The sequence below is a fragment of the Diplotaxodon limnothrissa genome, linkage group LG16 (genome assembly GCF_057381915.1).
Source record: "Diplotaxodon limnothrissa isolate DT_005_m linkage group LG16, D_limnothrissa_male_GT1.1, whole genome shotgun sequence".
In the NCBI taxonomy this organism is placed as follows: Eukaryota; Metazoa; Chordata; class Actinopteri; order Cichliformes; family Cichlidae; genus Diplotaxodon; species Diplotaxodon limnothrissa.
In genome coordinates, this window is record NC_140611.1 from 21,758,842 (window position 1) to 21,868,478 (window position 109,637).

At 40.2% G+C, this 109,637-nt stretch overlaps 4 protein-coding genes and 1 pseudogene across 5 annotated transcripts; 1 reads left to right on the forward strand and 4 right to left on the reverse strand.

The window, feature by feature from the left end:
• Positions 1 to 12,628: 12,628 nt before the first annotated feature.
• On the reverse strand, positions 12,629 to 14,425 carry LOC146616146 (toll-like receptor 8). The gene has a single exon (XM_085374819.1). The coding sequence runs from the start codon at positions 14,423 to 14,425 to the stop codon at positions 12,629 to 12,631; it is 1,797 nt and encodes a 598-aa protein (XP_085230945.1).
• Positions 14,426 to 17,993: 3,568 nt separating this feature from the next.
• LOC146616147 (toll-like receptor 8 pseudogene) lies at positions 17,994 to 21,095 on the reverse strand (annotated as a pseudogene).
• A 2,437-nt stretch (positions 21,096 to 23,532) lies between these two features.
• LOC146616148 (toll-like receptor 7) lies at positions 23,533 to 26,965 on the reverse strand. Its single transcript, XM_085373803.1, has 2 exons — positions 26,951 to 26,965; positions 23,533 to 26,679 (listed from the first exon to the last, which is right to left on the reverse strand). The coding sequence occupies exons 1-2, from the start codon at positions 26,963 to 26,965 to the stop codon at positions 23,533 to 23,535; spliced, it is 3,162 nt and encodes a 1,053-aa protein (XP_085229929.1).
• A 1,972-nt stretch (positions 26,966 to 28,937) lies between these two features.
• On the reverse strand, positions 28,938 to 65,183 carry LOC146616149 (FERM and PDZ domain-containing protein 4-like). 2 transcript variants are annotated; one of them, XM_085374344.1, is made up of 17 exons: positions 65,110 to 65,183; positions 46,266 to 46,382; positions 41,669 to 41,829; positions 41,289 to 41,391; positions 40,578 to 40,623; positions 39,572 to 39,676; positions 38,546 to 38,653; positions 38,046 to 38,177; positions 37,478 to 37,597; positions 37,195 to 37,331; positions 36,757 to 36,883; positions 36,427 to 36,516; positions 36,136 to 36,318; positions 35,831 to 35,963; positions 34,782 to 35,744; positions 31,735 to 32,940; positions 28,938 to 30,193 (listed from the first exon to the last, which is right to left on the reverse strand). In XM_085374344.1, the coding sequence occupies exons 1-17, from the start codon at positions 65,181 to 65,183 to the stop codon at positions 28,938 to 28,940; spliced, it is 5,061 nt and encodes a 1,686-aa protein (XP_085230470.1). The 2 variants fall into 2 exon arrangements, with proteins under 2 accessions (XP_085230470.1, XP_085230471.1); XM_085374345.1 differs by lacking the exon at positions 65,110 to 65,183 and adding an exon at positions 53,294 to 53,334 and having other exon boundaries at positions 35,843 to 35,963.
• Positions 65,184 to 68,366: 3,183 nt separating this feature from the next.
• Positions 68,367 to 93,865, forward strand: LOC146616150 (rho GTPase-activating protein 6). The gene is made up of 13 exons (XM_085373994.1): positions 68,367 to 68,560; positions 79,294 to 79,453; positions 80,026 to 80,097; positions 80,863 to 81,125; positions 81,324 to 81,519; positions 82,001 to 82,056; positions 82,146 to 82,296; positions 82,409 to 82,557; positions 84,698 to 84,877; positions 92,118 to 92,215; positions 92,385 to 92,635; positions 93,144 to 93,212; positions 93,297 to 93,865. The coding sequence occupies exons 1-13, from the start codon at positions 68,414 to 68,416 to the stop codon at positions 93,863 to 93,865; spliced, it is 2,361 nt and encodes a 786-aa protein (XP_085230120.1). The 5' UTR covers positions 68,367 to 68,413.
• The last annotated feature ends 15,772 nt before the right edge of the window (positions 93,866 to 109,637 follow it).

Here is a 109,637-nt window from a genome sequence, read left to right on the forward strand (position 1 = left end):
TTTGAAAACCAAAGTGAAACTTCTTCATCAATAAAGTACTTATTTTTACAGTTGTATTCATTTTTCTTTAAGCAGTTTCAGTTTTTTTTTTGCTAAAAGTATTCATCAATTTGTCGCAGATCTTCATTGCAGCTGAATTATCTTTAGCATTCCATATGGAATGCTAAATGCCATATGCTATATGCTTTCAATAGGGTCTTTACATCTTGCTAAAGATGTAAAGACCCTATTGAAAAGTTTGAGCTTACCTTTGAAAATTTACAATAAATATGTGACTTTGTTTTTAAAAATGAAGGAGGCTACTGATCGAGTAATCATGATGGAGTCAAAGGAGCTTGCAAAGAAAAGCGTCTGGACTTCTTTAAGTTACTTGAAGACGTTTCACCTCTCATCCGAGAAGCTTCTTCAGTTCTAAGGTCAAATGGTGGAGAGTCCCAGATATAAACCTAGTGGGAGTATCAGAGGGACAAAAGGACCCCCTGATGATCCTCTAATCGCCTGAGCCAAGGTGTGAAATTGGGTGTGGGTCCCAATCAGCCAGAGTTTCGGGTGAGCTCATTGTGAAACCTGGCACCACCTTATCATGCGAATTCCTGAGGTCAGATGGCCCAGGATGTGAGTGGGCGTTAAGGCGTCTGGGAAGGGATCTCAAAACTGGATTATAGATGGCAGAGAGTTGGTGTCGTAAACCACCGCCTCTGTTCAAAGATGGTCGCTCACAGTGGACATAGATGGCTTCTTTCACTCCTCTTTCAAACCATCTGTCCTCTCTGTCCAAAATGTGAACATTGGCATCCTCGAAAGAGTGTCCTTTATCCTTAAGATGCAGATGGACTGCTGAGTCTTGTCCTGTGGAGGTGGCTCTTCTGTGTTGTGCCATGCGCTTGTGAAGTGGCTGTTTGGTCTCTCCAATGTAGAGGTCTGGGCATTCCTCGCTGCACTGTACCACATACACCACATTGTTAAGTCTGTGTTGGATCCAGATGAAACCATGGTGTCCTTTGATGTAGCCTCTCTCTTCACTTGCATACCCAGGCAGTGGAGACTGTCAGAAAACGACTACAAGAAGACAGCTCCTTGGAGGACAGGACCAACTTCACACCCGATCAGATTTGCACACTGTTAGACCTCTGCCTCACCACTACATATTTCAAATACAACGAAGGCTTTTACAGACAAAAACATGGCTGTGCCATGGGCTCCCCCGTGTCACCTATTGTAGCCAACCTTTACATGGAGGAAGTGGAAAGGAAGGCTCTTGGCTCTTTCAAAGGAAGAGTACCCAGCCACTGGTACAGATATGTAGACGACACCTGGGTCAAAATCAAGACACAAGAAGTGGAATCCTTCACTGCGCACATTAACGCTGTGGATAAAAATATCAAGTTCACCAGGGAAGACACAAAGGACAACTGTTTGCCGTTCCTGGACTGCGCTGTGCACATTGAAGAGAACGGCAACCTCAACATCGAAGTTTACCGGAAGCCCACACACACGGACCAGTACCTCCTGTTTGACTCCCATCACCCTCTTGAACACAAACTTGGAGTAATTAGGACCCTACACCACCAGGCAGAACATGTTCCCTCTAAGCCTGAAGGAAAAAAGAAGGAACACACACATGTAAAGGAAGCACTCAAAACGTGCGGCTATCCTAAACGGGCGTTCTTAAAGTCAGCAAAGAGGCACAGAAAAGAAGACCAGACACCAGCGAGGGAAGATAAGAAGGACAGACGAAACAACATTGTCATCCCCTATGTAGCCGGTGTATCAGAAAAACTCAGGAGGGTTTTCTCCAAGCATGACATCCCGGTGCATTTCAGACCCAGCAACACGCTCAGACAGAAACTGGTTCACCCGAAAGACAAAACGCCAAAACACAGACTTAACAATGTGGTGTATGCTGTACAGTGCAGCGAGGAATGCTCAGACCTCTACATTGGAGAGACCAAACAGCCACTTCACAAGCGCATGGCACAACACAGAAGAGCCACCTCCACAGGACAAGACTCAGCAGTCCATCTGTATCTTAAGGATAAAGGACACTCTTTCGAGGATGCCAATGTTCACATTTTGGACAGAGAGGACAGATGGTTTGAAAGAGGAGTGAAAGAAGCCATCTATGTCCACTGTGAGCGACCATCTTTGAACAGAGGCGGGGGTTTACGACACCAACTCTCTGCCATCTATAATCCAGTTTTGAGATCCCTTCCCAGACGCCTTAACGCCCACTCACACCCTGGGCCATCTGATCTCAGGAATTCGCATGATAAGGTGGTGCCAGGTTTCACAATGAGCTCACCCGAAACTCTGGCTGATTGGGACCCACACCCAATTTCACACCTTGGCTCAGGCGATTAGAGGATCATCAGGGGGTCCTTTTGTCCCTCTGTGGGGGGATACTCCCACTAGGTTTATATCTGGGACTCTCCACCATTTGACCTTAGAACTGAAGAAGCTTCTCGGATGAGAGGTGAAACGTCTTCAAGTAACTTAAAGAAGTCCAGACGCTTTTCTTTGCAAGCTCCTTTGACTACGATGACCTGGATGACTGAGAACCTTCACAGACATAATCATGATGGAGCATTTTTCTAAACAGTTCTGGGTCACTTTTAATGTACAATTTAATGCAATGGTCTAACACATTTTCAAAAAAGCAAGGGCCACTTCCAAAATTGAATTAACCAAACTATCCAGGTTTTTGGAGTCAAGTAAATCTATGAAACACAACAACTAGAAAAGAATCAAAGATAAGACAGATCTCTTTACTTGTAGTAAAAATCTAAGTTACTAAACAGAGAAAATAAAAAGACTTACCATTGTGTTCCTATTGTATTGTTCCCTGAAAGACAATCTGGAAAACCTTTGTCATGCTCCAGTACTTCAAAATCTTTCAGTCATTCGTTGAAAAAAAAAAATTAGTTTATTTTCTTTAGATTTAGTAAAGTTAAATACTGCTTGTCTTTTAAAGCATGAATTTATAACAATTTAGTCTGTTTGAAGTTTTTGCTCTTTGTCTCTAGACAGTTAAAGAAAACTCTTTAACTAAAGTCAAATAAGGAAGTAACAAACTGTTAACAACATGATAGCGTTTGTGAAGGAAGTAGCATGTTGTTATGTCCCCAAGAAGGAAGCTGATGAATTGAAGAACTACATCTATTTCATTTCTCTCTTTCAAAACATTGTCACAGTTTCATTGCCAACTGAGCTGTACGTTAAAATCTCCAGTGAGCATACCAATGAGTGCCAGTCAAATCTCTAAAACGGTGTGAATAAAAATGGAATTTAAAATTAACACTGTATTAGTCATTAATATTAAATTAATAATCCATCTGCTCACAAACTGATGTATTTTTCAGTCGGACAATGACTTTATGGCTAAAATTGCAAACTCCATGACTGCCAGTGTGATCCACACAGAAATGTGGTCACAATTGTGAGTTAAGTGTCGTGATATATGGAGATTATTTTGCATGTTTTATTTTGCTGGTTTATTGGTGTAATTTAAAGCCACAATGTCATGTAAGTTCCCTGTTGCCAGGAGAGTGTATAACACTTTGGACAGTAGGGGGCAGCAGCGTGCTTTGGGAACTGAGTCGGGTGCATAGCTGCCGTAAGTTTTCCATTCTGGCAAGACTGACCAGGCGAACGGCAGCGTGTCTCCTGTGCTCACTTTCTCTCCTGTTTTACAGGTCAGTAACGTGGTCAAAAACATAAAGAAATACACAGCTGGACACTGTGATACTTAAACTTTCATGACATAAGACGGGTCTGTGATATGTGATGTATTATACTGTCGCTATGTGAGCTACTTTAGCTCTGTAAGATGTTATAGCTAGGCTATATGCCTGGGTAACGCTAGCAAGCTGTTGCAACTGCGTATAATACTCCATATAATAATAAGAAGCACCAACCCAGTTAGGTTTACAGTTCCTGATAAACTTGTAGCTTTGTGTTCATGACAAATGTTTTGTATAACGCGTGTGTAAAGTGTTCTGAGCCCGCCTGAAGTCATGTGTAAACTTGCTGTTTCAGTGTTAGAATCTAACTGGTCTGAAAAGGACATATGAAGCGAGAGCGCTAATAAGAGTACGGCCAACAAAAATGCTGGCAAGGAAAGTAGTGCAGTAATGTTGAAAGTAGAGTTTCCTTTCTATGATGAGACACTACCATGATGATGTGAATTATTTTGTTTATCTCATTTATGGGAAAAGAGGTGTAGTTGTCATTTGTTTCATTCATTTAAACCCTTTGTTGTTTTATGCCAGTAGTGTGGACTAATATTGAAATGTACTGGTGGAAAACAAGCCATGTGAGGGAATGAGCAGTTATTGTGAAATTGAGTTAACGAAAGAGTGGAGCAGATATGCTTGTGTTGTATGAATAAATTCTGGCAAGACTGATCAGGCGAACGGCAGCGTGTCTCCTGTGCTCACTTTCTCTCCTGTTTTACAGGATCGTAATCTGGCTACGCGCCCATCATAGTGGGGCCTGTAACAGATTTCTGGGGGCTCGTCCAGGATCGGCGGCGTCTGAGGAGCACGTCCGGCTGATCCAGTGATCATTGGACCCAAAGTGACAGTGTTGCTAAAGAGGGTGGGACCGGTAACGCCACCAGGCTGCAACAAAAGTCATGTCAGGCGACGAGAGGAGAAGACTCAGCTGGTCCATCAAAAAGAAACTCTACCAGCTAACGGCTGATGAAGCATACGACATTGCAACTCACCTTGACCCGGTGGCTGAACTGGACTCAGAAAGGCTAAACAAGGACGATGAGGAAGGTTGTATTGAGTACATCACTGCTTATATGAACAGCTCCACACTCCTACAGCTAGAGGATGAGGGCTTGGTCATGTTGTTATGTTTACAAGACACTATTGACTTGGTTATTACTAACCGGGATAAGGGTAGACCACCCCCCAAAGATCTGGCTAGTGGTGAAGGGACGCCTGTGATGCCACCAGCCAGTGATAACATTAATGGCAAACATATATCTCCCATGGGTGGCTACGCTCCCGAAGTGGCAACCCCCAACTTTGACATACACCAACTGCTCACAGATTCAGGGGAGGGGCAGAACAAATCTCACAGACACAGCATCAACGCACCTGACCCAGAGGGACCACAGTGTAGGACGGGTAGCTGCGGTCACATCAGCGGGCCTCGTGCCACTAACTCACCACCAACTGACATCAGACATCCACTGATTCCCCAGCAACACCACATGGCTGCAGGAGCACTGCCTGCCCCAGCCCACGAGAGTGTGATTGCCCTTCGCGACCTGCCCCTGTTACAGAGGAAGGAATTCAAAATACATGGTGGGCAAATAACTGATACTGCATCGGACATTAGTTTTAACAGTATCTGCAAACAGATTGATGACGGTCGCAGGGAACAACACACAGATGACGACATAATTAGAGGAGTCCTACGCATAATCAAGGGTGGAAACTTTAAAGACATGCTTGTGAACAAGGAAGACCTGACAGTTACAGAACTGAAAAGTTTCCTACAGTCCCATTTGAGAGAGAAAACCAGCACCGAGCTCTTTCAGGAACTGATGTGTGCTAAACAACACGAGAACGAATCTCCACAGCAATTCCTGTATCGCATGATCGGACTGAAACAGAGAATAACGTTCACATCCAAGCAGGCAAGTTCAATCATAAAGTATGATGCCTCCACACTCCAGGGCGTGTTCCTGAACGCAGTTTATCAAGGCATGGGAGAAAGGCACGAGGACCTCAGGCGGGACCTGAAGCCGCTCCTGGCTAACCCCACTGTTTCTGATGAAGCTCTCTTAAGACAGGTTATCCAGACCACGATGGAGGACAACGAGAGAAAACGCCAACTGGGGCGTAGCGCCAGCCGGAAGTTCACACAAGCCCACAGCACAGTTGCAGAGCCAGAGGGAATGACCGGCGTTGTGGGCGAGACTAGAGTCAAAGGTAAAGACAATGTAATTCAGAGACTGAGTGCTCAGGTCGAGGCTCTAACGGAGGCCATGGAGACACTGAGAAAGCTCACTGCTCCAGCCCTGGTGCCCGGGGCTGCCCATCAAATTGTCCAACAGAGTGCCTCTGACAAGACCAAATCGGACAGAAAGACACAAAGATCATATGGGTGTCCACAGTGTGTAGCCCAAGGCAGGCCAAGCTGTAACCACTGCTTTTCGTGTGGAGAAGTAGGCCATCGTGCTATTGGCTGCTTGAAAAGGAATATGCAGTCGGGAAACGAGTGCCGGTCAGGGCTGAGGGGCAACCCCTGACCAATCCAAGGGACAAATCCCAGCCCCATGATGCCACAGTACTAGAGTTAGGAAAGAGGGACCAGTCTATGAGCTTACAGATGGGTAACCACCTACCCCCACCTGAGAAAGTTGCCCCACTGATTGGCCGAAAATCCCTATTGAAATGCAGCATGAACGGCTATGCAGTGACTGCCATGTTAGACACAGGGGCAAATGTGAGCATCATAGACCACGCCTGGAAGAACAAGTACCTACCTGAAAAAGAGATCCGCCCACTGAGTGAACTAATGGATGAGGAACTCAGTGTAACTGCTGTCACGGGGGAGGCAGTGCCATATGATGGGTGGATGGAAGTGGTGGTAAACCTGCAAGGCAACAACGATCCAGATCTATCCATTAGAGTACCTTTTCTAGTTAGTCGACTAGATTTAGAAAGACCATTGGTTGGTTTTAATGTCATCCAAGAACTCATCAAGAGTAACGAGAGCAGACCCAAAATCATGTCCATCCTCGTCAACCTGCTGACTGGTGCCCTAGAGATCAACAGTGCAAAGGCAGAGGCTATTGTAAGCTTCATACAGACCAAACCAAAAGTAGAACAGAATGCGACTGTAAAGGTGGGCAGGAAAGGTGCCACTATTAATCCTGGTCAAGTAGCGTATATTAGGTGTGGAGTATCTTTAGACATTAGTGACTCTAGCCCACTCGTGCTGTTTGAACCTAACCTAGATGACACACCACTGTTGCCACTGAGTATAGGTGAAGGGCTATTGGCAATCCAGCAGGATGAGAGACCCTTCGTGAAGGTACCAGTTTCCAACCACTCTACCGAGACGGTGGTCCTGCCCAGCTCCACGGTCCTAGGCACCATTGAAGCTATTGATGGAGTAATAGGAACAGGCAGCCCAAGCGGCGAGCACAGTCAAGCCCGGGGCAACACTGACCCGCCACCAAGCTCCATGAGTGACCTGTCCCCTACTACACTGTGGCACCCGCCAGTGGATGTTAGTCACCTAAGTGATGAGCAACAGAGAAAGGTGAAACAAATGCTATACGAGGAGTCAGGAGCTTTTGCTTGTGATGACGAAGACATAGGGTGTATTCCAAGCCTGCAAATGTCCATAAATTTAAAGGACAACATCCCAGTACAGCGAACCTATGCTGCAGTGCCCAAACCCCTCTACAAAGAGGTTAAAGAATACATCCAAGATCTGCTTGCCAAAGGGTGGATAGTTAAGTCAAAGTCACCGTACGCAGCACCTGTCGTGTGTGTCAGAAAAAAAGATGGAACATTGAGATTATGTATCGATTACAGGCTTTTAAATCAAAAGACTGTACCAGACCGCCACCCACTGCCTCGCATCCAGGACCTCATAGACACACTAGGAGGCCACAGCTGGTTCACCATCCTGGATCAAGGCAAAGCCTATCACCAGGGCTACATGGCAGAGGGATCCAGACACATGACAGCATTCATCACTCCTTGGGGTCTCTATGAATGGGTGAGGATCCCATTTGGGCTCTCCAATGCCCCAGCCGCTTTTCAACGCAGCATGGAGGAGATGTTAGATTCCCTGCGTGATAGCTGCTGCATCCCTTATCTCGACGACATCCTCTGCTACGCAAAATCTTTTGACGAGCATGTCGAGGGAGTACGTCAGGTCCTGAGGTCTCTAAAAGCCCATGGTGTCAAGCTTCGGCCCACAAAATGTGAGCTGTTCCGGCAGGAGGTCAGGTATGTGGGGAGGCTGGTCTCAGCTGATGGTGTCAGGATTGACCCAAAAGACACTGATGCGATCAGGCTGCTGCAAGAGAAAACACCCAATACAGTGGGTGAGGTGAGGAAGCTGCTTGGGTTCCTGAGCTATTACAGAATGTACATCCAAAACTTCTCTAGCATCGCTAAGCCAATCTACGAGCTGCTGAATGTGAAAACCGCCCCAGCAGTAACAAGTGGAAAGCTCACGAAGGGAAAGGGGGCCCAGCTGCCATCAAAGACACCTATCGTGTGGACAGATGAGCACCAGAGGATATTAGAGCAGCTGATAGACACTCTGTCGCACCCACCCGTGTTGGCGTATCCAGACTTTGAACTCCCGTTTGTACTCCACACAGATGCCTCTAAGGAGGGACTAGGCGCTGTGTTGTATCAGCGCCAGGGTGGAAGAATGAGGGTCATCGCTTATGGCTCGAGAACTCTGTCCCCTGCTGAGAAAAATTATAACCTGCACTCAGGGAAACTGGAGTTCCTCGCCCTTAAGTGGGCGGTATGTGAGAAATTCAGGGATTACCTGTTTTATGCACCCCATTTCACAGTCTATACGGACAATAATCCCCTCACCTATGTGCTGAGCACTGCAAAGCTTAATGCGGTGGGCCACCGCTGGGTGGGTGAGCTGGCAGATTTCCGGTTCGATGTCAAGTACAGGCCGGGGAAGGTGAACATAGATGCGGACACATTCTCCCGGTTCCCACTTGACATCGACACCTATCTCACAAAGTGTACGGAAGAGCTCACGGGAGACGCTGTCCATGCTGCCTGGGAGGGTTGTGAGTCAGCAAAGACAGAGGACGTTGCATATGTTGCTGCCCTGAGCTTAACATGCCCGGAGCCACCGGTGAACGGATCACCATTTACAGTCTGTCACAGTGATCTGGTGACATCACAAAGGGGGGATCCTGTTATCAGCGAACTGATCAAACTGAAAGAAACAAAAACAGTAATAACGAATGACGACAGAAGGAGAGCCAGTGGCCCTGTGAGGAAGTTGATGCACGAGTGGGGAAAGCTCAATATCGAAAACCAACTACTGTATCGCACGGCCGGACAGCGGAGACAGCTTGTGCTTCCAACACAATACCACCCCCTAGTGCTGAAACATCTTCATGATGACCTGGGTCATATTGGGGCAGAGAGGGTCATTCACTTGGCAAGGGACCGTTTTTACTGGCCTTTTATGAAGAGGGACGTTGAAGCGTATGTGACCAGGAAATGCCCCTGCATTAAGAAAAAGAAGCCGGTCAAACAGATCAGAGCCCCGATGGGATCAATCTCCACTTCTGCGCCGCTTGAACTGGTGTCTGTGGACTATATGCACCTAGAAGCCAGTAGGGGGGGCTACGAGTACATCTTAGTAGTCATCGACCACTTCACCAGGTTTGCTCAGGCCTACCCCACGAAAAACAAGTCGGGCTGGGGTTGCTCACTCGAGGACGACACCATATCATCCACAGGGCAACCCAGCCGAGCGATTTAACAGGACGTTGCTCCAAATGCTAAGGACGCTGGAGGAGAGGGCGAAGAGCAACTGGAAGGAGCACCTACCCCAGATAGTGCATGCCTACAACTGTACCAGGCATGAGGCCACAGGCTTTTCACCCCACTACCTCATGTTTGGTCGGCACCCCCACCTCCCAGTAGACCTAATTTTTGGCCTGTTAACCAGAGATCAATCTGAAACACCTCAGAGTTATGCCAAAAAGTGGGCATCACGGATGAAGGAGGCTTACCGTATTGCAGCTGAGAACAGCCAGCACTCCAGTGCAAGGGGTAAGAAGTATTATGATCGTCACATACAGAACACAGTCACTCTCCAGTCTGGTGACAGGGTCCTAGTCCGTAATATGAGTGAGAGGGGAGGACCTGGAAAATTGAGACCCTACTGGGAGCAAACTGTGTATGTCGTCAAGGAACAAGTGGGTGACAGTCCCATTTACAAAGTATGCTCTGAGGCAGGTGGTGCTAAAACCCGCATACTTCACAGAAACCTTCTACACCTTGTAAATAATCTACCTGTGGACTTACCTGACCTGCAGAGGGGGCCATTGCCATCCAGAGGGGCTCGAAGGAAAAGGAGTGACCCTGCTGTGGGACATGATGGGATGGAGACGCCCGAAAGCAGCAACTCTGAAAACTCAGACAGTGAAGCACCCAGAGTGCAGTACTGGCTCAGAGTATCACCACAGGCTCAACGCCAAACAAAGAATCTGAGACCAATGCATCAGTCCCAGAGAAATATTGAAGGAGCCCAGAATGTCCCTGGAAAACAAATATACATGCCACGGTCAGGAGGTCATATGGCAGAGCAACCCAGAGGCACTTCTCCTGAAAGAGAAGTTGAACAAGAACAAGGTGAAAACCAAATTGCAGACTGCTCTGTTGCTGATCCAGAACACCTTGATGCGGAGGAGTGTCCAGAGACAATGACTGAGGGTGATGAGGCTCGACCGCTGACTCCGCAGGAAGCCACAGTGAGGAGATCCGCCAGGGGCAGGAAACCCCCTCGGGTTCTCACATACGAGTCCCTGGGCCAGCCATCTTACCGAGCACACGGGTCACTTAACCCCGCTGGACTTTGTACAGTACAGGCCCTGCCAGTCTGGGGAATGCCACCCCTCACTGTGCCACACTACATCCCATACCAACCATTCCCCTGCACTGTTGTACCATACACAAACCCATATTGATACACACACTGACGAAATACCTTCGCTCTGAAATATGAAGATCAAGAACTGTTTCTAGGTGAGCGAGTTAAAGTGTTAAGAAGTGTGAACTTTTTGTGTATTTTCTTGAAATGTCTGGAGCCATCTTTTTTTTTGTTTGGGAGCATGTGATCCACACAGAAATGTGGTCACAATTGTGAGTTAAGTGTCGTGATATATGGAGATTATTTTGCATGTTTTATTTTGCTGGTTTATTGGTGTAATTTAAAGCCACAATGTCATGTAAGTTCCCTGTTGCCAGGAGAGTGTATAACACTTTGGACAGTAGGGGGCAGCAGCGTGCTTTGGGAACTGAGTCGGGTGCATAGCTGCCGTAAGTTTTCCATTCTGGCAAGACTGACCAGGCGAACGGCAGCGTGTCTCCTGTGCTCACTTTCTCTCCTGTTTTACAGGTCAGTAACGTGGTCAAAAACATAAAGAAATACACAGCTGGACACTGTGATACTTAAACTTTCATGACATAAGACGGGTCTGTGATATGTGATGTATTATACTGTCGCTATGTGAGCTACTTTAGCTCTGTAAGATGTTATAGCTAGGCTATATGCCTGGGTAACGCTAGCAAGCTGTTGCAACTGCGTGTAATACTCCATATAATAATAAGAAGCACCAACCCAGTTAGGTTTACAGTTCCTGATAAACTTGTAGCTTTGTGTTCATGACAAATGTTTTGTATAACGCGTGTGTAAAGTGTTCTGAGCTCGCCTGAAGTCATGTGTAAACTTGCTGTTTCAGTGTTAGAATCTAACTGGTCTGAAAAGGACATATGAAGCGAGAGCGCTAATAAGAGTACGGCCAACAAAAATGCTGGCAAGGAAAGTAGTGCAGTAATGTTGAAAGTAGAGTTTCCTTTCTATGATGAGACACTACCATGATGATGTGAATTATTTTGTTTATCTCATTTATGGGAAAAGAGGTGTAGTTTTCATTTGTTTCATTCATTTAAACCCTTTGTTGTTTTATGCCAGTAGTGTGGACTAATATTGAAATGTACTGGTGGAAAACAAGCCATGTGAGGGAATGAGCAGTTATTGTGAAATTGAGTTAACGAAAGAGTGGAGCAGATATGCTTGTGTTGTATGAATAAATTCTGGCAAGACTGACCAGGCGAACGGCAGCGTGTCTCCTGTGCTCACTTTCTCTCCTGTTTTACAGGATCGTAATCTGGCTACGCGCCCATCATAGTGGGGCCTGTAACACCAGCACCATTCAGGCATCGTTACGATGGAGTAAATGTGACTAAAAGTCTCAGCTTGATAAATTACAATTTTTTAAATTTGCAATAAATATGCAACTTCATAACTCATTTTCATGTAATGGATTACGAGACTTCCAAAAAAACAAAGTGTATTAATATTGCATTGTTAATATATCTACTGACAAACTGATTTGTTTCTGTGTGGGATATTGACTTTAGGGTTAATTTGCAAGCTGCAACTGCATCACTGCTGCCACCACGTGGATAATTTAATAGCAGGCAAACACAGAACATGCTAGTTCTAACCAGTCATACTGTGTGGATTCTGGGAAACTCTGTGATGGAGTAAAGTTTAGGATGTGTCAATTTTGCTCGAAATTGATCTTTTGTGGAACTGTTGAACCTGGTAATGGTGTCCCTCAGCACAGATCTTTTCTAAGTTTGAAACGAGAGTGTAGACTGTAAAATTTACATTCAGAAATTGCCTCACATTTTTATATGGTTTCATTTATTAATGTACTTCACACACATTACAAAAATTCATTATGCTGTCTTGGCAACTATAAGGAAACCAGTTCTTAAAAACAGTTCAGTCAAAGAAGAAACACTTTAAAACCAAACTCGAAATTATATATAACACACGTGTTTTAAAACAAACACGTTATTATCCTTCTTCACTTGGTGGTGAAGTATTTTGAATAGGTCTTGTTGTACATCACTTGATTGTCGACTCTTATGACAGTTCTCAGGTTTTGCCAAAACCAGGGCTCTGCGGCTGCTGTACGTGGCCACTCTACAACACTGCTCTCGCACAGTCGCTTCCTCAAGCGCAGAAAGTGAGAATGCTGCAGGACAGGCTCCAGCATTAGCAGTACTATCACATCCACATTTTCATCCAGCAGTCTTTGGTGGGCCAGATACATTGCTAGCTTGAAAGCACCGGTCTTAACGTAGCCCTTTGTTAAGACAAACAGAGTCTTGCGACTGTACTGGATGCTCTGGGTGAGGTTGTCCACCAGTGGGACTCCTGGGGGCCAGTCCCTCTCTTCCAGACACAGTGGATGTATCTTGTCTCCCTCTTCCTCCAGTTGCTCCCGCAGATTGCTCATCACCCACTCAGAGACGTGTGGGTCTTTTGTATCATATGTCACAAAGACATCATAAATAGTATCTGGCGAGTTCAAGGATCTGTACCCTTTCAGCTTAGCTTTCATATAGTGTAGGACATAGGAAGCATCCCAGTAAAATAAGTGAGCAACTGTTGAAACAACCATGAAAAGAATAATGATAGAAGTTGTTAGAGTGTAGATCTGCTTTGCCTGACTGGGATTTATACACTGATGAATGCTAAAATGTATCAATCCTTGTCCCTTTAAGTTCACTGGTGTGTTACATGTCACCTGAGTGGTCAGTCTTGGGATCTTTACATCATTCTGTTCAATCCATAAAACGAAGTCTAACAAATCACAAGTACACTCGAATGGATTTCCTTGTAGGAACAGAGTCAGGTTTGCAGGTCCTGATTTGAAGGTAGTTTCATTGACAATAGTCAATTTGTTGTTACTCAGGCTTAGAGTCGTGAGGCTTTTTAGACTCTTTAAAAAACAATTGTCTGCATGGAAAATGTGATTATGACTCAGGTCAAGGAAAGTCAAAGTTTGTGTGATGTTTGAGTTAATAGTTGTTAAAGTAGACAGAGAATTGTAACTTAGGTCCAAAATTTGAAGTTGATGGAAAGGCAGTTTGTCCCAATTAACATCACTGAGTGAGTTATGACTTATGCGCAGTGTGGTGAGGTTATGTGGCAAATATTCATAAACATCATCTGGAATCTTTGCAATGCCATTAAAGGATATATCTAAAATTGTCAAATTAGAGAGATTAGTGAAAAGTTTCTTGTATGAGCTATCCCTGTCTTTCCAAAGTTTCCCTAGATGATTTTGTGCAAATATAAGTTCTGCTAATGATTTGCTATACATCTCTTTTGTTGTCAGTGTGGAAATCTCGTTATGACTCATATTAAGGACTCTTAGCACAGGTAGATTTTGTGTAAAATTTAAATTAAGCGTTACCCCAAATGCTTCAAAGTAGTGTGAATTGTAACTGAGGTCTAGTACTTGTAATTTCTTTAGTTCTTTGAAGGCGTTGTTATAGGCCAGATCAACCCTATTGAAGGATAAGTCCAGATATGTCAGATTAGGCAACATCTTGAACTCTGTGCCATTAAGTGCCTGTGAAAATCCATTTCCTGAGAGGTTGAGACATGAAATATTTCCATAGCCCACAAACTGCTTTGGAGAAATGAAGAACAGATTATTTGAGCTGAGGATGAGCACTCGTCCAGAATTGGCGCATTCTTGCTTTGTATTCCTGTGTAGTACTTCATAAATTGAGTCTTTTGGAGTGAGTTTTACGAATGGTGACATAGAAACTTCTGAATTCTCATTAGATTTCAAGCTAGATTTCTGCATTCTGTCACACACACACACACAGCTACATTAATGGCTCTAAGTGCATTCATGTGTTGAATAAACAAAGATTACATGTTAATGTTTTGTTAGTACCCTTATTTCTTTGTGTTACATTTTACCCCAGGATATGTTACAACTAACCCAGACTATGGGGTTAATTGTAACATTTCACTCTTTGTGTTTGAGGCCATACCATGCAATGGGTAATTGTGCTGCAGAGAAAATAGCTGCACTATTTAATAGCAGAGACATGTAAATACTTTGCATTACATTTTGAATCCACTACCTTAAAAGAGCTCCAATTTACAGACAGAAATGTCAAAAATGTTACAACTATCCCCGGTCTCCCCTAGTTATACCTTTTGGTACTTCCTCTAGATGGCGGCCTTTACAGTCAAATTTGACCGTATTTGAAGCATTGTTGGATATGACATCACAAGGAAACTGCCGTGTCATCCAGAAGGGTTTATGTGCAGCCAGCTGGACCTCATCATGGCAACACAGACAGAACAACAGCATCCAGCATTTGGTAATCTGTGAAAAATGATGAAATCAGTTAACTGAAATAATTTAAAGCTTTTGTTTTTGGTCATATTATTTGGACTGACCCTGAATCAGTTAAGCTACTCCAGGACCCCTCGTGCCATACTAGCGCTTCTCCTTGATTACATTGTTTTCACTTCCCATTTATTTATTAGCCTTGCATTTCTGCATGCATAAAGTTTGTCTCTACTCTTTCTCAGTATTTTCTCTTGTCCTGTTTGTTGTTTTGTGGCCTCTCCATATTTCTCCCTTCCACTCAGTCCTCAAGCAGTACAGTAGCAGCAAATGGCTGCTGCTTCTTTAGCCTAGTTTACCCTCCCTCCTTTACCTAGTCCTTGGTCATAGAGTCTTGTCTGCTTGTTTGGGTTCTTGCTCTAATTTTGTTGAGTTTGTGCCTTTCTAAATTACTTCAAGGTTCAGACTAATATTTTGATCTGTGAGCCCCAGATTATACACTCACTGCAGCAAAAGATGTTCTTGGCCCAATTAGACTGTAAGTCATGACATCCAAGAACTACAGAGATGTTTTGAGAGAAAACATATTGATAAGATAAAATAAGATGCCTATTATATATTATAGTATTTGTTTGAAATAAAATATGAAGCCGACTCGCATTCCACATTCATTATATGCAGTTTATTTTTAATTGTTATTTATTTAACTGTGATAAAAGGCATTTCTTTTTTGGCTCATGATGATTTGGAGATCTGGATGGCCAAAAGAAAACAACAACTCATTTGTTTGAACGCTTGCTGTTGGGCAGTTTTAAAGCTGTTCAAGTGCAAACAGGTTTAATCACAAAAAATACAGTGGAATAAAAGATTTGTGGATATATAGTGTAAGTGAATGAGGCCCATTGATGTTACAAAGTAAGCTTGAAGAAAATTGTATGTAAGTATGGCATCACTTCTACCCAGCAGGTGCCAATAAATCGTAAATCAAATTGTAGCTGGAAAGACTGTTCCTGTTTTTTGTCACACTTGGGAAAAATTTTAAATATCAAAATTACTGAACAGTTTGTGTAATTTTTGACTAATTTTTAATGTACATTTTAATGTAATTGGCCAACAAATACCAAATACCAAAAAAACCCAAATACCAAAGGCCATTTCCAAAGTAAATTAAGTCAACTGTACAGGTTTTTAGAATCAAATAAATCTATGAAACATTTTGTCACCAAAATCCTGAAACTAGAAAAATAATCAAAAATAATACAGATAAATGAAATTATAGCATATAAAGGTAATCAGAAATTTAATAAAATGTAAAAATGTAAGTAAATATAAAGAACAGAAACAAAATAAAACTCACCATTTTTTCTCCACTATATTGATCCCTGAATGACAATTTGGAAAATTATGCTAGTGTGCTTCAATTTTTTTTTCAATTGTAAGACTTGAAAGTTTCTTGTCTTTTATTAATGATTTCGTTACAGATGACCCTGTTTGTTCCCTTCAAGACAAATAAAAAAGAAACACGCTGTTAAAACTACATGATAAGCTGTGTGAGGGAAGTAGCCCGTTAATTGAAGAACTGCATCTTTTTCATTTCCCTCCTTCAAAAATGCCAGTTTATTTGTCAGCCAAGATGAACACTGGAATGCCAGTAAACACAGCAACAGTGCATAGTGCCAGTCAGTTCTTCAGATTATGTGAAGTAATATGGAGTTTAAAAATGACATATTTCTTAGACATTAATATGACATTAGTAATATATGGCCTCACACACTGATTTATTTTTGAGTGGGACACTGAATTTAGGGCTAATTTGCAAAATGCACTGTATTAAAACTGTGTCACTTGCACCACCTTACGGACAATCTCAAAAATTTCCAAATGTGAAATAACAGATGAAAGCATGCAAGTTATATTACACATACTGTGTCGATATGGATTTTTAATAATGGACTGCAATTTAGGATCTGTCACTTTTGTACTAAATTTCTCTTTTGTTAACTGTTAAACCTGGTACTGGTGTCACTCAGCACAGATGTTTTCTAACACAGAAACCAGAGACTAGAGTATAAAATGCTGCTACTACTGCACATTCACCCAGTGTATATACTATATATATATATATATATATATATATATATATATATACATATACAATGTTCTTCCTCTACACCCCCCCCCCCCCCCCCCCCCCCCCCAATTTTTGCACATGTCGAGGAGCGTGTCAGGCTACATTTCACTGTGTGTTATACTTGTATAACTATGCATGTGACAAATAAAGAACCTTGAACCTTGAAAATCTACATCTGCAAAATGCCACACATTTTATTTTATTTTTTTATTAATGCACTGCAGACAGATTACACAAGATTTATTATGCTTTCTCAGCAAATATAAGAAAATTTGGTTTTTATTGTTTTCTTATTAGATTCAGACAAAGAAGAAATCGTTTAAAAGAACCAAATAAGCATTGCTCTAAAGAACAGTGATTTTAAAGCAGGGCCATGTTATTGTCTGCAGACTAGAATTACAAATCAGTCCCAGGCAGATAAGTGATGATTATCCTTCTTCACTTAGTAAATGGTAAATGGTAAATGGCCTGTATTTATATAGCGCTTTTCTAGTCCCTAAGGACCCCAAAGCGCTTTACATATCCAGTCATCCACCCATTCACACACACATTCACACACTGGTGATGACAAGCTACATTGTAGCCACAGCCACCCTGGGGCGCACTGACAGAGGCGAGGCTGCCGGACACTGGCGCCACCGGGCCCTCTGACCACCACCAGTAGGCAACGGGTGAAGTGTCTTGCCCAAGGACACAACGACCGAGACTGTCCAAGCCGGGGCTTGAACCGGCAACCTTCCGATTACAAGGCGAACTCCCAACTCTTGAGCCACGATCGCTTAGTGGTGAAGCATTTTGAATAAGTCAATAACTCAACAACTATAAGAAAATTAGTTCTTAAAAACAGTTCAGTCAAAGAAGAAACACTTTAAAAAGACCAAACAAGAAATGATATATAAAAGCACTGGTTATATAACAAGCTCATGTTATTATCCTTCTTCATTTGGTGGTGAAGTATTTTGAATAGGTCTTGTTGTACATCACTTGATTATCTACTCTTATGACAGTTCTCAGGTTTTGCCAAAACCAGGGCTCTGCGGCTGCTGTTCGCGGCCACTCTACAACACTGCTCTCGCACAGTCGCTTCCTCAAGCGCAGAAAGTGAGAATGCTGCAGGACAGGCTCCAGCATTAGCAGTACTATCACATCCACATTTTCATCCAGCAGTCTTTGGTGGGCCAGATACATTGCTAGCTTGAAAGCACCGGTCTTAACGTAGCCCTTTGTTAAGACAAACAGAGTCTTGCGACTGTACTGGATGCTCTGGGTGAGGTTGTCCACCAGTGGGACTCCTGGGGGCCAGTCCCTCTCTTCCAGACACAGTGGATGTATCTTGTCTCCCTCTTCCTCCAGTTGCACCCGCAGATTGCTCATCACCCACTCAGAGACGTGTGGGTCTTTTGTATCATATGTCACAAAGACATCATAAATAGTATCTGGCGAGTTCAAGGATCTGTACCCTTTCAGCTTAGCTTTCATATAGTGTAGGACATAGGAAGCATCCCAGTAAAATAAGTGAGCAACTGTTGAAACAATCATGAAAAGAATAATGATAGAAGTTGTTAGAGCGTAGATCTTCTTTGCCTTTTTCGCATTTACACACTGACTAATGTTAAAACTTATCAGTATTTTGTTCCTCTGGTTCACTGGTGTGTTACATGTCACCTGAGTGGTGAGTCTTGGGATCTTTACATCATTGTGTTCAATCCATAAAATAAAGTCTATGGAATCACAAGTACACTCAAATGGATTTCCTTGTAGGAACAGAGTCAGGTTTGCAGGTCCTGATTTGAAGGTAGTTTCATTGACAATAGTCAATTTGTTGTTACTCAGGCTTAGAGTCGTGAGGCTTTTTAGACTCTTTAAAAAACAATTGTCTGCATGGAAAATGTGATTATGACTCAGGTCAAGGAAAGTCAAAGTTTGTGTGATGTTTGAGTTAATAGTTGTTAAAGTAGACAGAGAATTGTAACTTAGGTCCAAAATTTGAAGTTGATGGAAAGGCAGTTTGTCCCAATTAACATCACTGAGTGAGTTATGACTTATGCGCAGTGTGGTGAGGTTATGTGGCAAATATTCATAAACATCATCTGGAATCTTTGCAATGCCATTAAAGGATATATCTAAAATTGTCAAATTAGAGAGATTAGTGAAAAGTTTCTTGTATGAGCTATCCCTGTCTTTCCAAAGTTTCCCTAGATGATTTTGTGCAAATATAAGTTCTGCTAATGATTTGCTATACATCTCTTTTGTTGTCAGTGTGGAAATCTCGTTATGACTCATATTAAGGACTCTTAGCACAGGTAGATTTTGTGTAAAATTTAAATTGAGCGTTACCCCAAATGCTTTAAAGTAGTGTGGATTGTAACTGAGGTCTAGTACTTGTAATTTCTTTAGTTCTTTGAAGGCGTTGTTATAGGCCATATCGACCTTATTGAAAGATAAGTCCAGATATGTCAGATTAGGCAACATCTTGAACTCTGTGCCATTAAGTGCCTGTGAAAATCCATTTCTGGAGAGGTTGAGACATGAAATATGTCCATATCCCTCAAATAGCTTTGGAGAAATGAAGAACAGATTATTTGAGCTGAGGATGAGCACTCGTCCAGAGTCAAAGCACTCTTGCTTTATTAGCCTGTCCGATATCTCGTAGCTAAAGTCTTTTGGAGTAGCTGTTATGGAAAATGAAATAGAAAGGTCTGAATTCTGGTTGTATCTGTCTGTTAGAGTTGGTGGACTTTCTATTGTTGTGGGATATAACCTGTTTTCTGAGAGATATATCATTTTTACGTGGGAGAAATGGCTGAATAAAGTAGAGTTGCTGTAAATAATGAAGTTAGTACCTAAATTCAAAGCAGATAGATTTTTTAGATTGTACAGAGGTGTGAGTGTGTCTGGTCCAATACTCTGGAATACCAAAGCCTCCAAATGCAAAGTTTTCAGTGACCTGAGGTTTGAAAAGTTTTGTGAAAGAGTTATTTTTTCTGGGTACAATCCGAGAGCATAATTGAACGACAGGTCAAGTTTTTCTAGCCTGTGAAGATAACTAAATGCCTCAAAAGATGGTTCCTCACCAGTTATAGATTTTAGTAAAAAATTAAATGCCAGATATAATACTTTAAGATTCTTTAGACTTTGAAACCAAGAGGGCTTAAGGTAATTTAGTGAGTTTCCTCCCAGGTCCAGTATCTCCAGCTGTGTCAGTCTTTGAAATGCATCAGGATGTATGTGAATAGAACCATTAGGGCAAGGAACACAAGGGTACCGAGCATTGTGACATCTTGGACAGTTGCCTTTTATATCAAGGACCTTTAAATTTAGCAACCCCTGGAAATCATCTTTAGATATGTTCTCTATTTTGTTGGAATCCAGACCTAAAATTGTAATTGACTGGGGTAGTCCTTTAGGAACGTGTGTTAAGTTGTTGTAAGACAAGTTCAGAGCATTCAGTTTGTCCAGTATTTGAAAGGGTTTTTCCATAATAGCAACAGACTTCCCACAGGGATTCCAGAAGTAGCAGTTTTTAGATAGAAACAGGTTTGTTATGTTTTTTAAACCAATAAAACTGTTGTCATGTAATTTATCCAAGCTAATCTTGTTAATTTCTAGCTCAAGTGTTTCCACACTGTGGGGGAGATTGCGTGGAATTTCAGTCAGACAGTTGCCGCTCAGTTCCAGTTGCTTGATTTTTGTGAGATTTTTGAAAGCATTTGCAGGAATGTTCAACAGTCTGCATCCATAACCGTCCTTGGATTTGTTTGCCCAGTTGAGATTGAGCTGAGTCAGATTTGTCAGTTTAGAAAATGATTCATCTTTAATACTCTTAATAAAATTTTCTGATAAGTCGAGATGTGTGGCATTACTGGTTATCCCTTCTGGTACTTCCTCTAGATGGCGGCCTTTACAGTCAAATTTGACTGTATTTGATGTTTTGTTGGATATAACATCACAAGGGAACTGCCGTGTCATCCAGGTAGGTGTAAATGCAGCCGGCAGGATCTCATGATGGTAACACAGATAGAACAACAGCATCCAGCATTTGGTAATCTGTGGAAAAATGATGGAATCAGTTGAATGAAATAACCTTAAGCTTATAAAAGGGCTTCTACAAAATTATAACACTTTTTCATGATTATTGTGGTAAAAAAAAATAGATAAAAGAACACTATTTGTACTATATATAATGTTATATATTATATTACTATAACACTTTTATCATGTCAATTAGGGGTTCACAAAATACAGTGATATTGGTCTGCAGATTAGGTTTGCTTTTAGAATCGGCTTAAAGCTTATATTTTAGATGTGACTAAAAGTCTCAGATTGATAAATTAAAATTTTTTAAATTTGCAATAAATATGCAACTTCATAACTCATTTTCATGTAATGGATTACGAGACTTCCCAAAAAGCAAAGTGTATTAATATTACATTGTTAATATATCTACTGACAGTTGTTAAAGGTTGACCCAAATTCATTCCCTCATCCCTACCAGGCTCGGACATCTGTGGGCCTTCCTGTGATGCAGTGAGCACTTCTCCTCGACTTCACTCTATTCACTCCTTATGTGACATATTAATGGATAAAAATCGATGTAATTTTTTCTGTGCATTACTGGTTTCCAAACTTTTTGTGAAACTTTTTTGTCTACTGACTTAAACTGTATATACCTAAACCGAATAGAGCCCTTATTAATGTTATCACAGTTATTTATTACACCACTGCTTTTCCTGTTTTGACATGTTAAAATATCAGCTAGGGAAAAGACAATGAGATTGTAAGGCAATCTTGAAAAAATTGTAAACCTGTCCTATTTGCAGCATGTGGCAGTAGGTTGGAAGTCTAGTGAGAAAAAAAAAATCTTGTTCTTTCTTTTACTTATCAAAACAGCAAGTAAGGGGTATGAAATGTAAAACGATACATGTAAAATGTACAATTACCAGCCTAGAAATAATTTTAAAAATAGGAGATATCAAAAATCTTTCAGGTTGTTGTTAAAGTACTTTTCATGGGAGCACGTCACATACTTAGTGATAAGTGACATACAATATCCCATAAATTTTCTAAATACATTTGTCCCATGTCTTCATTATACCTGTGCAATTTATTGAATTGAAATACCTAAAAAAAGGGGCATCACTTTAAAATAATGTAACATTATTAAGCATTATTAAGGTATTACTAAGGTTTTACCAAGTGGTTAATTCATCATTTATATAGCATCAGTTCTCCTGTTATGCCATTTATAAATACAGGTATATTATCACTACTTTGATTATGATTACTATTAGCAGCTATGTAGTAGCAATTATAGCTGTACATGATTTCACCATGTCCAGCAGTGATAGCTGTACATGGCGTAACAGTAACAGATGGATAAACATATCTGCATCGGCATACTAAGGAAGAGCAGTGATGTATAAATGATGAATTAAGCACTTGCTAATACTTTACTAACACCGTAATAATGCTTAATAGTGTGACATTATTATAAAGTGCTACCGAAAAGAAAGTCTTGACTGCTAAATGTATCTTTGACAGTTTAAGATAAAGTGTGGCTTCATAGCTTGTGTTCTCAAGATCGCCAAGTGCTGATTTCTAAAACAAGTTAAATAAAATGCCGATAATGATGCCATGATGTTTTTCTACACATTGGCTGGCAAGTTTTATTATACCTTTTAATTGAATATGTCAACACATTTCCAAACAAGCAAAACAGATTTAAAAGCAAAACACAATAAAATGATCAGTCTGGGTTTTTGGAGTCAGATATATCTATACAAAGTTTTGGCACAAAATCATAAAATGACAAAATCATCAAAGATAACATCAGAATGCAGAAAATCAGATTATTCTGATAAGTAAGTTAAAAGTAACTATACACACACTCAGTAACTTACCATTGCGCCTGTACTGTATTAATCCCTGAATGACAATCTTGAATTCAGATTTTCTCCTCTACCATTTAAAAATAAGTGGTAGTGGTTAAAAGACAAAAAACAAAAAAACAAAACCCAAAACCAAAAAAAAACCCCAACAAGTTGCTAAAAATCTATAAGGTGCATGTCTTGTATATCATCAAGTCGAATTAGCCGTTTAAACATCTCTGCACGCTCACATACACCCATCAAAATAAGGAAGGGGACTGTTGTACACAGCAGAATGAGCTGTGGGGGGGAGCAGCGTGTGAATTGAACAAATATGTCTGTTTCATTTCCTTCTTTCATGGTATGTTGCATTTCATTGCCAACTGAGTCTGAGAATCCCCCACTGGCATCGCAAAGAGTGGCAATGAATTTCCCAAATAATTTGAATACAGAGTTTAAAATTAGCACATCATTAATTATTAATATTTCATTAATAATAAAACTGCTCCCATTACAACAGTTCAGTATTCACATATAATAATTCATATACAGGAGTACATTTAAAGCAATCTAGAGAGAAGAAACTGCATTTTTCCAGCATATTGTTCTCTTTACAGTGTCTCTTTGAAGAGATTGTTGTATTGTTTGTGACCTTCGGTTGCTAATACACTCCTCAGGCTGAACCAAAAGTATGGCTGGGCTTGAGGATTTGTTGGCCACTCTAGCACAGACCTCTTATACAGCCTCTTTCGTAATCTCAAGTACTTTGAATTGCAGGGCACTTTCTCTAAGAATATAAGCACTATAACATCATTTTTTTCATCCATTAGCCTTTGGTGAGCCATGTAGAACGCCGTCTTGAAGTTTCCCCCTTTGATGTATTTTTTGGTGAGAATAAACACAGTCCTCTTGCTCCTGTGGATGCTTTGAGAGAGGTTGTCAATCAGGGGGCATCCGGGCATCCAATCCCGGTCCTCAAGACAAAGCGTCAGTCGGCGGTCTCCACACTCCTCAAGATGAGCGCACATTTCCTTCGTCACCCACTCTGATACTGCTGGATCCTCCTTATCATAGATCACAAAGGCATCGTAAACAGCGCTCTGGGAATACAGGCGGCGGTAGCCTTTGAGCTTGGCCCTGCAGAAATGGTAGATGTACCAGACATCCCACATGAAGAGATGGCTGGAGATGGACAGCGTGACCAAGATGAGGACGAGGGAAGTCATTAGGGTGGAGAGGATGATTGACAGGTAGTGGTGCTGGCAGGCCAAAAGGTCCACTGAGATGACTGGACGACCTCTTTGTGCCCCTGGGGCAACGCAGGTAACATCCGTGCCCAATCTAGGTATGGTTACTGTAGTCCTGTTGAGCCATGTGACAAACCAGGTGGCATTGCAAGTGCACAAGAATCTGTTTTGGTGCAGAAGTAACATGTCCATATGATTAAGAACATCATCTGGAAGGCTGGATTTTTCAATGTACTGGATGTGATTAGAACTCAGGTCTAGATATTTCAAGTGGTAGGCACCCTTGAGGAAATCTGGTGTAAGCTTTAGGATTTGGTTTTTGTGTAAAATTAGTTTCTCAAGAGATGTGGTGCAGTTTGATAACACATCTGGAACAGTAGTCAAGCTGTTTCCACTGAGATCCAAGACTCGCAATGAGTGTAGAAGTTGCAGTTTCTTCCAGTTAAAGGATTTTAGTTTGTTATTTTTGATATACAGCTCAGATAGCTTCTCTGGTAGACCACTGAATACGTCCGATGGGATAAAAGGGAGGTTGTTATGAGAGATGTCAAGGACAGTCAGATTAACTAAATTCTTAAAATAGTTGACATATCTGGTGTTCCCATCTCGCCACAGTACATCTAACCGGTTATCTCTGAACTCTAACCTTTCTAGGGATTGACTCTCCAGCTCTGTGTTAGTGGAAGTAGAGATCTTGTTGTGATTCATCAGGAGTACCTTGAGGTTTTTTAAATGCCTAGTGAAATTAAGCATGTGAGTCAGACCTTCTGATTCAAAATAGTGGTTGTTGTTACTTATATCCAAGATGACCAGATTTTTCAGCTCTTGGAACGCGGTAGAGTATAGCAGGTCCAAACGGTTCCATGAGAAGTCCAGATATTGTAAATTAGCCAGGTAAGTAAATTCAGAACCATTCAGACTTTGACTCATTGCATTTCCAGACAGATTGAGGCATCTTAGCTCTGTAAGGTTTAAAAATCGTGAATGCAGGAAGAATATATTGTTTCTGCTGACGTCCAGGGTTTTGCCAAACTGACTGCATTCTTTTTTGACGAAGGATGTAATAACTCCAAGTTCCTTGTCCTTGTATTTGCAGCTTCGTGCATACTCATCATATCTGAAATAATGAATCTCTCTCACGTCTTTGTTTTGGTACTCAGCAGCGGAAGACATCGGAGACCAGTCCGAGGTTTCTCCTCCGGACAAACCAAGTTCAATTTGGCCATCAGAGGGAGACGATATTTTGTTGTCAGACAGGCTGATTATTTTAAAGCTTTTCAATTCCATCAGAATACTAAGCTTTGTCATTTTAATGAAGTTTGTACCCAAATCTACAACCTCCAGGTTCGGTAGAGGTTTTAAATGAGCGATACTCTCTGTAGTTAACTGCTGAAACACATAACCTTTCATTCTGAAAATTTTGAGAGACTTCAGAGAGGAGAAACTGCAACTCAGTCTTAGCGTTTGAGGGTACTTCTGAAGCTCGTAGTTGAATGAAAGGTCAAGTTCTTCTAGTTTACCCAGGAATTTGGGGAAAGCAGTGATTTCTAGCTCCCTTGCTAAAAAGTTTGATGAGAGGTCCAGCACTCTGAGCTCAGTTGTGGTGTCAAACCATTCAGAAGGCACACTTGTAAGGGAGTTGCTATGCAGCCGTAATGTTTTTAGTTTGGTCAGCATTTTAAAAGCTGTCTTGCTGATTTTCAGTGGTGCGTTATTTGGACATGGGCTACATGGAAAAGGAGCGTTGTAACACCGGGGGCAGTTTCCGCTAATGTCTAGAATCTCAAGATTAGTTAAATTTTTAAAGTCTTCATCAGTGACTTCTTGAATGTTATTGTTATAGAGATACAGCTCCTTCAGAGTAGTGGGTAGCTGATGTGGAATGAAAGACAAGTTATTTGATTTAAGAGATAGCAATTTTAAATTGTTAAACTGTAAAAATGCATCGTCTTCTATATCATAGGAATCATTGCAGGGGTTACGAAAATAGCAGTTTTGACCAAGGTAAAGCACCTCAACATTTCTAAGCTCAGAGAGGTTTGCTTTAGAAAGATAATAAATATGATTCACTTCCAAGCTCAGAAGGATCAGATTTGAAGGCAGGCCTTTAGGTATACTGTAGAGCTGATTGCCATCTAGATACAGCGCTCGCAGATTGCTCAGTCTGCTGAAAGTATTTTCCTCAATTGTCACACTCTTCAGGCACATCTTGTCCTTGGGTCCGATTTTGATGGGCACACAGTTGCACCTCATGTCAATCTCAGTCAAGTTCTCCAAACCGTAAAAGGAGGTGGAGTTTAAACTCGGAATATGGTTGATGGTGAGCGTCAGGTTTGTTGTGTCTCTCGGGATTCCATGGGGGATTTTTTTGAGGCTTCTCTCAGTGCAGTCCACCTTCACTTCACTCCCATTGTTGATCTCGTTAACATCACATGGCAGAGTTTTCGGGTAATAGATGCCAGTTGCCAAAATAGGGAGACAAGACCACAGGGTGAGCAGTGCCACACACATCTGCACGGAAACATGAGAAAGGTTTGCTAGTAGAAATCTAATAATACTGTAACAGCACATTATAAATGCAAATCATAACAAGGGACGCTAAAATCAGCAACTTTAGTAATCATGGCCAGCATATTATACTTTACTTTACTGTACAATTAGGAAATAGCATTCTCTCGCATTTGATTTTCTACTTCTCAACAGTTAACAGCACTTCTAAGCCAAACTACATTTGACAGCTTATGAATTCTGATACTATAGAGTATATAAAAATCATACTCACCAGGTGGAGAAACATTGTTTATGTGAGAAAACAAAAAAAAAGAGTCCAGCTCTGACTTGTCTTGTCTGGTTCGATGGAGTACTGAAAGAAGTATAACACTAACAAACATTCCTGAGGTGGTCGATGAAAGTAACAGGTGTCTGTGTTAGCCTAGTGTGTGTAGAATTAGCCGGCATCACTTCCTACTTTCTTACAAACCACAAACATCCAAATATTTCATCTTTTACTACATCGTGAAAAGGCTTATTGGTGCATTTATGCTATTGCTACTGTAAAGAGGTGCCTTTAATAAGATACAGCAAGTTTAATACTCTGACTCTTGTTGTATGGCAGATATTCCATGGTATTATAAAACACAGCTGGATGAGTTACAAGTTATTATTCAACTGAAACCAGTGAAAGGAAGAGTTTCATTTCTCATTAAATTTTAGGGGAAAATGAAACCTGTGGTGTGGTTTGGGTTTTACCACTGTACATGGTGGTGAAGTTATTTTAACATCAAGCAGAATATTTTTTTTTTGTTATCTGTGACTATATGACTAACATTCAGTCTCACCTACCCAAATTTAAGATAAATAAATATGTTCAGTGGTTTTAGGTACAGTTCCTACCGATTTACAGTAGCTAGACTGTTTAGCTGTCTGTCTTTACAGTGAAATGGTGTGATTTACTACACCTATTCTAGCAATACTAGGTATTCCTGTTGGTCAGCATACCTCTTGTTAAATTTGGGTTTATAGAAAAATGTCTTGAGAACTACCGATGAAGTGCTTTAAACATTTGAAGCAGAGATCAACTTCAATCATTATCTGTATTTTCCTTAAGCACAACTAACATTTTAAAATTTCCATGTATCCTGGGAAATATCCATATATTTCAAATGGTTTGGCGTAAACACTCTGAGCTGGATAAGTGGTTTAGAACATGGTTTGAGCAATGGATGGACAGATGGATTGGTTTAATGTTTTTTCAATTCATTGCTCACTAGGTTGGCAATTTAAGTTTAGATGGTTGTTTGCCATAAAACAAGTATAAACATGCATGTCATCCTAAATCGAAGTGATCAGTGAGCATCATCAGGTCAATTTTGACCAGGAGTTCACTATGTTGGCATTTAAGCACCTTTATGCTTATAGCCTCACTGAGCTGCTGGCTGTTGTCTTTTTCGTTTTACTCAGATGCATACACATAATGCACAGTGACTCGTTCTCAAGCTGTGCAAAAACATTCTTTCCAGCCCTGTACTGTAAGTGAAATAGGCCATCATCATCTTTAATGCAAAAAGCACTTTCACCACTAAAGCTTGAGCGAAAAGTAGAAAAAATTAATTATTGAACACACTTGAAACTAAATAAAGACGCTTTATTGAATGAAACTTCAGTAACAAACTTTTGTAGCCGAGAGATTGGTAATGACCAAAACTGTGAGCGAGCAGAGTGAAACAGAAACAGACAACAAAACAGTTCATACTTTTTAAAAAGTTTTAATTTCTTTAATGACATTGACAAAAATAACAGGAAAGTACTCAGTGTTTATGTGTAAAGTATTCATTAAATTAAGTGACTCAAGCAAATGAAAATATTGTACGCGTTACTTCAGCTTTATCATCTCTTGTCCTGTGCAGCGATTTGTTTAGAGCTTTATATAGTGTATGCATTTCTTCAGCTGTGTACTTTTTTTACAAGTTATAAACAAGATACTAATAAGTTTGTGTCAATCTACATGTTAAGCTGTCAATAAAACCAATAAATCCTGAAAATAATCCCTATGAAGTAATATTAGATAATATATTTGAGAAGAGAGTCATATGCTTTTTAATATAGGCCGTAATATAATCTATTTAAAACTTTAATTATTCGTATAATCATATATTTTCTTTACATAATAAAATACTGTATACACAAGGCAAGTTTTTTAAATTTTTTTCACAGCAGTTCACATTGGTTGTTAAACCCATGTCTCTTATGTATGGCTTTGAAATCAATAATCAAGACAAAATAACAGTTTTTTTGTTTAGCAGTGTGTTCAGTGAGTGAGTTAGTGTGTTTAGAATAGCAGACATGGTGGCAGAATAATGTGACAATGCATTCACACTTTGGTCACCGGGGGAGCCTCCTGAAGCTGCCTCAGCAGCTTTCAGAAGACACACGTAGTTCATGACGACCTCATCCACCTTGGCTACCACCTCGCGCCGTTCACTGTCGGTGCTCAGGCCTTCTACTAGTGACATGCAGGCTTGCGTTAGGCAGCACAGAGTGTGGAAGCTGTGCGTCAGCGTGAGCAGCAGCTCTTCTGGGCTACTGTACTCCACCGCCATCTTACTGCAGGCGCTGCTCAGCACTTTGGCCTGCATGAGAAGCAGCTGGGCGAACGTTTCCATGTCAGCCTCGCTGACCTCAGGCATGGCAATTCTGGAAGGCTGGCCTACACTTGAACGCAACACACCAATCATCTCTAAGGCATCCTTCCGTGCAAGTGCGAACCCCGTGTGAAGGCTGTAGGTTTTTCCTTTCATTGAGTTAATGTGAGCAAGCCGATCTTTGAGGCTCATGTTCTTCATATATGAGGCCATTTTGCTCCATTCAGCTTTGTAGTTTCTCAAGATAGTGTTTTCCTTGCCATAGAAAGAAACTGAGCTGTCAAAGTGCAGATCATGTGAGGTTATCTCTCCACCTTCATCACCGGCATGAGTATTCGACTTTCTCCTGAGGAAGCAGTGACTGAACGGCCCACGGCACTTCCATGCACCTGTATCCAGCCTCGGTGCTGTTTGCTCGGGCATCAACAGAGAGGCTCCTCTTAGCAGCTGTTCACCAGTTGAATTACAGGCAACTGAACCTTGGGACAAGCTCGTGGGTAAGGTTTTGGCAGAAAATGTCATCTGCTCTTTTGGGGGATCTTGAAACTGTAAATTCTGACTATCATTCTTCCCTGTAAGTATGGCTTTGGTCTTTTCAAACAGTACTTCTAAGCTCCTGGAACCTGGCATTAAGGTACTCCAGCTCCTCCTGAGCATCCGAACCCTTCGCAGCTTCCGGAGGCTGCCTGTTGTTGGGTCACATGAAGATCCGCTTGAGGGAAAAGCCAGGGTGTGTGGGTCAGGCTCAGGGCTGGCCTGTGTTAGCCGTTTGGGCTCTGTGCTACTTTGTAATGATGAAGGTGACATGATTGTGGTGGTGGTACTGGTCTCATTACAGAGAGCTAAAGATGACTCTTTCCCAGCCTTCTTCAGCTGTGTGCAAGCTACACTAGGGGTAGTAGGAAAACAAAGAGAACTGTTAAGCATCTACCTTAACATTAACACAATGTTCTTCAGTCTCACTGTATTATTGGTTCCAGTGATAGAAAAGACATATAGTGCACAATTAAGAAGGAATCTCTTAATCCTGGTGTAACTGATGGAAAATGTTATAGAGACATATTATCAATCTAGTCCATATGAGAATATCATAACAGCTAGTTAGCTTAGCATTGCAAAAGACTTTGGAGACAAGGAAATTGGCTCACCAAGCTCAGTCCAAAGGCAACAAAATGTACTTATGAGCAATCATGAAAAACTTAGCTTACATTAATACTTTGTTTCTTGTTTGATGAAGCTGTACAAAGTGCAGAAAGTCAAGAGGTAACATTTAGGACAATAACTTATAGATGTATTCATACTTTCTCCTTGTCTCCGATCTTTACGGTAAGCTAAGCCAACAAAGCGATGTGAAGCAACAGGTATAAGAGTAGCATCAGTTGTAATATTACTGCAAGCGGAATGCGATTAAGATTAATACCCAATATGTCGAGTGGTTCGTTTAAGAAAAAAGTGCAATGTATATTGGCAAGTAATTTCAAACACATAAAAACAACAACATATTTATCCTCTGCTTGTATGTAGCTATGCTTATTGATCTGATTGTCAAATTTCCTAAATTTTGAAACATCTTTATATGTTGCAGTCCAAAGTACAGGCAAAATAGATTATGTGTGTTGTTCTCATAGCCATAATAAATGTCTAAAAGGAAAATTAAAATCAGCAAGTGCATATAACACCAAGCAGTTCACAGATATCAGTGTTTGTATTAAAAAATACTGTAAAATCTCATATGTATTTCCATGGAAAGCCTTTAAAGGCCTATGGACTATCCAGTTTAGTTTTTAATAGATCATCCTGACTGATATCTTGGGCTGTTATGGAATATCACAATTACATCAATGTCAGCATGTGTGTTGTCCAGTGGACTGACGTGAATACTGCCGAAAAGATGCCCACAGAAATTTGGTGTCAAGACACCCAAGTTTGTTCTGACTCCATAATTTCAGCAATGACTGCAGCACATGAAGCAGACTGTCATCACAGTTGAGCGGATATGCAGAGTCAAAGAGTGTCATCACAGTAAAAGGCGAACTATTTTGTCAAATATGTTAGGGGAAAGTTATTAAAAACCTGCAGTGACCCAGAAGTCCTGTATTGTCAGACACTGGTAAGACTGCTTCTTGTTACATTTATATATTGCAATCTCTTAGTGCTGTGTGTGTTATAAGCAAAATTTGATTCCCTTCTGGTTATACAGATGAGGGGTAGAAAAAGATATCATTGACACAAAAGCAAAATCTATCTATAGGCATCTGCCTTGAAAGTAAGTCAGGCAAAGTTTTGTTTGTTATTTTGGTAATTTGTGTAACCTGAGGATTTCAAACAAATTCTCAACCTTAGATTTGCCTGTTTTGATGAACTGTCTTAAATGTTGATCTTACCAGGTTACAGATTAGAGGTTCACCCTCCTGTTTAAGTTTACCTGTGGTTTCTTTTATCTTGGGCATTCTGTGACTGCTGTCCCGTGTAATTCCAAACCCAGGCTCAGCACTGGTAGCTGCATGGATCTTCCTCAGCAGGGTGGGGTCCATGGGGTGGCTGACCTTCCCTTGCCCGTGGGCCCCATAAGCCTTCTCCTCCGCAGTGACATAACTCAGCCCCTTGAGCGAAGATTCGGACAGTACATGCATATTGTCTGTGGCACAAAGGGGAGAGTCCATAGGGGTGACACAGCTGCTGCTCCCTGTGCTACAGCCTGCATCTATTGAGGAACACTGCGAGCTTTGGAGAGAATGAATGCCTTCGCTTTGAATTGATGACATGCGCTTGCTCACGTGGTATTCATATAACCGTGAGACATCTGGCTCCGACTGTGGAAGCTTCGTTTGCTGCCGCTCATTATCCTGTGAAGCAGCGTCGCCCTGTGCAGGGACGGGCCCTTTGGATGGGGAGATGAGATGGGCATTTAACTGTTGGCTTCTTTCATCTAAGTCCTGCTTCTCTCCCTTTGCTGTCAACCTGTCTGCGTGGGAAGCCTGTGAGTCACTCACACATTCTGGAGCGAGATTCTCAGCCATTTTGTTTCCAGGCACTCTCTGGTGCCATTTTTGATGCCTGTCTTTAAAATGAGTTCGCCCCAGATCAAGTTGGTTCATGTAATAGGAATCTCTCACAGTGAAAGCGTTATATTTCCCAACAAGATGAGGGAGCTCCTCCTTCGCTGAGTCTTGAGAAGCCGTGTTTGATTTGTCAGAATCGCAGGACTCTCCCTGGATTCTGCTCTCAGTCTCTCTCTGTTTTCCTCTCTGCCTGCTCATTAGAGAGCCAATGTGCATCTTAGTGAAGTATTCACTCACGGATTTTATTTCCATTGTCTCTGGCTCCATCTCGCCGCCATTCGAGTGAAATATCTGTGAGGAGGTGACAGAGGAGGATTTGGCCTCCTCCTCCTGTTGCTCCTGGGGTTTGTACTGCATAGCTCCTGCTCCACCATCACTGGGCGCACTCACCTCTGTCTTTTCCTCACTCATGGCGTGGTATCCTTCTGCCATGGCTACATGCATTCTCAGGTGGTTCTCTGAGTGTCTCTGAGCAGTGGCCAGCTCAGAGCTCTCTGTCATCTCTGAGGAGTTGGTCTCATTGCCAGAATCAGAAGAATCCGGACTAAATGCTCTCGATATTTCTACACCTGTGTACAAAAGAAAGACAAAAACCTCATTAAGAAATTCATTTGAGGCAAATGGAATATATCACAAGCCTGCAAGAGAGTAACAAATAATTATACGGATGATAGTGTAAATTACCGTGTAAATGATAGCTAATGTTAACTCGGGAATAACACATTTAGTAATAAATATAAATCATTACACAACAACATTCCACATAAGAGTCTTTAAAATATTCAAGTGTTGATTATGCATCTAATTAAAAACTAAGTAAGAAAGTAAATTAAAAAAATAAATAAATCAATTCAATCAATCACACATCAGTCAATCAATCAATCATTCAAACAATAAAGACATGAGTTAATCCCAAAACAGCACTGGAATTATAAAAATATACACATCTGCATGTATTTTTTTTGTCATGTGAAAAATGCTTTTTTACAATTCTAAAAATATTTTTTAAAAATGACAAAATTATTGATACCCCTTAAAAATTTAAATTGTTGGAATTCTGCAATATATTTATATTGTAAGCATATACGTGTTTTCAGAGTTTGATGCTTTATAGCACTTTTGCAAATGGTCAGATGAGACACGAATAACTGTGTCAGTATAGGCAATGACTACCAGACTGTTTCCAAGCAGGTTAATGTCATGCTGGAATTATTATTAATAACTTTAAGATCTATGGGACTGTAGCCAATCACCCTGAACCAGGCAGCAGGTGGAAAACTGACTCAACAGAAGGAGTAGTCTGTATGGTGGGTGAGAAACCACAGAAAACTTAACATACACACAAGCTGTCTTCCAGGTAAAATGGTATCTGGTCAAATGTAAATGATTTTCTAACTGAAAGTGGGGGATCACGGAAGAATACCCAGGAAAGCCCCATTTCTGAAAGAGAAACTTAAATACATGGAACTTGCTAAAACGCTTCTAAGTGATGCCGAGTCATACTGTTTCCGAGGGGATTTCCTTTAGACAAATGGAAGTAAATTACAGCTTTCACAAAAGAAAAGATGAGGCTTTAAAAGAAAAAAAAGCACCATCATCATTGTGAGGTATGGGAAAGGGTCCAGTGCAGACATTTGATATGAGGCTGCTTTGTTACATCTACCATGACAGGTTATGTTGACACTAATTTAAAAAAGCAGATTATTGAGGCTTTTAGGAGCAAAACATTAGCTGTAGCAGTATCAGAGAGCTCTGTCTCAGTCCCAGGTCATGGCTTTTCGAAGGCATAATGGCTCAAAAACATGCATCTAAAAGTAAAACATAAAAGAGAATGAAATATTAGGTTGTTCTAAAGCGGCCTGCTGAGAGTCCTGATGGTAAGCTGATTGAACATCCACAGATAAAATAAACAACTGAAGGAAAGCACCTGTGAAACCTAAGAGAACAGGAACAGAAATCGAAACTAACTGCTGAGAAGTGTTAAGGCTGCAAAAAGTTCCTGCCAAAAAAAGAAACTGCTGACTTAAATAGATATATTTGCCAATCTCGACTGATTAAAAAAAAATCGTCTTTACATTTGAGGGTACCAATAATTTTGGTGACGTCTATAGACGGCTATTTAAGATGATCTATTTTCTGTTATTTCTAATAACCAACAAAGCTTTCACGCTGTGTACTGTGCAGTTGTGAAAACAAATGGGTCCACAAAACAGGAATGAATCTCAAACTGACACAATAATGAACACAAATGTCTTTTCTCTCTCTCAAATGAATGAAGAAATACTCACAAATGGAAACATAGAACAAAATGGGCTTTATTGAAAAAAAAAAAAAAGACCAACAAATCAAAATGAATGGCTGGAACATGTGTAATGTTAATGGATGAATGTTACAATAGTATAAGGAGAACCTGTGCTACTCTCTGACTGTGCTGGACTCTGTTCCTCAGATGCAGCGAGGGCTTCGAGTGCCTGTAAGGTAGATACCACTGCATCATCCAGTGGCTTCCCGGGCCCCTCTGCTCCATGGGTGGGTACTGAATCTATGAGGGACACTGGGATATCATTGCAGGCCCCATGGGCCCTTATCCCAGCCCCCTGCTGCTCCTCCTCATCAGAGCTGTCCCTGAAACCAGGAGGAGGAGCAGCAATGGCCATGTTAAGAGAGTGCAGCAGTACGTCATTGTCCTCCTCGTCATTACCCTCCGGTGGGGGAGGGAGGGAGGTCAAGTCAATGATGTCATCGCTGGACCCTGAGAGCGAGAGCAACGTAGGCTTGTCAATGTCACTCATCACCATGTCTTCCTCACAGCTGATGTCATCCTCGTCCTCTGCGTCATCTGTTGTCTCAGCGTAGCAGATATCATGCAGCAGTGGCTCCTCGATGCACTCAGTAGGACCAAAGATTTTGGTAGAGTACTGATACCCATCCTCTATCATCCTATAGTCATCCTCGAGACGTCTGTACATGGGGCTGTGATTGTCTAAAATCTCTGGGCCTTCATCCATCAGTCTCTGGTAGCCCAGATTTTGGGGGTTTACGCTGTCCAAGGGTGGGTCTCCAAAAATGAAGGACACCTTTGCACTTCTGGAGGAGTCTTGGGGTTTGGGTCTCGGGACATTCATATATGTTTGGGAACATGAGACTCTGCAGCACTCCACTCTCTCTGCATGGTGAATTGAGTGCTGGGGTTGGTGGATCTCAGTTATGTAGACTGGCTGGCCTTCACATCTGCCACGATCGAGGTAATCGCACTCTTGGTCAGAATATTCTTGGCTGCATCTCTGGTTGTTTCTGTCCTCGCCTCCTTTGTGGGGTGTACTATATGTACACTCAATGGGTTGGTAGTTCTGCTTTGCTCTCGTGGCGTGACCTGCAAAGAGGAAGCAAGACTTGATACAAGTCTATATAAAAACACCCAATTCTGATGAGTCATCTTGCGATCAGTTTTAGGCATACTTGTTTCCATGCTGTCGGTGTTTTTGGCCACGTTGAAGATGGAGCGTCGAGAGTCCACCAGCAATCTGTAGTAGCCAGCAGTCAAACAGGCCAGATTCATTGCGTCAACAGACTCCATTAGGAGAGTGATGGGCTGTGAAAGATGCACACAATCAGACAAAGGGAACAAAATAAATGGCACTAGTTGGTGGTAAAATTAGATTATAATGACTGCAGAGCAGGCTTGCTGTTGTTAGGGTTAAAGCAGAAAGTATTTGTGAAACAACATATTGTTCTCCTTTTAAAGAGGCAGAAATTTTGTTAACCTTTACATCCAGAACATGTAGTTCCACTCGAACCCTGTTTTCATCTTCTGTGTACATCTCAATGCGGTTGACATGACTAAAGTCTGCCAGAAGAGCCACCAAGTTGGTTTTGGTGTTAATCACATGACTGATGCCATATTTCGGCCCCACCAGCAAAGTTACTTCTGTGTGCTTCTCGCCTTGCTGTAAAGAGGAAGAAGGAGGCACCGTAACTACCACTGCCGTTATGTAAATTAGCACAATGTGGAACAGGGTGAAACCAGTGAGAGGTGACAAGAAAGTTTTACTCACGACTAGTGTTGATTTAAAGACGCGTCCTCCATAAAGCCTCAAATCACTGAGATACTTTAGATAGTGGACCTTTGCTTGCAAAGCAGTTAGCTGAATGGAGTAAAAAATAAATAGTATAAGGCACAAGCTGAAAATGCTTAAATTAGTTAGGTTAAAAAAAAGTGCAACACAGTCTGATCTACACAACAGCCCCGAATGATTTATTTCAAGTATTTAATACTCCACTAGGTGGAAGCCAAGAGTCAGATCTGGTGCAAGGAAAAGAGGAAGATGAATAGCCATACACTTGCAGAGAATAGACAAAAAGAGGAAAGCAGAAGCACAGTCTACCTTTTTACCAGGCGGCACCAGGTTTTGGTTGGTCTTGAGGATGTGAGTGAGAGCTTTTTTGATGTTTTTTTCTTTCATGCTAGACAGCACTGCGGGAGGCAGGAACAGCGCCAGACCCCACTCCTTCCTGCAGATGCGCAAAAACAAAAATGAAAAAAAAGGTCACTCATCCACTACGACAAACAGTCAATTAATCATTCTTTTCCTGTGATTGATTTACCCAGAGGCGGTGCGGGAGTTTATGGATAGGGTGCAGTCAAAATGATCATCTAACCAGAGATGTATCTTTTGATGTTGCAGCAGTGCTTGTGAGGTCATTATATCATTTTATTGTTTGAGTGGGCTTAAGTTTAAGTGTGATTTACAGCTGGTAGAAGCAAAATAGGCTTTCAATTAGATGACATGTAGTAAAACATATGTAAAACCCAATCTACTTACTCAATATACTTCAGGGAAACTTTCTGGGACTGTTTGGTATTGATGGTTAGTATATACATCTGCAGAGCAGCCAGACGGAGAGCCATGTCGTATTTCAGCTCTGACCCAAATCTCTCTAATACCACATCATTACAGCTCTGGAGAAGACACAGACAGGGAGAGGTTACACTTCAGTCACAATTGTCGTCATGCTTAAACAAGGCCCTAATATTGTCTAAAATAACATAAATAATGTTTAATTCAATCTAATTATTATGTATTGTGTGTATCTCCTGATATTTACCTGAACATATAGGTACTCAAATGCTACTGCATCTCTTCTAAGCAGGTCTACGGGATCCTTTGGGACAAAAGTGATCCGAAAAAAGCACTTCATTTTGTGGGACCCTGGCCTCTGCGTCACCTAGAGGACAAGTCAGAGATAAGGAAGGTCCTATTAGTCATTAAGTGCTTATTTCCCCAAGTACATTGTTGTACTTTCAGATAAGTACATGTGAAAAAATCCATTACATGCAAAAAATAAAATACAATAGGGTACTATGTAACATTTACAGTCATTTAATTAATAGTTTAACATTTTTGAAAAAGTTAAATATGTCTTTGTCAAAGACTTTGGTCAAAAACATTCTGATAGCTATACGTAAAATATTTAAGTGGAGCCAGGAGATGTTTAGCTTAGTTTGGTGTAAAGACTATGAAGTTGACCAAATGAACACATTTTGTTAAATCAATACAAATATAAGTGTTGCAATTTCTTTTCTAGGATTGTTTTATCATCTTTATTTTTAACTTATAAAAGAGATACACTTTGGACTGTGTACTGACGCTCTGTTTAATGGCACCCGTCTCACCTGAGTTAGCATCTCCTGCTCATGCAGGAGCATGAGTTTGCTGGCAGATCCCTCAGCTCTCTGCTCGAGCATCAGAGAGAAGTGCTCGATGCTCTTAATAGATAGCTTTTCTTGCAGGGTCAAAATGACGTCCTGTCATATAAACAATGTCATGGTTAATACAACAAGCAAACTGTGCAGATGCAGCAGCTTTCTCATGCGCAGCTCAGTGTCATAGCTATAGATCATTTTCACAGCTTAGCTTATGCAAAAAACATGAGTGTTATTGAACAATCAGAATTTTTAACTGAAGTAGAAGAAAAATAATTTGGGGAAAAAGGAAAAATAGCTAATTAAAATACATTTTCTGCTTGGAATCATATTTTCACTTGAAAGGTTTTGAAGGCTGTGCTGAAGAGAGGATTTTCCACTTTATAATGTACATTCAATATTTAAAATGAACATCACTTAAGGTTACGCAACAGCATTTCATAGTGAAGGGGCGCTCTTCCACCACCTACCTTAATGGATGTGGTGCTGTCAAATTTAAATGATTTAGTTTGCCCGTTTTCCAGGTACACCTTCAGAACATTTGGCATGAAAAGAAGGGAGTTGTCCTTCACAGTTTCCTGAGGATATAATATAACATACGTGATTAACAGATTTGACTTTTTCTAAGTGAAAGTTAGCTAATTTGATAATCCACTGTGGTGCATTAGCTGGGGTTGGGTGGGAAATTTTTAACTGGAAGACACACTCAAGGAAATCAAAGAAAAGATAAAACATTTTGAGAAACATACTTTTATGAGGTGATAAAAAGAGATTCACACCACTGTATAGAATGAATGTACTGCCAGGAGACAGTTGACTTAGCTTTATGTAAAGACTAAATGTGGTAAAAGTAAACCTGGCTCTGTGCAATGCTAACACAACTTCTTCCACCTACTTCTATAGCTCGCTGTTCATCTCGCAATAGTACAAAGACTTCAGGAGGTGAATATTTCCTAACAAAGAAATGAAGTGTAACATAACGCTCTTTAAAAAATGTATCAGTTTTACATTGTAGTTTTTGAATATTTAAAGCAAGAAGGAGGTAACTTGTAAGTTGGTGAGATTGTTTTTTAAGGTAGAGCTTCTTATTTACAGCTAAATGTCACTCACAAGCATATGCATGACAGTCACCCTAATACTTTTTTGTTTTTTTTTATTTCAAAATGGTGTGCCAGCTGTTGTAACAAATATGTGACTAATGATGTTTGTTTACATTTAATTTTCTCTTCTATAACATTTTTAAGCCAACAGAGTTCTGGCATTTAGAGTCAGAATAATACTGACATTTTACTTTACCTAACCCTAACCCAACAGTGTTTCCCCTTTTTTGTCAATGTTCTGTCTTTCAGTCATAAAGAATTTCATTTTACGGTTTGGGATTTCTAATATCTCTAAAAAAAAAAACCTTCCAGCCTTAAGAATTCAAGTCTGCTTCTGCCATCTTCTATTCAAAGCGCCAATGTGTAACATATGAATTAGTGTTCAATGTGACTTACTGGGACCTGTCCATTGATGATGACCTCTTCAGCGAATCGGACTTTAACAGGATTAGTCTTTAACTTGGCCTTTTTGGCTGCGCTGATGAATGCCGATTTGGGTGACTTTTAGAGGAAAAGAAGGTGGAAAAACAGGCATTAAAATGTGTGTGGTTTTTTTCACTTCACAAAATTCAAGGGCATGCTTCCTTCTTGAAACATGACACCCTCCTATTACTCTCTCTTTGATGATGCAATTAAGGTGGCACTGTGCAAAGGGATAAGAGAGAGGACACCCTCATGTCATTGAGCCTGCAAAGAAACCCCTGGTAAACAGAAGTAATTACAGACAGGATTATAAGAGCTCGGTCCTCAAAGTATTGTACACTGCTTTTCTGCAGCCGCAATCCTTGCTGTTCCTAAAGGCTTGTCGTGTTCAGGACTGAGCAAAGTGCATAAACAAAATGCATGATGACTGGATGAAATCTGAACTATAATAAACATTACGATTACTGTTTCATTGTATACAGTTTTCTACCACACAAGACATAGCACAGGTCTTGTGTCAAAATACAGTTTATATTTTGATTTTTCCTTTCCCTTGTTGTGAACATGCACTGACGGTTTGGTCTATTTTTGGAGGGAATCCAAGCATAAATCCATTCCCACTGAATTATTATGTGAACTGTAAACAAAGGCTGAATATATGCTCCTGGCACTGTGTGTTCACCGCCATCTGGTGCTCTGTGACTCTAGTAAATGCTGGAGTGGCAGGTTCACATGAGGTTCTGTGAGGATCTAACACTACAACACGAGAAAACTTGGAAAAATTGCAGCAATCAGACTCCCCGTGAGTTCACTGGGCTCTAACACTTAGCCCAGGCATTACCGATGCTGTGCCAGAACTAACATATGGCATGATTAATGGCTTGTTTGCACAGAGTCAACAAAATAATCACCTCCAAATGCACATATAGCCAAGTGGAATGTATCGGATTTCATTCATAAGGAGGACAGGGAAACTTACTGGGTACGGCTGAACAACAGTTAGCAATATGGACTCCTTGCAGCTCCTGCGGGATAAAAGCAACAAAAAAAATAATGAAAGGTTAAGTTTCAATAAATTTAGAAGTTTTTTATGAACAACACAATTAATACAGTCAGAAAAGAGCAGAACGAACACAGTTTCAAAGTGGTGCACCTGGCAGTCCTGTCTTGGCACCATTGTGCTGAGCTTTGCTGCAGAGAAGAAGCCTATTCAAGGCCACGGGAGCTGTAGAGGAGTGGCCACATGGGCACTTTTCCCTGTACTAATGTACTGTTTACAGACTGCAGCACAGGTCACGCAAGGACCAAAGGCTCAGTGCCAGCTTCTCAGCTGTGTGAATGAAATTAATCTAATGAGACGCTTGAAGAAACAACAACACCAGCATACAGCTAAATGAAGCAGGTGGCTAGAGTAATGTTATATTGCTTTATCTATCCAGCTATGATATTTGATTTTTGAGCATATCAGAATAAGATAAAGAAATACAGTGATGGTATGCTTAGAGTGCTTTATGTTTTTTGCAGTTATCAACAGTATCTCCATAGGCAGTAAACTGTTTTATATATTTTAGAGCAGAAATTTTAAGTAAAGACAGTGCAATGAACTACAATATGTCATTTTGTACAAAAAGTATTAAATCTTTGGATTTTTGGGTGTTTTTATTAAAGTTAATTAAGAGTGCTGTATTACCTGACAAGGTCGATAACCCTCTCTCTGGGTGCTGAACTGACTGCCTCATCATTAATCATGATGATCTCGTCCCCTGGGATCAGTTTGCCTTCTGATGGACCCCCTGCCAAAACACACCAAAAAAAGACTTAATGGTCCAAACTTTGCACGGTCCTACCTTTTTTTTTTTTTTCCTGTCTTGGGCCTCAAAGCTCTAATGAATGCTTTCTCATTGAGGACTGTTCAAATCAATGAATCATCGACGTAAACTACAGTCTCACTGGGTTTTCCTCTTAGCCACATTTTAGGAGGCTTTCATCTCGTGTTGATATAGTAACAGTCATGGATTGAATGAGTCACTGTGTTGTGGTAGAGTCCACTGTGTAGCTGGATTGTGCTACCTGGCGTGACTGAGCGAACCACCACAGGTTTCTCACTGCCTGCTACGAATCCAAAGCCAAGCACTGGGTCTCGCCTCATCTCCACCTTCCGGGGCGCTGGCGGAACAAACTTGTCTCCGTCCAGACGAACTTCCTCCAGGGAGTTGCTCTGGGAGACGTGGCTGTGGGGATAAAAAGGATATTAACTGTTTTTGTCAGGGCAGGGTGGTTTTGATTGATCCTAAATAACCTTTGCTGGTTATTAGTAATCTTGACATTTTTATAAAAATAAATAAATGCAATTTACAGACCATAAAAATAAGCCAGTAGATTAATAGCAGCGTCTCTAATTGTTAAATGCTTAATATAACCACTAAAATGAATGTCCTCTGAGAAACAATGACAGCTCTTACAAGAGATAGCTATTGAAAAATTAAAATGGGAGGACAGACATCAACTGCACTGTATACAAAACTGTAATTTCTTCCAAATACCCACAATGTTTAAAAACAAAATGCCACATATTGTTTCAGAATAACGAACGTGTACAATGCTGCAGAAATAGAGCGTGTGGGCGATGCTAATCAGGCTCCAATGTTTGTATTCTCACATTGTAATGCCTCACAAAGAATCTATACTTCTCACACCGTTGTGTTAAATGTGTTAAATAATAGGCATGTGTTTCCTTGCCAGACTAATAAAGATCCAGGACAGTTATAATATAGAGTGCCATGTCAGTGAATTTTCCTCCAGACATTGCATTTTTTTCTTACAGCAATGTTCCATCCTTTGTGATACAGTCGGACAATGTAAATATTGATGCATTCGAAGAACAAAATATTAGGTCTTACGTAGAGTCTCATTCTTTTGCATGAGTGGGGACTTACACGTCTCGAGCATGAAATACTGTAGCAGCCAGTACGTTTATTACCTGCAAAGACTCATGCAAATTTAAAGGGTTTAGGCTTAAACATGAATTTATTCTTATGATGTCATGATGTTTAGATCTATACTGTTGTGGATGCACGTTGTGAACGCGGTTTCTATGGTCTGTGTGGCTGAGAACATTGTTAGGGTTTAGCTAATGGGCCACCATGATCGAGAGTGCTGAGGTGATTAATCTAGCCTGCTTTCATTATTCACAGGGGTTGTTACAGTAAAATATTATATGAAATAGTTTGCTGTAGCTCTGCAGTGCATCCAAAAAAGCTTAATTCAGAATACATGTAGGCTGTGAACCTGCTCAGCATGAGAAATGGTGTTTGATTAGCTACATAGATGCAGTACCTTACCATTTTAGAGCAATAAACTTTTGTTGTAGATGACAGGCGCACAGTAAAACAGTTTCATTTTTAAGATTTACTCATATTGCTACCATTGATAGCTGGCTGCGAATCAAGACTCTAACCTTATCAAACGTTTTGCTTCAGTTACCATGGTAAAATGAATTTTCTCAATCTTTGTAAGAGAATCATCGTTATATTAGCTTTTTGAACTCAAAAGATGTGAAAAGCCAGCATGTACGTTTCACATATTCTGTGATCAGATTTTTTAAAATTTTTTTTACAGTGTTTCTCTGCTCTCCCTGGCTGCAAAAGCAGCAGCGGCAGCAACTCCATATGGTGCCAACAATGTTGGTTAATTAAAGCTGTGGGCAGACAGTGTGTAATTCACAGTTATTCTTGACACATGTACTGTTCACCAGTAAATACTAACAATTAATCTTTCACGGCACAAAGACACAGTGAGATCTGTCAGTTGCATTCCCAATGCAATGAAAAGGCAGCAACAGCAAGTTGCTGACAAGTTCAAAGATGTTAAATGACTGTCAACTGATATTTTGGAAGTGGAGGATTCAGCCGCTTCTTCCCAGGCTAATTAACATGTGATGTTCCATTAGGGTGAAATTCAGCTGCTGAACGGATAACAAAAGAAAACCAAAATGGTTTTGTGTTTTTCTTTGTTTGTTTGTTTGTTTGTTAGTAGTAGCAGCCTAGTCCTAAACTAGAATTTAATTCTTTCGTGTACCTTTACACAACATTTCAGATAGAGGATATTTTTCTACATGAAGTTGTAATTCTAATATAAAAGTCTATAAACTGGTTCTATAAATCATTCTCAATGGCACACTGATTCACGGTTGGTCAAGATTTTTGTATGATTTGTGTATGTATGCACTGTATACTAATTAACATTGACTGTGCTATATTATGCTGTGGCCATTATACATGTATTTGCAATTAGGAGACTATCGTGTTTGTTTAAAAAAAAAGAAATTACAGCTTCAAGTCTTCCACTGGCAATTAAAAGTTGCAAAGCCAACCAACATACAGTTATCCCATATTACACTACAAAATCAACAGACTGAATACCATTTTGCATCTACATTTTAAAAATAATTGATTAAATGACCAAACAAACACAGGGACCTCTTGTCCTGGTGGTGTGATACAGTAGTATTGGCAGGCAGAACGACTGTGGGCAGAATGTGCAAAGTCTGATGTAACAAGACTGAAAACCGAAGCTTAGTTAAAAATAATGAGTCCCATTATGTCAACTACTTGTATCGTGGACCTGGCCATTTTTTTCTAAAATCTATTTGCTTCTGCACAATCATTCCACGTTTACTTAAAATCATTAAAAGGGCAAAATGTATTCGGTTATTTTATAGCTAATTAGGAAAATGTATCTGTCACATCTACTTCCCTAGATAGGTAGTCTTTTTAAACAGAGATATTACATTTCTTTGTACAGATTGTTTAATACATTTTATTTCAGTTTGCAAACATATAATCTTAAATTAATATACTACCTCCAGTGTACTCCCACGACTCAGGAGTATAGAATATTCCATAAATTATTAAGTGATGCATTTAAAAGAAATTCAAATAAGCTTTTTATAAACTGCAGCATTTACAAGACTTACGAATTAACCGTATGCTGGCCTCCTTAGCTTCTTAACCTCGAAATTTCCTCTTAAAGTCATGCATTTTGTCCCTGCCTTTAATACCCCAAAGCATTGACTGAAACATTTTGTCTGTCATCATATGACAACTACAGTTATTACATACTGTATCGCAAAAAGGAACATTTAGTTTGAATTTATGTGTCAGTTTTATCTCAGGAATGACAACCTCAGCAGATTGTGCACAAATCAAAACCATATGGACCTGTGCATTCAGGAAGAATGCTGCCGCCTCCTCTCCATGGCCACCTGCTAAACATGGCTAGAGTCCCATTGTGCGGACAGCCATGCATCCACTGGTCTGTAATCATACCCATTAGCTGCTAGTGTAGCTCTACCGCATAGTGCACAAGCTGCACTGTGAGCTAAACAAAAAGCGACAGGAAGAAATGCTGGGCCGATTCTCACTATTGCAGTCTAATTTTGGCCTAAAAGGTCATCAACAAAAATCCCAATAACACCCTCCCATCTCAGGTTCAGTTACATGAATGAGTTAATGTAACTCATTTAACTCTCCACTTGTGTCAAAACATATCTCTATATTGTTGTAGCTGCTTTAAATGACACGACATTAATAATTGTATGTCAATCTGTTCATATTGTCTGGTAAATGCTTTATTCATGTGCTCATCCCACACAGACTAGACATGTATTCCACTGAGAAATACAACAGTTTAGCATAGGCAGCTAAGAGGCTTGACAAACTAAGATAGCCACTTGATTATTTATGAATCTTCCTTAAATTTAGAAAGGAAAGGCTGGAGCCAAAACAGCCTCCACGATCTGCCTCTTGCAGACACACTCTGCATCCTGCACTTTCACTGCTCCTTACTTCTTATATAACTCCTCTGACATCACGCTTCTCATGCCATAACCCGTGTGTGACAAGCGCATACCTCCTATTCATATATTAAATAAACATTTGTTGTTGTTTTTTACCACAACTGGAAGACGTATCTGTATTACAAAACCTGCTGTGCTAATAATGTACTCGTTACATCCCATAATATTCAATAAGAAGAATTAAAACTCCTATGAACAAATGAAAGCAGAGAATATTTTTCCAGAAACGGTTAGTATAGATTAGGTTGTTAAAAGCATGTCTAATTTGTGTTTTGACGAAATAGTAAAAATCCCGACCAAATCAACATAACAGCAACACTTGTTACACTACTGCACACGCAAACACACGAAGAGCCAGTGAAGAGTTTCTTTTTACCTGTCAGTACAGATTTCCACAAGTGCCAGTTAAGAAGGATCAATTACGCTGATAACACTATAACCCTGCATCCTCTGAGGAATGTGAAGACTCTCAGATCAAAACAAGCCCATGCACAGGTGAATTTCTTCATCGTCATCATCAACAACAACAGCAGCATGCACACACTTGCGCTCTCAAAAGCCCTCTTCTGCATTTGGGAGACTGCATGAGGAGTATTGTGGGTGTGTGTGAGAGCGTGAGAGAGAGTGAGAGTAGGCAGGGGCAGAGTGTGCGCAGCAGCGGAGGGAGAAGAAAATCAGTATTCTGAATGCACAGATGGAGACAGTGTGGAGGCAGTGACGTGGCTGGAATAATCACAGGTTGGCAAAGCGTCTGAAACATCTGGAACAGAGCGAGCTCCCCCTCACTTTCTTTAAACATAGGGCACTTACTTGATGTAGCAGTCACGCCCCTCTCTGTTGGTGCCCATGTCCCATCCATTTGGGGGTCCCTGTGAAGCACTCCAGGTCCCTGAAGGGGGCGGCCAGCCTGAGGATTTGGTCCTGTGGCTGCGGAGGCAGAAAGAGGAGTCAAATCAAGCTTAGCTCCACTTTTTGTAAACATTTGTGGTTTCATTAAAACCTGTGCAAAAATGGTCAGATCGGCTAGTCTAACGGCAGAGTAACTAAAAACAGAGATTTTTGAATCTTAATGGAATAAATAAATTGCACAGATAAAAAGCGATTCAGCCCAAGTGATAAGAGATTGTCCGATTCCTGCGCGATAAACAATGTTCCATAGTCACTGTTCACTGAGTGCATACAAATCAAATTAATTACGTAAGCTCGACACACAGGCGGAGTTGTCATGGCTCACTCTTGTGCTTTGAGAGGCATGAAATTGGTTTTATTTCTAGATGTCAGTACATTCTTTATAAAAGAAGCCCAGGGGAATTCTGTCATGAAGTACTTATTTGATTTGCTCAACGCCAAGACGATTTGATAAAGTTTATCGGAGAATATAACCAGCCATAACCGCCATCCTCAAAACAGTTCATTTTAGCCTATTATCTGGAAGACAGCAGCAGTCTAAATCTCGGTTTCAGCTGATTTTCTGATTCTTACCAGCAAAACAAAGTTCTGCACAGTTAGAAGTTGGCAGAGTGAAGGTGTTCACGAGAACCGTAATTGGTCAAAATGCTTCCATCTGTCTTTTCCTCTGCATCCCATTTCTTTTGTTCCCTCTATCTCTGTCTTTGTGTCTGCACACTGGTGATGGTATGAAAGCAGTGGCAGTAAGTTGTGTCACTTCAAAGGCTTGTCTGCCGTGTAACAGGGCTCTTCGCATTCATTATTCAAAGCCCCTCTTTCTTTCCCTCTAAATGTTTCCCCAGTTACTGTACCAATGATAATAAAATGCGTGCGAGGTGTGCTTGTGTCTGTATGAAAGAGTGCGTCCTAGTGGGCGTGTGTGTGTATGCACATGTCTATTTCATGAGATCTTGATAAAGTATTACCATTTCATCAACACGTGTAAGCTGAAAGAAAGGCCACAAAACACTGCAAAGCTAGTTGGTGCAAACAGGTAGTCCACGACAAAGTAATGCAATAAAAGCTGGAGCACAGTTCTCAAGTCAGCTACCCTAATAAAAACACACATCTGAGTGCTGCTGGATGCATTAAGTCATATTTAATTCATTTCAAAAATTGAATTCTGCAGTGAAAATGGTGTTTTTCCTTTGGGTACCACATTTTACGTCTGCTTGTGAAGCAATGTGATTTACTTTAACAATGCAGTGGTGTGTTTTGGCGTTATTAGTGTTTCCACACAGATATGGATTTATTTGACCTACAGTACATTAGCTGGGAACAGGCCTCGATGGTGTATATTTAGAACATTTCCTGCAGCTCATATGATGTGTGTGGACACAACTAGATACTGTCTGACGCTGTTGGAGCCACCTCATTGACGAGTCCTCTTTGTACCCACCATTGTACTAGCAGCCATTTTAACACAGGCATTGTCTGATGTTGAAGATTTATACATTTTTCTCAGGAGATGTTCAAAAAATCCAACAAGTGCATAATATTGTAAAATTATGATATTTTTTCCCAACACTACATCGTCAGCAGTGATCTGCTTGACATTTTTTCCAAAGGTCTACACCACAATTAAGTGTATTACTTACAGTTCCAGATGCGGTGCCTTCAAAATATATGACTGAAGTAATGATTTGCTCCAAAAAATCCATTTCCTAACTCTATGCCACAATGTATCAGCAGCATAGTGATAGATACTGTGATCTTTGATTTCTTTTGTCTGCAGACAGGAGGACCATTATGCCACTACGTCGCAGCGCTCCAGCTTAACAAAGCGTCTGAAAAGGTTCACCCACTGGTGGACAGTGAAACCGATCTTCCTCAGTGAGCATCAATAAATAATGCCTCCACAGTCACATCGGACTAAGTAATCAAGCGCTAAGTAGGCAAGCCATGCTGCACAATTCATGAACAGGTTACCCAAGAGTCAGAGTGAGGACAATTAGAACAAGAATTTGGGAGGCAAAATGTAGGCTTTCTCAGAGCATAAATTACACTAAAACCACAAAATGCACAGAGGCCTTTTTTGTATTTTGTGCATGCTTTTGGATTGAGCTCATGTTATTAGATTGAGCTCATGTAGCAGCCAAAAACATTTTTTAAAAGAGCGCCAAAGGAACACTTAAAAGGAATAGGGAAATTAGGCTCTCCTCATGAAAAACTTTGCTAACACAGAAAATAACATCAGGGTTTTATAATCTAAACTAGATAAATGCAACAGAATGTTGCTCAATTGTGAATTTGCCTTGTTTTCAGAAATTAAAAGAGCAGATGTTCCAGTCAGCAGTTGGATTGTTCTGTCCTGGTGATGGCAAAAAGATCACTTTTCAGTGCCTCATAGAAAAAAAGCATGAACAGTGTGACCCTTGCTTAATCACAGGAGTTCACTTTCACTTCATAGAAGCAATCCAGTGTTATATGAATGCTGAAGTCCTATTTATGTAGGGAGTAACTATGCATTATAAACAAGCAACAACTAAGAAGAGCATTCCAACACAGGCATTCCAGTTAGTGTAAATAATTTACTTTGACAATCTTGATGAGGGTTGGCTATGTGAAACCACGTTCTGGTGCCACACGTGGGCCATTATGCATACAGAGAAAAAAAGAAAAGTAATTATTCATGAGGTATTTGTGGTATTCAAGATACACGCACGCACACACACACACACACACACACACACACACACACACACACACACACATATAGATATAGATATACATATAGATGTGTTTTTGCTCTCACAAGTCTATTTTGCAATTTGCTCTCACAAGTCTATTTTGCAACAAAGATTCCTGTTTGGAAGCAGCAGCCAAATTTTACTGATGTTTATGTGCCATTTCCCAGGGGGCCCGAACCTATTGCATTTCCTTTTTGTTTCCTACACATTTCCCAGCATGCACCAGGCAAGAGAAAGCGAATATCCCCAGGTTGAGAGAGCCATACTAATTTCCTTTGCATATGCCATCTTGAATAAATCATCACATTGTTCAGCAGCCAGATTAGTGTGATACAGGGATTCTGTCTTACAGCATTTACTGTATTAAAAAAGCATTTTTCTCTCAGCACACCGTTCAGCATTTTCTGCCAGACAAAGACTCTTAAAGACACAAGTTTCATATATTCCCACGATCAAAATGACCTTGCTAGCAGCATTAAAACAATTTTATAGCTATTAAAATTTGACATCACCTTATTCTAAGGTCAACAGTGGGGTCAATCTAACAATAAGTGGGTCTTTTTGTTCAACTCTACCTGCTTGACAAAAAGGGGAGTGTTACAAATATGATTCGAGGCACACTGTGAAGAGGCACTGATTCTGCTTTCTCAGTGCTCTTGATTTAAACAGACAGTTATGCATAGATAGACCACTAATGTGATTCTGTTTGGATATGAAATCAGTGGAGAGACAGCAGACGAGATGACCATCTCCTGGGAGAGAGCCCAGGGAGTAGAGCAGAGTGGCTCAGACAGAGTGGAACCACTCTGATTAAAGGCCCTATTCCTTTGCTCCTCTTTTAGAGACTGCCTCTTGTTTCAGTAAACATCTGCCCTCTGCTCGACTTGCCAAACCACCACCTTGGCTCTAATTCTTTGATCGATACGAAAGCACAAAAGAGCACGGTCCAGCCTGTGATTTATATTGTGTGCTGCTGTATACGCACCAAAATTAAAATGAAGGCTATTGCTACGGAACTACTAATCTTTGAACAAACTGCTCGCTTTTATGTACATAAATGCTTTCTTTGCTGCTCCACATTGCATCTATTTGACGTCACAGAAGAAATCACTGTTTTTCTACTCTGCAAGAAATGACTTTCCCATGACCACATCGCATTAACGCAGCCAAAAATCAAACTGCCTGGGTGATTAAAATTTCTTCTCTGTCCCATATAATGCCATTATACAATAATATTGAAATTGTCTGCACAATAACACTCACTCCAGAATAAGAGTGTCTGTTTTCCCCATTACTCTAAATGAATATTGTATTTCTGTGTTTGTCTTCGTAAGCACTGATATTGTTGCCATGGGCAACCGCACTATCCTGAGCAGCTCTCTGGTGCCTCTATATAGAAATGTTTTTTGGTTAGTTAATCTCCTCTGGGTGGGTATAAAAAAGCATCTGGGAAACAGCCCACCCACTGTGATCCCCCTGCTATGTTACAGTGAGTAAAGGAACCTCGATGTCCCACTGTTTACCTGTTAAATGACAAAACACCATTATCTTACAAAAGAGCTACTATTTGAAAGCTGGATATAGTCTGCAGTAGCACTTAAAATGTAGGAAACACAGAGCATATCACTAAATATCTAATCAGAATCTTAATGTGCATGATTGCATACACACAATGCGTTTCCCAGCCGAGTAGTAGACCTTACTACATTTGATTGAATTGGTTGAAATGATAAATCCAGCAGTAAAAGATATTCAAAGCTAAACAAAGAAATCTGTGTTTTTTGTTATTACACTGCATTTCCCCCAGCCATCCTTTGTGCTATAGCTCTCTATAGAAAGCATTAACCAAATATAGTGATGAACTTACCCTGTGGGTGCTGAACTAGACATGAATGCTCCTGCACCTCTTTGTGCTACTCACTGCTTTTACGCTAAAAGCTCTACAGCACGCAACATAATAAATAGTTGCCTAAGACCTCATCCACCAGCCAGCTGGCTACCATTTCTGACCCAGAGTCCTTTCTGCTCTACTCTTCCCTGAGAGCTTCTGATTTGAACGCTAAGTATGACAGATCTTTTGGTCTGTGTGTACTCTGATGAACATTTAGGCTAATCAATTTGTGTCCAGACCAGTGATTTCCTGTGAATAAAGTTTGCAGTCAAAACATGTTGAACAATGGCTCACATTATAGATTTTTTTTTGGGAAAACACAGCCAGAAATGATCCAAGTGAGCAGCACAAGCATGAAGTCACACAGTCCAAGTAAATTAGCTTTAGCTGTTGTTCTGCATTACTTGGTTGCGGGAAAACATGCACATTTAATGAACATAGCCATCATTTATATAAGAGTGACTAAATATAGCTCCAACAAGATGCAGTGAACAATATTCTAGCTGTTTTTTTCATATATGAGCATGCTCAGCAAACAGCTACAGATTGCTGTACACCTTTTAGCAACCCAGTTGATTCAGGAAAGCCCTGTCTGCCTATCGCTGCTGCTTATATTTAGAGAAAATCAAAAGTGTAACTGTAATTTCCAGGAAAATAAGTTCTTAAAAGCTAAAGAAAAGCAGCAACTTCAAAGAGGACATCATTGCTTTGTATCTTGTTACAAAACCTTAAACAAGTGGAAATGCTAGCTTGATTTTTAAAACAACAGAGAAAGAAGAAAATGAAAGCTATATCAACCCTTTGTTTCTGATAGCAGACACATCTGGGGGTGTTGCAAGGCAGGAGGAAGAGACAATGAGGGGAGCCTTTCTTGCCTTTCTTGTAGCTCTCTGAATAAATACAGTGGGTTTCGCTGTGAAATACAGACTCGTGCTGACTTAAATTCCTAATGGTAGATGAGAGGGAGACAAACATCAGCAACAACAAAGGGAGGGGAATGCTTCTGTAGAAGTGGTAACTCATAGTCAGGGTTAGCATTGTGTGGCATTATTAACAGTGACAGGATGCAGTGATGGTGGTGGTCCACTGGGAGCCGCATCATTGCTGCCATGGAGGGATACTAAATAGAAAGCAGTGTTTCTGTACGACGATGGAAAATCACTGCTACCTGTTTGATTTCCAGCTGAAATGTTATGAAAAAGGGCCTCGTAAATAAACCGAATACTGAGGTGCAACGCTAGTATTTTTGATGCACGTCTTTTTCCATAAACAAAGAACTAATGAAAAATTGCCAGTGCAGTTCAGTGATGACTCATAAGTGAAATGATACGCTCCTAATATACATTTCTGTGACACACAGTAGCTTGTTTAATGTATCTTGTTTGTGATCAGCTGTTCTTCTCATCAGTGGTCCGTGGTGCCTCTAATGGAGCCAAATCCCCTAGGAGGATTAATGTCCACTGGGGGAGATCAACTCAATCTAGCAGACCCATGTGCGCGCAAGGTGAGGTGTAAGCCCCGTCGACGAATGAATTCCTCAGGACTTATTTTAATCTATGCTTTGCATTATCATTGCTTCTAATGACTTCTTCTAAAACAAAACCAATATGAAACTATGAATCTGTCACAAATGAAAATGACCCACATGAAGGAAGTAAATGTGTAAACCGAAATGTGCTGTCTTTTAATTTTAATTGCAAAGTGTCATGATTTAAACGGCTCTTTAGCAACTGTAAATGTTCTTCCTGTTCAGGGCACAGGTATTTTGATTTTAAAGATAAAAAACCACTCATATGTCATAACTCTAGGCAGAATTAAAACATTTGAGAAAGCTATGATCAGTACCCTAAACTGACTCAAAATGAAAATGACTTAAAACTCTGCTGAGAACTAGCAATCACTGCTATGACTCAATTTCCTGGAATAATCTGAAATTTTGCAACATCCTCTGCTGCTTCTTCTCATGTTTCATAATATCTATGGTTACCTTATATTACATAATACTCGAGCAGTAACCGTGTCCACTGTCTGCAATATTTATGAACTTAGATACGTACAGTTTAGACACATGAATCGCATCACCAATTGCATCCACCCCCACTGCCATCTCTCTCACTTGCTCATTCATTTCACATCATACGTGACTGCACAACTTGCTCTCTTGAACAAATCAATAACTCAGCATTTTTAATAACACTTTCAACATGTGATCTGAATCATGCCTTTGAACATACAAAACGCCGGCTGCTACAGAACGAACAGGCAAATCCACAGACTGGCAAATTCATAGCAGCATTCGTTGGACTCACCCTGACAGCTTTGGCATCTTCACAAAGCTGAACACATCCATGTGTGCTGCAGACTGCAGTCAAGGCTACAGATTCACCATCTACTTCACTCCGGCCCCATTATCCCTCACACTCTTTGGCAATAGAGAATAAATAATTTAAGGGGGAAAAAGTGGAGCTTCCACAAGTCAGGAGGAGAGATTAGTCCTGTTGTCTGTGCTTCTGCATGGCTGAGTGATTCCCGTGTCCTCGCCTCAGCAACACAAATCCATAGCCCATGGAAAAGGATCTGGCAGTGCAGCTTCCCCTGGTTACATCCTTCAAAGCATGCCTCTGTTAGCTGCGTTAAGCCACCTTCATTTAATTTCCATCGCGCTGGAATGATGTGCAGGAGCCGCACAGTAACAACAGCTTTGGAGAGAGGCAGAGAGAGCCAGAGCGAGGGGCAGAGGGAGGGAGGGACATGTATGGCGGTGGTTGTGGGTGATGAGAGTGGAAAGAGGAATGTGAGAGGATTTGTGATGTTTGTGTGTGTGCTTAGTAGCAAAGGCACAAGAATTTCTAGTTAAGGATGGATCTGGATTCTAAGAATTGCTCAAAAAACAGTCTGATCAAGCTACATGTGGGTCTTTCCATAAAGCGAGAAAAGGTTGAAAAGAGCAGGAAGGATTAAATAAAAGCTGGCAACGCATCATGTGCACATTATATGCAACAGAGGAGTAGCAAGAGCAGCTGAAGAGTTGTGAGGACCTTATGTGTCCCCTCCCCAGATGAGGTCTCTGCATCACAGCTGCACATTATAATTCCTATACTGTACAGTGCATTTGTTTTGACCTTTCAAACCAGTTCAGCAGCTAAATGCTCACTCTAATTGATGCAATTCATGTGAGGTCAAACATTTTAATAGTATCGTCCAATTCAAATAAATAAAGAGTTAATGCACTTATCTTAAAAGAAAAGCATGACTTTAACATGTCATGATAACAGGATCTGTCTTATGTTGTTAGTAATGCCCAGAGTGCCGAAGCAGGAGGCTGTTGGAATTTCAAATGGTTCAGATGTTTAAAAAATGCCTCAATGCCACATATCCATTGCATTCGCAGATCACCACAAGGTCTAGTAACCCAAGGAGGAAGAACTACTCTTCATAAATGAAATACCTCAGATCAAACACCTCTACTGAAAACCACCAAGAGCCAATTAGCTTTCTCTCTGATCCAGGGAGGCCTCACACTTATTCATGTGGATCTGAAAGTTTGGATAAAAGAAAATAGCACAATTTGCTGTTATCGAGATCAGTATAACATGCATTTTTGATGTTAGACAAGACCAACATCAAATATATTATATAAACACCTGCTGGCATTAAAAAGAATAAAAGCTCGACAAAAGTAAATAAACTAAAAACTGCCCAATTCTCAGATTTTCCATTTTAATCACAGTATAGGCAAAATGATCCAAGAGTTAAAAGGAGAGTCTTTTATCTAGTTCACTGCTCGGAACATGAACAAGAGAATCGGAGAATAAAAAACAGGTAATAAGAATGGCAGGTAGCAAAGGATAAATAAATGCATACACAGAATACAAATAGTGTTTGATTCTAGTTGAGAAAATTCATTCAAGCTACAACTTGTGTTTCCACAATCAAGTACCAAGGATCCTATATTAAAATGCCACAACTTATAAGGCTCTTCAGAGTGAGTCAGTGTGCCTTTGCTGAGAGTGATACATAAAATAAAGTATGTTGTCACTTCCACTCAGGGTCAGGCTTAGGCATGTTTGCTGCCACAGAAAAGATACAACTTAATGGGTAAAAATGGGTGAGCCTCCCGGTGAGTGAGCGTGAGCCCAGGTGAACTGCTGTTGATCTGAATATCTACTTAAGAGTTTTAGATTTGAACATCCATATAGCTGTTTTTTTTCCTTTGGCATTTTTGTGCTACTTTGTCATAAACCATCCAACTAAAAGAAAACAAAGAAAAGAAGAATGAAAACCCCAAAAAAGTGCTTTGCCTATGATTTTTTGATCTATCTAGCTATCATTTCGAAAATGTTACTGTTACAATCTGATTCTAAATTGTTGGACTGAAGCATCTTGAGCAATCCGAACAACATTTGGCTGATGATACATGTCTGAAAAAATACAGCCAGTCCTTTTTTTTTGGATGAGATGGTAAAGATGCACTGAAGAGCAGAACAGAGAGTGTGTCTGACAATTTGCTTCAAATTCAACTGCAGTGTCCTGTGGCACAAAGATTGAGAGACTCAGCATATTTTAGACAGTTATGTTTGTCCATTTGGGTTTGTGGCCCAGAGGCCAACACGAGTGGCAGAGAATATTAGGGTCAGACAGAAGCGTGATATAAGGCGACTATGGCTGAAGCTTTGACCGATAAAGCCCCGCTGCCCTACTGATCCCTTGCTCTCCCCCTCGCTGAGTCCCTTTTAAAACAGCTGATTTCAGCCTTTCTGGCACACTTGGCCATTTAAAACCTTCACTGCTTTAATTTTGTAAGTACTGCCTGTGGACGACTGCCTTAAAAAATAATAAAAGTAAAACCACTAAATGTTGCAAATGATTCTAGATAACACAGGATTTCTTTAAAAAAAAAACATTCAGAATACATTTTTTTCTGGATACAAGGTAACGCCTGCTGTGACATCATGTTTTCATGTTTTCTCATTTTGTACAGTGCAGTGATGTGACTGTGTAGCCTCCGCTACCCTCTGAACTTCGCATTAGTGCCCTCTGGATCACAACATGTGTTTGAGGAGCCACTACAGCAAACTGCCCTTAGACAACGCCCTCATCTGCAGAGTTTGGTTTGTTTGTGAGTGTTTGCCTGTGAGCCACCTCAGAACCTCAACTTTCGCAGTCCCTTAGTGCGACACTAATTACGCCTTGGCTGCGGATGATTTATTCAGTGAATTAAACAGCTTTTAGGGGAGAGTTTAAAGATCTGAACGCCGTTTTGCTATGAATATTCAGTGGTGTGACTAATTGGGATAAGAAGTGAAGTGTTACCTGGCTGAGTTGTGCTACGCTTTAAAAAGATTACGGATTTGGTTTGCCAGTTTCACTACACCTGCTGATAAAGTTCAAAGTAATACTTGGAGGCTGTCGCCTATTTTGTGTGGAGTGAATAAAGCTGCATAATGGGGATACTGCCAGTAAGCTCATCACCATAGTTATCTGTGTGAGTGGTTAACCTGCAGGTTATTAAAACATGTTTTTGTGGGTCAAGGGTAGGTCATGTTTTGGTGGATCCATTTATTAAGAACCAGGTTAGAAATGTTTGCAGCAGACTTCAGGGACTAGATAGCCACCTCCAGGCCTGCTATCACTAACACGAGAAGTGATATGTTATATTAGCCTAAAAACAACTGCATATGAGGCCACTATGGTAAAACAGCTAAAGAAAAACAAGCTTAATTCAACGGTCCCCTTAAACGTTTAGGCTCAGAGGTTTTTGAGCAGCTAAATTATTTTCTTTACTCATACTATATTTTGGAAAACTTCCAATCAGGCCTTTGGGCCCATCAGAGCACAGAAATGGCTTTAGTAGGGATAGAGATTGTAAATGGTGTTGGTATCGACTTGAATAGACCAATAAATAAATAAATAAATAAAAATCCCTGTCCTTGTTCTACCTGACCCCAGTGCAGGTCACAGTTGACTGTATTGTCATAGACGGCCCACAGACAACAGGTCCTAATTCACAGCTAGATAGCATTTTCATTGTGCCCCAAAAATACATATGCCTCAAAAAAATAAACCCATCAACTGACATATAGAAGATTGTTCCACCACTGTTGTTTTTTCTTTCGTTTTTTTGTCTGTCAGAGTTGTACAAAAGTAAGTCTACATTTCGAGACACTTTTTTGATATACCATACCATACCACCTTTATTTAGATGACTTAGCCTGCAATTTCTTTCTTTTTTTCAGTGTTCGAAACAAACTTCCATAGTGACACGAGGCTCGATCCTGGGACATTTTATTTTCACTGTTTTTCATGCTTGTTTTCTGGTGTTGTCATCAAAAGACATGCCAATAGTTTTAGATTTATGACGATGATTCCCAACTCTACATTGCTGTTTCTCATGACACTATACGGATTCCATTCAGATGGGGGTTTTTTTCAGCAATAATCAGAGCTTACTTCAGCTCAATGAGGATAATACAGCAAGATACAGTGGGGCAAAAAAGTATTTAGTCAGCCACCGATTGTGCAAGTTCCCCCACTTAAAATGATGACAGAGGTCAGTAATTTGCACCAGAGGTACACTTCAACTGTGAGAGACAGAATGTGAAAAAAAAATCCATGAATCCACATGGTAGGATTTGTAAAGAATTTATTCGTAAATCAGGGTGGAAAATAAGTATTTGGTCACCTCAAACAAGGAAGATCTCTGGCTCTCACAGACCTGTAACGTCTTCTGTAAGAAGCTTTTCTGTCCCCCACTCGTTACCTGTATGAATGGCACCTGTTTGAACTCATCATCTGTATAAAAGACACCTGTCCACAGCCTCAAACAGTCAGACTCCAAACTCCGCCATGGCCAAGACCAAAGAGCTTTCGAAGGACACCAGGAAAAGTATTGTAGACCTGCACCAGACTGGGAAGAGTGAATCTACAATAGGCAAGCAGCTTGGTGTGAAAAAATCAACTGTGGGAGCAATCATCAGAAAATGGAAGACATACAAGACCACTGATAATCTCCCTCGATCTGGGGCTCCACGCAAGATCTCATCCCGTGGGGTCAAAATGATCATGAGAACGGTGAGCAAAGATCCCAGAACCACACGGGGGGACCTGGTGAATGACCTGCAGAGAGCTGGGACCAAAGTAACAAAGGTCACCATCAGTAACACACTACAACGGCAGGGAATCAAATCCCGCAGTGCCAGACGTGTTCCGCTGCTGAAGCCAGTGCATGTCCAGGCCCGTCTGAAGTTTGCCAGAGAGCACATGGATGATACAGCAGAGGATTGGGAGAATGTCATGTGGTCAGATGAAACCAAAGTAGAACTTTTTGGTATAAACTCAACTCGTCGTGTTTGGAGGAAGAAGAATACTGAGTTGCATCCCAAGAACACCATACCTACTGTGAAGCATGGGGGTGGAAACATCATGCTATGGGGCTGTTTTTCTGCCAAGGGGACAGGACGACTGATCCGTGTTAAGGACAGAATGAATGGGGCCATGTATCGTGAGATTTTGAGCCAAAACCTCCTTCCATCAGTGAGAACTTTGAAGATGAAAGTTGGGTCTTCCAACATGACAATGATCCAAAACACACCGCCCGGGCAACAAAGGAGTGGCTCCGTAAGAAGCATTTGAAAGTCCTGGAGTGGCCTAGCCAGTCTCCAGACCTCAACCCCATAGAAAATCTGTGGCGGGAGTTGAAAGTCCGTGTTGCTCGGCGACAGCCCCAAAACATCACTGCTCTCGAGAAGATCTGCATGGAGGAATGGGCCAAAATACCAGCTACTGTGTGTGCAAACCTGGTAAAGACCTATAGTAAACGTTTGACCTCTGTTATTGCCAACAAAGGTTATGTTACAAAGTATTGAGTTGTATTTTTGTTATTGACCAAATACTCATTTTCCACCCTGATTTACGAATAAATTCTTTACAAATCCTACCATGAGAATTCATGGATTTTTTTTTTCACATTCTGTCTCTCACAGTTGAAGTGTACCTCTGGTGCAAATTACTGACCTCTGTCATCATTTTAGGTGGGGGAACTTGCATAATCGGTGGCTGACTAAATACTTTTTTGCCCCACTGTATTTATCACTGGAGCACTTTCAGAAACAACTGAAGTCCCAGGCAATAATTCACAGGCACAAGGTTCTGTCATAGGATAAGAAGTGTGACTAAATACCAAAAAAACAAAAACAAAAAAACAGCAGGAGAAAAGCACGCATCACACCTTATTGAAAATTCTTACACTGAACACTTGTCTGTAGACTCATTATGTCTAAATATCTCTTATTTGCAGTATCACTTAGTAGTTCATAGGGTCCGGATACCAATGACAAGGCTGCTTTCAGCCACTATGGCTCTAATATCATCATTTTTACTTTTACTAGAATAATGTGAACGTGTCTGGAATTCATGACACTGAACTTACAGAACATCCTCACCTAAACCTTCTGCAACTTCATGGAGCTTTGCAGTAAGTTTAAGCTCATTATTTGGACTTTTAGGCTTCAAATTTATCTTTAAAAAATGGTAATGTTGCTCTGTAAGTGCTGGATGATGTTAGTTATTAATTGCTATTTTAGCCAAAGTCACGATATTCCGATACTGCGTTCATGGCTTGCTTTCAATGACTACCCTCAAGTAACCAAAAAATGTCTAATTGCAGGTTTAAATTTTTCAGTAAACAAAGCCAGTGAGTAAGCTTCCATAATAACATGACCTCTCAGCTGTGTGGACTGAATTCATCAAACATACTAAAGTTTGGCTGTAAAGAAGCCCTATTAAGGCAGCGGGTCCAGATGGCATCAGCTCGAGGGTCGTCAGGTCCTGCGCGGACCAACTGTGTGGGGTGATGGAGCACCTCTTCAACCTGAGCCTGAGGTTGGGAAGAGTCCCACAGCTCTGGAAAACCTCCTGTGTTGTACCAGTGCCAAAGACTTCATGCCCCAAGGACCTCAACAGCTACAGGCCGGTGGCTCTGACATCCCACCTGATGAAGACCCTGGAGCGGTTGGTCCTGGCTCAGCTTCGGCGCCTAATAAGCTCATCACTGGACCCACTTCAGTTTGCCTACCAGCCTGGCATTGGAGCGGATGATGCCGTCATTCACCTCCTACATCGTTCCCTCGCTCACCTGGAGACCGCTGGAAGCACTGTGAGAATCATGTTCTTTGATTTCTCCAGTGCCTTCAACACCATTCTTCCCTCGGTTCTAAAGGACAAGCTGGTGAACTCTGGAGTGGACCATCACCTCACTACCTGGATCCTGGACTACCTCACCGACCGACCACAGTATGTGAGGACTCAGGGCTGTGTGTCGGACAGGGTCGTCTGCAGTACGGGGGCCCCACAGGGAACGGTTCTGGCTCCGTTCCTCTTCACCATCTACACTGCAGACTTCTCCCACAATTCCACCCAGTGCTTCCTGCAGAAGTTCTCTGATGACTCTGCAATAGTCGGCCTCATCACTGATGGGGACGACAAGGAGTACAGAGGTCTGACCCAAGACTTTGTGGACTGGTGCCAGCTGAACTACCTCCAGATCAACGCCAGTAAAACCAAGGAACTGGTAGTAGACTTCCGCAGGCACAAGCATTCTCCACTGCAACCATTGAACATCCAAGGTATGGACATTGAGGCTGTGGACAGCTACAGGTACCTTGGTGTTCATCTGAACAATAGACTGGACTGGACTCATAACTCAGACGCCCTCTACAGGAAAGGGCAGAGCAGGCTGTACCTGCTGCGGAGACTCAGGTCGTTTGGAGTGGAGAGCCCACTCCTGAAGACCTTCTATGACTCTGTTGTGGCTTCTGCTATCTTTTATGGCGTGGTCTGCTGGGGCGGCAGCATCTCTGCTGGGGACAGGAAGAGACTGAACAGGGTGATCCGAAGGGCCAGCTCTGTTCTAGGATGCCCTCTGGACCCAGTGGAGGTGGTGAGTGACAGGAGAACGGCGGCTAAGCTGTCATCCCTGTTGGACAACATCTCCCACCCCATGCAGCAGACTGTGACAGCACTGAGCAGCTCCTTCAGTGGGAGACTGAGGCACCCACGGTGTGGGACGGAGAGATTTCGCAGGTCTTTCCTCCCCACTGCTGTCAGACTCCATAATAAAGACTTTAACTGATCAAGCACACACATCCATACATATGCAATAATACTAAGTGCAATAATCCTTTCTGTCATCGTTGTATTTTTACTCAGTTGTATATAGTATTTGTATTTGTATTCTATTTTTATCTTATTGTATATTTATTTTATTTTATTCTACTGTATATAGTATTTTATTCTATTCTGTACAGTTGTGTACTGTATTTATTCTTATTGTATTCTAATTTTTGCCTCATAACTTTTGCACTGTCCACTTCCTGCTGTGACAAAACAAATTTCCCACGTGTGGGACTAATAAAGGTTATCTTATCTTATCTTATCTTAATCTATGAGGAAACTGCAGTTACATAACTTTGTGTAGCACCTGTTATACACTGGCATTTGAGTGGATAACCTCAACCACCTACTGTCACCATTCTACTACAAAATGCAAAGATGTAAAATAAAACGTTTTTATATAAGTTGTAAACACTATTTGTCTTTCACACCCACAGAAATATGATTGCAATGTATTGGTAAAAAGTAAGTTGGCCAACCCATGACCTTAAATCAATACACAGCAACAACCACAATCAATTCTTAAGTCAAGGAAAAAGCTAAAAGGCAATGAAATGCCCTCTAGAACATACAAATATGTTTATCTTTATGATTACACCAACTAGTTCTCACTGACATATGAAATACTAAAAAAAACACACCAATCCACAGCACTGTACTCACTGAATAACAGTGAAGATGCCGAGTTCATTGTCATCTGGGTCCATTGCTGGTGACAAGTCTAATCAAATTTAAAGCAGTGCTTGTTTCTGTTTTTCCTGTCCAGGCCTTTTAAGCCTTCTTCACTGATGCGTGCTCCCGTCCTTCCTCCTGACTCCAGAGTTTCTCGCTGCTTGATTTGGATTTTTAATAGTCAACTGCACTCCGCCTGACTAAGCCATTCAGTTATTATTACATACAGTGCCCCTGTCCAAGTGAGTGGCCAGTGCCCTGGAGGCGGAGACCGAGCTTGTCGCTTCTGCCTCAGTAATGAAATAACATCACATTCCGGTCCGGTGCACCAGAAAACACAGAGAGATCAATGCTGAACAGCTGGGCTCCAATGGGGTGCTGTGCTGGTTAAAGCTGCCTCGATGAGCAAGGCTCTCATGAAAAACATATTTCGTTTGGGTGATCACACCTGTGGTGTTTTCATATTTCATCCTTACTTGACTCGTCATGCCAAGTTAAGATTTTCCAGTTTTTCCCGTTCAGACTGCTATAAACATCACTGCTTGCACTATAGTCTCAGCTTACTACGAAATTACATTATCTGAAATATTTATCTTATCCCTGTTTGAGGCATTTGGAAATGGCATGTGTTTTATCATCCATGAGAGCTTAAAAATTAAGCTTCAAGCATAATCCAAACTCTATCACTAGCTGCCTGCCAACTGTCACCCCTAACAGAGCCTAACCTAAATCCTATATAAACCAATGAATTAGATCTTAACCTCAATATTATACAGTAGCACAATACAGTATTATTTTTATCTAATATATCCATTATTTCATTATTCATACTAGTCTTTCCTTAAAAAGGTACAATAATGTAGCCTGTTAAACTGTGTATGCGTGGTGTTTTTGTTAACATTTTAGGCTTTTATGGCATTTTCTCACAAAACCGCTGCATTGTGCTGTCATGATAGTTCACGCGGGATTATACCATGTTGATTCTCTCATGCATGAATGGCATACACAGTCTTCCATTAGTTATGAACCGAGGCACGTGTCTTTGCCTCTGCAAGCAAATGGAGCTGCTTGCATAACACATCCCATGGCAAGTACACACAGTGGTCTACTACAAGTGAAAGTTCAGCTTCCTAAATAACAACAAGAAAGTGCAACAGAAAGTCTGGGCCTGTTTTTCATAAAAAATATTTCTTTATACACACACACACACACACACACACACACACATATATATATATATATATATATATATATATATATATATATATATATATATATATATATATTGCACCAGATTATTGCTGTAGTTATGTGTGCACATTGCCAACTGAGGACAGTTTTTGTTTATGTATATCAAGGATCTAGGCACGGCCATATGGCCAGGAAGGAGTGCTGTGTCTAGTTAAAGCAGACAAAAGCAGACCTTTCTGTGAGATAAATACCACACATGAATCCATCCAATCATGTGGCCGACTGCTCGCCCTTGGGCCACAGCGCCATGCATCAGTGGCCTGTTTTTCCATGACAAACAGGCCGCAGCACTTAGAGTGGGGACAGGGGATGTGCAAAGTGCAATGACCCTGCACAGTGTACATGACTAAGAATCACATTTAGCATGTTGTCTTGGGGTTATAACAGGGATGATTTAAGATGTTGATGATAGGCAGTGTGCTTTCTGTACTCATTTGATTTATTGTGCTGTTCACTGAGTGTGGGTGGCTAGCCAATCTGATTTCTTAGAACAATGTAAAATGCCATGCTCCTTTGCAAATTGCACTGGCATCTTATATGACTGCAACATTTAGTTTTTAACGGGCAAAAAAAAAGCCTAATGCATCTTTGCATTGACATTGGCCTTGGCAGGAGATTTGCTCTGCTAGTGTCCTTCTAGTTATTTAGTCCAACAGACTTAAGTGCAATGCTCTAAAATAGGTAAGAAACAAAAAGTCAAATAATAAAATTCAAACTAAGCAAAAGGTGCCGTTACATCTACAAGCAAAAGACCCGAAAGTGGCACAAGTTGGTTTCCAGTCCATCAAAGCAGATTTTGCCTCACATAATAACAATAAAAGTGACTTTTTCATTACTTTGTGGAGCAGAACAAACAGTAGATGCATTCATTTGCATAAAATGATGAGAGTGGTTCCATGCAGAACAAAAATCATATTGATATAATAAAAGCAACTGCTTGGCTCAACCTTTATGTTGCAAATCTATTTGAAAAAGCTGTCAAGCTCATTTTTTCGCGATAATGTGATTTACACTATTTGCCTGCAAATCTTATTCGTTATAATTATCTACATTGCCATATTGCCTTGCCACAGGTAATTCATCATAATTAATTAAACAAATTGAAATGGTATTAAAGGCAGTTGGACAGAGCCCTTGTTCTCATTAAGTCTAAAAGACAGTCTTGTATTTATTTATTTATTTTAATTACACAATTTAACCAATGTGCCTTGTCAGTAATACAGAGCATTTACAACACCAGCAGCTAAAAACAAGTTGTTAAATATACTCATGCCATAGACAGGAAGTACACAGAAGTCAATCGCACTCAATAAGATCCCAGGATATCACGTTCCTCAAATCAGATAGCCACTCTTGTGTCAACACACTACAGAAGCTCCTCCCTGCTGCCCGGGGAGGATAGGATTCACAGCATCCAGCAATTATCTGTAATGTGGGAGAAAAATCAATGTGCCCATGGAAAGCTGCTAAGGTCACCAAGCCGACGCTGTCACTTGAATCAGGAGCTCAGTGTTGCTGCAGGCTGGGCTCCAAGCCTCTTGGCCAGAATTTGTGAGCGCACGCATCATTTCTAATGCCATGGATTAGGGTATTATTAGCCCGACAATATGCAGCATAATTGGTTTTTGCATGTGATCATGGCTGAATAGAAATTTATCAAAAAAAATAAAAAGAAATTCAGCCATTAGTTACTAGTTTGAAATATAACTCCCTACGCAACTTTTTCAATTTTGTCACCACTGTTCCAAATAAACAATATGCATAGTACTTTGAATGCTATGCATATTAGAGAATTATTAGTTTAGTTTTCATGCCTCAGTCCAAAAGAAGTTACACATTACTGCAGGCAAAGTTACACCTGACAAGATTTACTGTCTATAGCAGAGTGGTTTGATTTGATTTGACACACAATTTTCTGTAAGAAACGTATACCACAGTCAAGTAGGTGACATATTTCAACCCCAAATAATTTGCACATAAACTCATGTATCTTTTGTTAATCACAAAAAAAGTGCAACAGCTTTTGACTCACCTCTTCTGCTGCCGGTATCTATCCAAACTGCCACCAAAACAAATTTCATGTCTGCCTGTTTTGCCAATTTCCATGTTTTCTCTCTCAGGTATGAACTCCCAACTGGAACAGTGTGAGTGTGCCCTGTCTGTGGGTGACAAGATCCTGACAGTACGCTAAGAGGAGGGAGGGGCAGGCCTCCTTGAAACATTGATAGTCTGGCGTAAATTCTATTAACAGCAACACGATATTGAGAAGAATGGAAAATCAATACCTTGTGGCCAGTAATGTTTGAAGGATCAGGCCGAGTGGAAAAGTGAGATGGCATGGTGTAGCTGTAATGCAGAGACTGCTTCTGTAAGTGGTTAATCGGGTGCTTGTCTGACATCTCGATTGCATATTCCTCTCACCATTACGCCCATTTTCTCCCTTCGCTGTAGAGAAGATGCGCTATTAAATGTAAGAGATGGTAATCTGAGAAATAATAAAAGCCTCCAATCTGATATAGATGCACTATTCTAAAGAGATTAAAAACAGGGTTTTGTCTTCCCTTCTCGCGTTTCAGAAGACAAACGAATTTTGCTTCACTTCTGTGCCAAAGGCGTCAACACTGGGGCTGCCTACCCATGTGCCATGTACACGTTTGAATCTTGAAGAGCACAGCTCAAAAATGTTGGGGCGTCCACGATGACTGGATGAAACTCTTGCATGCTGCAGCTTTAAAGTGAAACCTCCATTTTTGTGTTTTAACCTTAAACAAAGGAAACTGGATCTGCACAACTGTAACATAATCACATAGTTTCTCCCCTCTGCATCACAGGCTTAAAAAAAAAGAAAAATCCTCGACACTATTAGAAAGCTGTCTCCCCGTTTATGCTCACTGACAGCTAAACAATAGTTACCATAAACAGAAAGAGCAAACGCACCATTTCAAAAGGTGTCACTCTATTTTTGGTTTGTCCCTTTTGGACAGGCTGTCACTTTAATGTGGATTAATAAAGGTTCATAACACAGTGATGCCATTGGGTGCTTGAATTAAACATGTGCTTCACAGTCCACCAGCACAGACAAGTGACAGAAAGGAGTTACTGCAGTAAGCTGAATTAGACTTATTATGCAATGTTTATGTTTTTGTATGGTTCTTAGATACAAATGTGCAGAGTTTATCATGCAGGAATTTGCAGCAATGCCATATTCTGCAGTGCATTTGATTCCATAATGGTTATATCATAAAGTAATTGCAGACAAAAAAAGAGACACATTTGCCTTTTTTCTAACAAAATGCAAAACTGTGCAAAATATAAATGCCAAAAATGCGCTGAACCCCTGCTTCTCAAGAATTAGATTGAACAGAATCTATTAGCCCTCTAAATGCATATTCATTTGCTATTGTGATGTATTGTGTTTTATAGCATCTGAATACCGCCACTAAGTCAGAATACACTCTTGCATATTTAGGACCCTAAGGAGCGGCTATATTGATAAATTTCTGTCTTGAAAAGAGAACAGATTTCATTTAACTGCATATTAATATTTTCAGTTGTGTTTAATCAAATTGCCCTCAGCTAACCTGAGGCTATGTGACATCTCAGCATAAATATTCTATACAATGCGCACATGTGGCTAAAAGGTTGCTAATAAGTTGCAGATACTAAATGCAAAGATGGCTAGTCTGTCCAAAAACAGTAAAATCTCCATAGAGCTGCATACCATGCCTTTACTCATTTGACAAAGTGAGTAATTTAATGCCATCTAGTGGTCTGCTGTAAAGTTCTTGTTTGTTCAAACCAAATAAAGCATATAATCTCTCAGCTCTTGCCATGCTGACTCATACAATGTGGCACATTCTTGTACACATAATTCAAATGCTTCCCATTGAAAGTCTTTCTTAAACAACCAGTAAGCCTCAAAATACAACACATATGTTTCTAGAGTTTAAAAAAATCTGCACTGTGCTCTTCATATTTTCATCACAAATCGGAGAAGTCAGTACTACAGAATCTCAGTGACCCACGTGACTTAAGTAAAGAAGTGATATAACTTGCTCTTCTGTGCATGGATGTAAAAAAAAAACCTAAACCAAACTGTATTTTGCCAGGTATTCCAAAAGTCCACACAGCGTGTGTGACCTAAACACTTATACTTTACAAGGCTAGGTCAGTGTAAGCTGCATCTATCCCTCTGAGAAATGACAGAACGGGAAGTCTGATGAGAATCTGCAGGGAGTCTTACGCCAAACCACGCCACCACCAAATAAGTGGATCAAACGCGGGGCCGCTCTCTTATCACCACTTCCCCTGTCTGTTTGGTGGGCTCTGGTATCTGATCAGTCCTTATCGTGCCCATACAGTGCTGGTTCACATGTCATGTTATCACACAGGTCCCTTCCCCGGGGCTCCCACAGGAAGAGCCTGTTCCGAGGGCACTGCATGCCATGTATCTCAGCTGCTCTATGTTGAGCTCAGGGTGATGGAAGAGAGGATCATGAGGTGGGAAAAGATCCGTGTAATATTTCTGTCTTTATTGTTGCTAAGATGTAAGGTTTAACACAAGAGAGAGCCAAAAGCATACTTTGGTCTTTGTATTCATGGTGTGAATGTGTCCCACAGAAAATTCATCTACTGGCAGTTTCACTTTACATCAGTGTAATCAACACAGGCCCAGTTAGTGTAAAATGGACTTCACCATATTACCAGATCACAGAAAGACATATACTGTACATTTGGAGTCTTACAAAGAAGATAAATTAAGCTTCTTTCTAACAACTCTTTCAATTAAGTTAATGAGTTTATACTGTATGTAATAAATATGCAAGCAATATTTGGATAAGGTGTAAAATAGTCCAACAGTCTCATTTTTATTCTACAATAATGATTGTTCCAGCTTTCTAGGAGTCTCTTTAGTGATTTATTATTTTTGCATTGTGTTTTACGCTTGTGTACGCGATAAAAATAAATAAATAAATAAATAAAAATAAAAATTCAGCTGAGCCGCAGGAGGAACTTAAATGCACGCTTTCTGAGTCACAGCCTACTCTAACTCCTGAGTGTATTGGCTGTTTTGGTGTTCGGGGGGGAATTAACATAACTTCTTTAAATGGATGTTAAATGATGAAAGCAGGAAGCAGTGAGTCAGTGTTGGGAGGTGGAGGAGGCGACCTGGGACTCCAGGCGCGTATTTCATAATTCATAATACGGAACATGGTGACGCATTGGGGGACCTGCTGCTGCTGTGAAAAAGTCCTTCTTTCGCTCGTTTAGTTTGGACCTGATTATGAATCAGTTTTTCCACTTTTTTCTCCACAACCTGACAAAGTGAAGAAGATATGTCCGCTCAAGGACTGTTAAGCACTGTTTTCTCATGCTCGCTAAGCCCCAAAAGTATTGCCAAGCGGAGACTGAGGCAGACCAGGAGCTTGGACTCGGCGTTGATGCAACATTGCGGTACCGAAGCGGAGGAGACGTCGACTAAGGTCAGTTGACTCGCCAGGTTTGATTGACTGACACCACAAATATAGGCTAACCGGATTTTCGGCGTACTTCCTCTGGTGTTAAATGTATTAGAAGAGGTCGCAGACAGTGATGATGTTTGTAGGCGATTTTTGTGTGAAATGTTTTTGATGCTGACATGTTTTACTAAACTGTGGAGATGCACGTGTCCTAAAATTTAGGTTAGAATACAGAGAAATATTAAAAATGTTTTTTGTACCTAAGCGTGCAAGAGCGAAGCACAAGAGAGAACTTGTTTATACTGTTGCAAAATTCAGGAAGTAGTTGAAATTCCCATATGGATGATATATAGCCATTTATTATTTTATCTCAATTTTGCCTTTAAGGAAAACACTGGGAATTCGCTTTCAACAAATTTATCATCATCATTATCATTTATATTATTTGATTTATTTTTGATTTTCAGGTGGGCTAAATATCATAGGAAAATCCTCAGTATTGCAACATCACCAAGTCCATGACTAACAGAGCTCTTAGTTTCATGATGAGATGTGTAGACTTTTGATGCAGTCTGTGTGTCTCGGGACAGTAAAAGTGATTCAGCTGGTTGCTTTTGTCAAAGTGATGTCAGCACAAGTCTTTGTCTTAACCAGCTCGTTGAACTTTGACACATTTGGCGAATCTGACACAGTGAGGGAAATCGGGTCAAAGCACATAAAAGGACAGACGTTTCTTTAGTATTAGTATTTTGCTATTATATTTTATTTAGCATCCTATATAAAAAAAAACACCCCTGTTCTTACTTAAGAACTCATGGTAACTGTTTGTATTGTATAATGGAAATGCATTACAGATGTGACATTCTAATAGCTTCCAATAAATGCCAGATATCTGGTCTCTCTTGCAAATCAGAGCCTCAGAGCCTTCAGAAATTCAGTTTTCAGGGAATCTGAATGAAGCTGATCTAAGCTGGAGACACACCCTTTGTCAGCGAAGACTTTAATGTGATTTATGACTTTTTGGAGTGTGTGCATGAGTTAGCATGCACTTTTTCTCTTTTTTCTACTGAGCATTGTTGAATGTTCCTTGTGTTGCAATAACAAGCTTAGACGTGCAGGCAAATAACAGAGTTACTTTTAGTAATATTAATTTAACTGAGAATGTGAGGAAGTATTTACACATTTATAGAAAGTGCAGCTGTGCAATTCCAGCGCAAAACTAGGAAGAACTTCAGTCCCTTGAGCTGAAATCTGAAGTCTGAGATCATTTCTAGAGACCCACGTGACTGGTGTTAGCTTGCAGCGACAAGTGCCTTACTGTATGCAAACTTTATTCAAGGTCACAAATCAAAGTCACATTTTCTGAGTTTGTCCGACAAGTGGTTCATTCGGAAAGAGTCGAAGTCTTCTGCAGAAATATTAGTAAAAGCAGGCTGACAGTGTTTTCGCCTTTCCACAAAATACTGCTGTATCTCCACCCACTAAATTCCCCAACTTTGTTTTTACTAGTGTTTTTAATTACTTAAATGCCAACCGCTATTGATTTTGGATAAGAGAAGATCACACAGGCAAACAGAGGGCTTATAAAAAATATAACACTGGTTGACACTGCTTTCTAATGATGACATGATTCAAATGATCAGGATGACTGGGAACTCATTGGTCCGTCAGTGTGATCCTGACATTAAAAAACACAATCTTTTCTTGTTTAAAGGGATGTGTCAGAACGGTATTTTTGATCTATGTTATTAAGTGGTTTGCTAGCTCCATAGGTTGAATATCATTGTGTTTTATTAGTGGTGTACTCACTCAGAATCTCAACAATCTGAGTGGAGATGGAAAGCAGAGACATCTGGTTTACATGAAGAAAGCCTCTCTTTCTCACAGTACAGCAGCATGACCTGATCCTTGGCTACAGTCCCTCAGGCACATATTTCTTCCCACTAGAGACTGTCCGACAAGAGACTGCATGGCATGGGGCTAAATCTGCTGGCTTACAACTGCAGCACTATAGTGTCAAGTTTAGTGTCTGATAAATGGAAACCAATGTAAACATATGTGCAAAATCATTGTTTTATATCATTTTGTCTCACATTCATCTTTCCACTGGTTACATAATAGAAAAGTTACGATCTGCTTAGTGTAAGTTAAACTGTATTCTCAGCCAAAATTCCTGGATACTTACACTGAATAACTAAAACCCATTCATAATCTTGGCTTCCATGAGCTGTTAAAAGCTTATGGATCACTTCTTTGTTTGTTTGTTTTTTTGTTTATATTATAGTTTCAGGGATTCCCCCCCCCCTCCCCAGTTCTGATCTGTGTATGGTGCTCAAGAGTGCCAATGAGAACAGCATGGTCCAACACATTCTCAGAAGACAGGACACTGAGCACTGAAAGATTTATTAAATTAAATAATTTAATAATTTACTAAAAATCTAAAGTGTGCTCAGCGCTTCAATATCATGACAGTTGGTATGACTGCCCAACGCTAAGTCTGTAACTTTTTAATATGAGTGTGTTGGTTCTTTCTCATGTCCTTATAAGTACGTAGACTCAGTTGCAGTCATGGTAAGCGTCCATTTGAGCTGTTTTTGATTTTGCCTTTTACTGGCTGCAATTGGACTGGAGATATCTGAAAAATGTTTCCTGACTTTTAAATCGGTGATGTGAAAAACTGCATATTTGAAATCATTAAGTATCTTTTTTGGCACTCAGTTTTAATATCGTTCACATGGAAAGTCACAGAGCTTTTGAAAACTTGAATGACTCAATAGAGCCAGATTAGATATCCAGCTATAAATTAGATCTAACATGGTAAATGGCAGGGTTATAACTGGGTTATTGCTTATCAAGCCTTTAGAGGGAGCCATGCATCATTTTGCAGGAGTAATGTAGCGAAGAAATGAGGATATTCATCACTGGAACAATGATTAGGGCTTGTTAGGAGATAATCTCCAAATGATATCCACACTCATCTTGAATTAATTAGTTACTTATTAGTATATATTTTACAAAATGTCTGCAATTATACTGTTATCAACTTTCATACTTGCACTGTTCATACACAAGATCATTAGTCCGTCATTTGCTTAAGCAGCATGGCTATTGGGTCACATTATTTATTAACTTCATGCCAAGTAGGAGGAGGCTGAATATATAGGTTGATAGATTTTGTCAACAACATTAAAGCAAATTTGTTTCTGATGACTAGAGAGCTTCTTAATCTATTCAGGCCTTTTGCATCATTATTTATGTATAGATACTGACATAGAGCCTCAATTCACAAGCCACCAAGCATGCAAGCAATTTTCAAGCTTTCTAAAACTGCAGTGTTTGCGGCATTAAAGTTGAAAATGAGAAATCACAGTGAGCCTCAAAACACATCAGAATGGAGCCCTGCGCGCTGGGTATATTGTTTCATGTAGAAAAAGAAACAGTGCAGCTTTGGCGTCATCTGCATTCCTCTAAGCATCACAGCACAGAGATGGCCTGAAGGGGGAAAAAAAGAAAAGAAAAAGAGCTTGCAGGAAACTCAAAACTGCACTCTCGAATCTCACTAAAAGGAATTAACTTTATTAAACGCTGGAGGAGGCATATTTAAAGTGAAATCGAGCTTGTTTTCAGAACACTGAAGTTAGAAAATATAGAACTAACAATAGCGCTGAAAGCATGACTGCAGTTAGAGCGCATAAAGTGCCCTTTTGAGTCACGTTTGTGACTCACAACTGAGTACGAGGTGTCTCACCAAATTGTCGTAATCTTTCAGTGTGCACGTAAGCGTTGCGATTTCAACAGGAACATGTGGTTTCTGAAAATTAGCTCTTAAACTTTGACTGTTGTTGCATTAACTTAATAGGAACCGTATTGTAGCGGGGTAAAAATTCCAGCTGTTCCAGCTGTTGTGTTCCCAATGATATGACAGTATGATTATCAGTCAAAGGAGCTTGGAAAGAAAAGCGTCTGGACTTCTTTAAGTTGCTTGAAGACGTTTCACCTCTCATCCGAGAAGAGGTGAAACGTCTTCAAGCAACTTAAAGAAGTCCAGACGCTTTTCTTTCCAAGCTCCTTTGACTACGATGACCTGGATGACTGAGAACCTTCACAGACATGATTATCAGTCAAAATATGTTCCAGTGGATATGAAAAAAGCCTTTAAATGTATTATTATTGGTTATATCTGTTAAAAACAGTGTAACAAAATGTCATAAACCACCCTTTTTAATTGTGAATCCCTGTATTCACGTCTTTTTCCGAAACTACCTAATGTGGCGTGTACAATAAACAGTTGCTTAACTAACACATGAGCACGCACACACAGCGTTCGTCTATCTGTTTATTTTTTAGCACTTTAATGATTAACCTGCTACTATGATATTCGTTTTAGAGTAAATTCGATTGATCTCAGCTGTTTCTCAAGTTTTGTGGAAGAGCTTGCCGGTGATTCAGTTATTACTGCTAAGCTGTCCGAAGAGCTCTCAAAGTGATGGAGGATTTCTCCACCCAACATTGCTATCAAAATGTTTTGTGTCTGTCTGGCGTGCTGCTTCCTGTTTATCATCCCAAAGCATTAAGAAAACTCATTTCCAGAGAATAAGTCTCAGCGCACTTTACAAGAAGATGTGGAAGAAAAATAAACAAGAAAAAGAAATTTGAGGCATGACTCTAGTACAAAGAGATCTACAGGTTTTAAGCCTTGCTTTATTGTTCCTGTGGAAGAAGTAATTGAACTAAGCAAACCTGTAGATTGGAAAAAGTTTGGAATTGCAGATGAGAATGAAACTTTGTCTAAAACACTCAAATATTTTGAGTTTGCTTCTCGCAAGAAGCCTCTGCTTTCCAGAAAGGAGAGCTTAGATTTGTTGACTTTCGTAAAGCTGGGATTATAAAGTAATTTCAAAGTTAAATATTCATTAACTCACAATTGTCTGTAAGTAGAGAAAATTAAGTACTGTGGCTATTCTTGGTAGAAATGAGCATTTATGTAAGATTACTCCAAAGATGCAAAGCAGAATGCTCATTTAAGTAGATGTTGTTAACATCTCTTTTCATCACTCTCCGCTGCGAACAAATCAGTGAACAGACATGTTGACGTTGAAGTGTATGGGTACTACAAAGGTGTGGTACATTGGAGGACTGCTTTGTTGCCTGTGGGCCATAACAGCTTGGCATCACCCACATGGAAATTACATTAATTTTACAGGATAAAATCACAGTGGCTGTTTATGAGTTGAAGCTCAGCATGTTAATTCTTTAAGTGTATTAACATCAGAACATTACTGTGTTAATAGTAATAAATACTTGAGTTTTCGGGAGATCATATCACACCTAATAACCGAAAACGGTTCACATGCTTTTCATCTCTGTAGCTGCTGGCCCTTTATTCTGACTACCAAGTTCTGCAGACACAATTCAGAAGCTTTAATTTCAGCACTATGTCAACGGTAGACTGCGCCAGCTGCTGTCATGTTATGTCAGTGTGGACGGGTTTCACCTAAGGAGCTGCTACAGTTTTGACTTATCATACAGTAGCAGGTAAAAGTGGAGACGTCCGAAGCAACACTAATGATGACCCAGTTCTAGTGAAGTGAGTACCTCAACCCAGCTCCTGAGGACATGAGTCAAGGGACTGTAGGGTTCATTTTCTCAACTACTTGTGCAATTCAGGATTGTGGGTGGGGTTGATGCCTTTATAAAAGACTCATATTGAGTGCAGATACAGATGAAGCCTATCTGCAGCGAGCACAGCTGTCTGCTGGATTTAACAGTCTAGCCCTTATTTTCAAGCTATTTAACTCTAGCGTTAATGTTCTCTGGCAAACGGCTAGTGTAAAAGCTTACATGATATAGGAAACGTGAACTCATCAAGCCAAAGGTTGCAGCACTGTGCACCAAGCAAAATGGCATATTATTAATATACCAATAGGTCTAGAGCATATCCCAGCTAGCAAAATGCCCAGTAAAGTAAAAGAACGAAGTATTAAAGTATTATTATACTTTAATATACTCTTTACTTGCTTTTTTAAATTCATTTACTTATTTATTTTATTAGAATTGGGTTCCCAAACTTCTCAGTAGCAACAGTGCCTGGCACGGCCTTTTGGGTAATGTAGTTCTAAGAATGATTGACACTTCTGAAGTATCGCGCAAAGCGACAAACTGGCTAACCGTGCGTGCTTCTGATGTACCTGCAGGTATGCACTTCTGTGCTTTGGGATTCGTTTGTTTACTTGACACAAAGAGAGCTGACTCTTCCTGTCGCCCCCTCCCTGCCAGGCCTAACTTTATTTATGAGGCTTGTAGCAATGTAAATCGTACCCAGAACTTGTGTCACTTGCCAGTAGACGTGAGGCCGGGCAGTGCTGGCTGTAAACATGTGGGTTGCTTGTATCAGGGACGATGGTGTGAAATCGGTTAATTTGGCACTAATGGGCTCTGAGCGCAGTTGAAGGGTCACTTCTCGTCCGCGGAGACTTTGTGATGGGGGATCTGGAGCGAAGCATCACTTACGCTGTGAGTAATGTTTCAGAAAGTTAGCGATCTGAGCTGTTGACGCTCTGAATGTTTCCTAAACAGTTTGCAGAGTACATTTGCAGGCATTAGTGTAATGACATAAACTCAGGACGTGCGCTTATGCCCGACAGACTTTAACGCTTTTGATCCGTACGATTTTAATAGAGGTAGCATCACAATATTTCCACTCATGCACCTGCACTTTTACTCAGCATACATTATGCGTCAATATTATTAGCCTTATCTTATGATGACTCAGTCCTCTAAATAAATGTATTTTTTTGTTTGGTTGTTTCGTTTTTCAATAATGGAGGTTTAATAATGGTTGCAAAAAACTACAAACACAAAGGGAAATAACAGCTGACATCCACCCTTGCGTGCAAAAATCTGTATACCAGTGTTGAATGTAGTTGTTTCATTGCTTATTCAAATCTAATGCAGAATTCACTGTACAACTCTCCAGCAAATAATGTTGACACAGTGTAAGGGCTCCATAGAAAGCTCTTCCTGTAATGCCCCATTCAATGGCTTCCTGAGCACTAAAGAATATTCATCACCCCTCTGGATTTTGTTTAAGGGTGGTTGATTGGTGTAATCTGAGCTTTCAATCTAGCCATATTGTACGAACTACCTTGCACATTTCCTCTCATTGTATTCGAGGAAGCGCTATTGTGTTTCAGCAAGGCTTTGACTTAAATTTAGGTCCTGCACAACCGGGTGCACCTGTATTTGAGAGCTGTGTATCAGTGAAGCTGGAGTGTTTCAAATTTAAATAGATATTCAGATCAGTTGCTATAAGAGCATATAAATGGATTAAGTTAATCACTTGATATTAACGTACCAGTAAATTGAGGATAATGCCCCATCAGGGACAAACATGAGCAAACGGTAATTCCACCTTTATGATGACAGCTTCTGTAGCATCTTAAAACAGCTTTTTAGCTCTGAGGTCACTGTAATCTGACTAATTTGAAAAATTACAAAAGGCTACTACAAAAGGCAGTAATTGTCACAACCTGTTAATGATATGAAAAAGCACTGAATGAAATCTGTTCATGTTTGGACATGACAGAATTGAACCTATTGGCTAAGAGATATTGCATAAAAGAGGACGGTGCTTGGAACTGCACAAAGCAAATAAGTGGCTCTTTGTTTCTGAGTACTGTAACAACTGGGAGAGACTGTGGGAACCCAGCTCACCATCACATCAGATACATGGAGTGCGTTTCCACTCCCATACAGTCACAAAAGAGGAATGTGTGAACAAAGTGACATAACTGCAAATGTGACTTACTCATGGCATTTATGCAACTGCAGTGTTAATGATTTAAGGTTTTAAGTGTGTAGTTTCTGTCCAATGGTCAAAAAGGTAATGCCAAAAAGCTTTGTAAAATGCTGACAGCTAAGATAATATTTATCTACCACTCATCCATCTCAGGGTTGTGAGTGATCTGGAGTCTATCCCGGCTGCCACAGGGCAAAAGTATCTCCTGCTCATTGCCACTTTGAAAGAAAAGCCCTTTATTTTCATGTATATATTATATACAATTGATCAGAACTGTTGTAAATGGCAAGTAATGATTATAGGAATCACTAATCATACATTTTTTAATGGAATATAGTTGTACACAAAAAAAAAATTTAAAAAAATCCAAGCTTATCACATTAAAAGCGAGACTGAACGTGCATCTAACATTTAAAGCTGGCAGCAGAAAAGAGTCACAAATCTATTGTGATACATGCCAAATACAGGTTATTGACTACTTTTCTTTGCACAGTAAAGAAAATATGTTTGTCATAGAATATTATTTGCCCGTGCATTACAAAATGATTAGATGCTAAAGAGCAGCTTCTTTCTATAGTAGTTCCATAAATTAATATTTTTTATCAGTTAGAATTATGCAAGATTATGTGCTGTAAAGAGGAGGATATCTAAAACTGTTCCAATTCTAGTTGGTACACTTAAGCACTGTTTTTTTTTAAGTACTTGGCAAGTAGGTTGTTCCAGCATGTTGGGGAACTTCCCACACTTCTCCTGCGGTTTTAGGCTGTCTGCATTGCTTCTGTCTCTTGATATCCTAGACTGACTCGATGATGTTGGGATCAAGAGAATCTGTGTGGCCCAGGCGATCTGTTGCAGGACTCGTTGTTCTTCTTGTCACTGAGGATAGATTGTGACTGTGGCTAAAGGTTTGGGCTCGGTGTCATGCTGGTGAATGAATTAAGACTTCAGATGCCTCTCTGAAAAAATGCCTGCGTCTTAAACTTTTTCACTGCTTTTATACTGCACATTGTCATACTGTATATGTGCTAGATAATGGTATGCTACTGTTACACAGCCCTAATTCTCATTTAATGGGAGTGAGCCACTTTAGTGTAAGCCTTATCCCGATAATGAGTTACTAAGCTTCTTTGGAAAATGGCTCATATGACTGGCTTGACTGTACTGGATCAAAGCAGGGTAATCTCTGGGATGGAGATGCTCAGAGGATGAGTATTTCAGATCAGATTATTTTCCTTGTCACTACTCCAGTATAAGACCTTTAGAATATCTGTAACAGTGTTTACTAATGAATCATTTTTTGTGAAATGGCTTTTTAGACGATAGACAAGCACCTGCTAAAACTGTACACACTATACTAAATTGAGCTAAAAAGAAATTAAGATGATGCATTTCACATTTAAGGGGAGCTATTATTGCACAGTCAGTATTGGTGTTCAGCTGATCTAGTTAAGCTTTTGCTTTTTGTTTGGTTTCCAGCAGCTGTGCCCTATGGCAGCGTGTTTTTAGGTGTTGCACAAATCCATATGTCAGTTTGTTTCATTCAGATAAAAACAGTTATGCCATGAGGCTTTTATTGTGAAAAAGAAAGGACTCTGTAGTTCTGTGAAAAACTGAGTACTTAGTACTCAGTATGAGTAAGTATATGATGATAATCACATGCACTTGATTAATTTGTCATCAGCAAGTGTGACCACCCCTATTAAAGCCTAAGTTTTTAAGGTTTTTGTTGATCTGGTGTAATCGGCGCAATGCCGCAATCTTCACAGAAGTGGAAGTCCCAGCAAATTCATCCAAAGGTCAGACTCAGAGAGTCAAAGAAATTGGAGAAAAAAAAACTAAGAGCTACATGTCAGTCTTTACAGGCCTCAATTAGCATGCTAAATGTTATAGTTCATGACAGTGCATTTAGGAAAAGACTGAACAAACACGGCTTGTTTGGAAGGTGTTGCCAGGAGAAACCCTCTTCTCCCTAAAAAAAAACTTGGCAGCACGGCTTATCTTTGCAAAGTTGCATCTGAACAGACCGCAGGAGCTCTGTAACAATCTCCTTTTGTCAGGCAAGACCTAAGTGAAGATGTTTGACGAAAACCAAACACAGCATATCAGAACAAACACCTCATACCAGCTGTTAAGCACAGTGATGGAGGGGTGCTCTGTCCTCAGTCTGTCCGACAGCTACAGCTAGGCCAAAATTGAGTCATACAACAGGACAACGATCCAAAATCACAGCAGCAATTTGCAACAGAAAGATTGAAAAAGAAAAGTTGGGCCAGGTGTTGCATTGGCCAGTCAAAGTTCAGACTTTGGAACAATGTCTGCAAACCTCAATGAACTGCACCGTTGTACAGGATAGTGGGCCAGAATTCCTCCAAAGTGATGTAAAAGACTATAAAGTCATATAGAAAATGAATAATTCAAGTTATTGCTGCTAACGGTGCATGCTATTGAAAGATGGAGTGTAGTGGTTTTTTTCTTTCACAGGAATGCATAGAGTCTTGTGAACACTTTCTTTTTCACATGACTGCATGTGTGTGTGGACAGATATGGATGCAATCTGTAACTACACTGTATGGTGGAGGCATACGGTCAAAAGGCCTCACATTACTGGGGCACAAGTTCAGTCAGGCAGCATCACTAATGTCAACACCTCATAATTCTTGTTTCGACATGCAGAAAAAACATTTGCGATGGATTACATAAAGCGTTTAATACAATCGCAACAAGAAATGAATAACATTTGCACATTGCAACCTGTTTCTCCCGTGCAGTCTGTCAGTTTCCCTCGTGGGAAACAGTTTTGATGATTTTCAGCTGCCAAGTGAAGCAGAACTGCAAGTGTTTGTCAGTTGATGCACACTGCCATCTGCAGAGAGTGTGACAGGTCATGAACGTATGACACAAATTATGGATGTAATTGTCTGATGTGCTTTAAAACCTGCATGTTTGTGTTTGCCCTCAGGGTGACTTCACTTGGAACAGCTTGTCAGGAGGCACTGTTGGCCTCAAGCCCGTCCCCCTGCAAAGCCTCTCAGAATTGGAGAGGGTTCGTCTCCAGGATGTGGCCTTCAAGCGATTGCTTCGGTGTCATGACCTGGGCTGCCACATCACCATCCCTAAATGTATTACCACACACAGACACACACACAATTACAGGCCTCTTCTTGTCTCCCAAGTTGTTATTCTGTCTCAGGCAAGAAACTTTCTGAAAAAACACATGCTGAGCAACAGATGGGAAATGTTCCTCTCTCCCTTTTCTCCTTTTTGTTGTGTAAGGGCGTCATACTCATAAACTCATTGGTTTAATGACGTGAGTTCATCTACGTTCTCCAGTAATAGGCTGAATCATTTCTGGATTCCACTACTGCTGCCCTCTATAAAGAAAGCTTTTAAAAACTGTTTATTTTCTGGTGAGCTGTCTTGGTTTTTCTTGTTTCAAAATTGTCCCTGGAGTCTGTAGTGCTTTGAAAACGCCATAAATAGAGTACATGTGAAAAATGTGCTGTTTTCTGAAACGGAACAGTCCTGTAAATTAAGATTTGCTTTGCATGTCATTATCTTGACATTTTTTATATAGTTTGTTTCTTAGCTCTTTTGTGTAGTGATCCTGAGAATATCAAGTGGAGCAGACATAAACAGAAACATATTATCTAGACCTCTGTTTTTTTTTTTTTACCTGTGACTCTTTTTTTAGATGGCCACAAGCACAAGAAGACACTCAGGAGGAAGTTGGATTCATTATCTAAAGAGAGGAGTAAAGACAAAGGTAACATGATCAGGATATAGTCTTAATTCTGGTGCTTTAAAGGGTAGTTTTCTCCCAATTTTCTATTTACAACATGAAGTAATGGCAGCATAGCAGGAACTTTGGTGCTTTCAAGCACTTCTTAAAGATAAACACAGCTATCTTTTAGGTCTGTAGGAGAACCACTGAGTCTTGTAAGACTTTCATTCCCTTCCAGTTTCTAGTCTAGTCAGCCTGTGACATTTTAAAAAATACTCTTTTATCCCTTTTGGCTGAAGCTGTATCGACTCACTGAAGCCGACAATCTCAGCTTTTTATACCCACGGAGCACTGAGCGATCAAAATCAGTACAGAGAGGGCTGTGATCTCCAACCACCACGCTGCCCCGCCCGCTGCAACAATCCAACAGGAAAGTGATGTTCTCTGTCAGACAGGCAGTCGAGGGAAATAACTAAAACAATCTTAAGTGGTGGCTTGTTCGTTACAGCCTATCCTCAGGCATGCCCAGCCCCCTCTTTCCTCTTTTCCCTTTTTGTTTACAAAAGCACTTGGGAAAGTATGTGCTCCCTCACTCTGAATATTAAGTGTGGCTGTAGAACAGTGTTCTTGGCATTTATCTTGAGCAGGATTTATTTAAAAATATATATTAAATGCTTTCTACGGAAACTAATCCAGAGAGTAAAATGGACAATACGCTGCCGTGATTGACACATCTAAAGAGAAGCTTTCTGTTGACTTATATGTGAACTTTAAGTCTCGCTGTCTTGCTCTTCCCCCCTCACATAGACACCACGCCACAGGCGTTTGGCATACCACTGTCGCATGTCATATCCAACGACCGCATGCACAAGCTGCGGCACGATCACCCGCGGGAAGAGCACAGTGACCCCACTGAATTGATGCTATCCTTCCTTCATCTTACATCTAGCTACAAAAGGGCTAACAAAGAGCTCTCCAGCAGCAACTCGTCACTGAGCTCCACTTCTGAGACCCTTAATGAATCACCACTGCCCAGCACACCAGACATAGCCCCACGGACACGCAGACGGGTAGGCTTCCCTGTCAACAAACCTTACATACACTGATGTAGAATAACAAGTTATTTGTCTGATTATGCTTGCACTCGAGATTTCTTTGAGAATTTGTGACCTTTTTAGATGTTCCCCCGGAGGCTGATGATGTGGCCATTCACAGCATATGATCAATTGCTTTTCCAGTCATTATACTGTCACCCATCTGCTTAACAGGGCGGAGTGTCTGTGGATTGCATCACTGACCTTGATGACAACCAGTCTCGGCTCTTGGAGGCACTCCAGCTGTCTCTGCCAGAAGAGGCAGCTGGCAACACGAAGAAGCACCATGACGAAAAGCTCAGCCTTAACCCTATTTACAGACAGGTGCCCAAGATAGTGGACCAGTGCTGCCAGCACCTGGAAAAATACGGTACGTAGTGCACAAGTAAAGGTACATAAACACAGTGCAGAATACCAAATTAAATTCTATAAAATGTACAGTAATGCACCTCACAGAAGAAGGTCCTGGGTTCTAATCCACCATCTGGCTGGGGTCTGTGTGGAATTTGTGTTCCCCTCAATGTCTGTGTGCGTTCTCTCTGGACACTCTGGCTTCCTCCCACACTTCAGAAACATGTAGTTAGTGGGGCTAGGCTAATTGGTCATTGGAAATTGGCCTTAGGTGTGAATGGTTGTCTGTCTCTTTGTGTTGGACCTGCGAAAGATTGGGGGCCTGTCCAGGATGTACCCTAGCTCTCACCCTATGGCAGCTGGGATAGGCTCCAGCCCCAGCAGAAGAAAATGGATGGATGCAAAATGTACAGAATATCCCCTTAAACACTTGGTTAAATGTTCATTGTCTTGCGATGCAAATGCCTTGGAAGTAAAGGAGCATCTTTGTCTTTGTTTAGCCCTACAGACAATTGGAATTTTTCGTGTTGGGAGTTCCAAGAAGCGAGTACGACAAGTAAGACGTCAGCTTAGCTTTTTAACACCTCTGCACTTTATCCACGGGTAACCTTTTAACCATATCAGTTGTCACAATATTTTACCCAGCTTCGTGAGGAATTCGACCAGGGATGGGAGGTTTACATGGATGAAGAGCACAGCGTCCATGATGTAGCTGCATTGTTTAAAGAATTCTTAAGAGACATGCCTGAGTCACTGCTGACAAAAGAACTTTATACAGCCTTCATCAATACAATGTGTAAGAAAAAGACACACACAATAAACAATCCACTATCTTCTGATTACTTTGAAATTAATGTTAACTGTGTGTTTTTTGTTGTTGTTGTTGTTATTGTTCTTTTCTTCTACAGTGCTGAATTTTTTACAGCAAGACAGTGCCATCCAGCTCCTGGTGTTTATGCTTCCTCCCTGTAACAGCGACACGCTACAGCGCCTCCTCAGCTTGTTGTCCACTGTGTCTGCACATGCTGAAGACAGCCTGGACAGTGAGGGACATAAGGTAGAGGCCGGTTTTTACAGCAGTCTAAAATGCTTCCAAGAAGCACAAGCTTTTGTGTGATGAATTTTATATAAGTGTGAGGTAGCACACAATGAGGTGATGATAATTTAGTTAATAATTTTGTCTTCTTTGCTCCCAGAAGACATCCAGAGTTTAACCCTTAGGAACTGCCTCTTTTGGCAAGAACTCACATTTTATAGCTTGTTGATTCTATCGCTGAATAGGAAAAAATATGTTAAATCACAAAACAATCTCATTGACAAACTGCTGATACATTGTATCCCAACTGCCATCGGAGGGAAGTCAAAAAGATATGCAGTACATCTGAGGCCTCTTATTTTTAATTTGAAGGAAGGGACATACCAAAACGCAACACCTTTATGGACAATATGGTTTCTTTAATAACCATTGAGTGAGGACATAAACACTGCACGTTGGTATCATTCTCTTCTGTCTTAGGGCCAGATTTACTGTTGTTCTGTGCAAAACCCTCAATTGGCTTTTTAAAAGCTACTCTTGGGATTTACTTAATACGCACAGTGTCAATTTTGTGGCTATAAAACATGGACACATTTTGTGGATTAAATTTCCCTCTCATGGTTCAGAATTTAGAAGATGAACAAAACATAAGCATTAACTTCATAGGTTTTGAGGTGGAATAAGTATCATTCAATTAAGTTTATTTCACAACAGTCAACAACAACGGTCGCCTCGAGGCAAGCATCATTTAATGAAATTTGGTAAATGCTCTTTTCACTGCGTGGCAAATAATAAACCTAACTGGAAGGGCCAATAAGTGTAAAAAATTAGGGAGGAGATTATTTAAATGAATCATACAAATGTGATTTACTAAGGACTGTTGCAGGCAAATTAGTGCAAATTACACCATTATTTAACTCGGGAAAAAGCATGTCTTATTTTGCGCCTGATGTGGCTGTGATAGTTGCCGCTAGGAACGTTAATTTATTTGAAATGCCAACAGGAGATGTTATCAGAATGAGTGCGTAATTGCTGTGGGTGGATTAGTCAAAGTTGTAAGTGCGGTGGCAGAACTTTGGCTCTGTCCTTTGGCTCTTCGCTGTTTCCTCCCACTGAATGTTTAGAAAAGCACTTCACATATTTCTTGTCCTCAATCACACTGGTATTTCAGTGTAACAGGGCACAACTTAACATGGACACGCAGTGGAAGGGGACAATAGTTTCCTAAAACAAGATGGATACAAACCGTGATGTATGAGAGGCAGCAAACGTACTTTTTACAGTGAACAAGGTAGTTTCCAGTATTTTGTCCTTCAAGTCACATTTCTACACAGAGATCAGCCCATACAGTGATAACTGCAGAGAGTACAAAAGCCTGTACATGTCTTTACTCAGCAGTGCATACACACAGTAGGGGTAACTCCATTAATATTCAGACAGGATCTGATGGCAAACAGTGTTTTGTGTTGTTATTCTGCACATCTCACAGGACAGCTGTTACAGATTCCAGGCGTATAGGTTTGGTTGTATTAAAGCAGTTTTTCTCCACACCTGAGCTGTCAAAGCTAGCCAAAGAGCAGATGGCCCAGCATCCAAATTCCCACAAAGTTCTTACCAGTTTCTTACAAATATATAAAACGTTCTCCTTAAGCTGTCTTCAGTAATTTGCTCTGCTCTTGGCAGCTTGTGTTGGTCATTACTGCAATGAGCCGGCTATGTTTGCATGAATAACTTAGTGCCTTATTAGTAGATCACTTGCAAAAGCTTTCATGCCCACAGGTGTTTTCTTTTTCCATCTTTTTTTCAATTGCAGCTAATTTTCCCTGCAAAAAACCTGATATAGATGGATCTGCATATTTGATTTGACAGATTTTTCACAGTAGATCTCATCCTGACATAATCCTAATGGGAATTTGTGACTCCTCCTGGACTCGAACCAGCGATTGTTCATGTTTTTGCACTGTTATGTCATGTTATGCAGCACTTTGTTTGAGAATTACGAGACAGTTAAAGTGATCAGCTTATCCCAATATGATTATTAATCATCAACTCAAAAGCAAAATATGTGCAAATACATTGATATAATGAAAGTTTAGTTGGAGGATGTGTTTGTTCAGTAGTTTAAACATGTTATGAGAACTCTGTGTTCTGTTTTGTTTAGGTTACAGGCAACAAGATGACATCGCTTAATTTAGCTACCGTCTTTGGACCCAACCTCTTACACAAGCAAAAAAACTCAGACAAAGAATTTGCAGTAGAGAGTTTTGCCCGTGCAGAGGAGAGTGCAGCCATCATCGGCGTTGTCCAAAAGATGATCGATACATATGATACGCTGTTTATGGTAAGGGCTCTAACTGCAAACTAAGATGTTAAACATTCTTAAGGTTTTCTTTGGTCAGTCAGTGTTTGCTGTTGTGTCTTGTGCAAGTTCACCCAACTAGATATAAAAATCGACTTCAAATAAAATATGATTCCAGCCTCTGTTTTGTTGGTGTGATGATGCCAGGATCCTCATCTTCATTATCTACATTCTCTGTTTTTCAACTGAAACCTCAGCCGAGTCACACTTTAGTTAAACTATCTGAAAATTATCTGTCAAGAAAATCAGCAGGGTAGAAGTCAATCAAACATGTATTTACATTAATTATTTTCTCAGTGCACCTTGCAAACATCTGGTAAATGACTCACTATAAACGAGCAGTGTAGGCTTTTTTTAAACCCTTCTGGGGGGCATCATCTAATTAATATGGAGAAGAGTTTCGTTCTGATGCGATTAATCATGTTAAGGTTCACAATTGAGGAAGGAGAATACAAACCACCCATGGTCCAGAAGGTCTTGGTCAAACAATGATTTTAATGACTACACACGTGTGGGAAGAACACTCTGTACGCCGACAGCAAGTGATCTCCGACTTAATCAAAGCATAAACAGATATTTTATAGCATCAGGGTTTGATTTACTGACGCCCCTTCATGCGTCACAGATACATTTTATACATAGATCAGATCAACACCACAATGACTTTTAACCCAGAAGATCATCTTCTATTTTCATGGCTGGTACTTTCCGTTCTTGTCTTAAAGTGAATTGTTCCTCTTTCTTGCCGAGACATGACTAATTTCTCCTCTAAATAAATCTAACTCATGTGTGTGTATGTGTTGACCCCACATGCTCTTTCTCAATTCACCTGTTGCACTTCTGACCTTTTACCAGACCTAACCTTACCTCTCCCTAACTTATCCTTTTTGGGACTCTGTAATCAAAAGCATGATCCTAATTATGTTCTTAACTTATTGACTTGTATTTATATATATTCTTCAACGTCCTATGTGTTAACTTCATTTTAACCTCACATTTCCTATGTTATCACCTGTTTTTGGTATAGCCTTTTATTTCATTTTGCTCATTTTAATGTAACAATACCTTCTAATTCTAATTTATCAGACTTAACCAAAATATATGCTTTCCTTCCTCTTTGGTCCTTCTTTAAGTTCAGTTAAAAGCTAAATGAATTTGAGGCCTTTTGCCTGGAATCAATACTGTCATGTGTGTTTCTGTGTAATATCTGTCTGTGTAAGCCTACATTATAACCACTTCTTCTAAAGATCAAAAAAGAAATCAAACCTGTTCTCCTCCTTCAACCCTCACTAATTTTCCCCTAAGGATATCTTTTTGTCAACGTGTCCCACAATTTCCCTCTAAGATTTGTGCACAGCTTTGAAAAACCGGCATTGTATCTTCTAAACAGGATTCAGTTCTTTAATCCTTTAACCTTAACATAAAAATAACAGTTTCAGTTTTACCATATCCAAATGATCAAAAACCCAAAAGGTCCTAAAATGATCCTAAATTATTAAACAATTAAATTATTAAACCCTAAACCCCCCTTTATCTTGATACATTTCATGTGTCAAGATACTATACAAAACTTAAAAATGCTCAGTTTCCCCACTCATGATCCAATCTATGTCATAAAAATAAACTTAAAACAGAACAGTTATCAGTCATGTGTTTCTTCAATTAATGATAACTGAGTTACATCAAAATGTTTCCCCTTTAACATTTGGCATTCTCCCAACAATATACTATAATCCCATAATCTAACCCCAGTCAACAAAACAAAACAGAAATTTTCTCTGGTAAAAGCAAATTGTTTGTCCACATTTATTCATCCTCACATTCACTCACACATTCACTCCATATTTTTGCTAATAGTGGAGCTTCCCGCGTCAGATTCTCCACCCTCAGCAAAATGAGCTCAGTCATTTTTTATTTTCCATAGGAAAATATTTCTTTATGCTTTTGGACTGGATTGACTCGCATAAAATCCTTTTTACAGGGACTTACGACCTGAATAGTCCCCAGGTAGCTTTCTCCTCAGCCAATTGTAATCTGGAAAGCCCCCTTATATTTGCTCTTCCCGAGAATTTTCAGCGCCGTTATTCACTGTTGCAGGCCTGCTTAAAACAGAAATGGAAAAAATAGAGCTGATTGTTAGCTCATAAAAACAAAACAAAATCACCTGACAGGTTTTCTTTAAGTGCACTGTTACAAAATAATGGGCCCAATTTTTAGACATGTCCATGTTTCCTAAAACTCCCTCTATTAAAAACAAAAACAACAACAACCCGAACCTAACTGACAGAATCAACCCATCACCACAACAACCTCAACAACCTTAAACACACAAAAGTTTTGCCACCACATAATTTCACCTCCTCAATACACCGAAAGTCTCATTAAAACCACACAATTTGCACACAAAAATCACCCCCTTATGCTCTGTAACATACTTCAATTCAGCATAAAACATAACCCCCCTTACAACAACATATCACTAAACTATAAATTTCCTACCCAAATCTGTACTTCTCTTCTCTGCTATGCTTCCTCTTCTGAAAGTCACTTCCTCAGTCACACACACACACAGGAAGTTCCTTCGTCACCACTCACTCCAACTAATTTGCATACTGAGTCATCTCTCAATGAGTTGCTGTAACAACAGAAACATATGTTTAAACATTCCCAACTCATTAAATCATTTTATTTCTTTCTACAGTGATCACTGGTTTTGATCACTCAGTACGAGAGAGCACTCCTAAGTCACTCTTTTAAAACTACTTTAATCACTTTTGTTTACATAACTCACTCCCTTTGTCATATGGCTTCTTCTATTCCTCAATTACAAACTCAAATGCATTTTATTAAACATTCACACCATTGTATCATTCATACAAAATAGCAAGCTGTTCTTCATTGCATATGTTTGTGTTCTTAGCCAGGTTTAATCAGTGTCTATGCATTAAACTCCATGAGCTTGTCTTGTCTTTATAAGGTTAATGCATTTTCTGTTTGTGTATGTGAATTTGCATATGTTGCTTTTGCAGTGTGTCAGACTCCTGCACAATTCTCCACTCAAGCCGTCAGTTGTCTTTCCCAAATTTGCTAACCCAAATTTTAAGTTCCCACCTTATTAACAGCATTCCTGCTCCTCAGCCAGAAGTTAGGGCCCACTTGTCAGGTTTATGGAGACATGGCGCTGTGAACAATTCAACCAGAAACTTGCCTTGGCATGTCCAGTCAAGTTAACCTACAGGTTTCTTCCGACCGCTGCATGGGGAGAATTGATCCAGGTCTCTTTCGCCCCTAAAGAAACACAACTGAGACATTTTCATTATTATCATAAGTACTTAAACTACCCGTTTCCCTCTCTCTGGTCAGAAATCCCAACTTATGTCATGTATATACGTGTAAGCAGGTCTTCATTGCTTTTCCTATGTATTTTGTTAATGTTCAGTGAGTGTAAGCTGCTTTCTTCATTGCCTCTATATGTTATAGTCAGGTTTAATTCATGCATCTTTTCCCTGATTTCTTAATTCAAAACTATCTCACTTCTGATTCTTTCCAGAAATAATTTCACATGTAACACTTTGTCTATGTATGTTTTCTATTCTTGTTTACCTCTTTGTTTGTGACGGTGGACATCTCTAAACCATCATGAGTTCAGGCTTTCATTTCAATCCAATTACACCCTGTATTCTCACAGTCGAACTCGTCCGGCTTCGCCTCTCACTGGTCACTGTCCTCTTCTCTCAGTGTCCCTTTGTTGTCTGGAATTCCAGCAAACACAGTCTGTTTCTTCTCTGTTTCTCTTCAGTATTTTCCTTTTGGATCAAGTCCCAGCCTGGCAAAATACCACATTCAGTGCCTTTAAACAGTCATGTCACACTGTTCTTACCAGCCTGCTGTCCACCGTGCATGTTTCATCACGTGGTTTCTTCTTTTCTGTTGATCCTCTCAGTCATCTCTTTCAAGATTAACGAGTCAGTTGCACTGTCTTTTGGCTGCTGTTAATTCTTGAAGTCCACGATGTTCTGTCGGTCTTCATCAGGAGATTAACTGTCCTTTGAGCTTCTTCTCAGGATGGGGACAAGTGCGAGGTCAAGCTGTAAAATTTTAAGCCAAAATCTGGCCTGTTTTCTCCCAATTATGCTACTCTAGTGGTTTTGGCGCCGTACTCAAAATTCCAGGTTGAGAGAAGTCCACCTTTATTTATCTGTAATCTGTGTTAACACACTAAAACATACAATTAATATCCTTTTCATTTCTTTTCTCAAAACCTCCATTCGCTTTATCTGCCTAAAGTTTAACTCATCTGTTTCTCTCTCTGGGTGCTCACTCGTCACAGTCACTTCCTTTTATGCGCATGTAACTTCCTGTCACACACACACAGCTTCTCAGAGCAGCTCAAGCTGCTTTTCTGTTTCTGCAGGCTAATCAAACTTATTTTGTATTTACAATCTACAAACCCTCTGTAATTCTACTAACTTTTGATCTAAAATGTAGCATCATTCACACAATGATTTCATAATCCTCTCACACACACACCTTTTAAATAAACTAAACTCTTATAACATCACTCATGCATCTCTTAAATTAAAAACACTTTCAAACTTTAAAACATCCTACTTTACATCACCAAAGAAATACCTCTCACACCTTTATTCATCATTCAAAACCTTCTAGTCACCGCATTCACACACTTAAAGTGTGACCAGAGTTGAGGAATATAACTCAAAACACACTTTCCTAAGAGTATTTTAGACATGCTTGTCATAATCAAAAAGAGCAAGTCAAAAACAAAAAACAAACGAAAAATTGAAACCTCCATTAATTCTCACCGCACACACAAGAAATTGAAAAAATAAACCACACCAGCAACTAATGCTGGAGAAAAGTTACTACTGAAAGTAATGTGTTAGTCTTAAGTATATACAGTGCACTCAATATATTTATATATCTGCATCCAAACTCAGTCAATTACTATACATCCACTACGGCAACTCAAAACTTTATTTATAGTCCTCTAATAAACATAAATGGCATCTTAAACACACACTCTACAATGTTTGCAGCAGTATTTGTAAAACCAACTGTGGCTTAAACAGTTCACTGCTTACTAATTTGCATTTTCACACTCACACACACACATCTAAAAATAGCAGCAGGCAGTCAGTGCATTACTGACTCGACACACAGAGATCTCTCACACCAAATTTTCTTATTCTATATTACAACGACGTCTTATATTTACAACCACTGTCAGATCTGTCAGCTTTAGCGCCTACACAATTTCGACAAATTTAAAATAACCGCCCAGCGGATAAACTCCCTGAGTTTTTTGCGACCAATTCACCAGTATCTGTCCAACAGTTTCTGGCCTCATCTCTAAAGTCCCTAACACAATTTAAAAGCGTCAACCAACCCAAACTTTGCCTGAAGCTCTATTTTTGGCGTTTCACAGCCAAGGCTTACCCCGAAGTGTTAGGTTAAAGTTACACGCCCGAAGTCCAACTTCTTCTGACCAAAAAAGCGCAGGTACCGTTCCAAACGGTAAGGAGACTAACTCCTAGCTTCATTCCAGGATGCCCTGTACCCCACAGTTAAGCCAAACTGAACTAACCCTGTTCGCCGACAGGTCAATGTCGCGCGTCCACGACAAGGAGGGAGCATAACCTCCGGGCTCTGCGCTTCCTAGAACCCCCACGGTTCCGTTCTAAAATAATTTATAATACTTTGAAACAACAATCAACACCCAAAACAAGTGTATAACTGAGGCAGATGCAACCTAGTGGTCAATTTGACCGCTCAGGTCCACTCTTATGACCAAATTTGGACTCTATCCAACAAAATAACCAATTCCCTACCAAACTACTTGAGACTCGAACTCAATTTCTTTGGGACTTCCACCCAGTATTTAAACTTTTCTTATCAGACTCTTAACTGCTTTCATTTCTTCTTAGCAGAACTCTAACTGCTTCAACTCATGAGATTTTTCATCAAAATCAAAACAGACATCCACCAGTAATTTCAGTGAGTAGACTTAAATTTTATCATATCCAATTTGGCACACTTTGGAAATAATTCAACAGGTAGTGCCTTACCTTTTGGATAAGCCGGCTTATGCCCACTCACTTCGACCACTGGAATTCATGTCTGCCCGTCAGACCACCTAAGACCAAATTTCTCCATCTACACCTCCAATTCTCCCTCCTCAACCACCGGACGAAGCCCCCAAATGTTAAGGTTCACAATTGAGGAAGGAGAATACAAACCACCCATGGTCCAGAAGGTCTTGGTCAAACAATGATTTTAATGACTACACACGTGTGGGAAGAACACTCTGTACGCCGACAGCAAGTGATCTCCGACTTAATCAAAGCATAAACAGATATTTTATAGCATCAGGGTTTGATTTACTGACGCCCCTTCATGCGTCACAGATACATTTTATACATAGATCAGATCAACACCACAATGACTTTTAACCCAGAAGATCATCTTCTATTTTCATGGCTGGTACTTTCCGTTCTTGTCTTAAAGTGAATTGTTCCTCTTTCTTGCCGAGACATGACTAATTTCTCCTCTAAATAAATTTAACTCATGTGTGTGTGTGTGTTGACCCCACATGCTCTTTCTCAATTCACCTGTTGCACTTCTGACCTTTTACCAGACCAGAGGCTCACTGAGACTATATGTATGTTTTCTACTAAATAAATGTTTTAACCAAGAACCTCTACTTAAACCTTAATATGAAATGACCTGATATATAAGTGTTTTGTAAGCATGTATTGCAATTCCTTCTATGGCTCCAAGTCACTTGCACAATAGATTGTCCGGACATCGCGCCGAACAAAGCTTCCGACCCCCAATTAATTGACCGAGCTCCAACTCTTTAATAAGCACAGATATGCATTGTGTATAAAATAGTCATAACTGCTTAAGGCCTTCTTAAAGCTATCTGTTACATTGTTAAAGCCTCGTCTTAGCCTGCTGCTCAAAATAACTTCCACTTCTGCAAAACTCTCCAAGCCTGTTTCCTGTCCTGTTACTTTTAGCCTTTCTGAAAGACACACTGTTTAAACCTCTAAACACAATATAAACTCCAGATTATATTATTAATGCAATGGTAATGATGACAATTATTTAACAATAGCAGTAAAATAATTTCCCTGCTCCACAATCACCAAATCAATGAGTGAGGATGAAGGAGAAACCAAATTTATGTCTTTTTTTCTAGGTGCCCCCTGACCTGCAGAATGAGTTGTTGATGAGTTTGCAGGAAACAGATCCTGATGTGGTGGATTATTTACTGCGGAGAAAGGCCTCACAATGCTCGTGAGTTTCTGCCTTTTGTCTCATTGTGCATTTATGCGCATGCATGACTACTTAAATGATCAGAATCAAGCACACATTATAGCTCGTGGTCACAGGTTTTTCTAGAATTGAGTGTTTTTGTCCAAACATACCCATCCATTAATATATTGCGTCTGCTTTGTCTTCACAGAGAGCCCAGCCTTAGGTCAGAAGAGTCGTTCTCTCTGACTGACAGACGCTTGTCCAGTGACTCACACAAGCCATCTAGTGGAGAGGTTTCCCCCTATGACAATAACTCCCCCGTCCTGTCCGATCGACCGCGGTTTAAATACACAGAGGACGGCAGTCTGCTCTCAGACAGAGTTCCCAGACAGGACAAACTCAGAGACCAATCAAAAGACAACTCTGGCAGTACCTCCCCTACACTTTCTACTGACAAAGGTGAACAAAATTCATTTCAACCATAGTTTTAATGTATAAAGTGTAACTTGAAAGATCTGTGGAATTTTCTTCCTGAGAGTTCACTCCCACATCTATGTTAGCCAACAGTGCCTTAAAGTCACATTAAAGTCACATTAAAGTTCAGATATAATGAATACATTTGTAATATGAACATAAAACAGTAAACATGACAGTATATTTCCAAATAATAAAACATGATAACTTCTATTTTTTATGGTATCATTTTGATGCTTGAAATACTCCCAAGGAGGCGTTTATTTCTCTCTTTAAAAGACAAGATGGTCACATGTCATTAAACATTTCCATAACTTCCAGTATCTAATATATCTAAGATAATTTCTTTGTAAACGTCACATTGCCAAGGCCAAAAGGAAACAGAAAGAGGCTTAAAAAAGGTGAAATAGCTTTAACCTTCTCATATTTTGCATTGAGATAATATGCATTAAAGCAAAGAAAGTAATCCTCTTAGTTCTTTTGTTTCTGTTAGAGACCTCAGCTGACAGTTTCTGGGACACCTGGCATGAGCTGTTCGGAAAGGATTTCACTGGCATCGCCGGTAACTGAATCCATTTTACATGTTGCTCCAGATGGTCTTTGGATATGGAATAAATGCTGGATGCTAATGAATGTTTTCTCCCAGGATACCTTGGAGACGTGTCGGAATGTGACTCATACGGCTCATCCGAGGGGCTGAGCAGTCACCAAGGTAACAACAAGCTGCCTGTCAGTGCAACACAAATGTCATTGGGCGTTTCGGAATGCAGGCCACACCCTCCGGTGACTCGCTGCAGCAGTGGTCCTGATGACCAAAGAGAGCAGAGACATCCAGAATCGTTATTATTACATCAGGCAATGAGCAGCCAATCGGGAGCTGTTAGCTCAGACAACTTAGCACAAAGGACAGGATGCACTGAATGTCCATTACTCCAGGTCAGGACTGACAGTTTATCTTCCCTTAACTGCTCTCGACCTCTAAGAGAGACTCATATTTCTCACTCCACACCCTCCCTCTTAAAATCTCAGCATGACCCCCAAATCCCACAACAGTCCCAGCAGAGCGCTGACTTCAAGATTGTAGATACAGCAGATGCCACTGGGCCTGGAGAGGAAAAAGGCCCTGATTCTTCAAACTGGCAGAAAGAGAGGTGGCATATATGGAAGATGATGTCAAAAGAAAATCCAGAAGCTCTACCAGAAACGTTGGTGTGACCCACTCTTAACTGATAAGCAGACTGTGGATCAATGTTTTATAAAAACATGTGCACGTCTCCTGTCACATCATCAGGTTATCATTGTGTGCAGTTAACATTATCAGTTGATTTTAGTGTTTTATACTGAATATAAAATGCTAAATGATATATACTTGTTATTGTTATTTTGCACTAACTATATAGTTTAAGCATGATTGTGTATGTTTTTGTATTTTTTTTAAAAAAGAACCATGAAAAACTTGTATGTAGACTTGAATGTAATAATTGGACTTGAATATTGTTTTATATTAATGCTGAATGTAAATATAAAAAAATGTTTTTTAATATTTCTTTAAATTTATAGCAACCTAATCTTGACACATCTGTAAATGCTGCAATAATATGTGTGTCTTGAGTTCATGGCTCATTGTTTTTTTGTATTTTTTCTTTCAAGAAAATGCTTACATTTTAACAGAAGTTCGTCAGCTTACCAACACTCCTAATTTTGTGTTTGCTACAAAAGAAATTATTGTTAAGCAGCATTATTTGCAGATATGAATATATTTAATATAAGTTTACAGTCATTTGTAATTTAATGAAAAACAACTTTCTCCAGGTGTCTCCTAATAAACAGACTAAGAGTTGTCTCTTTGTCGTCACATTTCCTGCCTCACACATTTGGCTTCACTCAGATTCCAGAGTCCTATCTATCTAGCAAAGGTTGTGGGCTGTACCAGGAAGTGGCACGTATCAGCACCGAACATTGAGATATAGTATTAAATTACATTATATGATATGAATATATGTATATATTCATTTATTCATTTATTTTAGGTTCAGGTTTACTAAAATGGCTACTGGTAGGCAGCAGGAGTTCAGAGCACAGTGAAACAATTTCCTAATCTGGCCACAAGAGGGAAGCATAAGACCAGGAAACTTGTATAGTTGGTTTCATTGCTGTTTCGAAACCTTGAACATCAATATGGATCTGTCAGTGGCTATAACAATTCATTACATATTAAATAGAGTTTTATTAACTTTCATTCCTATTGCTTTTCTTCCACCACTATGATTGGTGGTGGGGATTTCATGTGTTGGAGTAGAGCTATGTTCATGTTGGAAAAGATGAGTGATCTTCTTGGGCCACGGATTTTGCATTAATCTTACTCTGTGCTAATGGACATAAGATCTGAGACGAGCTCATATTTAACATTAAATGGATGTTTTGTTGGACACAAAAAAATCATCTGTCTATGAAATTTGGCACAGATTCCAGACAGCTGTGCTTCATTATGATTAGTCAATGTAACATGATGGAATGATTGTGATTGCTTGAACTGCCTATTTTAGTTTTCACGTATCAAGTTTAGTGGTAGGTAATTTCTCACCTACATAGCACGCTCTTCTTTTATTCATCAAAGACAGCAGATTTCCTCAATACAAAGATTTGTGGTTAAACTTTGAAGGCTCCACAGCTGTCGGACTCAAGCTGTATTGGCTGCCATGCAGTCCAATTCTGATGAGACCAAGAAAACAGAACAGGATGTCTGGATGTGTTTCACAGAGAATCCACTCTCACTGCCATTTGTCTTCACGACTTAAAAATAAAAAAATCTGTGCTGCAAATGGAACCATTCATTGTTCTAAACACTACCAGGCCAAACACTGAAGGGCAAAAACAAACAGACCGCAGCTACCTCCTGAAGCAAACGACTGAGATCAAATATTTAATTCCACGTCTTATTTTTGCAGTACTGGATGTAAATTGATCCTCTGCTTCTGTTCCCAACAGGAGGCCCATCCTGTCTGAGTCCGCTCCTTAGCATCAGGAGCAGCTGCAGGGAGGACAGAAGAAGGTCACAACCAAAATGAGACTCAACAGTCAGAAACAAGAGAGCCCTGGCCCTGCAGTTTCAAGGTCGAGATTGATACACAGCTCTCTGCAGAGGAAAAATAGAGCTCAGTGGAGCTCATTAAAGTGTTAGTCATGCACAATCACTCAGTCCTCAGTCCTTTTTCTGTCATTTTAGGCACCAATTCTGGACCACTTAATATGCAGCTGCACTAACTGCTTTTCAGCTATTCGCCATATATCTGAAGCCATCTAAAGGAGATATTCCCTGGCTTGTTAAAGCAGTCGTGAGCACACGTAAATGTAAATGCTTCCTCTCTCCTTGTGAAATTTAACTTAAAATTAGAGGGTGTGCCTTGAAGTCAAATCTTGTGCTCAGTCACTTGTCAGTGCCAAGGTAATGTGCTGCATTTGCATTCCCAGGAAGGTGAGGCAAGAAGCTGTTTTGCGCTGACTTATGATTCGACTTCTTTGGATTTCGGTAACTTTAGCAGAACTGTAAATAACTGATGATGCCCAGCATTTCAGCTAATGGAAAAATGGATAATACACTGGTAAGTAAATGCAAGAGTTACACACGGCCCTAATGTCAATAAAAAAGAGGCTTATGGGAGTCATAGTCCTGACTGGGTAATGAAGTTTATTTCAAAAGAAAAAGAAAAAGTTCCAGATTAAAGGGATTAGCAGTGATTGCATTAAGCCTCTCATCTTAGTCCACCTCCACACTTGATGACCAAAATGTGATGGTTTAGATACCAACTGAGTCACTGATAAAACAAGCTTAAGCAGTTTTGTGCAGTTCTTGACTTGCTTTGCATTCTGAGCAACTATCTTCTGTGGAGGGGTTGTTTGAAGTAATGCTTAAAAGTTACTTTTCTAAAATTTAATTTAACATCAATGCTTTCCAACTCAATTAATCTATGTCTGATTGCTATGATCGGGCCAGTATACTGAGAAAAAGTCTTCCCCTCTCCAGTTTGCCACAATCTCCGTGAAGCAATGCAAGAGCAGCCTGCAAAATCTCATTTCATTCTTGCCATCTGTTCTGCCTCATGCTCCAATTGGAAATAAATGTGATTAATATTTCCCCTTTTGAAACAGAGACCACACTGCACCTAGAGTAATGGATGAAATTTGTGTTTTTCTTTTTTTTCTCATTCTGATGTTTGTATTCAAGTCCTATATACACGTTTGTCCCGAACAAATAAGTGCATGGACCTGAATTTGTTTGTGATGTCCGAAAAATTATATTACCAGCGATTCCTCTTCACTCCCTGGGTCTACAGGACACAGCAGAGGGATGCAAGCTGTATATAGGGTGGGACAAGGGCTCGGGTTCAAGTCAGGTCTTTGGCTGTGTTAGACTGTGAATGATTCATTGTTGAAGCTGCGGTTACAATACCTTTTGGGAAACAAAATCCAGTTTTCACAGGCAGTTTTGTTCAGTCTTCAAAATTGCGCAACAAACAGAAAACTGCGTGGCTGGAAAAAAAAACCCACTTCCATGCAACACCAGGCATCAGAGCAACCAGATGTTTTCCTCCATAGCTCATTGTTATCAAGCTTGTTTTATGGGACAACTACACACATACTGAATCTGTCTGCTTATTAGTATTACTGCCATCTCTGTCTCTCTTTTTTTTTGTCTGACAGTCTACTTGAGACTGTCAGAATGCCATTTAGCGGTTAGCATATGCGCAGAGATATTTCACAACATATGTTCGGTGAAAATATGTGTGTGTGAGAGTGTGTGTGAAAGACATGTGACTGTTAAATTTAGACGGGGAACTATTTTAATAATTTCCAACTCCTTTCACCTCTGTTTATGCCCTCTTACTTCTGACTAGCTGCAGTTTGCAAACACAATATTTGCTTTAAGTCTGAGCTGTGTGTCTGAGATGACCATATTAAATATATTGTCTGTCTGTTATTTGAGCCAAGAGAAGAAAAAGCTGAACTGGAGAGTTTAGAGCACTTTGAAGCTAGAGCTTTGGGCTCATAGGGATTACTTGAAAATGTGACTCATGTTTAATATGAGCATTCACCACTGCAATGTAAAAAAAAAAAAAATATATATATATATAGATAGATAGATAGATAGATAGATAGATAGATAGATAGATAGATAGATAGATAGATAGATAGATTCCATTTAATATGTTTATTTTTAATCATAGTCTTATATGTAATCCTTATTTAGGTGGCAAAAATGGGGGGTGGGGGTGGGGTGGGGGGGAATCTAATTATTTTCTGGTAAAAGTGATCAGTACCAGAAAATGTCTTGAAGAGAAAGTGGTCATTATCAATACTCTGCAGGGCAATTTAAAGCTCTGTTTAATTCCCCTATGTACACAGGCTGCACGCAGGCAAAGCTAGTACACACAGAGTGTAGAAAACATGTTAAAACAAGCTTCAATTATATATAACCTTTCTTTGTTATGAATGAAAGAGGCTGCCAGCAGTTAATGATTAGGCAGAGAATGGACCGTGATAATTACTTCAAAAATATCAGTGTTAAAGTGCAAACATCCAAACACCTGGTAATATGACTGTGTGCCAATAAAGAAGCCGAGCTTTTAATCAGCACCCTTTAAGGTTTCGCACTCTCGTCTCAAAGATGACAGGGAGCAGCAGCTCCGAGGTGAGTTTTCTCTGCAGCTTTTTTTTTTTATCGCCGTGTCCTCCTATTTCCTTCTAGACGATTTTTTTTCTTTCTTGTCGTCTTGGTTGCATCCTTATTCCCTCGGGTCTTCATTTTCAGATATAGCAGATTCTAGTAATGTGCTATCTCATATGTTATTCAGTTTGGCAGTCATTTGATGTATAGGATTTGTGGAAATACTGTAGTAATCATCATGGGGAACTTAGCAGCCAGCTAATAACAACCAATACCGCCAGATACACTGAGCCAAAGCTACCAGACACTTACAAACACAGCAACAAATAACAAACGCCAACACTGTCAGGCTGTAAAATTGATTTTTAAGCTCTTCCAGGTTTGATTGAGGTGCTCGGTTTGTAAACAGTCTCTATTCTGCTCTCTTCCTTAAACATAGTGAAAATACAAACAAAACGAGTTTGAATGGGAAAACAAAGACAGCCAACGTGTTTAACAAATTCTATGTTAATACTTATTTTATTCCTAGACTACAGGATAAAAGCCATGTTCCCTCGCTCCTAAGCCTATCTTTTATCAACTGTAAGCTGCTAACAAGTGCCCATTGATGATAGTTTTCTTATAAAACATGAAAACAAACATCCATTTATTTTCTTAACCGCTTATCCAATTCAGGGTGGCAGGGGCACTGGAGCCTATCCCAGATGTCAAAGCACACAGGGCAAGATTATTCATCTAAAGCCAGTCTAAGTATAAAGCCAATTACCAATTATAAGAATTACCAATTAACCTAACAGGCATGTCTTTGGACTGTAGGAGGAACCCAGATTATCTGGACAGAGCCCATGTGGACACCAGGAGTACACATTAACTGCACATAGAAAGGCCCCAGCCACTGAGAGGATTTAAACCAAGGATCTTCTTACTGTAAGACATCAGTGCCAACCCCTGAGTCACTGTACTGTTAGTTAGTTGTACAGTACTGTACTGTAAAATGTCTTGAACCACCCCTAAATGGGAAATAGATCCAGGAGTGCAGTATGTGCAGTATGACCTCATTCATGTAAACTGTTTGAGTAGTCTTCAGTCTTTTGTTCCAGTGATCCCACACTGCTTCAGTAACATTGCTTGGATTCCAGAGAGCTCAATCCATGACCTTATTGGCATTGTGTCTGAGGTCATTGCTTAAGATGGTATTGCATGGTGAATGAAAATCTGATGGTATTTTACTGTGTTCCCCAGTGGTGCACGCCAATGGCTGAAATGCACCCCGAATGATGTCAGAGCCTGCACCGTGGTTTACAGATGGCTGTATACACTCACTGTTTTACATCTCGATTGACCTCCAAACATATATATCAGTTGATTTGAACAAAATAATTCAAATTTGGGTTCATGGTGCCATCAGATGTGCTCCCACTGTCTTTCAGTTTAGCTCTTTTATAAATTAGCATAGATTCAGTCTTTGCCACCCTTCCACTGAGATCATTTCTGATGAAGCTTCAGAGAATAGTAGATGGATCGACTGCAGTTGTTGGTGACAAATGCAATTTTATGCCTCTCAAAATGTGTTATTTTGGTCATTTTATTCATGGATTCAACTAAAGAAACAGGATACAACTATTACTAACAATTACTAACAAAGTACATAAAGATGCAATTAAAAATTGTCTCTTTGCTAACTTGCCTGTTATGTGCAAAACTGGTTCATTCATTCATTGGGTGCCCTTTTTTATGCTTGACTGAGATATAGGTCAGTGTTCAGTGGATTAACAAACAAACAAAAAATACTCTTCTTCTGAAAATGGTCAGGTACAAAGACTGGACTGAAAATGAGTGGAAAAGCAACCAATGTCTAAAGAAAAGATTTGAAATACCTTTAAAAAGCCTTTAAAAGCTGTTGCTTAAGACCACTCTAAAAATGACCAGAAATCCTGGGTCCTTCGATGCAAAAAGCTCAATACTAAAATGTAAATGTTTTTATTTAAATTATTTATTTATTTCACTAAAAATATGATTGTGGCATCTTTTATCTTGATCCGAAACATTCTGGCATTTTATTCTCAAAAGGCAAGCACATTAGCTCCTCTTTAATCCTATACTGCTGGTAACCTTAAAACCAAATTTTCAGCAGTATGAAACACCATCTCACACTTCAGGTGTCTCATACTATGTCTGATGCTCCACAGTAAATGTTCTGCATCCCTGCCCACTCACTGCTATATTCTGGAAATTTGGTGAAGTCATCAAACTGTATTCTGCTCAAAGAAATCATAAAGGTGTAATCATCCCACCTCAACAGGTGTGTGAAAAGTCCCTTGTAATTCCTATAACTTTTTCCTGGTTTCATCATATGTAGGCAGATCTAGGGAGTCAGCTGGCCTGTGGAAAATGCTCTCTTATCATAAAAGCACACAAATAGTAGATGTTTTCAAAGTAGATTGAACCTTTCCCCCTTTACCAGCTTTATGATGATTCTAACTATTCAAATATTCCATCAGTCCACCAGGCACAGTTAGATCAATTCACTACAGAGAGCCTAAACTTAGTTTTAAATATTTAGTTACGAAACTCCAGTTCAAAATTCCTGAACATCAACACAGGTTGGAACAAGAATCCGTCCCAGCAAAATTTTCCACCTCTAATAAGTGCCACTTTCGTACAGGAAGGGTAATTATAAGAGAACGAGGTGCTAATCAGAAGATGGAAGCAATGACAGATGGAAAGAGTGAGATTTAAATGGTGTGCCGGTTCGGGGAGCAACTCATTCATCAACTCCGTTAGATGCTGAGTTAGCTGATGAGCTGTCAGCTTGATCATTCTGTGTTCTCCACCGTGATCATGGCAGAGTTAACAAACTCTGATCATGTTCATCTCATCCTCGACCGAGCATCAACCTTTGCCTTGTAATCCAGCGCTTACAAAAGCTTCCTCTTGAAAGCACAAAGTCACAGTGCATGTTACACAGACAATGAAATCAGTCTGATGTGCCACAGTCGTCACTGAAAACCTCATCAGAGGCGTCTCGATCAGATCCAAGATTTTCAAAAAAGGATCATTGCTGTTAAAATCACCAACAGGCAGATGCATCATAAGATTGAAAACTCAGATGACTTAGTAAACATATTCAGAGCAAGAATTCAGTCTATGTTCTGCACAGCAGAATATATTACATTATTATACTATATAGTAGTAGCAGTAGGTAACAAGAGAGGGCATAGAGGGCTATCCTAAAATGTTCATGCTTTATGAAGTTTTTATCACAACATGCTGATGTCCGCCTGCTTTTATAACAACACGGTGATGTCTGACCTTTAACCTAAGACCTTGAAGCATTACTAAAATTATGTATTTTTATTATCTTTCATATTATTATATGATTGGAGCAGAATTGCCTGAAATCTTTGGCTTCTATAAGCTGTAAAAACTTTAGCTTTTAGGACATAGTCATGCAGTGTGTGATTATTTCAAGAACTTTGGCATGTTTGTGATGTCGTAGCGCGTCAAACTGAAAAAAGAAAACGTGTGTTCTCTCCTTGCCCTTATATATCATATATTACACTCGATATGGATTCTTGAAATTTGTTTTCAAGAACAACTTTGACCTTGGGCACTAACAATGAAGGTCATGGTTAAATTCTTTTAATTGACATAGCATGTCCCCTAGGCCTAGTATATTGTTCGAAGGCGATTGATAAAAAGTTGTTTTTACTGATTTTCACATATGGTGTGAACCTGACTTTGACCCATTTTACCAAAATTGAATCAGCTCGCACTGTTATTGGTATCTACCATAACACAACATTTTTAAAATGACATCTTAAAACCGTGGATGTTAGCCTCACCTTCACACCATCAACAGGTCAAAGTATAGGAGATGTGGTTGCGTTGACAGATATCAGTCCTTTGTCCCTGCCTTATTTTTTAGGTTTTCCCAAATCCTTTTCTATATGATACACAACCTAACCGAACACTTCCCCCAAAAACTAAAGCGACTCTGACTTTATTTGAACTCCTACATGATTTGTAACTTTCCTTTCTCTGATCCAAAATAACCTGCGTAGGCTTGCAGTCTTAGGTTTCTAAGTTTCCTCTAAGTGGCAGCTTCCAGAACTTTCCAGTCCATTTTTCAGTTTTGTTTTGTGTGGCCTTTTTTTTATTACTTGACCAGATCCTAGCCACACACGCTTTAAAATCTCTACCTCAGTAGAACTGGGTGAAGAAAAGCAAGGTTCTCTCTCTGTTTTTTCTTCCTTCCTGTTATTCCTTTTCCTTACAGCACCTTGTTTGACATGTGCGTACTGTGAATGTTAATACTCAGTGATTTTATTATGAGTTGAAAAGTGAAAATTTCATAAGATAAGGTGAGGTCTAGCTCAAACCCTTGATTTTTTCTTCCTGCTTGAAAGCCGTACACCCAATTCCTCAAATATGATCTCATTATTGCAAGTATGGAATTGTGTTTTGAGACTGACTCATCTATCTCAAAGGATGAATTCTCATTAGGGTGGAGGAAACCAATTCTCTCTTGCTTAATAGCGAGAAAGTTTTTTTTTTTTTTTTTTTTTTTTGCCTTTGCTGCTGGCTGCTGCAAATCCTTAAGCTTAAAACTTATTTTCTCTTCTTGCCAACACAAGCCACCCATGGTGAAGAAGTAGATCTCTTTATCAGCATTGTTATGATGCTGATTTACACTATATCTGGTCACCCTTTACACTCTGTTTTTGAAAGCTGGAATGCTACTCATTAACGGCCATTAATATCATTGCCACTATCTTAATGGACCAAGAATAGAGTCCACAAGCTTTTGGGTTAGGTTGGATTTTCAAGATAATCAGTGTCTTTAATGCCAACTCATCAAAGGGTTAAGTTTCTTCTCAGGAGCTTTCCGTGCTCCTGTGCAAACCTGTACAGCAGATGAGAAGCAGAGTGAGTGTCAGTGAGGTATGTGTAGGTACACACCCCAAATGAAGGGGAGTATACATGCAGACAGAACACCTTCAGCCTTCTGTCTCCTGTTTTACCTCAGGGGAAGTACCAGCTGCCTGACAGTAACACTCAGTTTTAGCCTAATATTTATTCACCAGACAGAGACACATACCACTGCAGCCATGGGGAAGCAGGTAAGATCTGTTAAAGAAACACTTAGTGGGACTGGATCAAGCGACTTTAATTAGTGCTGAGTCTTGACTTTAGATTTTTTTTTTTTTTAATTGCATGACCAGTGCTAATCACCTCAAACTGAACAGCAGGGAAATTGACTAGCACTGTGCTAAGTCACAAAGGGTGAAAGTTGGGGCCTTTATCCTTTCGTAAAAGGTTTCTGGCAATTTTTTCAGCTGTTCCTTGGAATCTGCTATAGTCTACATAAGAAACTTACACACTGCAGTCTGCACAGTGAAGGAGAATACACGCATGGATGCACAGGATTGCACAAACAGGTTTGCATAAGAAGAAGACGTAAGACACTAAAAGTGTGGGTTGTTTGTGCTTCTCAACATAAAAGTTAATTTAAAAGGGAGGGAGGCCAGATATGTTGTCTTAATATGAAGTTCACTCATGCGTGCACATGCATCAAATCTGCTGACAACTGAACAAAACAACTGTTGGTAAATTATTCAGCTGGCAAAAATAAATAAATAAATCTTTTGCTATTCACAGGAAGAAATGTGGTGCTAAGGTTTTGTGCAGTTTTGTGTATTTTTCCTGGATCGCTCATAAGTTTCGACGAGAGGCATTTCCCTCCCTCAAACTTTTATTTTGGTGGGAAGTGAAGCAATGCCATGTTGTTTCAGACAGACCAGAATGTGCAATTGTGCCAAATAACTGCGGATAGGGAACTCTGGTGAATTCATTTAGGATTTTAGTACTTTCCTACATGCAAGCATCTGGATCTGTTTTTTCTCTGAAACACCCTGCTTGCTACAGTTTTAAGCGACCGAACTATTTCTTAACATCAATCTTTTGTGCCTGAGGTATTGAATAATAATCATATTATAAAGACACAGAAGAAGATAGCTTGAATGTATTATTATTCCCCTGAGTGCTTTGGATGTCTGCTGATTTTAATATATGTTTTAAAACTCCCTCTCGCCTTCATTATATAGCTCTATTTCGTCAGTCCTCACTCCAAATGATAAACAAAACAGTCTCCATCGGCTCAGCAGTGCCAACTCCATCAGCTGTGAATTCTCTGCGCCTCGTTGTTGTGACAGAGCGAGAGCTGATGCTAGGTCACTCTCATTGTCAGAGCCAATAACTGTAAATGGGAATGGGGTCTTGTGGGGAAATGGGGCCCGTGTGATTGTAATGTGTGCGCATGCATGTGTTTGGACTCGCTGCACAGTGCAGCTGAAGCATATCCCTCTATCAGTGATACCTCTGCAAATGTTCATCCAGTTTAAAACCTTGAAGAATGTGCTTCACAGGCCAGGGTTGAGTAATGTGTCCTAAACTGTCTCGAAGGAATGTTTTGTTGACATGTAGATGGAGTGTAAGTGAAGGTTTTTTGTAGTGCCGCACCAAGCCAACATATACAGCGGAGCAGTAACACCTCAGTGACAGACTGTTATGTGTACGTTCTCTACACGACGGCGGTTATCATGGTCAGTGCTAAATGAAACGGCGACGGTAGTGTCAAAATTTAATTTAACCCGCAAAGATAGTGTGTTGAAAACATCGCTCAGCTCAGACGCAGCTGACCCAGATCACAACAGCTGCACTTCTGCTTTTGGCTCCAACAGTCTCTATGAACGCATGAACACAGTGCACCAAAACAGATGTTCAGAGCTCCTCAAGCATATCCTGGCGTAGGATGTTTGAGCACAGTGGCACTGTGTCTTTGTTTCTCTAACGGAGAACTGGAGAACAGATAAGTGTTAAACCTCTTCACTGGAGAGTAGACGGTACACTTTTATTCCTTCCTGTGTTGGATAAGTACTGTCTTTAATTGCTGCCTCTTGTGTTTGTGGGGGTATTTAGCTCAATGCTTCACTATCTTTGATAAGATAACTCCAGTGTTGTCAGTGAGAGTATAATGATAAAGACGTGACACTAGTTTTAGTGGGTCCCTCAGAAGCTGGAAGCAATTACAGATTCCTCCAAGCAGCAAGAATGTAGCAGGCGTTCACCATGCACTCTTTCAGAAAGATACATTTTTGTCAGGAAAAATAAAAAATAAAATAAAATACAAGCCACGACTTTCAGGCCTTGGGGCTGTGGTGTGGACTAAACATAAAACATGACCTTACTTTTCCAAAAAAAAGGGGGGAAAAAAATCCTCAGTGTTTCAATTCAATGAGAAAGCACCAGACACAGTAGGCTTTGAACAACGCAGTATAAGTAGTTTCCTCTGTAAATGATATATGAACGTTTCCTTTGTTCTTCCACTTTTTTCTTTTGATCCCTTGTCATAATTTTCAAAACTTCATGCTCATCATTTCAGGGTGGAGTGTAGTAAATATACGCTTTATACGTGCCGAATAAGGTTATTACTATTCAAACATTAACAGAGTCTCTTAAAAGCGTTGCTTTAAAAGCACTAAACAGACATGCTCTGTAGGGAATCCCTTAAAATATGCCTGTTTATGTCAATATTTTATAATAAATTCAGTCCCACCACTTAGGATCACAGCATGTATTCGTTTGATACACTATAGTAGAGAGCAGAACAGGGCTGATAATTGATTCTGTTGCTGGCATAACTGAACGTAGCATCAGCGAAGCCGCAGAAAACTAAGAGGACAAGAATCATTTCTAGGTCACGGCCCACAGCGGCTCTATACGTTCTGCCAGTCTATCATAAAGCACAGTGAATGTGCGTATGTAGATGCTGGATCTTCTACAGTTTATATCCTTAAACCTCCTACACTCTAAAAATGAAGACGTGCAGATTTTCTTTGAGATACCAGCTTAAATTGCACAAAATAACACCTCCGTTGAAAGCTGAAGATAAACTGCAGTGAGTGTTAATTGGCCTGGTACTAACGGGCTCGTTCATTTGGTTGATGTTTGGATTGATTGTGTGTTGCTTTGTTGTGGGCATCATGCCTTGGGGATGAAAGCAATTAAAGTGTTGAACCTTTGCCATGGCGGGGGCAGTCTACGCTTTCATCTTATTGTTTATTGGCAAAATGAGAAGTGTTTTGGACTGTCCTAGTTAGGAAAATAATTATTGCTGCTTAGATCACTGTTTGCACTCAAAAGGACAATCTGGATGCCAAAGCATGCGCTAACTCAATTGGGCATGTACATTCAGACTTTAATTACCGTCATTTCTGAAGGCTTAATGGCAAACATAACATTGTAAAGATATTCTCCTTTGTGTTGCCTTTCACTTGCATGTGCTCTATGAGGTGAGCAGACCTTAACAATTGTGAGGATGTATATAGCTGTGTATTAAAGCCAGCCATGCAGGATAGCCCTGGAGACTGATCCCATCTGTTCAAGGCCTGGCTGCTTAGTTAGAAACTCATCAAAATGTGGTCCCCCTAGGTTTGTGGACCCCCCTTTGTCTCTCCATTTGTTACCTCTTTGTCTCATTGCTGAGAGGGTGGGGTGCCAGGGGCAAGAGCTCAACCCCGGAATAGGGGAGGGGTTGGTGGGCCCAGGCATTAATGGAGACAGTATCCATGAAATAGCCCAGTGGAAGTGACGCTTCCTGGACATGTTTTACGCTTGTATGAGCATACGGCTGGGGTTGGGGTAGGGTAGAGAGCTTTACCAATGAGGGAGGGAGTGTGGAAAGAGACTAGCCAGGATGCTACTGTATGTTTTGTTTAATTTCCCATGTGCTGCTGAAAAACAGAGCTGAGCTGTCAGTGGGAGTTGCATCTTACTTCTGCGTTTTTGAAGATTATTCTGCTATACCATGTAAGTCAGATTTACTTGTTACTGTTTGGCTGCTAATGAAATACCCTGACTCTTTAATTAGTCCTGATGCTTTAGTGAGCATTTCTCATCATTGTCAGAGCATTGTTTGGAGCATATGGTGTCTGTCCTCTAGTTCCAAAATGTCACCTTAAATTTTATTCTCTGTTTAATGTATATTTAAGAATTTCTTTGTTAGGTATGAAAGAGGTTTGAACTTGGGAAAGAATAAACACCAAGATGAAACATATGATGATGATGATGATGCAGTTTAAAAATGTCTGCTCATTTGTTCACTTGGATAGATCCTGTTTTTTCCCTCATCAAAGTTTATGTAACATTCAATTTCACAGCCTATTTTTTTCTAACTTCTTATCTGCTTTTTCAGGAGGGTATTTCTAGCCCTTTTCAGGGCTTCCCCCCCCCCAATTTATAGAGCTTGATGTGCCAGCCATCATCAAGAGAACTGCCTCAGGCTGTAAATGGCCTTATTTAGTGAGGATGAATATTCATTTGTTTAAATAATTATTCCAGCCATGCTGTTATTTATTGATAAGGAAATATATGGGCGCTATAATATGACCTTTTTTTTAATTCTAGTAAGATTACACTAAGAAAACAGTTCACAAAAGGTCACATATACAAATGCATTAACAAAGCATAAACAAAATTGCTTCTGTTACTCCTCAAACATCTGGAGTCCAATTTGATATCAGCTTGATAGAATGAAACTGCCAGTTTATATTTCAGTCATGTTGATGCATTATGACATAATCCGTGGTAAATATTTGGATTTATACAGTTTATTATATCTGCTTTTAGTGGAAAGCAGAGCTACTAAGTAACAAGAAGATACCAAAATAAATATGGATCAATTTGCTGGACTTGAAAGCCCCTGAGAATTTGTGTGTTAACAAGGATCAGATTGGGTTTCCAGTGGGTGAGGTGGGGACAGTTGTTAAAACCACAGCCCAGACAAGTTTTATATTTATGGGATGAGTAAAACAGAAACAGACATTTTTCCACTTCGCGTTTATTACAGTTCAGAACAGGGCGTGACTTTAGACTGACCCTGAAGTAGCAAGTCATTTTCATCTTTAAAAAGCACTGGCCGCAAATGTCAGGATGACTCTAATGTCCTGAGTTTTATTGCCTTTTACTGCCCTAATATGATTCTCAATATGAGAGCAAGCAGTGAACTAATTATTCTGCAGACAATTTGTGGATATATATATAGTACTCAGAGCAATAGCACTTTCCTGCTGATTTTCTTGCTGTTGGAAATTATTGAAAAGGTCGTGTGCATCTAAGGACTGATATGAGGAATACCTTTGCTGTGTTTTGCACCCAGACTTAACTTTAGCATTATTATTGTTTTCTGCTCCCAGAAAGAAGAGAATGTAAGGAAGGAGTGTTAAAAGAGTGCTAAATTCTCAGGAAATAATAGCTAGCTTGTTTAGCAAGGTCCTTTTACAGACTTTCTGGTCGCACAGTCACATACAAATAAAATATTTTAATTGTAATCACCAACTGGACAAATTATTTGTCCAACTGCAACAAGAAGTCAAGAAGAAGTTCAGTGACTCACATTAGCGCAGGTAAAGCTTAACAGCAAGCTAGCAGCCTTATTGGTACTAGCTCGCTGTACCACCCAGAACAGCCCTGCCATTAATTTTAAGCCATAAAGTGAATTATTTAAAAATGATGCCATAAATGTGTTTATTTCTGCTCTTTGGTTTGGGAGCCGGCCTTAAAATGCCACTAGGTTTTTGTGACAGTCATATTAGCTTCATCTTTATATGCCGCTTGGTAGTTTTTTATGTATTAAATTGATTTGTCCTGTGAAGTTTCACATCCATTAGTATGTTAGTTACATGGCCATAGGAGTCACCCGCTTAATTTGCCTTTTGTTTCTCAATTTAGTCATGGTCACCGGGAGGAGAGCGACCTCTCTCAGGTATTGTTGTCTCGCTAACAGCGTCTTTACACATTTTTGCTCCTTACAAAACGTTGCAGACTTTAGATTGGCATGGGTTGCTGGAAGGAACTGGACAGTGACAGACAGCAGTAGGCTTGACTGAGAAACAAACAAGCTGTGAAGAGAGAGCTGAAGGTTTGCCAGTGAAAAGATTAGAGTGGCATTTGGCTGGAGCGCCAAGATGCACCGTTGCTCTTGCCACACTGTCATGGCAACGGAAGCTTTATACTTGCCTCGCAGTCCCCCCGCTGAGTGTCCAGACTGTACCAAAGAGTCATTTAAAGATCCTGGGATTATTTGTGTTGACAGTAGTTAGCCGTTTACAACATAAATTACATTTTCCTGAATTCAGCTGCATTAAATAGACATTTGCTGCCCTCTTTGATTATTCATTACCATGGCTTTACATTCTTTTGACAGGTGAATGAATAAGACGCAAAAGGTCTATTATAAAAGAGCATGTAAACTTCGCTGAG

Coding starts and splice junctions, on each gene's coding strand:
- LOC146616146 (XM_085374819.1), bottom strand. CDS start 14,425: ATGCAGAAATCTAGCTTGAAATCTAATGAGAATTCAGAAGTTTCTATG.
- LOC146616149 (XM_085374344.1), bottom strand. CDS start 65,183: ATGGAAATTGGCAAAACAGGCAGACATGAAATTTGTTTTGGTGGCAGT. Junction 36,319..36,426: donor TCTTTAAATCAACACTAGTC/GTGAGTAAAACT, acceptor TCCTCTTTACAG/CAAGGCGAGAAGCACACAGA. Junction 35,964..36,135: donor TACATGTTCTGGATGTAAAG/GTTAACAAAATT, acceptor CATCTTTCACAG/CCCATCACTCTCCTAATGGA.
- LOC146616150 (XM_085373994.1), top strand. CDS start 68,414: ATGTCCGCTCAAGGACTGTTAAGCACTGTTTTCTCATGCTCGCTAAGC. Junction 82,297..82,408: donor AGCCTTCATCAATACAATGT/GTAAGAAAAAGA, acceptor TTTCTTCTACAG/TGCTGAATTTTTTACAGCAA. Junction 92,636..93,143: donor TACACTTTCTACTGACAAAG/GTGAACAAAATT, acceptor TGTTTCTGTTAG/AGACCTCAGCTGACAGTTTC.